Source organism: Brachycentrus maculatus, unplaced genomic scaffold (assembly GCF_059751285.1).
Source record: "Brachycentrus maculatus isolate JH-2025_06_01 unplaced genomic scaffold, ASM5975128v1 h1tg000345l, whole genome shotgun sequence".
Classification (NCBI taxonomy): domain Eukaryota; kingdom Metazoa; phylum Arthropoda; class Insecta; order Trichoptera; family Brachycentridae; genus Brachycentrus; species Brachycentrus maculatus.
In genome coordinates this window covers 865,930-1,010,108 of record NW_028281094.1, presented here as the reverse complement: position 1 = coordinate 1,010,108, position 144,179 = coordinate 865,930, and the positions used below count along the sequence as shown (strand labels likewise).

The 144,179-nt window shown below is 30.1% G+C and overlaps 2 protein-coding genes across 4 annotated transcripts; one reads left to right on the top strand and one right to left on the bottom strand.

The window, feature by feature from the left end:
* Positions 1-32,101: 32,101 nt before the first annotated feature.
* On the bottom strand, positions 32,102-97,284 carry LOC148303824 (alkylglycerol monooxygenase-like). Of its 3 annotated transcripts, none has more exons than XM_088269333.1 (10): positions 97,103-97,284; positions 83,705-84,041; positions 72,225-72,352; positions 66,989-67,140; positions 57,046-57,149; positions 56,138-56,300; positions 52,683-52,834; positions 48,564-48,698; positions 43,224-43,337; positions 32,102-34,367 (listed from the first exon to the last, which is right to left on the bottom strand). In XM_088269333.1, exons 2-10 carry the CDS (start codon positions 83,915-83,917, stop codon positions 34,089-34,091), a joined length of 1,440 nt encoding a protein of 479 aa, XP_088125459.1. In that variant the 5' UTR covers positions 83,918-84,041; positions 97,103-97,284; the 3' UTR covers positions 32,102-34,088. The 3 variants fall into 3 exon arrangements, with proteins under 3 accessions (XP_088125459.1, XP_088125458.1, XP_088125460.1); XM_088269332.1 differs by lacking the exon at positions 97,103-97,284 and adding an exon at positions 85,426-85,667; XM_088269334.1 differs by lacking the exons at positions 83,705-84,041; positions 97,103-97,284 and adding an exon at positions 75,993-76,091.
* Positions 97,285-118,015: 20,731 nt separating this feature from the next.
* LOC148303823 (tubulin-specific chaperone D-like) lies at positions 118,016-135,575 on the top strand. The gene is made up of 17 exons (XM_088269331.1): positions 118,016-118,508; positions 119,711-119,870; positions 120,526-120,649; positions 120,781-121,031; positions 121,667-121,848; positions 123,835-124,042; positions 124,659-124,888; positions 125,903-126,172; positions 127,141-127,462; positions 127,851-128,129; positions 129,467-129,760; positions 130,424-130,583; positions 131,811-132,075; positions 133,208-133,376; positions 133,468-133,607; positions 134,210-134,365; positions 135,105-135,575. The coding sequence occupies exons 1-17, from the start codon at positions 118,032-118,034 to the stop codon at positions 135,240-135,242; spliced, it is 3,825 nt and encodes a 1,274-aa protein (XP_088125457.1). The 5' UTR covers positions 118,016-118,031; the 3' UTR covers positions 135,243-135,575.
* Positions 135,576-144,179: the final 8,604 nt, after the last annotated feature.

Here is a 144,179-nt window from a genome sequence, read left to right as displayed (position 1 = left end):
TATATTGATCAAACTCGTAACACAGTATGAGCGAGTTCACAATAGCCATCCATGGTGGGATGAGAAAAGCTTATATAAAGCTGAGATTTCTTCCATTTGTATGTGAGGTCCGAATTCTAGCTAATACTCACAACTTGAGAAACGCTTGAAAACATAATTTTCAATTTTATTTAGATTTATAATTTGACCAGTTAATTTATTTACAACATTTTGAGTGTCCAAATACACTTGTTCACAAATCTGGATTATCTCCAATTATGGTTTATTTTTTACATTAATTTTTTAACATCACAACATAGATGAAGAAGAATATGAAAATCTGGGCATTTACAGAGCTTACGACAGTCGTAGGGACTCTAAGAAACTGTCTAGCTGACCATCTAACCATGGATAGAATAGGTATTATACATCGTCCAGAATTCGAAGCCATAGAGAAGTGCAGGTCTTACAATTGTTTGGTAGACTTTTCCCTTTAGTTTGGTAGCATTTTTGGGCCACAAAAACTTTAAATATTCTTATACATCGACCATTTTTACGGGCATAGCCAGGTAAAATCTTTTAGAAATATAAAACGCCATGTTAAATACAAAGTATCTCGTTAAATCTACAGTTCTCCTCGGGTTTTAGCTTGCCGCACTTTTCGTCAGGAGTTTAAAGAGAAGCAATAATACGTATTTTACATTCTTGGTTTTCTCCGCGATACAACGACAGAGCTTGCTTTTCCATAAGTAGATATATAAATTATTCACATTCTACTCGACGACTGAAACTGGTGAATACGATATACCGTCTTTTGTTTGAAACAGAATATTTACCGTAAAATGTGTTAAACCTTGAACTCGATATTTTTAAGAAAACTCATACAAGGAAGATACTTTATCCCAAGATTTTTTATTGATATCTAAATGAAGATGGAATAGAATATATAAGTTCAGGAATTTACAGAACTTACTGCCTGTCAGTCGATAGCGAGATCTCGGGCTTCGATTTCAGGCAGCAAATTATCTTTAAAACGGTGTTTGAAAATGATGCTGATGCATCAAAATGAGTGTCACAATAGATTTTAAGCATAAGTGGTATATATACCATGTAAAACTTATTTTTTGACATGTTAACATAGATGAAGAAGAATATATAAGTCTGGGCATTTACGGGGCTTTCGACCGTCATAGGCCGATTTAAATAAGTGATCACTTTACACACGTGTAACATTCACCAATTCTACCCATGATTGACAATCACACTATTCAAATTCTTGGAATTTCTAATTTTATGGTTCCATTTTCACACAAAGTGCCTGAATCACTAGAGTTTCACTAGAGACATCTATTGGTGATATGAAAGAACAAGTATTTGGACACACTCAAAATATTATAAGAAAAACTTAAATTAAAAAAGCAAATAGTCTTTTATCAGGACGCAACAGCAGGAACCATTCACAGTAACGTTATTGTCAGCATCGTTTTTGAAGAAAATGAACCGGTGTTTCTACAGGCCCATAAACCACACCAAACCGTTGTTTAATGTAAATGAAATTGATGTTCAGTCGCTTTGGGTTGCTTAACATCTTAAATGCGGCAATTTCGCTTATTGACGACCCGTATAATATAGTATATACTAACTTGTTATTATTAACATACCTGTACCACTGACAGTGATAGGAACTTTAAAAGCATTGGTAATTTTTTTTTATCTTTGAGCCAGAAATGGGCCTCATCACTAGAGAAAACTTTAGTCAAAAACAGCAGATCTAGAAATTTTACAATTTGTAAACGTTGATGCTATATTATTCGTCCCATGATGAAATGTCAATCTATACTGAACAAAATAACGATGACAGTTCAAAAAGATCACGCTTGAAAAAGATTGAATAAAATGACAAAATTATCCACTCTGTTAATATATACATTGTCGTAATGGTGTTATGATTTATATTAAAAAAGCTTAATTAATTCTGTGATATGGTAATATAACACTGCTTATCATTCATCGTTCACTTTGAGTAATACAACAACAAGAGTATTTGAATGGTATTATATATGGAGATGAATGATAAGGAGAGTGTTGTAATGTTATTATTTTGTTGAAAATACCATTTGAAAGCTTAAAAGTTCATGTTAAATTTTTCACATGATGCAGACAATATTTTTTTATCTTAATGCGTTATGTGCCGACTGTTTGTGACATTGTGACAATTTATATTCCACAGAGACGCGATATTAGGGTGAAGAGGAAATTTAAAAACGTAACATGGACCGCGGCGCAAAGAATAACAATTCTTCTTTCCTCAAACCAGGAACAAATATTATGTATATTGTATAATAACCTAGTAATTAAAAGGTTATAAGTAAATTGGACACACTTTTACTGTTAGAAAAATACTCTAGCAACATTTATGCATTACATATGCAATAAACATATCGCTCACTCCTTTCAAGAACGTCATAAATCAAAAAACTTGATTTTTCAGGAGAAGGTTTTTAAAGTTTAAAAGTATAATACAATGTATTATAAGGTTTTTTCTCCGTTTGAAAAATATTTAGTAAATTTAAAAAAATAATAATACAATACCATTTCTTCAAAATGCTAAAATAACGCTTTCTGCCCTGTAGCGGGTAAATATTAAGTTAAAAATATGCCTCTTTTGCTGGGACATAGTACATTTTGTGGGCATTCTGAAAACATGCACAACTGAAAATTGACAATTTTTGATTTATGACGTTCTTGAAAGGAGTGAGCGATATGATTTTAATATTTTCTTTTTATTACGTATATTCTTCTTCTTCTTCTTCTTCTTACCCTTATCCACACCCAATGGCGCAAAAGGGACTGCATCGTATTAAAACAGCTCTGATCGTTACTTACATGTAGGCAAGGTCACTCCTGCGCTTCAGGGACCAGTCCAGGGTAATATTAAACAAATATAATAAATTTTTACATAATGTTTTACTTTGTAAATACTACTATTTCTTAAAATCTACTGATACGTGTTTCGATGCATTCCACATCATTTTCAAACAATGCATCGAAACACGTGTAACAGTAGATTTTAAGAAATTGTGGTATTTACAATGTAAAACATTAATAAAAAATGGATAGATTTTTACCACAAAGTGACTGCTGAATCAATTAATCAAATATTAGAGTGTGAATCGCTAATATTTATTCCCCCCCCCCCTTGGAATCGAACCTTGAACCTCCAGCACGGTAACTAAACACGCTAATCATAACACCACACAACACGCAAATACGACATTGGCAAATGAAGCGATCTATTTCACATTAACCACCTCCATTATACATTTATGAATACCTCTTTTATATTCACGTATTAATTTTTAAATCATACACAGATTTTTTGAGTCTACTAAGTTGTATTTTACTAACAAAAACACATATAAAATTAATATTGTGACAATTGTTTCGCCTAGTTATGGCATTTTCAAACGAATGTGAAGATCAAATGGACTGATGGTCCTTATGTAGCCATACAACTCTAAGCTCTTTTAAACGTAGTTTTTTTTAATAACTTTATAGACAATATGAAGAGCAAGTCTTATTTTTAAAAATCTCTAAGAGCAATATTTTTATATAATTTATATTTGAAGCACTAACTTTGTGATTTTCCATTTTATAATTAAAATGTTACTTTGTTTTAAAATCACTAAAAATCACTAAAAATGTATTTTAGCTTAATTATAATGTCTACCGGTTTCGAAGCTAACCGCTTCTTTTTCAAGATTAATCAGTCTTGATAAATAAGTGGTTAGCTTCGAAACCGGTAGACATTATAATTTAATTACAATAAAATATTTAAAGTGATTTTAAAACAAAATTACATTTTAAATATAGCAATATTTTTGTTATTTAGGTTATGAATTATCGGAAAACAATTCAGATGGAATTCTATGGAATCAAAATGATACAATTTGATAAATATCGAAAGCCACGGCTTCCGCAAAACCTTTATAATTATATTTCCTTGTAGTCTGAAATCTAATTCCAATAAAACCTTCATTATGGACGATTGAATTTCATACTTTAGACGAAGACCTAACAATTGCTTTTTCGGTTCAAGGGACATGATTAAATAAGGCAATTCGATACCCCAACAATAAGAAATGACTTGGCTTGTAAATCGATGACTTTTAATGAAAGTGGGCTGGGTTCAGTAGGAAGTATAAACGGACTGATCAGACAATCTTCATTAATTTTCTTCAACTCTTCTTTGTCTTCTCATTTAAAAGGACCACGTTTATTGTCCTGCAAATTTTCAAAGGATTCAAAACCCTGCCGTTAAGATATTGCATTTTTATTTTATCTGAAAAGAACATTTACTTACAAATCATATTAAACCATATTTGTGAAGACACTCAATATGTTGAGCGATATATGTGGAGATCCTCACCAAAACGTTACATTTCCGTTATAAATGATTTTAAGTAATCAGGAATTCCAGCTTGTAAAATTGTTATGTTTTGGTGCGTTGAATGAATCCAGATAAAAATTTATATTTGAAGCACTAACTTTGTGATTTCCCATTTTAAAATTAAAATGTAACTTTGTTTTAAAATCATAACAAATTTATAGTGATTTTAAAACAAATTTACATTTTGATTTCATATTAGTTTAACACAAGATTAGTCACGTTTTGTCGCAACTTTACTGAAGATTTCGATAGAATGCAGTAAAAACAGATTTGCATTAAAGGATTTTTTGTGCAATATTGAAACGTAAATTTTTGTAGTGGACCTCCACATATATTGTTTATTAATGTGATTGAATAAAAATTTAAAAAAATTGAACGAGTAAACGAATGGTAGATTTTTTTAAATGGTAAAAAGTATGTAGGTACTCGCAATAATAACAAATTATGCTTATCACATTAATCTGAAATCGTGTTTGATATCAAATAAATTCATCATAGTTGAGATGAAATAATCTCTGGGAATAAGCATCTGTAATGCCAAAATTGTTTTCTTTGTCTTGCTTCCATGTTGATAACGTTTTGCGAAATATTTACTTTGTGGTTTTACGGATTAATGCTAAATTTTGCTGAACAAGAATGAATATTTAATATGCTGTAATAATTATTCATCTTTCTTCCAAACCTTGAAGTTAAGGGAGCAAGCCTCAGAAGTTCATATGGTAATATTAAATGAACCTTTGTACATATTTTGCAGATTAAGAAACTTATTAAAAGGGTAAGTTAGAAGTAAAATTATATCACATACAAAACTATACCGGATAAATTACAAGTTTAAAAAAAATTAAATAGTCCTTTCATTATCTGTGGTTTAAGTTTGATCAATATATCTAGAAATTTTAAAAATTTGAGTAATGTGGTGTTAACCATAGGAAGAATGGTGAATGTTACATGTATTTAAAACGATCACATATACTAGTCTAAAGCAAGGCGTGATTCTTATAAATACTAAGTCTTCCATTTTCTTCTTCATTTATGTGGAGATGTCAATATCAATAACTCCTTTGTGGACAATCCCATATTTGAGAACAAAGATTTGGGCACACTTAAAATATTGTGATCGAAATAACTGGTCAAATTGTAAAACTCAAAATATTATCAAAACAAGATTTTTCAGGTTCAAATTTCAAGATATCAGTTCTTCTTTGAAGGCTGATAAATGTAAATCTTTGAATCTAAAGTGGGTAACAATGTTGATATCTAAATTATCGGTTATATTAGTGAAATCATTTTATATTTTTTCGAGAAATAAAAATACTTTGTGTTCTGATCCACTCACATTTTTATTAACCAACTAGTTTCGGCAACAACCTGTTGCCCTCTTCAGGGTTACATTTATTACTAAATGTAACCCTGAAGAGGGCAACAGGTTGTTGCCGAAACTAGTTGGTTAATAAAAATGTGAGTGGATCAGAACACAAAGTATTTTTATTTCTCGAAATAATATATCAATATGATCCACAAAGTTAATGCTTTCAATATTCAAAACACAAATTATTTTACTCGTTCTGACCTAAGAGTTGCTTACCCAATTCCAACATTTCAGCGTGGATATCTACATTTCATCCTAGCCTGTAAAATATGCATCAGAACTCTAAGTTCCTTTGTTTGTAAATGTCAGCGCTCGGATATCATCTAATATCTCACTTTCTCGGGTGTGAATATTTTATACGAAATCGACAGCTTGAAAATCATGAGAGTGCGGGGAAACTCGAAATCGTTTATAAAGATATCTTTTTAGCCGTGAATATAAAATAATTAAGTTAAGGAAGCAATGACATTTAATATTTATACCGTTTCAATAAAAAATGACGTATCTACTATCAGATAAATTAATATGCAGTCAACCTTGTATCAGGTCTATTTTTTAAATATTGGAGGTCCTGGGTAGAGCAATGCATTGGAACTATAAATATGAATTCATTATATGGAATGAGAAAATGATAATCTACCCGTAAAATAAAATAATAATGATTGGCTAACAATAAATTTGTTAAGCGTACATTTCAACAATATTTGTTGAAAAGTCGTTCTATCGTGAAAAAAAGACTCTTCTACTTTCTGATAAATTTACATGCAGTCATTTTTGTATCAGGTCTATTTTAAAATATTGGTGGCCATCAGCAAAACAATACATTGAAACTCTCTGCATGAATGTGAAATGAGAATTAACAGTCTTTTTGAAAAAGCTGGTCCAGTTGAGTAGTCTAGGTAGGCGCTCTCATTTTTCACTCATGTTTTACTTAGTATATACCACTATTTCTTAAAATCCACTGTGACACGTGTTTCGATGCATTCCGCATTGTTTTCAAACACATAATGATGCGGAATGCATCGAAACACGTGTCACAGTAGATTTTGAGAAATATTGCTATTTACTAAGTAAAACTCAAATTTAAAATAATTTACATTCATTGTATTGTATTCATTGCATTTTATATTTCAGCTGTGCCGTAACATGTTTTAAAAAATTTAAATTTATAATCTTTGTTTAAGTAACTTAAACCTTTTATGTTCTAATTAGGGTCCAATTACTTTAAAATGCTTTAAAAAAAATTAAATTCAAAGTGTTTAAGAAGAAAACTTTTGAGACACCTTTCAGACATAAATTCATGAGATTAAGTGAAATAAAGAATATTATGAAAGAAAAAGTGAAATAAATAAAGAAGAAGGAAGAGAATAAGTTTTTTTTGTACTTGTAAATTATTTTTTCTTCTTAAATTTGAATAAATCCAACTCTATTTTTGCTTCTGACACAACCATTCAAACTATTATACATAAACTGACTATTTATTTTTGTCCTCAAAACGCGACATCTACCAATTTTTGCGTAATAGCATGTATATTCAAGATAACACGTATTTTTATAGTTTTTATGTATTAATAAAAAGAAAAAGAATGTTGATAAAGAAAATAAGAGGAATAAATAGTATAAAAAAGAAAAAAATATGTTGTTTTACAACGGGTCAGGCTATCTAAAAACGGGACGGTACCGTTCAAAACGCGATGTATCACTTTAATTTTACAGCATCCCTGTCTGAGTTTTGAATGTTAGAGTGACCGCTTTCATGAAATCATCCATACTTAAGTGGTCTTATCGCGATAAAATATTTGCGACGGGGGAAGAGCTTGAACCCTGTGCATAAATTTTGGCTTTTGTTTTCATAACATCCAATTTAACGAATTAGGTGACTATAAAACTGCATGTACTTGAATGATTTTTATTTAAATAAATATTTCAAAATGTATTCTATGTTTTTAATTTCTTACACAACTATTATGATATAATGAATAAAATACCATTAAATTATTTTTAGTAAACTTTAAATTTTACCCTAATGGAAAAAATTAAGTACAGATATAGTTTTTTTTATCTTTTACTGATTAAATGTTCCCATTAGGGTTGACGAAAAAGAATTTTAGGTAATTTAATGAAGATCGAAAATTGTTTTGAATATTTTTGTTTTTATGAATAAGTAATAAAATAAAGCTTTTCATTATAATTCTTAATTTCTCCTCTAGCGGAATAAAACGGAAAAATTTAAAAGATTTCTCATGTTCAGTAAGGAAAAATCCTTCTTTGTTTATTATATTTAAGACTAAGTAAATTTGAAGAAAAATTTATTACGATAAAAAGCTTTTTAATGAAAATCATTTATGTGCATATAATATTATGAAATGCAATATTTAATTAAATTTGATTTTATGTTTTACCCCATTTTTTAGTACCCAAGTAAAGGGTAGTTTTTACCCAGGTAAAAAATGTATTTTAATATATATTTGAATTTTTAGGTCCTTCATAGCCATTCATATAATTGCTTTTGTTATGAGAGTGGGCCTTGGAATAACATGAAATTTATTCACAACTACACAAAATCCTCTAAGTAAATAAATCCCAAAGGAAGTAAAGTGAAGAAGCTAGCAGAAGAGAACATTTACAGAAAAAAATCAAATCTACCAGTTTTGTCAAAAAATATTTTCAATTATGCTTTCTGCAAAGTACGAAACACTTAAATACAAAAACCTCATCATTCATACCGATAAACAAAACTTTAAATTTTTAATCTTATCTTATTAAAATCACCATGAAATGTATTCCAAATTAATTCTCATTTATTTTCAGCCATATATTCTAATCTGCAGACAGACTTTAAAACTTGTAATGTACAATTGACTTAAGTGTCTAGTCAGATTAAATTTTAAAGAAAGTTTTCTTTTGTCATTCAAATGTTGAAAGGTATTTGAGTAATTTATAAAATCTGTACATTTCATATTATACGATTTCATCAGTATTTTTTATATTGAAAAAAAATATGTCAAGAGGATTCAAATATTATATAACAATAAAATACTTGTATAAGACCACTTCTTGTGCTTATTAATGTAAATATGACTAGTTTCAAATATTTTCATCAACGGGTGAAAATACAAACTTTCAACCTTATTTGTTGATGAAACATCTGTAATTCTCGAATCTAGTCATGTTAACATTTATAAAAAAAATTGTTAAAAACTTTTAAAATACTGTAAAACTCTTATTTAAATATATAAAATTTAGTTCTACCAAAAATGTCAATCTTCTCCTTCTAACCCTTATCTCCATGCAATGGTGCATAGGACACTGCATCGTATTTAAGAATTGTCATCTTGATTGTTACTTACATCAAGGCAAGGTGATCACTTCTGCGCTTCAGGGTAATATTAAATAAATACTAGAGTGTAAAATCACAAATATTTATTTTAACTGCGCACCTGGGAATCAAACCCTGGACCTCCAGCAAGTTAATTAAACACGCTAACCATTACACCACGGAGACGGATATAGCGAAAATGTCAATACAAAACTAAAATCTTGTAATTAGTATTTGCATGGAGTTGAATATAATAAACTGCATTTAAAAACCGTTTCCATCGCGATGAACGTAGCTATTTACTGAACGTAGCAGCAACACACACAGTACTAAACATTGCTCATGATTGACAACATGCTTCTTGACAGCTGTCATCACTAAAATTTTTCGATATATTCAATTGCATTGATGTACAATATCATTGATTTTTAAATATATTTTGATTGCTTCACTAGCATTGTAAAATTACACATATTACTTATGTAATGTGTGCTTTCTTTTCTCTTTGACTGAAACCTAACGACGCGTGGTTGGATACAGCTATTATAGTTCATTATAAAATCATTGAAGATATTTAAGAACATATTTAAAAGACGATAATCCTACTAATACTCCTCGTGAAACTACGAATAACCGCATTGTAAACAATTATTCATATAGCCTAAAACCAACTAGAGCTTTATGAAGCTCAAGTAACGTGATAATGAATTCAGCTGGTATAATTAAGGTATTTCACTAAGATTTGGCATTTGCATAGAGTAACTGAATATCTCTTTGGATCTTTAATACACCTCAAATATTAGAGTATGCTCTTTCGATTACACAGAAGCCTTAATTTATTTTCATTCTACGCTTCAAATAAAACATTTAAAGTGCTTAGAAAATAACCATCGCAAGGATAAAGTAAATCACAGTGTAAATAAATACATATAATGAAATAATATAATACCCTTATCCGCACCTCAATGGTGCATAGGGTACTGCTTTATATAAACGCAGTGTTATCTTGATCGTTTACACATGAAGGAAAGGTGATCAGCCCTCCGCTTCAGGTACCAGTCCAGGGTAATATTGAATAAATATTACAGTGAAAAATCACTAATATTTATTTGACCCCCATGGGAATCGAACCCGGGACCTCCAGAACGGTGGCCGAGCTTGCTGACCATTACACTACGTAGGCGGACAGTGTAAATATAATAAACTTATATTACTTTTTGACATCTTATCAAAGATGAAGAAGAATATGGAAGTCTGGACGGGGCTGACAACCGTCATAGGCTGGTTCAAGTGATTACTTTACACACGTGTAACATTCACCAATTCTACCCATTATTGACAACCACACTACTCAAATTCTTGGAAGTTCTATATATATATATATATATATATATATATATATATATATATATATATATATATATACATATATATATATATATTTATATATATTTATATATATATATATATATATATATATATATATATATATATATATATATATATATATATATATATATATATATATATATATATATATATATATATATATATATATATATATATATATATGTATATATATATAAATATATATATATATATATATATATATATATATATATATATATATATATATATATATATATATATATTTATATATATATATATATATATATATATATATATATATATATATATATATATATATATATATACTTATATATATATATATATATATATATATATATATATTTATATATATATATATATATATATATAGATATAAACCAATTTACAAACCTTGGTCTTGATTCACTATAACTTCACTAAAGACATCTATTGGTGAGATGTTAAGAAGCTTTTTATAAAGCAGAAACTCTTATATTATATATATGAGGTCCAAATCCTGGATTATAATCCCATACATGAGAAACGCCAGAAAATATCATTTTCATTTTTATTATTTTTGTTTATAATTTGACCAGTTAATTTATATAAAACATTTATTATATGTCCTACTGGATTTATTTTTTATATTATTTTAAATGAAAAATAACTCCTATTACTGTATATAATCCAGATTTGTGAACAAGTATTTGGACACACTCAAAATGTTGTTAATAAACTAATGTTTTATTTTAAAATGTAAATGCCAAGAATTTAAATCTTTCACTAGCGGTTTTAACCGGTCATTGACATTTTTCCAATGATATATATAATCCGGTATATGTGAGAATTTCGATGTATAAACGAATGTAGTTCGATATATGAATGGGTGTTGCGTTTTTTTCTCGTAGTTACTATCACAGACTCAGAGTCAAAGTTGCTGGGTTCGATTCCACAATTTTAGACGAATTTTTTATGAGTCGCTTAGACTCACAAATAAGTTATATACTGAAATATTATGTGTATACGAGTATAATAAAAAAAAATCTTTATAAAAAAATATATTGAATATAAATTATAGTATAAATTAGTAAAATCATACTCTAAATGTATTTTTGAATATTTTCTCCTTTATTATAAAGTGATTACTTGAATCATACTATGTTAAGATTTAAATCAAGTGTTAAAGTGTCGGGTTGTGGTTCCGAGGTTAGTGTCGCGGACTTTTAAGTCAGAGTTTCTCGGTTCAAATCCACTCTACCACAATTTGATACCTATTTCTAATAATGAGCCGCTTAGGCTCAAAGAAATAGTATGAAATTGAAATATTTGTGTAAATAATAAAAACACAAATATTTATCTTTATTTAAAAAACAATTAAAATAAAATATAAATAGCGCTTAAGTGGATAAACCCAAATTTGTGAACAAAGATTTGGACACACAAGATTTTATGAATTAGTCAAAATTATTTTCTTAAAAATATTATGCAAAAGGTAGATTTAACTCAAATTTATGTTAAGGTTCTACAAAATCAACATAAATTTTACCAATATTTTGTAATATTTTTCCAATGTAACTTGGGTGTAACAGTCTCATTATTTATAAGGGATAAGAATGCTTGGCAAGGTAAGGGGTTAAAACCCTCGCAGTGTACCCTTTTCTCCTAGAAAAAGGTACGTTATATCTATAAATAATACGTCCGATCAATTCTCCCTCCGTGACAGAAAGTTCTTGTGAAATCTAAGCTCTGAACTGGTCGGAATGTGACACCATCAATCTTGAATGAAAATATAGAGATTTTATTCACATACCCACGAATACTTATATTTAAGAATGCAATCTAAGTGTATATTGAAAATCTTTTATTAGGTAAACGGGTGTTATAATTTTACCTTTTTTTATTATTTGTTTGTTTTTATGTTTGTCAATAATTTAATTTTTTTTTTTCATATTATGTAGAAATCTTCTTCTGGATTTACACTAAGTAAAGTTTTCTGAATTTATACAACAAAATGTAATAGTTTTTTTACCTTATTTTATTTATTGTTTCGGCATTGACTTTGTGGTAAGACATGTTACAATAATTAAAGAAAACACTTGTTTTTTACCACTTGAGTTTTATTATAGACTACATGTTTCAGAAGTTAAACTTCCATCACTCAGGTCTGTATAGTAACTAAAATATAAAATATAAAATTGTTCTATAAATAAGGAGAGGGGAAAGTTAGAGGAAAGGGGTTAGTCAAGGGGCGGAGTTTGAAAACAAAGGAAAAATGGAAAGCAAAGGTGAAGAATTTTGAAACAATATATTATTTAATAAATTATTATTAGAATTTAGGTTTTTTTGGATTTCTAAATTTTCAAGATAATTCATAATTTGGCCAATATAAAAATATAATAAAATAATAATAAAACCAATATAATAAAACTCAAGTGGTAAAAAACAAGTGTTTTCTTTAATCACTGTTTTTTTACCTATTTTTTAATACATTGTAATTTTCATATTTTAAATAAAACAACATTTTACGTTACGGTTATCCTTTTGCTAGTTCATTTTCTTTTAAAAAGGAGGAAATAATATTTTTCACAAGATTTTGAGAATCTCTAAATCATTGTTCATAATTTCATGGTTGTATCCACTTAGAAGTTATTTACTTGTATATTAAGATTTATATCCATATGTTATCAAAGATGAAAGAAGAATATGGAAGTCTGGAAATTTACAGGGTATACGTCCTGCCATAGGCTTAAGGGATCACTTAATACACGTGTAACATTCACCATTCCACACATGAATGACAACCACGCTAGTCCAATTTCGGAATGATTGAACTGGACCTTCTTTTATATGCTAATTCATCAACATCGTCTGTGGTTGGACTTAAGCATAAGTAAGCTTTTTATAAGCATTTTTTTTTAAATAGCTTGAGAACATAATCTTGTATTGTGACCAGTTATTAGTTCTTAATATTTTGAGAGTATCCAAATTATTGTTTTTTCTGACTTAATATTTCATTAATTTAATTTCAATTTTAATTTTTCCTTTGTTTTCAAACTCCGTCCCTTGACAAACCCCTTCCCCTTACTTTACCCTCTTCTCATTTATAGAGCAATTTTATGTTTTATATTTTAGTTACTATACAGACCTGAATGATGGAAGTTTAACTTCTGAAACATGTAGTCTATAATAAAACTCAAGTGGTAAAAAAACAAGTGTTTTTTTCAATCATCGTAATATGTCTTACCACAAAGTTAATGCCAAAACAATAAATAAAATATTTCATTGTTATTTATAAAATAAACATAAATAAAATAAAATATATATGTATAATTACTAAAAATATATTGTCAATAATGATCGAAGTTATTATCTGAATCTCTGGAATATAAACATCGATATAATCGTAAATAATTATTTATCCAAATTTAATTAATTCGTCAGTCACTATGTTGTAAAATATATGCATTTCGAATTTAAGTTTTACTTATTAAATACCAATATTTGCTAAGTGAAACTTGTATTTACTTATTAAAACTTAAATTAAAATTATAAAAAGTACTATCGTGGTATTTACTGAGTAAAAGTTAATTTAGAAATATATAAAGTTTACTCAAATACTCATGGATATAACAATAATATATTTTTCCATTCCTCAGATTTTTTTCCACAACTAGATTTCTTTCAAATTTACCTTGCCTTCCAATGCCAATATCCGAGAACAAATAAGAACTTGGAAAATGTACTCCTTGTTTGTAGTAAGTCTTCTTAATTTAACGAGTTTACGAACACGTTGTGGAAGAAGCTTCCAACCACAAAGCACGATTTTCCTTAAGGCATTTCAGGAATCTGTAAGTTCTGAAGCATTTCATCGATAGCAAAACGTGTTTCTAAATATAGGAAAAAATGGGAACATATGAGGATGATTATTTTTTTATTTTTTATTTTATTTTATTTATTAATGGCCGTAGCCAATATTTACAAAATATTCAAACATATAGTTTTACATATAAAATTAGGATATGTTAAGTTATTTATATGATGAAACGTAGTTAGGGTAATAAAAATAAACACAGTAAATAAACGGAATATAAAGTTAAACAGTGAATCACTACAAAAGTAGAAGAAATATTAAATTTATAGGTTTTACAAACATATATATATTTTAGTTTTTTACTGACATTTCTCAGTAGAACTGCAATTTTAAAATAAATCAACCATGTATTTTTTTAATATGAATTTTATTTGACCATCAACCAGGTTTCATCGTAGCCGATATCATAAAACCAGTCTGATGATCTCGGTTACGACGAAACCTGGTTGCTGGTTAAATAAAATTAATGTAAAAAAACTATGCCATATAGTTGTTATTTTATTCTATAAACATATTATAGTACGGTGTATTCTTTTTTATTGAAGATATTATCTCTTTAATAATAATAAATTTGGTTAAATTACATCGCGCCATTTTCGTAAAATACTACCTCAAGGGCGCTTGTGAATATTCATTAATTAAAAATTACATTTTTTTTTATTGATTTTCATTTTAACATGGAAGATATTAATCATATTTCTACAAAGTATTGTAAAATAAATTTATGTAAGTTACTAAAACTCTCCCCTTGTGAAAAGAAACGTTGTTTGAACAGCGTCATACTATCATAATACACATTCTAGTTTATTATGTATTTTATGATTGCCTCATAATCCGGAAAAGTTCTACAAAAGTTTATCGTAAGCATTCTTTATCTTTACTCAACTCCCCGGAACTTAATAAAGTGCTGACGCTTTTGTACAGCAGACATTAAAAAATAACGTCAGCATGTGATGAATACTTGAAGTTTATCCTTTCTCATCACATTATTTATTTTAGTGAAAACATACGTATACACGTACAAACATTAATTTAACCACGTACGAGTATTTAATTTATCAAAGCGGTATACCTTAAGTAAGTGCTGGCAAGCAGGGCTTTTTTTAAAACAAAAAAGTCGAGGAACTCACATCATGTCAAGCTTTTTACAACAGCAAAAAATTTATCAAAATATCATTTAGTTTTTCATTACAATACCGTATTTAATTGTATCATTTTGACGAATTATATAAATAAGGATTGTAATTTCGTAAGTACAAGCATTGTTCGTCTTATTGATTTTGTAAATTTAAAAAAACATATGTATATATATATAAACATATATATATATCTATATTTATATATATATATATATATATATATATATATATATATATATATATATATATATATATATATATATATATATATATATATATATATACATATATATATTTATATATATAAATATATATATATATATATATATATATATATATATATATATATATATATATATATATATATATATATATATATATATATATATATATATATATATATATATATATATATATATATATATATATATATATATATATATATATATATATATATATATATATATATATATATATATGTATATATATAATATATATATATATATATATATATATATATATATATATATATATATATATATATATATATATATATATATATTCGCACTTTTTACAGTCCTACCTGGAAAGTCAAGGGTCTTGTCATTTGTTGTGTTGTCCGGCTTTGGTGCGAGATGCGTTCCCATGGCTATAAATCGGTACAACATTTTAGGATCCTTTACCTCAAGCAAAAGGTTTTTAAAAAGCCTAATTTCGTATTTCATGAGAGTCGGGTGTAACATAACTTAACCGAGCTATTTGGAAACACATGAGTATTGACTGCCGTATTGTTTGTTTTTAAATAATAATAATAATAATAATAATAATAAACTTACCGCACCCCAATGGTACATAGGGCACTATTTCATATAAACGCAGTGTTATCTCGATCGTTTACACATGAAGGAAAGGTGATCAGCCCTCCACTTCAGGTACCAGTCCAGTGTAATATTGAATAAATATTAGAGTGAAAAAATCACTTATATTTATTGAACCCCCCTGGGAATCGAACCCGGGACCTCCAGAACGGTAGCCGAGCATGCTGACCATTTCACTACGGAGGCGGACAAAATAAACATTTGTATAAATAGTCGATACCGTGTTCTTAATTAATACTCGCTTCAGTGCAACCTGCCTCCCGACAAAAGGGGACTTAGGTGTTCTTGTTAATTTGGGCGTCAAACAAGTGCACGCGTACGCTAATCACAAAGTCTCTTCGCGCACGTATTACAATATACGTGATAAAAGGTGCTGGTACAATGTTCGACCACTTGACATGGAAAAAAGCCCTGCTTAGTAAGTACAATGTGTATTATTTACACTACATAATATTTTAATCTCATTATTTGTTCATTATTTTTTCATAAAATGAGAAATATTATTTCATTGACTTTTCAAATACTAAAATATAAATTAAACATAGACAGAAGTATGAAATAAAATTTTATAATTTCTTCCAGAACAAATTAAAATTTTATATTTGGATTGGGTGTATGTGTACTACTTACACTACATAATATATAAATCTAATTTTTGTACTGTTACAGTCTTTTAAATTTTTGAAATACAAATTAAACCCAGACGGGATTTAAAATTTTTATTTTATAATTTCTTCCAGAACAAATTATAATTTTGCAAAAATGTAATAATGTGAATTTCGTGAAATCTGCGAGGACAACTTTTCTTACATGAAAGTTACTACGCTCACTAAAGCACTCTGTAATGAACCTTTTAACCTTAAGGCGTCCTTCGGACATCTGAAAGCTTTCATAAAAAATATACAGAAAGTTTAACACAAAATTTTCGAAGGCAATTTCGAAATTTTGTAAAACGTTTCGAAAAAAATTATACTTCGAAACATTTACCAGTAACATCATGTTAATTTCTTAGTCGAAAAAACAACTTTTGTATTTTAATGTCTACCTCCATCGTGTCGTGGTCAGTGCTTTTATCTACTGCGAGGTCTCGGGTTCAAATACAAGGGGGGTTGAAATAAATGCAAGTGATTTTTCAGTCATATATTTATTTTAATATTACTTCGCTAGTACCTAAAGTAATCGGGCTGATTACTATTTCTTCAAATTATAAATAAAACACGTATTTTTTACCAATCGAGTATTATAAATTGTTACTAGTTTTGGAAGCTACAAATGCTTCCATATACTGGTTTAAATACAATATACACCGTTGATGAAACCATATGTAGCTAATCAAAAATTAATCGTTAGAATTTAATACTCAAATGTAAAAAAACAAGTGTTTTATTTATAATTTAATCACATGTTAACACAAAGTAATTGCTGAAACAATAAATAAAATACCATTCCTTCGTAATTTTAAATATACATTTAAAGTCATTACATAAGCCAGTTTAATGCCAGATCGTAAGCACTGAGATACTCGGACTACCATCTTCATTATTATAAATAAAACCTATCATAAATATTATTTGATTGTTTTAACTAATAAAACAGCAGCTCTCTACAAGATTCTACCAGTCGTGAGTATTTTATTTTTATTTTCTCTCATCATTTTTTCCACTAAACTTTTAGTTTTAGTTTCCTTTTAGGATTTTTTTTTTGCTGATGCTCATTTAGAAAACCAGTGAACTCAGATCCTTCGATCTAGAACCCTAAAAAAACTTTATATTAAATAAATCCTTTAGTTTCTGACTTAATTTCGCAAGGTTTTGTTCCTTTTTTATTTGTTCAACCCTTCTGCCGTAGGCAGATAGTGCTTCCTATACTTTTTCAGTTCTTATTCATTTAAGATCTATGAGGAATAGAAGTTTAGCATCTTAATTAATAAAACAGGCCTATTAATATAATTGGATGCACAACCAATCATGGTAAACTTATACTCATTCAAATAACAATTTAACTTGGAAAACTACTTGCTGAATGATTACTTTTTCAATCAGATACTAGATTATTCACCCTACGGATGATATATCATTAAAATTATATGTGTCTCATATTGAGACGAAGCATGTATTGTTTTTTTTATACGAAAGAAGATGAAACTCGATGCATCACGACTTTCACCGCCTGGCATTTGTCTGGCTCGAGCAATGATTTGGATCGCGTGTATTGCTATTACTTCCAACAGATGGCACGGCCATTTTGTTAAAAAAAAACATGTTTTTACTTGTCACAGGTGTACAAAAACCCGTGCAAATTTAAATGTAAATTTTTGTAAAAAAATCATAACAATTACTAAATAACTATAAAATATATAAAATTTTGAATAAAATAACGCTCACATATTTATATATTATTTTAAATATCAATTAAAGAAAAATAAATATCCCAGTCCTTTGTTTAAAACAAACAATAATACAAAGGGGTAAAATATACAGGGCTTTAAATATTTGTTTTTCATATTATTTTATATTACAAACGTAAATCTTATTTTACCTTCTTTAGAATTTTCGAACATTCCTAACTTACTTCTCAAACATTTTACCAACCCTTTACGACTATTTCTGACTTTTCTTGAGCCCCTACAAATCTGCCTATAAATCGACAACAAACACGTTTCTCAGAATCGTTTTTCCAGGACTCGTTCTGACTATACAAATAGCTCTCAAGGACAAAAAACTTTTTAAAACTACGAAAGGGTCAAAGACTACTCTATTTCATAAACTTTTTGCCTTGTCCTTTAATAAATGGATATTTCAAACTATGTGTTTAACTGACAGTAAATACATTCGTTTATTTTAAAAGAAAAACAGAAACATTCAACATTTCACAATTCACAATTCAATGAAACTCTAACTGAAAATTTATGTACATAGATTACAAAGTTTTTTTTTGAAAATTATTAAGGAGGGTGATTATTTTTAAAGAATACTTAAGATCACATTAACGACTTTTAGGTTTTGTGTATTCTGGATTGGCTAATTTAATAAGGGTAGATTTAAAGATTTAATTCAATGTATATAGTGTTTTTCCAATATTTTTTTAATGTCGTTGATCAAAGACAATATTAATTTAAACCTTTAATTTTAATACTAAAGATATCATTCTATGCATAATTGTAAAAGTAAAAATAATTGGAAAAGATCCTAAAGACTTTTTTTTTAAGAAATATTTGTGTTTTTATTATTCACACTAATATTTGAATTTCATACTGTTTCTGTGAGCCTAAGTGGCTCATTATTAGAAATAGGTATCAAATTGTGGTAGAGTGAGTTCGAACCGAGAAACTCTACTCAAGAGTCCGCGACACTAACCACGGGACCACAACCCGACTTCTTTGACGTGCTGCCACCCTTATTCGCACCTCAATGGTGCATAGGGCACTGCATCATATACATGCAGTGTTATCTTGATCATTCACACATGAAGGAAAGGTGATCAGCCGCTTCAGGTATCAGTACAGGGTAATATTGAAAAAAACCGCCTTGCCGACTTGCTGCCGCCTACTATTTTAAACCAAATAAAAAAAAATGAATATACTCATATTTATTTTACATCTTACGGACCAGGGATCTGCTTGATACTTTGATTAGTTTCACTTCAAAAGCTTTAAAAAACACAAGACGCAATCCTATACCTATATATGGTTAAATTGAATACCGATTTGCTCCAATCGTATAAATCAGATACATCATATTTTGACGAAATACATACATAAATATAATAAATATGTAAGCACAATTTGTTCAACAATCTGTTTCGCGGTCTTTTTCCGATCATCACTCGAGACCTACCCTCGATAGGAGACACCCTTAGGCGTTTTTTGTTACCTTTTTCACCGCGTGTGCCTACGAACTCGATGACTCCCTACGGAATAAGATAATGGTATCCTTACTCAAAGGATAGCAGGAAAAGAATCTGTCGGGGACAAACATTCCGAGATACGTATCGGAGCTTTGGAAAACGGAAGGGGATAATACAAAACCATTTTACTTGTATCGTGTTGTGACTCTACCAATGAGATCAGTCAAGTAAAACGTTTGACAAATTTACAATAATGTTTTCTTTACTCCGAAATACTTTTTTAAGAGAAATGATCCTTGTGAGAGTAGACTTTATTTTTGGTATTCTCGATCTGATGGTGTACACCAGAGCTCGTCAACCTTTTTATGCCTACCGTCCACTCATTGCTTATTTTGTAAGTAAGCAAGCGTAATAAAATTATTAACTACAATTTTAACTTTATTGTAAAAAGATGAGAAAATATTCTTTTCTAAGGTGGAGATATCAATTTACATTAAAATTTGTGAAATTCAAAGATAAAATATATAAATTAGTGAAATACAAAATAATGCTCGAATAGTTCACAATCAAATAATTTATTGAAAGTTAGTTTCCAATGTTATAAAAAACACGTTTAATGAAAACTAGACTAAATTATCTTCGCTGGAAAATATTGAAAATCTAAGAAAGCCAAGTAAATAAAGTTTTGTTATGGCGATATTGGAAATGGACCTTTTCAGAATATATTATTTTGGCGAGCCGTGAATTTCAGCCGATATGGAACATTTCAGGCACTCAAATAGATGCTTGAAGTAGTTTCACAGAAAGAGCCTAAGTAGTTCCACTAAAAGGAAAAGGCCCAAAATTACACAGTTCAGAATTCAATCAAGTGTATGGAAATAATTCAAAGGGTAATAAGTAAAATAAGTCAAGCAAAAATATAAATCTGGCATACCTATATTCCTCAACGCTTGAGGCACCGATATTGTGACTTCCATTTAAAAATACTTTTACCACTCAAATTTACTGATAATAGTTCTAAAATAAGAAATATAAAAACCGTTACTGAATATATGCCTACATATGTATTTCTGTTTTAACCTTTTTAAGGTCATCAGAAAACAATGAATGATTTTAAATAAAGAAAATTGATATAAGAAAGAAAAATAAATTGTCAATATAGTAAATATGTTATTGTTTCAAAGAATTCAGATAAAAAAAAATATTCAAGTTTTATACATTTCTTCGTGGAACTGCATTTCATATTGTAAAACAATATAATTTTTTTTAATACTTTTGGAAAAAACAGTTTCTGTAATATTTTTTCTTTTCCACCGATTATTATTTTGCATTTTATTTTACTCATAATATTTTCAGTAGACTCGAATAAAATAAAAAGATAAATAAATCAATGAAACACATGTTTTGAAACCAAAGTGTAAAAGATTTCTTTTGATAGTTTTTTAATGACTTTAAAAAAACTTAAGTTAAAAAATGTTACTCAAAGCAAAAATGTTTATTTTTTTCCTCCACTATCATAATGTTATTGAAGATTAAGTATAATATTCTGTAAATGCAGTTTGTCATTTATGCATTTTTTGTACATGAAGTTTAAACAAATAAATAATATTTGTATGTTTTTACTATAACTTTTTACTTGTATAGAAACTTTATACAATTAACAATTTATACAATTAATAATTGGTATGTGTACATATATTTACAACTTTATTCCTTGTATACCATAAAAATTATAATTCTCGGTTTCTGACGCAAATGTACCAAATTTGTGGTTTTATCGACCTGTTTTGTCTTCCAGTATAATCCTTTTAAAATAAACTCTCTAAGGCGGGGATTGTTTAATTACTTTTTCAATCATGTTTACCAGCTAATTTAGACAGATCCAGCCGATACCTCTTTACAAGAATAAGCACTTTGTATTGAATTTCCTGGCTATTTGTTATTTCTGGATTTTGGTACTAGATCACTCTTAATTCCGGGATTTCAGGGGTTTTGTTCCGATTGAAATTTCAGTATCAAATGGCAGTTATTCGTAATTCTTACATGGACATTTATTTATATGAATTAAAGTTTGAAATATAAAAGTCTGGGTATTTACAGGGCTTATAACCTGGCATAGGCTAGATGAGTGATCACTTTATTCACGTGTAACAGCCTATTACAAGTCTTAAATTAAACCCTATTAATTCCCCATCTTCTATATTCTTCTTCATCTATGTTAAGATGTCAAAAAGTAAATATATTAATTAAATTTTAAAATATAAAAGTCTGGGTATTTACAGGGCTTATAACCTGGCATAGGCTAGATGAGTGATCACTTTATTCACGTGTAACAGCCTATTACAAGTCTTAAACCCTATTAATTCCCCATCTTCTATATTCTTCTTCATCTATGTTAAGATGTCAAAAAGTAAATATATTAATTAAATTTTAAAATATAAAAGTCTGGGTATTTACAGGGCTTATAACTTGGCATAGGCTGGATGAGTGATCACTTTATTCACGTGTAACAGCCTATTACAAGTCTTAAATTAAACCCTATTAATTCCCCATCTTCTATATTCTTCTTCATCTATGTTTAGATGTCAAAAAGTAAATACATTAATTAAATTTTAAAATATAAAAGTCTGGGTATTTACAGAGCTTATAACCTGGCATAGGCTAGATGAGTGATCACTTTATTCACGTGTAACAGCCTATTACAAGTCTTAAACCCTATTAATTCTCCATCTTCTATATTTTTCTTCATCTATGTTAAGATGTCAAAAAGTAAATATAACTCCTAAGTGGAGAACCCAGATTTGTGAACAAGGATTTGAACACACTGAAAATTTTGTAATTCTATATTATTTGGAGTTTTTTTAATGAGCTAATTTTCAATTTTTGAAACAATGTATCATGCATACTTCAATTATTTTTAAACAACAAAAAATCAAATATAATATAATATGAAAGTCTTCTAAAGTATTTTTATGCTACCCATTTACTCACAGTTAGTAATAATTTTATTTGAGAAGGTGCATGAATATGCAAAAGGCAAATATTATTTGCTATGACAAATTGGTGTGGCGTTTTTTTCTTTCTACTTACCCCTACAGGAGGCGGCGCGATAGTAAGTTGGTTAGTTATTAATTTTAAAGTGCACTACCGCGGCCGAGCGTGGCGTCACACGTCACCGCGGACGAACGTGACGTCACCACGGGTGGAATTGGACGAACCATTAAATAGACAGACAGCCAGGAACTCGGCCTCTCCCGTCATCCAGCCACTACCGGGACCGGGTCTACCTCCAGTTACCATTAAAATCAAATATTTAAAATCAAAAGTGTAACGTAATTAGTGATCATTCATTTGTACATATTAATGTAATGTAGCAATAAGTATTTCCTATTACATATTATTTTTTGACATCTCATCAAAGATGACGAAGAATATGGAAGTCTGGGCATTTACAAGGCTGACGACCGTCATAGGCTGGTTTAAGTGATCACTTTACACACGTGTAACATGCGATTTTTGGTCGACCCGAAGGCCAACATGCACTAATCATGTGTTAAACATTTTGTGTAGTTTTAAGTGTGTAAATAATGCTATGGTGGTGAAGGGTGGTATTGTGGTGGCTGTGGTAGTGATTGTCCTGACTAAGAGACGGGTACGTCTCGAAACCGGTAGACATAAAAATCTCGGTGAGTGGTTATTTACTTATATTATTAACATTTTAGAAAAAAAAATGTAAAAATGACTTACCACAAAGTAAATGTTTAAAATATTAATAACATTGAGAATATAACAATATTCTCCGCCTCCGTAGTGTAATGGTCAGCACGCTCGGCTACCGTTCTGGAGGTCCCGGGTTCGATTCCCAAGGGGGGGTAAAATAGATATAAGTGATTTTTTCACTGTAATATTTATTTAATATTACCCTGGACTGGTACCTGAAGCGGAGAGCTGATCACCTTTCCTTCATGTGTAAACGATCAAGATAACACTGCGTTTATATGACGCAGTGCCCTATGCACCATTGGGGTGCGGATAAGGGTTTTACTATATAAAACAATATTTATGCTCTTTTTACCCGTAAAAATGTTGTACAAAATCTTTCAATAGGGATATTTCCATTACATATGTATATATTTATTTAATTGAATTGATCAAACTCCTTAAAGCGCGCAATGGTAGAAAGGGTATTACTTTGTACCGAAGAAGTTTTAACTTTATCACTAATATCATTAAAGCGATGTGATAAGTCCTTTGTTCCACATTCTTAGTAATAAAAGTGCAGTACATTTGATGGGAAAAAGGTGACGCAAGTAATGAAGCTCACAGTGAAGAACATTACTGCTTTATATCAAAGAAAATAAAGGGAGAATTCAATGCTGGGTCACTCGGAGTAGCATACCCACACTCGTACTTGATTGTTAACCTTGGACATTACTTATTTACGCGAATCCTTTTTGGAGAATTATACACATAATTTACCTAGTCGTAAATGAAGCTGTAGAAAGAAGGATGAAAGAAGACTGAATGCAGTTGAAATGCGATCTCTCAGACAAATGTGCGGCAAAATGATGTATGATAGATGCTCGAATTATGATATAAGAAGAAAAATGATAGGCTGAGATAAACATTATCAATAAAATTAAGAAATATGTTTTAAGGTAGTTTGGGCATGTGAATCGAATGAGTGATGAAATAACAGTAAAACAAATGCATGAGGCAAACGTAGACGAAATACCAATGAAAACATGTCAAGATCGAGTATTTCAAACATTTGAAAGTGGTCAAATCAGCAGTCGGAATAATTGGCAGGTTTGTATGAGAAGGTGCATGAATGCGGAAGAGGCTTATAAAATGTTTACCAGACAGATTGGTGTGGCGTTCTGTTATCTCTGCCTACGACTGCATGGAAGCAGCGTGATGCTCTTTTTTTTTTCTTTGGGTCCTGCTTAATTATTTTAATTTATTCTAATTTGAAACCGTTTTAAACAGCATATACTCACTATCTGTCAAAAGTTATACACTCATATACTTACTATGCGTATTATGCTTGTGAATACGTTAAAAAAATTATTTATATTTTATTTACAACATTTTGAGTGTGTCCAAAATACTTATTTTTTGACATATCATCAAAGATGAAGAAGAATATGGAAGTCTGAGCATTTACGGGGCTGATGACCGTCATAGGCTGGTTTAAGTGATCACTTTACACACGTATAACATTTACTAATTCTACCCATTATTGACAACCACACTACTCAAATTCTTGGAAGTTCTATATATATGAACCAATTTAGAAACCTTGTTCTTGAATCACTAGAACTTCACTAGAGACATCTATTGGTGAGATGTAAAGAAGCTTTTTACTAAGCAGAAACTCTTATATTAGTATGTGAGGTCCGAATCACTTGTTCCAAAATCTGGATTATCTTCAATTATAGGAGTTATTTTTCATTTTATTTATTGACATCTCATTAAATATGAAGATAATAATGGGAAGAATTGGTGAATGTTACAAGTGTGTAAAGTGTTAATTTAAACCAGCCTATGACAGTCGTCAGTCCCGTAAATGCCCAGACTTCCATATATTTTATTTATTTATTTTATTTTATTTATATCAATAACTAGTGGTATATACGAATAACTAATTAATGCTGGACATTCAATCTAAAAAGATCTCAACGAAAGTTTTGTGACCGTCAGACCTTTGATATTTATTGAAAATATTCCCTTAAGGTTCTACTGGTACGTGACACCCTTGGAAACAAAGGGTTTATATTTCACGCGCGTATTTGCTAACTCTTACAATACAGTAACCGATGCTAAGGGTAGAAAAACATTAACACCGTATATTTTCAACATCCGCTAACGTCATTTGAAATCAATTTCTTTCAGTTATTTAAAATGAAGTTAAATATATTTTGTTTATTCTCTTTTGCATCCAATGCTGCATAGGGTACTTCATCAAATTATTATCGTTTTTTTAGATTGTTTAAGATCCAAAGACAAAATTATTAGTCTAATACTTAAGGTTCTATTACATACTATTTTATAACCCTTATCCGCACCTAATGGTGCATAGGGCACTGCATTAAATTGACGCAGTGTTATCTTGATCATTACTTACATGAAAGCAAGGTGATCACTCTTGCGATTCAGCAACCAGTCCAGGGTTATATTAAATAAATATTACAGTGTTAAATCACTAATATTTATTTTTTCCTCCCCCTCTGAGAATCGAACCCGGGACCTCCAGCACGGTAGCTAAACACGCTGACCATTACACCACGGAGGCGGACAAGATTACATAATATCTAAAGTAATATTAAATAAATACTATTAAGGTATATAAAATAATTAATTATTAAATGCAAATATGTACATTTATAGATTTTGCAAAATGGATTCCAAAGTATCCGATTTTATCCATATCATGCGTATTTTTATCTATCCATATCCATATCCATAACTTTTAAGTAATTTTACTAAAGCAAAACACTCTTCGCCTAGTAACTTAACTAACTAAAGGCTTTTTTTAAAGGAATTGTTTCCATATGTATGTATAGCTACTAATGTTTCAACCTACATTATTGTCTTTAGTTGAACAGATTGTCTATCGTTTCTTATTTGGATATGCAAATATTATATTAATGGTAAAACTGAGGGTTAATAAAAAAAAGCAAAATAATATACGGAATAATCAAATAACAAAACATATACAAAACTTGTTGTTAATAACAAAATGCTTTAAAAATGCCTACAAAAATGGACATCGTGCCTTCAAATTCAATGGAGGAGGAAGAACTATGAGGAAAAAGTGTGGATAGTCTCAAAACATGTGATTTATTTAATAATAATAATAAAACCCTTATCCGCACAGTAATGGTGCATAGGGCACTGCGTCATATAAACGCAGTATCATCTTGATCGTTTACACATGAAGGAAAGGTGATCAGCCCTCCGCTTCAAGTACCAGTCCAGGGTAATATTGAATAAATATTACAGTAAAAAAATCACTCATATTTATTCTTACCCCTCCTGGAAATCGAGCCCGGGTCGTCCAGAACGGAAGCCGAGCGTGCTGACCATTACACCACGGAGGCGGACAAAAATGTTATTTAAAAAATTCTTTGGAGAAAACGTTTGTCATTGCTTAATTATCTTTTTTTTTAATTAAATATTTAAAAAAAAATTATTGCAGGTGGAATTGGCGTATTTTTAAAAACCACTTAATCTCTTAAGTGGTTCCATGATTTTGTAGCTTTTATAACAATATAAAACTGGTTCTATCGTTAAACTAATGTTTATTACCGTCAGAGCTCTTAAAAAGGACGTAAATTTTATTGAAGCCCAACTTTAAGGACTTCTCCAGAGGTATGTTTTAAATGTCAAATTTAATAACTTTAATTTTGTCTGAAAGAGTTAAATTTATCGCTATTTTAACGTTAATATATATTTCACATGTAGAAAAGATTTTGTTGATTTTCAAACAAAATAATCCCGAAAAAGATTTTAAGTACAAATCATGAATATCTCTTTAAATGTATTAATTTCCAGCAAAGGCAATCAAAACGTTACTCGAAAAATTAATATTATTAAAAAAAAATCAATAGAATGTGGAATTCTGTACAGTGTATTAAGTGACCACTTCAATGAACAAAATTTTAGGCTGAAGGCCTTTACTTACATCTTCTTCATTTAATTTGAGATATCACTAAAAAAATAAGGTTTATTTAGTTTTATAAGATGCTTGAAATAATGGGATAAAAAATATTTCAGGCCACATGTGATTAAAATGAACGTCTTAATAAAAAAGCATCACAATTTAGCACCCCAATAAAAGTAACTACGTGTAAATTTAAGGATAACGATATTTCAGAGAGTGTCAGTGTGTTCGTGAAAGCTTTATAAATCTTTGAAGAAGGTTTACACGGTAATTAATCTTACAAGTGCCTTCACAAATAAAATCCGGATATAGTGTACATCATCTAAATATGAAAGTTACTTGATTTAAATATTTCTGTAGAATAACTTCATGAAAATATACGAGTAAAAATATAAAAGTGAGTATTTTTGAGAAGTAATTTGTAAGTTTCATATTGTGTATCTTTTTAAGTCTTAAAAGTTAGACTCAAAGCTAACGAGGGTGCATGTGATTTATAATAGTGCTTACAAATATTGGCACACCGAATGAAAATATATAAAAGTCATAAAAACGTAGATGCTTTGACAATCAGAAAATAATAGTTGTTGACTGGTGACGTAGACAAATCCTGAAATTAAGAAACTTGGATCGTTCAGGATTTTTACGATATATGTATTTTTCAATTTCGTGAAAATCGTTATTTTGAACTGAAGTTGTTGAATGGTGAATTCATCGATAAAAAATGCTATAAATAAAGTGTAGTGGTTCACCTCCATAGGGTAGTGGTAAGTGCGCTAGGCTACCATGCTGGAGGTCCCGGGTTCGATTCTCAAGAGGGTCAAAATAAATATTAGTGATTTCTCAGTCTAATATTTATTTAATATGACCCTGAACTTGTACCTGAAACGGAAGGCTGATCACCTTTCCTTCGTGTATTTAATGATCCAGATAACACTGCTTCTATACCATGCAATGCCCTATGCACCATTGGGTGCGGATAAGGTTAGAAAGGATAAATAAAGTGAATTTAATGAAACGCAGCCTCGAAACTAAGTACTTATGTATCATTCAAACATGAAAAAAGGGTTATTGAAAAAAAATCATAAATTGGAAGCTATATGTAGAAAAGGGGTATTAACTTGTATTGTTGAAATTTATTATTATTAAACCATATCCGCTCCCTAGGCGGAGCATATGGAGTCCACAAACTGTCTCCAAGCTTTTTGTCGGCTGCCAGCTCCCTTGCATCCTCCCAAGTCAGATCCGTGTCTCGAAGTTCTGACGAGAACTGCCGACGAATTGTCAGCAGTGGTCGTCCTGGGCGGCGCGAACCTGATACCTTTTAAACGCCTATACAATGCCTGCATTGCTCCTGCTCTCTTATACGGCTGTGAAACATGACACCTTACAAGGGCCCAGAACAGCCGTGTACTAAGCTTTGAGAATAGGTGTCTGCGGAGAATTTTAGGCGTGCGGTGGTTTGACTTTGTGAGGAATGAAGAGATAAGGCGTAGGACGCAGCGAATCTTGGTCAAAACTGTCGTCAAGAAAAGGTGATTCAGTTGGCTTGGCCATGTACTCCGCATGCCTCCTAAGAGCCTTAATCAAGCTTGCCTCTTTTTGTTGAAATTTAATGATATATATAGTACCCGTGATTTAAAGTACAAAACCTGCATAATTAATACAAAGAAATTAAAATTATTACCTTTCTGGGTTATTCGAATCCCTTAAGATCAATTCCCATGGGTATCAAAATTAATGTTAGTGATTTTCCATTCCTGAAATATGTCCATTTAATGTCACCTTAGACTGGTACTTTATGAGTAAGACTGATCACCTTGCCTTCATATCATTAACGAACAGAATAACAATGCGTTGCTATGATTTTGGGCCTTATTCATCAAACGTTACAAGAATTATGAAGTGTTACAGAGCTAATACTGACCTAATCAGTCGAAAAAGATGTATTTTATTTATTAATTGTACTGTCAACATAAGTCACGAGCACGTGTTAACTGGTTATACTTAAAGTAAGGTGGTTAATTGCGTAACGTGATATATAATGTGTTTATATATATAGACATACAAATATTATTAATTCATTGAAATTTGATATTAGCTTACCCTCTCTTCGCTTCTCAATTAATTTGAAACAATGAACATATGAAGTGTTTAACTCATCAACTATTTCATTTAATGATAATTATAACAATAATAATAATAATAATAACTCTTTATTCCTGCTTGACTAAGTGGTGGGTGCAATACTTAGTCAGCCATATATCGCTCACTCCTTTCAAGAACGTCATAAATAAAAAAAACTTGATTTTTCAGGAGAACATTTTTACAGTTTAAAAATATAATACAATGTATTAAAAGTAAATATCAAGCCATGTATTGAACATTTTACTGTGCAACAGATCTTTTAAGGTAAAACCTGAAGGTTTTTTCTCTATTTGAAAAATTTTTAGTACATTTAAGAAATTAATTAAACAATACCTTTTCATCAAAATGCAAAAACAACACTTTCTGCCCTGTAGCGGGTAAATATTAAGTTAAAAATATGCCTCTTTTGCTGGGATAAAGTACATCTTCTGGGCATTCCGAAAACATGCACAACTGAAAATTGCCGATTTTTGATTTTTGACGTTCTTGAAAGGAGTGATCGATATGGTTTACAACATTTTGTTTTACAATGAAATTAAAAATAATAAACAAATAAAAATAAAAATAATGAATAGAAACGGTGAAAGAAAATAAAAAGAAAATATGGAGAGATGTAGATGAACATTAGCTCGCTGGCAAACGCAGCACTGTATTCCAGTGTCGCCACATGTCCAGCCCCCATCTGTGCTCCACAAGCCGCTTTATGATGATTAATATGATTTAATAATCACACAATAAATTGTTTTTCAAATGCTGAAATTATCAATCGTCTTGAGCATTTTTTCTTAGCGGAGGCAGTACACCTCCCCCTAGTAGGCCTTTTAGGGTCTTCTTGGGAATACTTTAAGTCCTCGACAGAAAGGAGTTCTGGGATGAAGAAAATATTTTTGCCTCCCCTCTTTCTATAAATGGACATTCTAGCAATTTATTTTCCTCTGTCAGTGAGAAATTTTATCAAAAGGCTTTTTAGACTAAAAAAGTTTGAGAACTTGTGGTCTGCAGATCCAAAACATGAAATTTCTCTGACAACCTTATAACATTCTTCACAAACCTAATGTACCAAAACATCCTAGGAAGAATTTTATGTACTTTTCTGACCACGGTCAATCGTTCGCTATTCCTGAGAAAAAAATCTTCTCTTCTGATAAAGAACACTTCACATTCCTAGCCATATGAGAGCATATTCAATATTTTTATGTCGCCAAAATCCTAGACTTTGGAATGAATATCCTTTACCAGTGAAAACTACACCTTGCCAATATTTTTTAATAAACCTCTGAAACATTTTTCCTTTTTTCAGAATCTTAAATGTTCATCATATTCTTCTTTTGACTCTCCCCCTCTACCCCTTACCTCGTTACCTGACCACACCACTGTATTGTTTCCTTTTACGAGGCCACCAATTTGTAATTTCTATAGAGTTTTTAAATAACAATAAACATTTTTTTTCAAATTGATATAATAAAAAAATTTTAACTAGAAATCAACTAATGCTGAAATAAGTTTTCATAAATCATTATCCTTTTATTTGAAAATTTCGTGTTATATAAAGAATCATGTAAAATTGTCACCTTTTCAGCAAACACTGAAAAGGTGACGATTTTAAATTATTGAAAGAAAGACACTGGGGGTGAGGTAATCTTAAGGTAATTTTACAAAAAAGGGACCAATATACTATCCAAAATTATAACTAATATCAATCATATTTTTAGGTATGAATTTTTCATTGAAAGACCAATTATTTAATATGAATTCAGAATATCCCCTATTGTAAGTAACAAAGGAGTTTGTTACAAAATATTTTATTTTTAAAACAGTTAAACTTTTTTTTGGATGAGTAATAATTTTATTGCTTGAATAAATGAATCACTAAAAAATACTTAATATACACCAACCATATGCTGAGCCAAGGTACAAATATTTACTATTTGAATTTTCGACATTACTAATAATCAAATATATAAGGTTACTTATATCTGAAAGAATCCGGAATAAAACATTTATTTTATTCAATCCTAAGTAAGGTATCATAGAAATAAAATTGCTTACATATTTGTTTATTCTTTATTTATTATAAATAAGAAAACACTTAAAATCAAAACATTAACATATATAATCCTATTGACTATTATCAAAGTAATTTACCCTGCTTTGTACGTAAGTAATGTATAAAAATTTCAGTCGAGTACACAACTATTACTATGCATACGGGATATAAACAAGAATACTTAAAAATAAAATAATATTATGATTATAATACTTTTGATTTTATTGTTAACACAAAATAACGTTGGCAATAATTAAAGACATTTTCTTAACCTCATTTGCACTAAATAATGCATAGGGTACTACATGTTTCGACATTGTTTTATCATAATCGTTAATTGCATAAGGGCAAGGTGATCAGATTTGCCCTAATTGCACCGGTCCAGAGTGATATTAAATAAATATAAGAGGTGATTTTTAATAAATATAAAAGGTAAAAATAAATAAATATTAATATATTATTTAAAGTCTGCAGAGCAATTTCGACTTGACAAATGATCAACACTTCGATATAAAAATTAAATACTTCATTCCCATATATTTTATACACAGATTATTTGATATATTTTTTTTTTATTTAAATACGCAAACATTAAATAAATTTAAATTTATTCAAATTGAATAATATCCAATTTAAATGTATCGAAATGATAAAAGAAAAACTTTTACAATAAATTGTTATGCTCGATTTTTTTCGAAATAAATGTCGCACTCCATGAAATTATCCAATATAATCCGACTTTTCGGGTCGTTTGTTTTCAAACATAAATTGGAATTACAAACGAGTGAACCGAAAGCTTGATTATAAATAAATTATTCACGAGGTTCGGGAACATGTAATGCAAAATATTTTGGAAAGATAAACCTGTGCGATTAAGTTAATAAGGATAAATATTTACCATAGAATTAACCATCAAAACGAGGATGTGCAAATTTTAAAAACAATATTGAAAAAGTCTAAATTGAACATTACTCAGAATGCATACATATATATTTTATTAATATTTTCTGGATTGATTAAAAACTGACTGAAAAACTTTAATATTAAAATAAAAACGTTTATTTTAACTCATGATGTATTATTTTCCTTAAAAAATATAGTTCACAGATTTATTTGTTAAAATAAGTGAAATTAATATTTTTTTCTGCTTTTTTCGTTTTTTTTTTAACTATTTTATATATGATAATTATGTATATATCATTAAAAAACTTTGACAACCAGTTTTAATGTTATTTATGTTTATTGTTTATAAATCTACCGATTTTTAGTTATTACTTTTAGGAATAATAGTACTATAATTTTAAATAAATAATATAAATTTATGAATTGCCTCTATAAACATTTTATACAGATATAAGTACAACAAGGAAGAAATGTTTAATGTACATTGAGATTTCCATAATTCTAAAAATCCTTAAAACACATCGTATTAAAAACAATTAAATATAATTCAGTCTTTAACTTCAACTTCAACAATTAACAAACTTACGGGTTTCACCAAATCCCTTTTCAGAAATCCGTTTTTTTTTAAAGTCCTTAAGTTAAGTTAAGGAAAGTGAAGAAGGATTTAGTCTCACTTAAAATGTTGTGAATAAAATAACTGGTAAAATCATAAGCTTCATAATAAATTAAAAATCATGTTTTCTGGTGTCTCCCATTATGTGAAATAATTCAAGAATAATTTTTCATAAATTCAGATAAGATTTACACATTACTTTTCATCTCTTTGTTGAGTTATCAAAATGATGGACGATTAGATTTGCAAAAAAATAATTTGAACAAATAATTACTCAAACAAGATGATTGCAAAAAACCGTTATAGTAACCTTTGTAAGGATTCTTAATAAATTTGTAATATCATTTGAACAAAATTTTCGATTGATTTTTATTTTTGATTCAGTTGTATTTAATTTGATAGAATTTCACAATCATTTAAACCGTTGAGAAAACAATCTTCAATTAATATTTTTTTGCAATAGCTGTCCTTCAATTATTTTGATTCGTCTTTTGTTTTCTTCTTTATTTCCATAATTTTAAACCCGTAAAGACACCACCAAATGCAAGAAATGATGTAGAAAATCTGTAGTGGAACTAGGATATTCTTATTCCAACCCATGGCGATGTATCTCTGAGTGACAAAGGCAAAGACGAGGCAGCGAATGAGTTCCAGAAAAACAGCTCTCGGTCTGCGGTCAAACATCATCCCTATTGTTGTAAGGGAAGCTAAAATGTAGGTTACGTAAATAAATACCGACAGCGGAGTCATCCCCTGTAACAAGAAAGAAAAAAGACATTTATATTTCAAAGGAAAATAGTGATGTTTTGAAAATAAAGAAAATCCATGGAATCTTTCTTTGCTTTTGCAGAAAAGTCTGCTTGTACATTAAGTTTATTGCTTACATATTTGTAATTTGATTAAATTTAATACATTTGCTGCATTTTGATTATATCTTAGTACTTGTTCACAAACCTGGTATGCAAAAATGTCAGCATACAAATACAATTATATGGACATACTCAACCAGTTGTGAATATAAATGTCTGGTCAACCATAAGCTGCATAAAAAAACTAAGCATCATGTTTGCAAGCGTTTCCCAGTATGTAAAAATAATCCGTGGTTCGAATCTTGCAAACATCACACTAAAAGGGTCTCTGCTAAATACAATCATTCCGAATTCAATATGGATGGCTGTTATGAACTCATATATATTGCTTCTTGAATGTTTTTAGCAGATACTTTGTGGCACATTTTATAAACTTTATAAAACAAACCACTTTGTTTTAACCACTTTTTTATTATAAGTACACTTTAACTAACCAGTTTCGACGAAAGTAAAAGTACCTTGTCATCATCAGGGGTTATTAGATTCCAAAACATTAAAATACTCATGGTTAATTACATTCCCTTACCAAGTGTGTGGAAGTTTTTGGTAAGGGAATGTAATTAACTATGAGTATTTTAATGTTTTAGAATTTAATAAACCCTGACAATGACAAGGTTCTTGTCGAAACTGATATGTTAAAGTGTCTTATAATAAAAAAGTGGTTAAAACAAAGGTATTTAATTTTATAAAGTTCATATATACTGTGTCACGAGATTATTAGTATATATAAAATTTAAAAAATTTAAATAGTGTGGTTGACGATCATGGGTAGAATGATATATGTTGCACGTGTGTAAAGTATTCACTTAACCACTCTATGACAGATAAAAAAATCTATAAATATGAAAACTTCCATATTTTTCTTGGTTTATATTGAGATCTCAATTTTTATGTAGCTACAAAAATGGGGGTTGTTTTTTTTCTTAAGTAAAGTGATCAGTTTTTGAGTGGAAATCACTTAAATTTATCTTGATCCTCCTCAAAACCCGGGTTCTTCAGCATGGTAGCCAAACGTGCTTACCTTTACACTATGCAACCAAAAATATGGATTTTTTTTCTCTCAAAATACAGTTCATTACTAAGTAAAAAATCAATTTAAATTGAAAGATTTTACCACAAAGTGATTGCCGAATTAATTAATGGAATAATAATTTATTATAAAAAATAAATTAAACCTCTTTTTACTATAGCTAAACATTACTAGAATTCTTTATGAGTTTATTTTTTGAATGTCAGATTTGGCAAGACTTGGGTGATAAAATTGTGAGGAATAAAAAAATATTAAATCAGACAAAATCTTGGCACGAAGCAGAATTGGAAAACTAACATGTGCCAAAAGTAAATGAAGTGGTGCTTATTTGGGTGAAAATGAAAAAGAAAAACTTATTTACAATTTTAAATTACTTGTCATAAACATCACCTTATCCAGATAAATGCACTAGTTTTTCATTAATTTACTACGAAGGTTTGCATGCGCGTGACACTTTTCATTAATGAAACTAGCTTATGTTTTCTTAGATACAGGAAAGTGTTAATAATAATAATACTTTTACGTTTTAATTTAAGTCTCATTATTTGATATTGATATACATATTATGTGTAAAATAAAAAAAAATCTTAGAGGGTACAAGAAAGCAGGCTTTTACGTTGTGGGGATGGAATCCCAAAGTACTCAAGCCTTTACCGTTACTCTCCTTTACATCTTCCTAATCGAAAGTTTCTACAAATCCTCTATTTCCTTTCCCATTTCATAAAACCACTCTGAGCTCCTTCAACATACGTTATATGTATCCTTTCAAATAAATTTCACTCACAAATCCAAAAATCTAAAACGCAAGACAGATAATTACTATGTCATATATTAAACGAGCAAGTTAACATTATGCCTATGTGATAAAATATATTAGTAGAGTATTTTTAGGGGCAAAAGCACTTATTATTCAAGGATTTTTTTCAACGTAACACATTTCTATTAAAAGTATCATGTTTTTTAAAAGCATTTAGGCTTACACCCTAGCATTTGGCTAGTCTAGTGATCACTTTATAAATTTGTTTATATATATATATATCTATATATATATATATATATATCTATATATATGTATATATATATATATATATATATATATATATATATATATATATATATATATATATATATATATATATATATATATATATATATATATATATATAATCATTCAAAGAATAAGAATAAAAATAATTGAACAAATTTTGTTGGCGGATAAAATTTTTTTCAAATAGCATTCTTAAATGTATTTTTATAAAACATGTGAAATTTTCCAGGCGTATATTTTAACTATCCTCATATATTAGTATTGATATTACGAGAACGTTATCAGAACTCGCGTGGGTTTCAATGCTAGTATCATCCCTTTATTTCGAATAAAAAGAAATAAAATGACGCTGTATTTTTTGTATGGAAAACCAAACAAAACTCCCTGCCGTGGAACGAACAGAATCTTCCAAAAGATTCGTTTCGCTTTGAAGATACGCATAATGTAACACCCCTAGTACCATAATTTAGGGGTTTTCCAAGATTCAAAAGGTTCTATGAAAACCCATTTGGATACCACAATACGCTATGAGAAACCATTGTATCAAATATCTGCTAGAGGTACTTTACGTGTGTACAGAAACGTTTGAGAATATTTCAATAATGCTTTAAAGGGATAAGCCGAGATGAATCAAGATTTATCCGTCTTTGTTTCTTATTCAGGTTTAGCAACAGGATTTCCGAGGAATTATTCATGTTGTTATTTACATCCAGGTATACCGAAGACATCATAATAATTTGACGAGGAATACAGCCTAAACGTGACAGGAGATTTGATCGTTGGACAATTAGCAGACAGACATTCAGCCGAACGAACATTTACATACTTACATAAGTCTTAAACGAAAACTGTCAAAAGTTAACCTCAAACTTTATATGCCTACTAGTTATTAAAATATATTGGAAAAGTTTATTAAATATAAGTAAAATGAGAAGAAAACCAAACTGTGTGCTTATTTAAGCATTTCAAAAAAAAAATGAAAAATTACAAATTACATTCAGTCAAATATCAGCACAGTCAAATAACAATTTGGCTAAATATCTGTCGGTCAGATGTCAGTCAACAAAAGAGTTTGCTGGCAAAAATAATCCGCACTACGAATATCACGTACTTAATTAAATTGAATGAAAACAGAGAATGATTACTGTACTACCTTAGAATGTTTCTGAAAAATGAATAGCAAAAAAATCCTTGATAAATCCTGGTTATATGAACAAATAGTTTGATTTGAAATTAACAAGTGTAATATTATGTACATATACATCACAGAGAAATTCCGAGAATTTATAAAGATACTCCACATGGTTAATAAAGGAAAATTCGTAATATTTTTTTTAATGTAATTATATCTCTTATAATCAAAATTTTATGAGTGTGTAGAAATCGTTTAACCAAAAATAATACGTTCCATTATTATTAATTTCATGTCAAATAAACGTGCGAATCTCCAAGCTAATATATATTTCATTGTGTCAACATTCGAAGGTTAGCTTATATTTACATGAATTAAATAAAATAAAAATTATATACGTTATATATGTACCCCTCAAACGCGATGTATTTCATTGTTTTTAAAGTATATTTCATCGTTTTATGCAACGTCGCGTCGTCTCTCATGCAAATTTTCATCTCAAAAGCGCTGATTTTTATTTCTTTTATCTATTGTATAAGACAAAAACTTGATCCCATTATCTATCGTTTTTACATTATATAACCGGATTTTACTTTTACGTTTTGTGATTTTACATACATCAGGGGTGGCCAAACTTTTGATTACTTCGGTTTTTAAGGGCCGGTCCACCATGTTGTACGAAGTTATTATAGAACATTTGTTATATGAAGCCAAATATAAGTTATAATTTTAATTAAATATAGATAATATAATATGAATTCAATATCTGATTTATTCTCAAAAACTTAACAAAATAGTTTGTAATTAAACAATATGCCCAACCATTATCTTATTAATGCGAATTATGCTACTTTCAATACAAATTACCTTTTATTTTTTATTTCGTATCAGAGAAAGTACTAGAAAAAATGACGAACAAACTTCGGTAAGCTTTTCATATTGTAAAAGTCACACAGGCGGGCGAGTTGAAAAAGTTACACAGTCAAAGCTTTAATTTTATTATATTTTTACTAACAAAAGTATTACAGACATATTTTACATAAAATATAAAACAACTTCATTTCCGGTATAACGTTGAACTCTAGGACCAAAAATGCCATTACAATGAATTTTATTCTAAAGCTCTCGATTTTGCCAGACAATACATATGTTATATGCCACTCACAGTAGAATAATACCCAGTATAGGATGCGGAAGCATTAAAGCTGTAAAGGGTCGGGTGTGTCAAAGTGCAAGACACATTTCTGCAAACTTCGTAAAATTTCAGACACGAATTGCGATTTGGTTCCACGCCAAATTTTCGCCAGGGAAACTCCAATCCTCTCTTTATGATCGGTGGCCATTGTGCTGAAATTGTACTACCTCTCACAAACGCCTACTTTATACTCTTTATTGTGATTTGAACTAGAGCAGGTCATTTTGATTACCAGTAGACTTAAGTGTATTCTCGATAAATTAGTTTTGTATATGAACATTTCAATAGGGTTAAATTTAACTGTAATAAAAATATTATTGAAATCGACGATGTAAAACTCCTTTCGGGAAAAAATCGTCAATTTTCAGTTGTGCATGTTTACGGAATGCTCAGAAAAAGTATTATATCCCAGAAAAGGAGGCATATTTTTAACTTGATATTTACCCGCTACAGGGCAGAAAGTGTTGTTTTTGCATTTTGAAGAAAATGTATTTAGTTTTTTTAATTTTATTTTGGTATTGTTTAATAACTTTTTAAATATACTAAATATTTTTCAAATGGAGAATAAACATTCAGGTTTTACCTAAAAAGATCTGTTGCATAGAAAAAAGTTCAATAAGTGGCTTGATATTTATTTTTAATACATTGTTTTATATTTTTAAACATTAAAATCGTTCTCCTGAAAAATCAAGTTTTTTTTTATTTATGACGTTTTTGAAAGCAGTGACCGATATGGATAAACATTTTTTTATGAACGATTTTTTGCTCATTTTAAATATACAAGTACCTTTCTGTATTTTTCAACTGAGCAAGTTTTCTGTTTGTCAAATTTATCAGAGTAAAGGATAATTTTTCATTAATTGAATGTTTGCTTTTATGTACCTTTAGTTCAGTTAAACTTCGATATTACGGCCCTTGATCTAACGAACTTTGGATATAATGCACAAAAATCCGTTCAAAAGTAAAAAAAAAACCTCCTGATAAAACATGCTTAAATTCGAGTGTCACCGCATGTAAACAATTTTTTGGTCCCATGATAAACACAAAACTTAAAAAATTGCAAACAAAACATGATTCTATAATTTATATTTGAGGCACTAGCTTTGTGATTCTCCATTTTATAATTAAAATATTACTTTGTTTTAAAATTACAAATAAAGTGATTTTAAAACAAAGTAACATTTTAATTATCAAACATGTTTCCTTTTTCAGCAGGATAACCGAAAGCAAGAGTGTCGATATCAAACAGCAACGTCCTTTGACGAATGTCCGAAGACAATAAAAAGAATTTTGTTTGTGTTTTGTATTGTTTGTTTATATCATAATAAATTGTTAATATTTTTAACAAAAAGTTTTTGATTTATTCTAAACCTATTTGTATATAATCTACATCCCCTTCTCCAATTAGTCCGTTATATCGAAGTTTTACTGTACAATAAACTTTGTAGTGAAATGTGATCAGCAAATTAATATTCAGCGAAGCCTTACATTTGATACTGGTCCAAAAAATCTTCGGGTTTCAATAATTCAATACATTTTCATTTGATACGCTTCCAAATCCATTATCAAATGTTAATATAATAACATTCGGTTGGGCGTATAAAATATTGACAGTAAGACCGCAAAAATCACACGCAAGTACCAGGATGTGGAGAAAATTGAATTTTTAATTTATGGAGGTAATATCATTTTAGTTTTTATTAGATTAAAACCAATATTTTTAGCTTTTCCACTTTTTTATTTGACCAGCGACCGGGTTTCGTCGTTACCGACATCATCAGACTGGATGTCTGATGATGTCGGTAACGATGTCGGTAACGGACCAGTCTGATGATGTCGGTAACGACGAAACCCGGTCGCTGGTCAAATAAAAAAGTGGAAAAGCTAAAAATATTGGTTTTAATCTAATCATAAATTAAAAATGCAATTCCATCACGAAGTGTCAGTGGATAATATAAATCTATCATTTTAGTCGTTATTAAAATTGGTTTTCGAAATGGCTATAAAGGTAGCTTGGATATTTCCGTATTAATTTAATGCTCATGGCCATTAGCGAGATTTCAGTTCAGCAGTAAAAATATGCATAATATTTCAAAACACATTTCATCGAGCACGAAACACTGTATTTCCATTAGAGTGAATTCAAAACCTATCTGTTATCATATATGATATACTCCAACCACAGAATTTCGTAACGTATGATCACATGCATATTTATGATAACACAACCATTATGAAATTTCTCGTTTTGAAATGGAAAAATGAATAATTTATTTAGACGACTTCTCGAATATGAAGAGTAAATACCATTTTAACCCTCTCCTTTGTACAGCTCTCAAATAAAGTCTCAAAAAAAGATTACTTAAAACTGCCACTTAATTATTTTTTAAAAAAATGTACTTTTCTTACAAATTTGTTAACAGTTAAACATACTTGATTATTCAAAACAGTTCTTCAAAAAACAGTCCTCTAGGAAGAAAACTTGTTACGTTTGCAAACGATGGATGTAACGAAGAACCATTGTGCAAGTATTTTGGAGATCGCCATTCAAGCATATTTTTTTCAATAATCATCATTTGCTCGGTAAGTGTAACATTATTCACATTCATTGCACTGTTTTGTCATATTGTAAAAACAATTATATGTTATTTTACCTTAACATGTAACTTATCATTTAATGATATTTTTATGGATATGTAACGATGCTAAATTATGCTCCCACAAACAAAAATAAATTCCTTAAAAAATATATTTTCCTTCTATGATTTATCAAGTTTTTATACTTATTTTTTTTTAATGTACAAGAGGGTTAAATAACTAAGTAACCAAAACGTCGAGAATTTTATATAAACCTGGTGAATTCATTACCCTATTAAAATAACAAACCCTGAATACGGGACATTCTTCTTGATATAGCCCAGGAATAAAGAATATTAATTTGTTACATTTTTTGTACATCAAATTTATATCGTAAAAATATTTTTTAAATGAATTCAAATCATGAATTATTCATTATGCAACCAAGTTTAAAGTACAATGAAAATAAAGATTGTTTTTGGATAGTAGAATTTTAATTAAAAATTAATAAATATTACCACAAAGTGACTACCGAATCAATTAATAAAATTATTTTTATGTTATAAAAATAATTTTTGCCCCATGATAAAAATAGGGGTTGTAAATATAAAACACCAATATGAATATCGAGCCACCCTTGTTTTATTAGAAATAAGGGTGTGTTAGCAGCTACTAGGGTGGAACGTCACCTTTTGCAGATAGCAATCGCATGGAACGGATAACTGCACTAATACACGAAGGTAAACCGTGTGCAGTGACCGTTATCCACTGTTACTGCACCCAGATTGCACTATTTTCTATGTGTTCCATAAACTTTTAAGGCTTTGTGATTCAAAGTAATTATCTAATTGGAATACAGAAAACTAGTTATAAATCACTTCTTGAATGTTTTTCGCAGATACTTTGTGGCACATTTTATAAACTTTATAAAATAAAACAACTTTGTTTTAACCACTTTTTTTATTAAAAGTACACTTTAACCAACCGGTTTCGACAAGAACCTTGTCATCATCAGGGTTCATTAAATTCTAAAACATTAAAATACTTGATACATTCCCTTGCCAAAAATTTCCACACACTCCGTTTATTAAATTCTAAAACATTAGCGTTAATAATGTTAATTAATGTCATTAATGTTTTAGAATTTAATTAAGGGAGTGTGTGAAAGTTTTTGATAGGGGAATATCATTAAAATGAGGATTTTAATGTTTTACAATTTAATAAACCCTGATGATGACACGATTCTTGTCGAAACCGGTTGGTCAAAGTATACTAGTAATAAAAAAGTGGTTAAAAAAAGTTGTTTAATTTAATTTAGTTATGAATCAATTATATCGCCACTTTATTGATAAAATAGTCTACAATATTATTTAATAGTATATATTTTACTATCGTTGTAAAATAATCTTCTCAACTATTCGGTTCTAATTATTATTTCAAGTACAAAATATCCAAATCTTCGTTCACCAATATGGATTCACTTTAAGGAGTTATTTTAATTCGATATCTTAATAAAGATGAGGAAGAATAAAGTAATCTATTTACAGGGCTTATAACCTGCCATAGGCTGGTTTAAGTGAACATTTTTACACTTTGTTACATTTATATTCTCTATCCTTTATGACCAAACTTATAATGCCAATAGAATGGTATGATAGTAATCTATAATATGATGAAAAGAAATTTTAACGAAAAAAATACAAATAAACGGTAAATCATGAATAAATAAGGTATGTGTGTGTGTAAAAAGGAACTCACCATATGCCTCACTGCCAATTCCTGGAAGCCATAAACCACAACACAGAAGTGAATCAGTAGATACAGGTTACACCATAGAGGAAGAGTGACGTCATATTTCTCCCTAAAACGGATCTGGAATAAAATACGAGTATCATAATTAGTATTGATAAACAAATAATTACGCTTAAATCGTACACAAATACCGGATAAAGTCCCATAAGGTATTGTATAATAGATGTACATTGATATTCTTATGAATTTGGACTAAATATAACAATTAAAATTAAAATAATAAAATAAAAAAAATAATAAAAAAAATAAAAAAATATATATATATATATATTTATATATATATATATATATATATATATATATATATATATATATATATATATATATATATATATATATATATATATATATATATATATATATATATATATATATATATATATATATATATATATATATATATATATATATATATATATATATATATATATATATATATATAAATATATAGATTCGATAGGTGCGATACTAAGTCAGCTACATTTTGTAATGAAGTCTGTCAAACACTGTGTTTCGATTTAGATCAATATATCTAGAAGTTTCAACAATTTGACCGGTGTGGTTGTCAATCATGGGTAGCATTGGTGAATGTTACACGTGTGTAAAGTGAGCACTTAAACCAGCCTACGACGGTCGTCAGCCCCGTAAATGCCCAGACTTCCATATTCTCCTTTATCTATATTGAGATGTCGAAAAATAATACCAGACATTGATATTATTCAATATATAATACAAATATGTCCCATTTATCTTTCAGCCAACAGAATATTATCGATGCCTTTGGAATAGCGTTAAATCATAAAGCGTAAATCCTGCAAACAATAGGGACAAACGATAGTCGTTATCATGGATGTGTTTCTGCTATGTAAGCTCCACTAGTTTCGCGCAAGTCCTGGAATTATTTTCACGTAGTTTCCAGGTCAGCGGAAGCGAGAATCCGCTAACCGATTGGAAAGAAGGAAATTCCGATCATTATTTTAACACATTTTATTTTATTTGTAAGGCTATCGTTTAACTTACAGAAACTAAGCATGGAAAAGGCAAAGGGAGGATAAAAGTAGACTGAATGCAGTCGAAATGCGATTTCTTGATTTTTTTTAGATGAATGTATGGTAAAACGATGTATGCAGATGTTCTTATGACGATATAATGATATCAAGGATCAAATGCAAGGCATTATCGATACAATTCAAAGCGTGGATAATTTCTAAATATGGTATATCAACAAGCATTGTGAAATCAAATTCTGCTTTCCTTTTTAGAAAGAGTTTATGATTGATGTTTAAATGGTGAATTATGGAAAGAAAGCAAAGCTGAGATACACATTATCAGTCAAATTAAGAAAGGTGTGGTTTGGATATGTGGAACAAATGAGTGAGGAAAGAACGGTAATACAAACTTTTGCGGCAAATAAAGTTGGAAAAAGGGTCAGAAGAAGAGCGAGAAAAACTGTGTCAAATATTTGAAATCGATCGGGTCAGGAGTCGAAACAATCGGCGGGTATATATGAGAAGACGTATGAACGTGCAAGAGGCGAAAAATGTTTGCAAAGAAAGAGTGGTGTTGCGTTCTATTATCGCTGCCTGCCTCTGCGGGGAAGTGGCGTAATAGCTAGTTAATGGTCAGTTTTTTTCTCTTTTTTTCTTTTCTATTCCAGACTGAGCCACAGCAACACATGTGGCTGACTACTTTTTTTCTTTTAACCCTTGTCCGCATACAATGTTACATAAAACACTGCATCGAATTGACGACTTATCTTGGTCGTACTTACATAAAGACAAGGTGATCATTCCTGCCCTTTAGGGACCAGTTCAGGTTAATATGAAATAAATATTAGAATTGTGAAATCACTAATATTTATTTAAACCCCCCTGAGAATCGGACCCGAGACCTCCAGTACGGTATCTAAACGCGCTAACCATTACACCACAGAGGCGGACTACAGCTAGTTATAAATTGAAAACAAAAGTATCTTAACGGGCGTAGTCACAGATACATAAATCTGAATTTCAAATTTTCTTTGAATATGATACGACAATCACGATAAAATATTAAGAAATATATTTTACAAACATTTCTCTACGCGAATGATCTTAAAGATATCTCGCTGTATACGTGACGTATGTAATATATGTTATTGAAGATACGTTTTTTTTATATTCATGTCAAAGAAAAGGCGTCTAACGACTTTAGTCTCCGCAATCGCGGGATGATATAAAACGTATATTTTTTCCATTAACTTACACAAAATCGGGGAGATTTTCTTGACGATTCGATTTTGTGGTATTTTATTCTTCGCATTCCCAAATCTATACGCTATCGCGAGCTTCTGGTAATAATTTGAGATCGTAATCGCGTTTCCTTGCCCGAGGATTTTTGAACTTGATCCAATATTTCGTACGCATTCCACAGAATGGTTGCTCGGGTTTGAAATTGAGGGTTGATGGACTGAAAAAGTGATTTTACTTAAGCGCTCTAAGATGAAAATATTTTGTGTAAATCAATTTATTTTTGCTTAAAACATTTCGTTTTTGGAAAAAGTTATCAGCGTAAAAAAATATATTTTTATTTACCAATAAGGAATTACTTTAAACGTAAAGATTGTTAGGTTCAGTGTGAAAATTCAAATATTTTTATTACGTAAGTGTAGTCGAGGTGAGAATATGAAAGTCTGGACATTTAGAGGGCTCACGATTAATTGACTGGTTTATGTGAACTTCACGATTTTACCCATGATTGACAATCAGATCTCTTCTATTTCAGAAAGATGTATTAATTTTAATTTTGATGGATATGGAATTTCAAGCAAACGATAAGTAAGTATATAGTTTTCTCCAAAATATTAAAAGCCCTGGAATAAAAAGAATTTTAGCTAAAAAATTATAGATACTCTATCTCAAATGAGATACCTGATATATTTATCATTAGCAAACCAGTTTTTAATAAAATAAATAATAAAACATGTAGGTATTACAGAGATACTGATTATTAAATATTTTCATTTATTAATATCAAAGGATTTTTAATCACAAAAGGCTACTCGTTTTAAAAAAATATGGACAAAAAAGCCTTTTTTTAAAACATTATATAGTACGAAATATTTTTCTGATACTAAAATTAGGATAAAAATTACAATGAAATCATCAATCTTGCCTTTTTTCAGAAACTAATTAATTTTAAGGTTTCATTACAAGTTTTGCAATTTTAAATTCAAAAGAGTTTTGTAACAACGCAAATAATGATTATCCAAAAACTTTCCAATGGGAACAAATAATGACTTTCCGCCTCTGAAGATAATTTCTTTGATGTTTCTTTTGTATGATTTAAGGAATGACTGAGTACAGAGGATAAGCAATTTGTGAATCTGAAGACATAATTAGTTACAGAAATTTATATCAACAAAAAGTTTACCCTGTCATAATTATTATTGACATGTTTTATTGACTTATGAAGCCTCGCAAAGGCCGTAAGTAATTAATTTTCAACATAAATTGTTCAACTGAATTAAAACTTATATATTTAAATATGTATAAAATGAATTTAATTCAAATATCCTTTGCAACATTAAAGGTAAAAGGCAGACGCTGTGGCGTAGTTGGGAAGACGCTCGACTGCGAAACTGGCGTCGCGGGTTCGATTCCCGCCCATTGCAAAATGAATCCAAGAAATGTTTATTTTCAATTGGTCTGGGTGATTGTGATGTATTTTTCATATTTACTTTCCCTATCCTTACTATCCTACCTGCATACATATATATCTAAAATAGACGCTTTACGGGTAATTGCTTTAAAAAAAAAAGGTAAGAAAAATATTTTATATTCTCAAAAGACATTAAAAATTAATGTAGAAAATACATGTGTGAAGGTGAGTACACTGCAAGTGGGAGATTTAAAAAAGCAATATAAGGGTATTAAAGTACAAAATTTCGTAAGTTTGTTTACATGTGGAACTAGAACTTTTACATTTCCAACAAGAATTTTAGTATTGAACTTACGCGAGTCGCTCGGAGCACTTTTTTTCCGGAATTGCAGTTTCCGGGACGTGCTTTTATTGCATAACAGCTTTGCTGGATAGACGAACACTTAAAATGGTCGCATTTTTTCGTAACTGGTTGCCTAGTTCTGGAGAAGTTTTATATTTTGAACGTTAGAATACAACAAAGAACTTTTGAATTATACACACAAGTGTGCACTTCATTTATGTACATTTAACAATTCTCCTACGTTCTTCAGTCGTACTTTTTGAGATGAAATAAGAACCTTTTTATTTTGTGACTCTTACAAAAATATTTTAATCATATAAATTCACTGTAAAAAAATGTAGTATTTGATGCATTTGCATACTATATTGAGGCACCGGGTTAGATTCTCAAAGAGATAGAATAAATGTGCGAGTAACTGACTTTTAAAATACAACCCAGAAATGATACATGAAGCGCAGACCTGATCACCTTGCTTTCGCGTTATTATAACTATTAAAATAACACTTTTAGAAGAAATATATATAAATATATATATATATATATATATATATATATATATATATATATATATATATATATATATATATATATATATATATATATATATATATATATATATATATATATATATATATATATATATATATATATATATATATATATATATATATATATATATATATATATATATATATATATATATATATATATATATATATATATATATATATATATATATATATATATATATATATATATATATATATATATATATATATATATATATATATATATATATATATATATATATATATATATATATTTGTAAACATATAAACATTCATATTTCAATACTCCTTTCTCCGTACGTATCTTCACTGAATGGTGCATAGGGCACCACACTGGATCAACGCAGTGTCAACTTGATTTTCAATTCAATTTTATGAATTGTGGTGAGAAGCATTATGTTTTAGATTTTCAATCAAAGAGATTTGATCTGAAGCTCTAAAAATTTTTAAGAACATAACATTAATATGGGGAAAAAAATGGTTGAAATCGAGTTATCATCATTTGGAATTACATATTTGTACATGTATAACCTAATTTTAGGGTGTGAGAGTACTTTAAAGAAAAACATCCAACTTAAAATACTTACATCAATTTGACAACCCAATCGAAAGTCCTCGTATTACGGTGGATCTTCAATAAGAAGTTTATGTACCCTGATTTTGACAACGCAGTCGTACAGAGGTAGGTACACATATTTTGGATATATTTGAAAATAAAATCTGTATTGCACTTACATCAATTTTATCCTTTTCGTTTCCAAGTCTAGGAGTGCCAGGTGTCCAGCTGGGGCCAGCTAATGCTGCAGCCATCTTGTATCCCATGGTCTTATACGATGATATACTCCCAGCCAAGTGAATGGTATAAAACGTCTGAAAAAAACGTAACCGTTGAATCTATCTGCAATGATTATTATCTTCAACACTTTGAGTGTCTCCAAATACTTTTAATTTGAGTTTACGGGAACCATCTATTGTATGTTTGAGAAAGCTTTTATTTAGTTGAGATACCTTTATTTAAATATATGTAAGATCCTCATCAAAATTATACATACAAAAGACTTTATTAAAGACATTTACAACATTTTGAGTGTGTCCAAATACTTGTTCACAAATCTAGATTATTACCAATTATAGGAGTTATTTTTCATATAATTTTTTGACATCTCATCAAACATGAAAAAAATATGGAAGTCTGGGCTTTTACAGGGCTGACGACCATTATAGGGTAGTTTAAGTGATTTATTTACACACGTGTAACATTTACCAATTCTACCCATTATTGACAGCCACACTACTCAAATTCTTGGAAATTCTGAATTTATGAACCAGTTTAGAAACCTTGTTCATGAATCACTAGAACTTCACTAGAGACATCTATTGATGAGACGAAAAGAAGCTATTTATTGAGCAGCAACACTTATATTAGTATATGAGGTCCGAATCCTGGATTACAATCACATACATCACTTACAGTCTAAGTCAGAATAAAGTCATGTCAATTACAACTATGAAATGTTTTTTTCTGAAATCAGTGATAAATTCGTTGTCAAGGATGGCAATATATCTGTATTCCTTTCTATGCTGAAGATGATGTTCTTCTTGCTGATATATTATATAGCATAGAAAGAAAACCTATAGGTGCTGTTTTGAAAAGTGTAATGTGTGCAAGGAACGTGATTTGTATGTGAATGTTGTCAAATTGAAAGTATGGTTTTTGAAAAAGATCAATGAAAATCTGGATAAATACAACATATGTTTTTTTTATCTTCTGCGAATGCCTTGGTACTATTTCGTGTCTGTCTGCTGTGCTGGTTAGGGTTGTAGAGGCGTTTGTGTACCGACTAACGTCGGGTTGGAATTGGATCTAGCTAATTAACTAAATTAACTAACTACTAATCCCTTTAACTGCCTACATTGAGCACTTCTGGAAACTTGGTTGTGGTTTTACAAACTTAAATGTATTTATGTTGACAATAACAGGTATATTGAAAGCTATGAAATGTAAATTCACAGTAAAATTGTGATAAAATAATAACGTTTTCTTAAAAAAATTGTAATATAGTTCTTACAATAAAATTGATTCACAAGAGGAGTCTGTCAGGATGTCTAGATGCTTTTGTATCAGATCCAGAAATACGGTTGGTAGAGCTTTCAATTTACATGAGCATTATTTGAATAAATCAACTGCATTTTTTGAGTGAAACTTCAGCTATAACATCTATGATTAAAAAAATTATTAAGTATTTTACTAGAGAAATCCTTCATAAAATATGTAATATATAAACATCATATGATTATGCATCATCAAACTAAGTAGACCAAATACAGCATAAGTAAACAAAAATGTAAACACATTTAAAATATTGTGAGCGAAAAAATTCTAAAAATATTGTATATTATGTTGAGCTTACTTTTTTAGGCAGTGAGTAACTAGTATGGCTATTAAGGAAATTAACCTAAGTCTTTAAAACCGGTTTTTACCATTTCTGGAGGTTTTTTAGACATAGAACCCTATTAAGTTAGAACAGGGGACCAATTATATTTTTACGTTCCTTCTGTGGAAACACATCCCTCTTGGAGTGGAAACCAACCCTTGTTAATTTTGCTTCCCTCATAAACCCGCTATTTTATGTGTCTACCCTATTCGCTACCAAATTAATGGAAGCATAAAAAACAAACCACCAGCGACACGGCCTTCAACGTAAATTGTAAGGGTTTGATATCATCACTCTTTAAGGTTGAAGATATCGGACATTTAATACAATTGTTAAATCATCACACTCAACTAACAGTTCAATGACGATTGTAATGCAGTTGAAATGGCGATGAAAAATCGACCGTATTTTTCAGGATGACGTTTCATCTGATAATATATGTCTTTTACTCGTATTTCAAATAAAAAAAAACTAAATAAATATAAGCACGTAGCTCATAAAGCTCATAAAACCTTCACTTTACTCTCGTACTATGTAATATAATTTTTCAAGCTTACTTAAGTCTAAGTTATGAAAGTTTAGTGTCAACTGGATATAATTTCACGGAGTGAACAAACAAGCCTTGACTTGAGTCTAGAAATTAGATTATAAAGCTCCTGTTAACTTAAATAAAAATTCAAAATTTTTTCGATTCTATATAAAAGATTTTCTTAGTTGTCTTATTTTAGTTTTTATTTTACTTGGTGAATACTACTTTTTTCTTAAAATCTATCGCAACACGCTTTTCATAACGGTGTTTGAAAATGATGCGGAATGCATCGAAACATGTGTCATAATAGTTTTGAGGAATAGTGGTATTTACCACAAAAAATTCAATCAAAATGGAAAGATGTTTCCACAAGACTCCTGCCGTATCAATTAATGAAAATGATTTATTTTATTCAAAACATTTTTGTGTCTGTCCTAATCCTTGTTCACAAATCTGGGTTTCTCGACTTGACATCTCAACAAAGATGAAGAAGAATATGGAAGTATGGGTATTTACAGGGTTTATAAAATAAACCTTGTGGATCACAAGCCCTATAAATACCCAGACTTTCATATTCTCCTTCATCAATTGACTCGTCAAAGTCAAACAAAAATTCGTTTTGAAATTAACACTGAAATTGGGTCTGTTTCAGACATGTCGCTCACTTCTTTCAAGAACGTCATAAATCAAAAATCGTCAATTTTCAGTTGTGAATGTTTTTGGAATGCCCAGAAAATTTACTAAATCCCAGCAAAAGAGGCATTTTTTAAACTTATTCTTTACCCGCTACAGAGCGGAAAGTGTTGTTTTTGCATTTTGAAGAAAAGGGATTGTTTAATTATTTTTTTAAATATACCAGATATTTTTCAAATGGAGAAAAAACCTTCAGCTTTTACCTCATAAGATGTGTTGCACAGTTGAAAGTTCAATTAGTGGCTTTTACATTTATTTTTAATACACTGTATTATATCTTTAAACATTTAAAACGATCTCCTGAAAAATCAAGTTTTTTGATTTATGACGTTCTAGAAAGGAGTGAGCGATGTGTCGATATTCAAAAAAAATATATAATTAAAGTGTCAACGTTAGCTGGAGTATGTCAATGTCAGTCTGGTTGATTATAAGATAAACCGATGCATCCATCATGTCATAACTGATAGGTGCATTAGTCTGAGCTTTTGTGTTACTTGCAGTTAGAAATTATTTGATATGTCTAGTCAGTCTGGGTGATAGATTAAAATTTATTGCACAAAGGAGAACAAGACAGTTTATATGGAGAAATATTAGACTGTCAAGTGCTTTTTCAATGCATGTTATAAAACCGAATAGGGTATCAAAATGTTTACCTACAGTTATTTTAAAATAGCTTTTTAATAAAAATTATAAACTCCGCATCTTTATACATATAAATAAATATATATATATATATATATATATATATATATATATATATATATATATATATATATATATATATATATATATATATATATGTGTATACGTATATAGTTACCGTTGAATTACCATGCTGAATGTAACGAGTTCAAATCTTAGAGGGTATCGAAAATAAATATGAGTTTCATTTACTTTTTTACTCAATTAATATTTGTTAAATATAAGACCCTCGAACGGAACCTGAAACGCAGGAATGATTACCTTGCCTTCATACAATTAACGATCAACCGAACATTGCATCAATTTGATGTCATGCCACATGCACTATTAAGTGGGGATAAGGATAAAAATGTTTTTTTTTCTTTCTATATGTATATAAATAAATAAAAAATACTAAATGAATAATGTATGAAAATGTGGTCCGTTGTAATAGCCTCCCCCCCATTCTATGGTAATTTGCCGTAATATTATGCAGTATGCTCTTTAAGTGTTTACCTGTAGTTGTATTGGGTTGAAACATGGTTTATTGAATACGAGTCCATAAACAATTTCTTCTTTCTCTCTTTCTTCAGCAAATGTTCCGAAAATTCTGTCCCAGATTATAAGAACTCCACCGTAGTTTTTGTCCAAGCAATATTTGTTGCAACCTGAAATAAAAATATTAATCAATTCGAGTGAAAATACGATTTATATACAGATAAGTACGTCTTGTATAAAGATTATACAGACACAGATATAAGTACAATATCTTTTTTTTATAAAAAACGATATATGTATAAATAAATAAGTCTTATACACAGATTATGTGATTTATGTACAACATAAGATAAATTTATTTATAAATGTACATGTAAGTATATATCTGTATAAATCGAACTCTAAGCACATAACATTGAAACATATCAAATATTGTACAATTATAAACGGATAAGTAAGTCTTATATACAGATACATGTAAAATTTACAGGTTTATACAGATAAGTATATATCTTTATTTATTGTTTCGGCATTAACTTTGTGGTAGGACATGTTACAATGATTAAAGAAAACAATTGTTTTTTACCACTTGAGTTTTATTATAGACTACATGTTTCAAAAGTTAAACATCCATTATTCAGGTGTGTATAATAACTGAAATATATTTTTTTTTATTTTTTTTATTTATTTTATTTTATTTTATTTATTATCATAATACATAGATACATTCAATATACAAATTCATTTCATATACACATTTATTATACGTATTACGGCTCTTTAGGCATGGCCTGTGTTGAGCCGAAAATTGTTCTATAAATAAGGAGAGGGGAAAGTAAGGGGAAGGGTTTAGTCATGGGACGGAGTTTGAAAACAAAAGAAAAATGGAAAGCAAAGGTGAAGAATTTTGAAACAAAATATTATTTAATAAATTATTATTAGAATTTAGGTTTTTTTGGATTTCTAAATTTTCAAGATAATTCATAATTTGGCCTTTATATGGAACAAGGTGTAATAATTTTAATTTATGAGAGTGAAACGAGTGATTAGTATCTATTATGTGATTTGCAAATTCCGAAAAATAATTACTAACAAGACCGCTATGATGTTCTTCAATTCTAATCTTTAAATTTCTCGCAGTTTAACCAATATATTTTTTATCACAATCTCCACACGAAATTTCATAAACACCACTTTTTTGTAATAAATAAATTTTAGATTTTGAGTTATCGAGGATTTTATGTAAATTATTATTTGTATAATATGCAGGTTGGATATGGGAGATATTTTTAGTTATTGAACCCGTATATAAAATTTTTCAAATCACATAATAGATACTAATCACTCATTTCACTCTTATAAATTAAAATTATTACACCTTGTTCTATATAAAAGTCAAATTATGAATTATCTTGAAAATTTAGAAATCCAAAAAAACCTAAATTCTAATAATAATTTATTAAACAATATATTGTTTCAAAATTCTTCACCTTTGCTTTCCATTTTTCCTTTGTTTTCAAACTCCGTCCCTTGACTTACCCCTTCCCCTTACTTTCCCCTCTCCTTATTTATAGAACAATTTTATATTTTATATTTTAGTTATTATACAGACCTGAATGATGGAAGTTTAACTTCTGAAACATGTAGTCTATAATAAAACTCAAGTGGTAAAAAACAAGTGTTTTCTTTAATCATTGTAAGTAAATATCTGTATAAATATCGTAAAATAAGTCCATTATCATATTTATATTAGAAATGATAGTATACAGATAACTTCATATAATGTTCAAGTGTTGTGATTAGCGAGTTTGACTGCAGAGCTGGAGGTCTTAGGTTCGATATTCAGGGGGTTGCAATACATTTATGTGAATTTTTTACTCAAGTTTTCCTTAAAAACAACCCTTTTCAAATGATTATCTTTTAAAATAACACTACTTCGATACGATGTACTACAATTGGGTGCCAGTGAGGTGAAGAAAAAAATATTTATTCAATAAATATAAATAATTCAATTGAATAACGTTTTAAAGTGTGGAAATTTAAATTGTAATTTCAATTACTTTTTGTTTTTCGTTTAAATTACCACCGGCGTTGAATTCTTTCCGAGAAAAGCCTCAAAGGAAGGAATTGGATAACAAAGCCACCGAAGAGAATCGAAGCTTTTGTCACATTAGAGACGTTAGTACCTGCAAGATTACTCCAGCTTTCTTTTCTTCTATCGTTATCATTAAGGTTCTTATTGGCAATTAGAGCACCCAATGGAGGAGGTTTAATAGAAACACAAGTTCTTGCAAAGATCAAATGAAAAGACAAAACGAATATTTGTGTTTAATCAGCTTTTCAGGGAACTTTCATTTCTTTAGAGCTATCCCTGTTTTTCCGCAGTGCTGTGCTTTTTCTGAATACTACCATAGAACAATGATTATGCTTCTTTAAAATTGCTTAAATACTTATTTTTTGTAATACTTTGCTTCTGTAAACGAAATATGGCAAACAACTCTTAGTTAAGCTGGCATATACAATTATTATTACTCATCATATACTTGGGCGTCCATAAAACGAACTTCAATTATAACTTACGACGAAATTCTCACAATTGTAAAAATTCTCCGTATTTTGTGTCTTATATGTTACCCTAGTTACCTTATGTGACCCTAGTTTTAAGTAAGTTTTAAGTTTAGTTGACATTTCTTGTTGAAACTGCATTTTATATAATACAAGAAACAACTGTGAAGTTTTTTTTCCTTTTTTTCTAATGACTAGTGACCGGGTTTCATCAGACTAGTCTGATTATGTCGGTAACGACAAAACATGATCACGGATCATATGAAATTAATTTTATTTGTTAAAATAAAATTTAAAAAAATATTTGTCCGGTGATCGGGCTTCATCGAACCAGTCTGATAATGTGGGTAATGTCAAAACCTGGTCACTGGTCACATAAAATAAAAGTGGAAAAAAACTATATAGATGTTTTTTTTATAATTAAAGTGTAACTTTGTTTTAAAATCACCATATTTTTTTTTATAACTTAATTATAATGCCCACCGGTTTCAAAGCTAACCGCTTCATTATCAAGACTGATTAATACTAAAACACTATCTACTAAACTAAATTTAAAATATTTTGACGGTTATGCAAAGGAGCTTGGGTAGATCTTAAGTGGCTTTATTTTTTTGTGGATTGGCAGTCTCGGTCAAAAGGGATCAGGGATGACTAATAAATACACAAGTAAATGATTTTTATAAAAGTCCGTTATCAAATATGTTTCCAATCACTCATCATCCCTACAGAAATACTTTTTTTTAAAAGTATTTTTAATTAAAAGTCATTATAAATTTATTTTTTACAGTTTTAAGAAATTGATGCTATCGTGTATCAAACATATATAAGTTATTTATATTTTAATAATGTTAATGCAATTTCAACTGTCAGAGCGGATTGTTAATGAATAAAGTAACTAAATATCATACCATGATGTACCCTATGATGCTTTGGGGTGTTGAAAATGAGCTCCAGAGGTCCAAGAGTAGTAACAGTCTTCGTATGCACCCAGAACTGGAACAGCAGGGAGAATTGCTGGTGCGTAAGGAAGTGCGCTGGGGGGATGATTATAGCCAAGGGTAGGTAGAAAATCTAGAAAAAAATATTAAAAAATAAATAAACAGTCATCATTTAACATAAAAGACCCAGCAACAAAATTGATCCGACTCAGATTCTCTAATTTTAAACATAAAAATAACTATTAAAGTAGATAAATTAATTCTTACGAAGCCTTACTTTTTATGTATTTCAAAAGCATTATTAACTTTGTGGTATGGTAATATAAATATTTTCCGCCTTCGTGGTGTAATGGTTAGCATGTTAAGCTTTCGTGCTGGAAGTCCCAGGTTCAATTTCCAAGGTGGGTGAAAATGAATATTAGTGATTTTACACTCTAAGGGCGCTTGTCCACTACCCGGAATTGTACCGTCCGGCAGTCCGGTTTTGAAAAATGAAAGCGACTACGACAGTTTAGCGTGATCGAATTTACGCGCAACTTGTTCACGCACCGATCAAGAGCTCCGATCCGAAGAAAGATGGACAAAAGCACAAGCCAATCCAAGCCAATCATCGTTTTAAAACGCTAACTGACGTGTAGAGACGTGACGTGGCTGATGTAGAGTAGAACTTGTGTATTTTATCCTATTATTGACACGATATATCATATGCAAGTACTCAATTTGATTGAATTGATTTATTTGATTGAATGCGATCACTTAAACTAGCCAATAATAGGTCGTAAGCCTTGTAAATGCCCAGACTTCAATATTTATGTTCATCTTTGTTGAGACATCAATATAAAAATCATTGTACATATATTCATTGGTAGTGTACTCACAAATCCACACCATCCGTGAAGAATGGATTGACGGAGTCCAACGGAAAGATTGAATTCCTCTGAACTATGATGTACCTGATGCTGAGCCCAAAGCAAATGTATTTCTAGAATAAAACGAAAAAAAAATTTAAACAATGAACACATTTTGACAACAAATGAAGATGAAAAATAATATAAAACATTTTGAAACATCCAAAAATACAGCATCCTTTATTATGAGCACCATTTTTTTTAATATGAGGCGCCAAAAATTCTAATGATTAACAAGTAATATTAACGTGCCCTACGTAAAGTGCTCTAACTTCATTTTTATCAATTTTGAGATATTTGGTGGATATTATCAACTGACCGTTATCTACAAATATAAACAAACAAAAAAATAAAAAATAAATTACGCCTAGTTTTCAGGCGTATAAGACGTTTTCGAAATGAACTGAACTCCTAAAACGCTAACTACTTAATTTTGACAAAGCATAAAGTTTTAAAACGATTTATTACATTATTTAATCATGTTTTTGAATGAATAATTCTAGTTTAGAATTTCAGATAAAACCGTTAATTAATAAAAAAGGATACTTTGAAAAAATCTTTTAAGCTCTCTCCTGTAAAGTAACAGATTTGCAGATAGAGTACTTTACGTATCACGGTCATCTGAGGGTTGATTGACATATTGAAAGAAAAATAGAACACTAAAGCTGTAATCAATTTTATCAGTTTAGAAATGGCTGCCCTACTTCAAGTATTATAAAAAAATATAAATATTTTCAAGACGGTGTCATCTTAAAGTATTGATTCTTATCTGATCTTTATACGTATCCAACGGTACATAAGGCACTGCATCACTTTGATGCAATGTTGATCTCATCATTTATTATATGAAAGCAAGGTGATCAGTCAATGTATCGATTGGTATTTATATATTAGCGTACCGACTTAAATTGTTCCATAAAGGCTTTGACTTCACAGACAATTAAACCTATATGTGATTATCTTATAGGTAGATTCGTTACTGGTATGATCTCCTCATATTAAATACATGGGTAGACAGTTACGAGCAGGCGCTATGGCAGTTCATCTAGAAAGAGCTATTATTATGAATGGTATCTACGTTTATGAAGCATCCAATTTCGTTCATCCTCATCAGACATTCACCGCCTACAATATCATACGCAAGTAACGCACGTGCAAGGCATATTTTAAAATGTTCTCTTAGATTTTCAAATAAAAGATAGATGACATTTTTTTCATGAACGCCTCCATAGCGTAATGATCATCATGCTTATCTACCGTACCGGAGGTACCGGGTTCGATATTATAGGATTGTTCACAAAGCGTCGATACGTTATTAATACAGATTACAATCTTCACAGTATTTACGAATACATACCCCGTTGGCAGTGATAGGGACTTTAAAAGTATAAGTATAATATTTTTTCTCATCTTTGACCGCGAATATCTTTGCGTGATTGATTTAGTACAGATATATGATTCGAAAAAAGAAAAGATTTTTTTAAATAAAAAGGTTCAAATGAAAACCGAGAGTTTCTATACCGTGCCTGAGAATGGCGGAAGTTTTCATCGATAAGTTGTAGTATTCTATGCACCATTGGGTAAAGATAAGAATGAGTAGATGTTTAATTGGTTATGATCAGTCTTCTTTTTTGACAGGTGCAAGGTTTAAGCATTGATTTGACTGTATATTAAACTATTATTGAAGCATACGACTGTGATTTTTTCAGTGATATCAATTATCTCATCACTTCAAAAAAAATATGACTAAGAGATACGAGAAGTGATTGTTCTCTTACACAGCTTTTACATATGAAAAATTGACGCAAATGACATGGAAAGCTTAAACACCCTCTGAAACCCTGACAATAGCCTTGTGCTTTTCATCTCATTTAAGCCTCTCGCGCTCGCTCAGAGAAGTGTTTTGAGGTCAACAAATTCAACGTCTAGGGGCGGTGGACGGCTTCATGCGCAATTAGCTTTTGATACGACCTCCTTGCTTTTACGACGACGCGTAAAACTCTGCGTAAAGCACATTTCTAAAGCAGGAGATTATAAAAAAAATGTACTTGCATCATTTTTAAAGCAAATCAAAAATTTATTTTAAATGAAGTCTCTTTTATATTCGGCTTTACTTAGTACAGAAGTCGGCAAAGTGTGGCTCCGGAGCCGGATGCGGGTCTTTGATCTTTTAAGTGCGGCTCTGGCAGAAATGTCTACAGGAAGTAAACTATAATTTTTTGAAGCATGAATTTTATTGAAAATTATCTTAGAAATCGTCTTATTGACGAGATCTTGGAAACGTGTCAAAAATGACGACATACGAGTACTGTAAATCTGACTTGTTAATACTTTCAAAAGAGATGTAAGGATACCTTAGTTTCAAAAGATTTTTTTATCAATGAATTAATGTTTTACTAAGTAAATATCACTATTTCTTAAAATCTACTGTGACACGTGTTTTGAGGCATTCCGCATCATTTTCAAACACCGTATGAAAATGATACGGAATGCATCGAAACAAATGTCACAGTAGATTTTAAGAAATAGTCGGATTTACTAAGTAATACATTAATTAAAAATGGATAGATTTTACCACAAAGTGACTGCCGAATCAATTAATGAAAAAATTAATTTGTACTTTATGTGAAATCAAGTTTTATTAAATGCACCAGTAATTTAATAAAGGTCTTAAATTATAATTAAGGTGTACTAGAACGTAAAACAGATTTAGCACTAAAGAAATAAATATTGTTGTAATTTGCATCTTAAGCTTTTTGGCTAAAAAGATTGGCTACCACTGACCTAGTTCAACTTTCAAAAATATCAGTATAACTTTTTTGACATCTCAACACAGATCTCATAAGGAATAAAGATGTCTGAGTACTTACAGAGCTTACGACCAGTCATACGCTGATTAAATGATCAATTTACACATGTAACATTCACCATTCCCCCTATAATTGACAACCACACTACTCAAACTTTTGGAACGACATTTATCATAAATCCCATGACATAGTACACGACAGTTAACTGGAGCCATCTATGGATGGATAGTAAAAGTTTTTATTAAGCAGAGACCCTTTTTTTAGATTTATGCAAGATCCGAAGCCGAGATTATTTTTACATACTGGTTTTTGGAAATATGATTTTCAAGATTTTTGGTAAAAGGCAACATTGATAATAATGGTGACGTATTTTGAAACAGTATATTATTAATTAACGTTTTATCTGAATTCGAATTTTTATGTATTTCTTAATTTTCAAAATTGTTCATGACTTGATTTTTATTTGTAACAGAGTGTAATAATTTAAGTGTGTGACAGTCAAATGAGTGGTTAGTTTCCATGATATGATTTGCAAAGTATAAATAAAACTCTTTAAAGTGGTATATTCAAGTGTTTAATTTAAAAAAAAATAAACAACATGTCATTCCACAAAGTTAATGCCGAATCAATAAAAAATATCTCGGTTATTATTAGAATGTCTAGAATGATGTACTAGAATATACTAGAAAGTCATTAGAATAGATAGTGTCGCACAGCGCTTTGGTTCGTAAACCTAATATAACACGTACCCGTGTTAATGTGTAGTATAGGTATACGGTAGGTTCCTTTAGTGAAGAAAACGGTCTTTGATCGGGTCGGATGGAGGTAATTCGAAGTGATTTACATCTCCTTATCTCTTCTTCTCCGCTCTGCGGTTTCTTTGATATTGGAAATCATTACTCTGAGATTTGCATCGGAAAATCCACAAACGGGAAGGTGATTCACGTAAGGGGTGATTCAAAATAAATTAAAGGTTTAGGATCGATTTTTTTTAAATAACCCGCAAAGCCTCTAAAGAGGCTTGTCTGCAAGTAGGATAGTAAGGATATGAAAGGTAAATGTGAAAAATACATCTCGAACAAACAGACCAATAGAAAATAAATCTTTCTCGAATTCATTTTGTGTCGGGTTGTGGTCCCGTGGTTAGTGTCGCGGACTCTTAAGTCAGAATTTCTCGGTTCAAACCCACTCTAGCATAAATTGATACCTATTTCTAATGATGTGCAGATTAGGCTCACAGAAATAGTATAAAATTGAAATATTTTTGTAAATAATAAAAACACAAATATTTCTCTTTTAAGAAAATAGTAAAATAATAAAATGCAATTGGCGGGATTCAAACCCGCGACGCCAGCTTCGCAGTCGAGTGACTACCTAACTACTTTTTTATTTGACGGAAATCGAGAAGATAGGTTTTTTTTTATTTTATTTTATTGATTGATTTGGCACTCACTCTTAGTGATATGTATCCATTTTCAATTGAGGTTTTACTTGATAATTGTTATTTTTTTATCTATTGTGACACTTGTTATGATGCATTCTCTATCATTTTTAAACATTAAACAAATGACGCAAAATGCATTGAAACCCGTGAACCAAAAGATTTTAAGAAATAGTGGTATATCCTACAATAACTTAATCCAATAAAATAAATATCGAAATAAATTTATCAAATCTTGCAAAGAGTACTAAATCGCATCGAAATTATAACATTATATCTTGATATTAATAAGATTCATTACTTGCTAATATTAAAATTTTCAATTATCAGAAAAATGTTCCTGATTCAATTTCTGTAAATATCGTAATAAAGTTACTAAATTCAAGAAAACCTTTGTACCGTATGTTCAGAATATTCCTATATTATTGCTTCCTTTGCTATGTCACGTCATGTTCCTCAATTATTTTACAAAGGAAGTATGTTTCAAACAGTGTTGTAAGATGACAGATTCAATTCAATTCAATCAGTCAACAAATTCAATTACCTTACTCCCAATGAATTATTAATTTAAATCTCCATATATAGTTTCTTTTTAAAAAAGTAAATATTTTTAAATAACTTGATTTTTACATTGAAGACTATATTAAGCATATCTGGCAAGAGTTTACGAGACAGAATAAGGAACAACAGGATAAGGGAAATATGCGAGATCGAAGATGTCGTTAGGTGAGGAAGGTAACGAAGGAGACAATGGTATGTGCATATGAGGAGAATGGAACCATCCAGACTACCCCACATTGCATTTTACGGCCAACCCCAAAGTAGACGACTCCAAGGCAGACCACCCAAAAGATGGATCGACAGCTGGAAATCGACATCACAAGAGGCTAATCCCTCTTAAAAACAGATCACAAGGCCTACACAAGCAGAAGAAGACGAAAAAGAACTTGATTCCTTTCATTTTTCATGTGATGCTTTTTTATCTTAATTTAAAGTTTTAAAAAAATAGTTTGTCTGGATCATTAAAAATATTTGCATGGTAAGCTCAGATATAACGGATATCACAATTTTTATTTTAGGTGAAATTTCAACGAAAGTTAACGCAAACATTTCAATCTTTCGAAGTAATTTACATACTGGGCTACGGACTTTTTTCAAATGTTGAATAAGAAAACAGTTTCTAAAATGCGTAGGTGAGTTAAAATCGTCTGAAGGACGAAATAAATTGTTTGACTGTTTGCGTAGGATTTTAAAGAACCGGAGAAGAAATTTATTTGTATGTACCGAGACTCGCTTGACTTAGTAGGCAAGAATATAAATTGTTTTGGAGAGAAAAAATGTAGAATCCTAATCCCAAGGGAGGATAAATAGTAAGGCTAGATTAATTAACTAAATGAAAAATCCTACTTGCTAGTAGTTTTTATTTAGTAGTTTTTAGTTAGTATTTTATTTCAGGACATCGTATAAGGGATTCGTCAACTGCTTTCAAATTAAATTTTATTACAACATTAATCTTATAGATAGAACTTCAACAAGTATACATATACTTCTACAAAAATATAAACACTTACAGAGATTGTACGTAATTTAATATCTTTTTCTCAACAGAGGTCAGTTAAATCATAAAATCTGAGTCACCAAATAATCCGATTAATGAACTTTTATCATGAAACCTTACTTTTTTATTTTGTTTACTAAGTATTTATGATTGACATTAGTGAGCTAGTAACCAAATCAACTAAAGATTCATTCAATGACTCGATGTATTTGAGCAAGTATCCCTGAACGACATTCACTCTTAATTAAGATCCGTTTACTAAATAAGAGCAAAATATCTAAAAGGATTATTTAAATATAGACATTAACGAACGATCCACATATAATTCAATGATTAAGACATTGTTGACAATCGTGATATTTTTTTTATTTATCTTATTGTATATTAAATATCTCTTCATGTTCAATCTTATTATTACCTTCAACAATTTTTTTTCACTGTGGAGTGAAAAAAATGGAAATGAAAGTATTATATTAATTATAAATTAATGTTTACTTATGAATAAAACTGTGTTTTTTAACGATCTCAAACGTTGCATGGTTGAGTAAATGCTGATCAAAAAATATTCTAATTTCCGAAGATCTGTTTTAAAAGACAGCGACTTCCTCCCTTACGACAGGCTTTTAATGACCTCTTGACCTAGACAGACAGGTTATATAGGCAGAAAATGGTTGTGAAATGTCAAGTGCCAAAACGTCTGCAGTTATTGGTTCTGCAGATATTATGCAATTTTATTGATGAAAATATGTATGCAAAATATTTTGCTGCATTTATATTATCTGTGATTGTGTTTTTTTGACATCGTAACAGAAATTAAGAATAATGTGGGAGTGTGGGCATTTACAGGGCTTACGACCTATCAAAGGCTGGTTTAGTTATCTTTGTATCACACGTGTATCATTCACCAATCACCCATGATTGAAAACCATAATATTAAAATTGTGTAAGTCAGACATATATTATATCACATTCATTTGAAAATGCCATAACTAGGCGAAACAATTGTTACAATATTATTTTTTTATGTGTTTTTGTTAATAAAATACAACTTAGTAGAGACCCAAAAAAATATGTGTTTGATTTAAAAATTAATACATAAATATATTATGCTTCTCATGACGTTCCATGATTGAGTTCCTGACAGGCATCTATGATTCCCCACCTTGGGAGTACAAAAGAGGCGTTGAAATACCCCAAAAGAGATAGTCCGACGATGAGTCGCTGTGGGGGATAGAAACTGGCTGCAAGCAGCAACCGACCGAAGGAAATGGAAAGATACGGAAGAGACCTATATCCGGCAGTGGAGGACAGACGACTCATGAGAAGAAGAAGAAGAAGATCTATGATTGGATTAGGAAAGCTTTTACAGATCATAGATCCTTTTATTTGTATACAATATCCGAACCATGATTACTTCACATACTGGGCAAAACGCCCAACGGAAATTTGTTATTTGAAAATCGTTATAAATCTATTGGTATATTGTAGGAACGAAACAAGTAACGAATGGGAAAAGTGTATTGTTTATAGAAGTAGGTTGAGTGCCCTCATGACATTATTCTCTGTAGTGCCTGCATCTCTCAGTAGAAGCCTGCATCGGCAGTATCAATAAACTGTTACTGCGAGCCTCCCATAGTAATTGGATTCTGAATTGCTTAAAAGCAATTTGCTGTTGGAAACACGAGTGTTTCAGGCCACCTAGAGTTAATTTTTAGATCACTCTTTAAAGGGGTGAATCTGTATCATTTATTTTTATTTATATTTCATTTAAAAATAAACTTTTATATGATTATCCAATTATGGTCTACAACCAATCGTATTTTCAAATGAAGTCTGCTTAATTGACGAGAATATGGTATTGAATTGATAAATCTGTATTTTAAATATTGATAAAAAAAAAAATGCGCTTATTCGCACCATAAAGCACTATATTGTATGTTAGTGCATTGTGATGCAATGTTATCTTGATCGTTACTTACGGGAAGGCAATTGGATTAATACAAATGCAGGGGGGTATTAAATTAATATTGGAGTGAAAATCATAAATATTTATTTTAATCCTCTTCTCTGGGAATCGAACCTAGGACCTCAGGCATGGTAGCTAAATGCGCTAAATATGGAAGCGAATTACGTTTCAGCTTATGTTGTAAATTTCATGTAATTTTGGATCAATATGAATTAATTCGTGTTGTAGGTCATTTACACATTATTTTAATGTTTATTTATTTTTATTATACACTTTATTAAAAATATATATTTTTTTAATAATTTCCCCCTTCACTGAGTTTGTCGATGGCGAGGACATATTTTACAATACTTATCTTCAAACTTATATGAAAAAAAAAATGTTTATAACATTCAATCAAATACGACATGGCCAAATGGTACCCACCTTCATATAAATGGCTGTATTATACTTCATGGATTTATTTAATGACTTTATGGATAATTGAAGCGAGTTATACAACTTTGTTTCACAATTATCAAAGTTCTTTTCACCAAAAGAGTTACGTGTTAGGTTTTGTTTTATTTGTAACAAAAACATGTTTTAGATATTTTTCTTCTATGTTCGTTTTCATAAAGAGTGTTGTGATTTGTATACTTAGTTGCTAGGGGGTGCTTTTTTGTATTATGTGAGAGTAATTCTGAAATGTATATGTTAAATTTCAAACTTTTTTTATAATGTATCAAATGTTAAATCACTAATTAAATCTAGGTACAAAGTTATATTTTATTGTTAAAAAACACATTTTTATTTTTTTTTAATAGAGAATGAGTATGCGATTTCTTTATTGAAAATTATAAGGATAAAATAAAGATGATATAGGTTTATGCAAAATGAAAAACCGATAAATCTTATATTTTACAATTTTGGGTGCATCTATTAAATAAAATTGGAATATTTGACATCAAAACTGTTCCGAATAACTCATCGTTAATTCTCATGGAAATGGTATATTCATTTGAATATTGTCTTGAAGAATTTCGTTCGCAATCGCGAATAATTTTCGTGACGTTGGATCGTGAAATCTAATTAAAAGGGATGACCTATTTATTTTTATGGTATTTGCCAAGTGTTGAAAGGATCGTGATATCTAAACGGAAGAATGGATAAATAAAATAAATCGAAAACAAAAAGAAAAGAATATATAACACTTTGCTACCTTTGATATTATAAATAAAATGTTAAAAGATTTTTTTAGATGGGAATTATATTTATTATTTACCTTGCTTATTATGTACAAGGTTTATAGATCATTTAGTGGATTTTTGTTTCTTGTAACTAATTAAATATGTTTTATTTGAATCTGTGATGGGAACAGGAGGGTTAATCAAGTGTATTTTAAAAGGTTATTTATTGTAGGTGGAAAGTTTTTAACTGAGTTTTTTTTAAAGTTTTACCTTTACTTTTTGTTCAAGTACTTATGAAAAACAATAAAAATATACAATTTTGTATTAAAACAAATGAATAACTTTAATGTGTGACTCAAAATATTCTGATTTAAACCATGATGAAATTGTCATTGTTATTTATGCAACAAGAAAAATATTTAAATATTTTTTAACTGATTTTCGTATTTTGGAGTTTTTTTAAATTTAAATTAAAACGTTCAATATAAGGAAAGTTAAATTGTATGGATATATAGTAAGCCTTGTGTTTTATCCGCCTCTTATAAGTAGTGGTTAGTTTATTTAACTACCAAGCGGGTTCGATACCCCGGGAGGTCAAGTTAAAATATATATTATATATATTTTATAATTTTTTTTTTAATCTGAATATTTACTCAACATTACCCTGGACCGTACCTGCGACGTACATTTACTTCATATAATAAACTATCAAATTGACTTTGTATCAATTTGATGCAGTGCCCTATGCACCATTGGGTGCGGATAAGCAGTAGAAGTAGTACTAGCTTTTAAATTGAGAAATACTTGAGATGAATATTGTTCATAGCAGTATCAAATAATAAAACTTGTGATTTACCATAAAGAGATTCGAGGTATAAAATTAATCACATTAAATAGTCAACACGTTTACCATTTTTTTTAAAGTTAACAATTTAAGTGTTAAATAATACTAAATAATCAAATGTTCATTACCATGACTTGCTCGATGCACCCAGTAATAGCAGAAGTCGACTCCTAGGGCTGCACAATACCACGTGAGGGCAGAATTCCATTGCAGATCCACAACGCGAAAATTCTCAAAAATGTAAACGTACGCCACGGATTCGCCACCCCTGAACAATAACCTGGAAAAATATTTCAATGTTATGATTTGAATTAAAATAAAAGCGAAACGACATATTCTTTCACTTTTTTCAAATTTGATTTCTTAAACGTCCTATTTGATAAGGCGACTGATTTGGTTTGTAAAACGTCCAATTAAGAATAAAAAAACTGTTTCAAACATATATACATTGTTGTTGTCCCAATTGAAATTTACCGTAGAATTTCGTAAAAGCAACAAAAACCAGGCGTTTCTATGAAACTTCCTTTAGAAAAAAATACCATTAGATTAAAAAGCGGCCGTGAGTTTCTAGGTTATATTTATAAGCCTTCTACACGTTTCCAGACATGTGGCATATTGCCGCGCAGTAGGACGATAATACATTTATTTGTCGTATACATTCATACATACGAAGGTGTTTCAAAAAGTTCATAGAAGTGACAATTAATAAGTTTTATATGGTAAATATCACTATTTCTTAAAATCTATTGTGACACGTGTTTTGATGCATTCCGCATCATTTTCAAACACCAAACTATTGCGGAATGCATCGAAACATAATTCACAATACGATTCACTTCTTTTTCTTCTTCTTCTTGTTCTAGATCCTAAGGATCTGTTTGTGCCTCCGATTGCAGCTCTTGGGATGTAGACTCCCTGCCTTTCCACCTACGATTTACGATTATAAGAAATAGTGGTATTTACCAAGTAAAAATTTAATTAAAAATGGATAGATTTTACCATAATACTGTTCAATATTTTTTTTAATGACGATTAATTAAAATTAATTAATTAAACACATAAATATACTTGTAGTCAGATTTTTAATAAGCATTCTTTGATAAGCTCTAAATTTACTTTGCCTTGAATTTGAAAGCAAACGCATTCTGATAAACTGATTTATTTCGTAATTTAATATTAAAACAATACATTTGACTTATTCAAACTAATTGAATGTAATAATAAACAACGTACAATACTTTTTTTGAATATCTATTCACTAAGTGACTTTAAATTCTAGCTACAGCTCAAGCAACACCGATTACTATACCCCTACTTAAGCTATAACTTTATTGGTTTTATAGCCAATATCTAAATGTGGATGGGTTTATTATTATTTCATGTGCAATCTTGGGTGAATAATTGCCATCTCGTTTAAGGCATGATTGTATTTTAATGTGTTGGTATATTTTTAAACTTTAGAATAAATATTATTTTTTTCTCTTTAATCTTATCTGAACCTCATGACGCATCGGACACCACATAGTGGAGAATTTCGGTTTACGATTATTTTTATTAAATTACAAATTATATTTTTGCAATTTACTAATGAAAAATGGTCACAAAAAATACATTGGCATTCCAAAAAAAACAAAAGTGTTTTTTTATTTTTCGTAATGGGAAACCTATATAAAAAATGGTATTTCTTTGAAATATTCTTTATACTTTCTTCTGAATAAAAACATATGGACGATTTCTACGAACTTATTTATTCCTCCTCGTATACACCATACACCAGAGTTCAACCCTGAGAGACTCAATTAAGGAAAAGTCACATAAGTGCTTTCTCGGATGCAATCAATTATATTTAATAACGTCAGAATTTGGTAAAAGACATTTGAACACATTGCTTCTTTCAGGGTACTCTTAGGTTCGTGACTTTAGGAAAATAAAATTACATAATTCTGGTTATTATGAGGAGAAACATACGGATTTTCGAAATAATTTCCTTTCTACAGTTAAGTGCAGGCTTCCTGTAGACAAGAAATCTAAAAAAGGAATAAGCGTTTTTGTGTAGACGATGTATACCTTTTTCTATTTTGTATTATAAATAATCCTTAATAGTCAAAGAGTGAGTTTCATCTGCATGTTAAAGCGATGTTTTGTAGGCTTAAAGACGGTATTTTTGAAAAGAATCTACATGTAAAAAAATTAAACTATTTTTTTGTTGTTTATTTAATTCAAAATCGTTTATCAACTGTTAAATAAAACGAAATATTTTTTTGTGGTCACTTGGATTGTTAAATTTGGAAAATATGATTGTTTATTTTGTTTTCTACCATTTATAGATATCAAGTAAAACCTACAACTTTTATTTTCATTTTCATTTTCAAGATAGTTTTCACTGGTGAAATATAATAATAGTTGTTGTTTTATTACATAAAATAAAGTTTCACCCAAAAATTTGCACAAAAATTAAATATTACTTTACACTTAAATATTAATATTACTTTTATTAACATTCCCTGTTTTCATTAATTTACAGTTTCATTAATGTATGTATAATGTTTTTGTTTATTCAAACTTCGTTAATTGTAATAAACGATATTTTTTTCGTTTATACGTGTTTTTACTTTTATTTGCATAAGCACTATTTATCCTCTTATTTCAAACGTCTGTATAAGGTTTAAACACTAATCGATATCACTAGACTTCTTCTGGTTGGTCGGAAGAGATCACTACTTGGCGATGAGCCCACTAATTTGCATACATTCTGTACAAGAAGTTAATGAAATTTTACCATTTAAAGTGAAATTTCAATCCATCATACTGATTTAATACCAGAGCTAAACATTTTTCCGATTTTGTTTTCAAAGGGAATTTTATCCGGGCCACGTGGTCCATTTAATCTCTTGGAACATCTAGCATAAAGAAACGACACAAAAGTAACACACAAAGTAAGAACAGTCTTACAGTTACGGATGAAGGGAACTATTTTTCAGAACCGAGAGGATTTTTATTTTCAGGAGTCCTCATTTATTATGAAACAGCTGTTCTTTTTTCTATTTTAAGAGAAGAATTTCTTTTTTATTTACGAATTTTTCTTCTCTCAAAATGACAAACTCGTATACAGGGTTCTCCATTAACTCTCATAAAATTGTAACTGGTTATTGTATTGTAATTGTAACATGTTAGTTAGTTATTTAGTTATAATAATGAGTTTCACAAGATCTTTTTGTATAACTCAACACAGAAGCGTAGACATGTTTTGAGATGGGCATATTCATGGTCATTGGAAAGACAGAGTGGTGTGGAATTCTATTCTCTGGTGGATTACGACCCTGTAATTACATATATACATATTTTACCACGTGTTATCGTTTTAGGTCAGTAAGTGACATAGTTTTTTTCCACTTATATGTCATATTTTTAAGGAACTCTCACGAGAGGTGGTATAATACATAGTAAAAATAGTGAAGGACATCGGTATGATAAACCAAGCTAGGTCACAAAATGCCGAACCCTCTTCTAGTGGAACGGAAGGCCTGTTGACCACAGTCAACAGTCCGGCTTCTCTTGAGGAGTTTTACGTGGTTTCCTATTAGCAAATGAGAAAGTGCTAAGATGTTTCTGATTAGGACTAGATTATCCCTCCGGTTCCGAACACAGTTAAACTTTTTTTAGTTATAAACCTTGTACGTAATAAGCAAGGTAATAATAAATGTAACTCCTATCTTTTTGGTGTCTTATTTGGAAAATGCGACATGACAAAAGGACAAATAAATGAGCTTTGTGACGGATTTTGATTGATGTATATAAACTCAATATGCTATTAATCCTTGTGCATAATAGGCAAGGAAAAATTTCCAAGGCAACCAACAAATATAACTATATTTATTAAAACTCCCATCTAAAAAAACTAAAAAAGTTATTCCAACCGACAGCGATCTCTCGTATACCCTCTGAAGGTAGCTAGCTACCCCCAGTTGGAGAAGCGATACTCTACATTTACAGGAAACGCCCTAGTTAGGCGGTTTCCATAATACCTTATTGTATATAGGTAAGTTATATACGTAACGGGTTTTCTGTTATTATCAAAATGCTTGCGTACGAAAATAAATATTTAATATCATAATATTTGCCTACCTTTTTGCGGATTGTAAACAAAAAACCATTCACAGCGTAATACCAACATAATAAGTTACGTACATAAAAACAAATGTAAAGAGAAATTCTCTCGTACACCCTTGGTTGGTCTGCCACTTGATCCAAAATCTATAACTGACTTTTTTTTATTTTTCTGAACCTTTCCCTGAAAAGTTTTCTTTTTATTTCCTTCAATTATTGTATGTATATATTGTTGTTTGTCTCTCCGTATTGTAGTGGTAAGCGTGTTTCGTAAGCATTCTGGTAGTTCTGGGTTCGATTTTCTAAATGAATTGTGTGTAATTTTTTGTAAAATAATGATTTCTAAATGAAATAAAAATATGATTTCTTAATGTATTTGTCCGCCTTCATAGTGTCAGCACGCTCGGCTACCGTACTGGATGTCCCGGATTCGATTCCCATGGGGGGTTCAAGTAAATATAAATGATTTTTTCACTCTAATATATATTTAATATTACCTGAAGCGGAGTACTGATCACCTTTCCTTCATGTCTCAACAATCAAGACGACACTGTATTCGTATGATGCAGTGCCCTATGCACTATGTTTAAAAAAACGTAAATGTCATTTTTTATTAATTGATTCGGCAGTAACGTTGAGATGTCCATTTTTAATTTTAGATTTACTCGCCAAATAACACTATTTCTTAAAATCTATTGTAACACGTGTTTCAATGCATTCCGCATGATGGGGAATGCATTGAAACACGTGTTACTGTAGATTTGTGTTTGTGTGTTTTCTTTTTCAATGTCATAAGAATCTTTAATGATTGGAAAACTATTTTTTTACAACGTTACATTCAAATACCTATGATATGTGCTCTACATGTTAAAGGTAATTTTTTTAACACAATGGCAGCGCCATCTGTTGAACGTAACAGAAAAACATGCAAAAATACACATTGGTCATAGCGGTAAGCGTGTTGCGTGACCAGTGTCACGAAGCATTTTCATTGATTTTTAATATTTTCATTGAGTTATAAGCATTTTGAAAAAAATACATATTACACATATTTTTGTCTTAAGTTTCTTTCTTTTCTATTTAACCAGGCTAAGCTACAGCAACGCTTCTCCGAGAACAGCTTTTTTTACTAACGTATAATATTGTAAGCATAAAGGCGAACACATTTAGTTTTGAGAGAACGCTGTATTTTTGGACCCTAAGAAGTTAAAATGAACAATTCAACACACTGGTGTACGATATGTCTTATCAAATTACCTGCCACACTCGTTGATGAGCCCATTCGACATACTGGTGAGGGTGTCATTAATCCGTATGGAGGGCCTTCCTTCCATGACTAGTAGTAGGTTCTCCAAGAATATAAAGAACAGGAAATATGGCCATGCCTAGAAAAATAAAAAAATATCTTTGATATAAAAATATATTTAAAAATTAATTTGAGCAATAACTTTGTGATTTTCAACTTTTTTTGATAAAAACATTACTTTGTTTGATTTAATTATAACTTAATTATAATGTCTACCGGTTTAGAAGTTAGCCGATTCTTTTTCAAGACTGACTAATACTAGTATTAATATTTTTACAAGTATTAATCATTATTTGTATAAATTATTTATTATAGTATTAATTATAAGAAGTATTAATCAGTCTTGAAAAGGAAGGGGTTAGCTTTGAAACCAATAGACATTTTAATTAAGTTGTAATAAAATATTCATAGTGATTTTACAACAAAGTTATATTTTAATTTTAAAATATATCTCAATAACACTTCTCTTGCGTTTTTAAAGGATGTTTAAAATATGCCTGTTTAAAAAAAACATGAAATAATTTCATTTATTAATTCGGGAGTCACTTTATGGTAAAATCTATCCATTTTTAAATAAAGTTTTACTAAGTTAATAATGTCCGCCTCCGTAGTGTAATGGTCAGCATGCTCGGCTACCGTTTTGGAGGTCCCGGGTTCGATTCCCATGGGGGTTTAATAAATATAAGTGATTTTTTCACTCTAATATTTATTCAATATTACACTGGACCTGAAGTGGAGGGCTGATCACCTTTCCTTCATGTGTAATCGATCGAGATAACACTGCGTTTATATGAAGCAGTGCCCTATGTACCATTGGGGTGCGGTAAGGGTTTTATTTATTATAGTTAAGGGTTTTATTTCTTATAGTTTATACCACTTTTTCTTAAAATCTACTGTGACACGTGTTTCATTGTTTACAATTTTCATTGGTTACGGTGTTTGAAAATGATGCGGAATGCATCGAAACACGTGTCACAGTAGATTTTAAGAAATAGTGGTAATTACTAAGTAAAACATTAATTAAAAATGGATACATTTTACCACAATGCGACTGCCGAACAATTAATTGAAATATTTATTGAGTTAAGGATATAATAGTCTTTTTTCTTTAGGTAGTTTCTTGCGTTTTTTTCTCTTCAATTTCTCATGTGTAATAACCTTTTTTATTATTTTTTATTATTTTGTATTAATAGAATACAGAATTTGTAACAAATAGAAGTTACGTTTATTTAATCGATTTCAATTACCCTCTTAATTAATTTTCATTAAGCTTAGTATTTATGGGATTATAACGTTCGGAGAAATTATTATGTAATTTAGTTGAATGTATAAAATTCGTTTACCAAAAATGATATTACTTAAAGGTATTAATTTTGTTGCTCTTAACCGCGAATGGATTTTGGTGAGAAATAATTAATATGAGTATTATTTCATATTAATACCTATTATTTTGTAGCCTGCTTAATCCTTTAAATTATAATATTTAAATATATTATATTATATTATATTATATTAAATATATTATATTATATATAAATAACTTGTTGAAATAAAAGCATTATGGCATTAAAAGAATACATTTAAAACGTTTAATCAGGTAAAAGACTATTAATTTCCTCAACAATATTTTAAAATTATTTCATAACTTGATTCGGAAGTCAGTTTGTGGTAAAATATATTTATTTATAATAAAAGTTTTACAAAGTGTATACCACTATTTTTAAATCATTATGACACGTGTTTCGATGCTTTAAAATGTTGCGGAATACATCAAAGCACGTGTAAAACGTACAACCTACGAAAGTGAAACTTAGATTAAAAACTGTAAAATTTCCCTAAAGCCTAATGATGATATCGAGGGCATACAAAAATGCATTAAGTCACACCAATGTGTTTCGAGAGAAAGAGTTCAAAAGAAATGAATGTAGATCTAGGTGTGAAATATTGTTAAATGGAGAAATTATGGAAAAAGTTGATGATTTCGTATATTTGGGAAAAAAAATCTAACGATGGAAAGATTGATAAAGTTATTAAAGAGAAAGTGACAGAGAAAGTGAAACAGAGAGAAAGGTGCACTGAAATTAGTTACAGCAAAAAAAAGCCTAACAGCAAAAAACTAAACTGCCGGTACACAATGGAGTCTTGGTACCAACCCTAACGTATGGAAATTAAGCATGCACCCCGCAAGAAGAGGATGAAAGTAAAAGCAATTGAATTGCGATCTCTCAGACGAATGTGCGGCAAAAGATGTTTGATAAATGTTCGAATGGTGAAATAAGGAAAAGCTGAGATAAGCGTTATCGATAAAATTAAAAACGGTATCAAAAAGGTTTACGAAACTGGGCTATGTTTAATTTTTTTTTCAAAATAATGATCATATACTGAAAAAAACTGACGGTAAATTACAAAATAAATGATTGTTTTAACTGGACGAGGTGTGATACAGGGATAAATACTAACCCAAACTCTTTTTTTAATATAGACTCCGCTACAAGGTCAAATCTTAACGGGATTTCAGAATACTTGCTTAGGACTGGTAATTATAACAGTGAATCAAGTACTTATACCTATCTGCTTGAATTTCTTTAATTGAATCAGGTACACAAACGTGTTCTAGATACTAGTTAAAATATACCTGTTATTGTACACACACCTTTAACATTACAAACAAGTGCGGGTCATTAGTATTTCAAGTTCAAAAATCAAACCTGCTTGTTATAATGAACTACATACTATGATTTTCAATGCCATGTTGTTTATCTATCAAGAATACTGATGAACATTCACTTACCGAAGCGGTTACTGAATAAATATTTATTGTTTTTAATACATTCGAAAAACATTGAAAAAATGCATACTAATATAAATCAGTGCATATTGCTCACTCCTTTCAAGAACGTCATAAATCAAAAAACTTGATTTTTCAGGAGAACGTTTTTAAAGTTTAATAATATAATACAACGTATTAAAAATAAATATCAAGCCACTTATAGAACTTTTTACTGTGCAACAGATCTTTTAAGGTAAAACCTGAAGGTTTTTTCTCCATTTGAAAAATATTTAGTATATTTAAAAAAATAGTTAAACAATACCTTTTCTTCAAAATGCAAAAACAACACTTTCTGCCCTGTAGCGGTTAATTATGAAGTTAAAAATATGCCGCTTTTGCTGGGATATAGTACATTTTCTGGGCATTCCGAAAACATGCATAACTGAAAATTGACTATTTTTGATTTATGACGCTCTTGAAAGGAGTGAGCGATATGTTATATACAGTATGGCGCAAATATAGGAAAATGTTAAAATTTTTACTAATGGCGTCGTAAGTCAATTATAATTAACATTTATAAACTAGATAGCTGCAGTATATAAACGAATTGAATTGAATTAAGTTAGAAGAAAAAAAATCCACTTCAAATATCTATAAACCCTGAACATAACAAGTAAAAAAGAAATGCAATTCCCTAAAAAAGATACAAATGAATGGATAAAACAGACACACATCGTTAACTCCTTTCAAGAACGTCAGAAATCAAAAAACTTGATTTTTCAGGAGAACGTTTTTAAAGTTTAAAAATATAATACAACGTTTTAAAATTAAATATCAAGCCACTTACTGAACTTTTTACTGTACAACAGATCTTTTTAGGTAAAACCTGAAGGTTTTTTCTCCATTTGAAAAATATATTTAGTAAATTAAAAAAAATATTAAACAATACCTTTTCATCAAAATGCAAAAACGAGCTTCTGTAGTGGGTAAATATTAAGTTTAAAATATGCCTCTTTTGCTGGGATTTAGTTCATTTTCGAGGCATTCCGAAAATATGCACATCTGAATATAAACAAAAAAAACATTATTATGTAAAAAAGTTATTCATTAAAAAAATGGGTGATTAATTTGGGGCATTTTTTATATACTGCAGCTGTCTTGTTTACAAATATAAAAAAAGATTGACATACAACGTCTTTTGTAATAGTTATATTGCGCCACCTGTATATGTACATACATATTTTGCATATTTTAGTGTGTCAAGATTAAGGCCGCGTTAAAATTCTTATTCAATTATTTTAACATATTCCTTGAAATAAAAAATAAAACTAATTAATCATCAGCAATTCGTCATTACCTACATATTATTCAATTATAAATATGCAAAAAATATTTTATTCTATATTGTAACTCTTTGCCATTTTGTATTTTTTCCGGTGACCTTTGAAACGATTTTACGACCTTGCTTAACATATTCTGCATTTTATTTTAATTTTTGCGAAATGATTTTGGTATTTTTTCATATTCAAAATTTACATATATGATTGTGCGATAACTCCGATCGGCTATTATTATAATCAAGTCAATCTTTTAATTTATGTTGTTAAAGATTAAATCATTTAAAGTTTAATCACTAATTTAAGTTGTATATTTTTATTAATGTACCTCGAGCAACCTAATGTTAGGTAAGGTAAGGTAAGCATAGGTAACCGTATCCTTTGCATCATAAGGTAAGGTTATATAAAAAGGACTTAAGTAAGATTCTAATTATAATCACAATAAATTCAAAGGTTTTTAGGAGACAAGATGTTTATAAGTAATCACACGAAATCAATTAATTTTTATAATGAAAAATCAATATAAAGCATAAAACAAATAGAAAATAATATATAATATGAACTAAGATATTTTTTTGGAAATAATAGATCCGCTTATAAAAAAATAGTATTTTAACAAACTTTAAATAAAAATATGGAAGTAAATTCAATATACACAACAGTTTATCTATTTATTTAAAAAATACACTACATTTTTCCTTCTACTTATATGTATGTATTTTGTATTTGGTTGAAATTGGGCGTTCAAAAAAGTTTTAACATTTAAATTTTCGGTAGTGTAAACTTAAGGGTATTGGAAAACTTGCGAAGATAAGCTTTATACTGTGAAATTTATTTCCCGTAGTAAATATCAAACACGTTTACTTTAGGGAGCTTCACAAAAATTCAATCTTTTCCCTTTTGTAGGTATATGTAAACGCTACACAAAACTAAGAAAACTTACTTTTAATGGTACTTTAAAACAAAACGGTACTTTTAAAAACAAAACAGTTAGTGAATATTAAGTACGGTTTATGTAAGTCTATTCTACAATCTATAATTATTGGATTCGGTAGTTTGCGGCATTATATTGTAGCGGCATTATATTAAAAAGTGTTAATATTGCAATAAAAATTGATACTTTTGTAACCATATTAAGTAATAATAAAAAATAAATACTTAAATTAGTTAAATAGTTCCGAGACGGACACACCTTGAGGAAATATTTTAAAAAAATTACGACTCATTGTAGTTAAACAATTATACGATTAAAAAACATAAGAATAACTCACACAAATCATATAAAGTGACTCCCTGCAAAAGAACACACTCTGTTTTTATATAATTTTTCTCACAACATTAATTTGAATTAAATGAATTTCAAGCAGTACATTTTAATAACAATTGCATGCAAGATATGGTAAAGAGTTTATGTATGATTTAATGCAATTTTATTGTAGAAATGTATTTTTTAAATTCAAAATATATGATTTAAATTTACCCATATATTTATAAGTTTACATTCAAAAATAATTTTTCATAATATAATTATACAAAATCATACTTAAAATCTTTATCATATTTCTGTCTATGTAAGTATTATTAAAACACACTGCTTCAATTCCTTCAATACTAATTAAATTTTTTAGGAAAAATTATTTCTCATAACGATTTTCAACCCCTGCCTAGGCAGGGGTTGAAAATCAGCAGCATTGAAAATCAGCAAGGGTATAAAATGGAATTTCGTCTAACCTTAGACTAGTCTAATGATATACATAAGTAACGATGAAATACGGTCACTGGTCAAATAAAATAAATGTTTAAAAAAAACTATAAAGATTTTATTTTATTATGTTTTTATAGGTTTATATTATGTTTTTGTAGGAATTCAATATTTAGAAAAACATCTTGACGATGTCTTTTTTCCTTAAATAAATTACATTCTAGATGAATTGAAAAATAAATCACATTTCAAAATAACAGTGTGATTTAAGTTAATTTTTTGTGTGTTTATTATGCCTATTCACAAGAAGTAATCGATGTATTTTTATAGGAAGTAATGCGTCAGATGTCGTTTCCTGTAGCGTCTCTAAGAAGTTGACCTTTAGTGTCTATATCATGACCGGTATAAGGTATAGATAGCGCATTAATAAAAATAATTTCATAATAATTTGGTCAAGGTCGTCTAGCAAACGGAAATTGCAAGTCTCCCTCTAATGTAGACTAATTAACATTTTAAATCGCTGAAAGGCAAATTTGATTGTTCGAGAATGTCGAATCTTCCAGAAGAATATTTTTACCATCTATTGAGGCAAGATACATGTTATCTTTTGATGCATATTCCAAAAATTAAAAATAAGAAACGTGTGTTGAGATGGTTCGGGTATGTGAGTCGAATGACCAAAGAAAGAATAAAACAATTTTTTGAGGCGAATTTGGTTAGTAATAGCAACAGAGGACGACCGAGGAAAACTTGTCATGATCAAGTAGTTTATATCACTCGTAAACATTAGTAAAAAAATAAAAAAATAAAATTATTTAAATACTTGAAAGTGGTCAAGTCAAGAGTCGGAATAATCGATGAGTATGTATGAGGAGATGGACGAATGTGGATGAAGTGAAGATTGTTTAAAAAGACAGATTGATGTGGCATTCTATTTTCTCTGCCTATCCCTAAGGAAGGCGGCGTGATAGTTAATAAGTTAGAAAGTAATTTTATCTAAAAAATACCATTGTCTAGTAATTTTTTACAAAATAAATGTCGAGTACAATGTCGAGTTTATTGGTGATAAAATGCAATACAATATATTTTCACCAACTAAAAAATACGTGACACGGGTTAAGGTTAAACTTTATAAAGTTATTTGAAAATTAGTGACAGAAACATCTTGTATGGTACATAAGTTAAATGAGGCATGATAGTTAGTTAGCTATTTAATTTAGTCAGTTTCATTTTTTTTCTTCATTTTGGTATAAAATGAAATAATATTTGTATATTAAGAAAACAATTTAGACTTTTTTTCTATACTACAAACATGAATATTTTCTTCAAAATTCGTTGTTTTTATGCTTCATTTTGTATGTATTAACATAAAAACTAAATATTACGCATCTGGAAATCGGTAAATTCTTTTTTTTTATAAATGCACGACTTAGGATACAAAATGAATGGGTAAAAATAGTTTATGACTTTTTTTTACATTGAATATATATATATTTTTTTAAAGAGAAATATTTGTTTTTATTTTTATTATTTACACAAATATTTCAATTTCATACTATTTCTGTGAGCTTAAGCGGCTCATTATTAGAAATAGGTATCAAATTGTGGTAGAGTGGGTTCGAACCGAGAAACTCTGACTTAAGAGTCCGCGACACTAACCACGGGACCACAAGCCGACACTGTTTTTGTTGCATAATGTTAGATGAAATCTCATAGCAGTAAAATGAGTAGTAAATTTCAGATAAATCGTAATTAGTAATCAAGAATAAATACACTGAAAATATTTTTAAAGTTCGAAATACGGCTAATAATTTTTGTTTTATTGGAAGAACTTCACTAAATAGAATTTTACTTTACGGAAGTTCAAGAGTAGTTAAATTTGATTATGAGTGAGTTCCGGCCCCTAACCGGAAATTCAATAAATGTCTATTCCTGGCTTCTATTAGATACGTGTATCATAGGTTAACAAGTACCTTCATAAACATTTTTGTTTACATACATATATAACACACAGTTTATGAAATACCTCGCTGATGTTTGTTTCATTTATTATACTACTCTACAATTGTGTATTACGCACGACCTTCTACGTATTGTCGGTCGATATTATAGGTGTCGTAACTTGAGATGAAACATGTATGCTTTTTTTTAATGTAAAAGATGGAATATGCAAGACATTACATATGCTTGCATATAAATAAGATCCAAATATTAATGCGATACGGATATATAATGGATAGAATACGTAGTGAACGTTAAACAAGTGTGCTAAGTGGTCATTTAAGCCAGACAAATGCCAGTTTATAAGCCTTGGGATACTCAAACTTCTATGTTTTATATATATATATATATATATATATATATATATATATATATATATATATATATATATATATATATATATATATATATATATATATATATATATATATATATATATATATATATATATATATATATATATATATATATATATATATATATATATATATATATATATATATATATATATATATATATATATCTATATTTATATAAATATATATATAAAGTTGGAAATCTGAGAATGGCTTCAAAATACCGGTTGTAACTAACACCAACAGCCCCGATTAGTAAGCTTCCTAAATTTCAAGAAATCTTCACGACCTAGTCAACATCTAGCCATTACCCAAGGAAATTTATTTCTTTAAGGATCAACGTCTTAAAAGATGCAAGAATAGTCCAAAACTATTGAAATTTCATGTAATTGTTTATTTTTGTATATATTATCTCTCGTATAGTCTTAAAACAATAATTTATTTATATGTATTACATTATTTTATAATCTGAAATATATCTAAAAAAAAGACATGGAAGAATGAAATCGAAACATTCTTACGTATTTTTACTACTGTTATTTCAACATAATACATATTGGATATTGGATTGGGTGGACAAAAAATATCGTCTTCTTACGCAAAAATAAATTATTTATTGAACGTCATTTTTTAGATAACTCTTATATACTCGTATACAGATCCTTTCGATATTTCGTCTAACAACTCAGGAGATATCTTCAAGTAGCTATGATGCTGAAATGTTTGTGCCATAGGCCCATACAAAATGGTCCCGATAATGTTGGCTAAAACATACGTGTGTCGGGTTGTGGTCCCGTGGTAAGCGTCGTGGACTTTAAAGTCAGAGTTTCTCGGTTCGAATCCACTTTACCACAATTTGATACCCATTTCTAATAATGAGACGCTTAGGCTCACTGAAGAAGTAGGAAATTTACATATTTGTGTAAATAAAAAAAACATAAATAATTCCTATTTTTTTTTTAAATAATAAATTTGTGTTCTTTGACCCAGGGTGAGCTTGAGGAGTTTAATCTAGTCTACGTATATATTTAATAAAAGTAAAAAATAACTAATTAACCACCATGCCACCTCGCCGCAGGGGTAGGCAGAGAGGATGAACGCTACACCAATCTATCTTTGTAAAAAATTCACGCCTCTTCAACATTCACACATCTCCTCGTGAAATCACAATTTATACGTGAAATAAATTTTTGTTTTTGTACGAGTATTTATTTTTGTATTTATACTTTCAATTATTGATTAATTCAAATGAAAGATCGCTAATGTAATACGTAAACAATTATTAAATGATAAGTTGAAAACAACGATTCCCATGAGAAAAAAAAATAGTTTCAGTGCGTTCAAATTTTTATTGACTAAATAATTAATAATACTTAATCTCTATTTTATTGGAATATCCATATAAAGTACATGTGTAATACTCGTAAAACAATAAATATATAGCTGGTTAAATATTTATTTTATTTGAACAGTGATTTGATGAAATCGAGTGCTTTATACACTGTCGGTGCTGGAAAGTTAGAAAAACAAGAATATTTTGCATTTTAATTTCATGTTGTTTGAAGACCAAGAGTTTTGAGCCACACTGTTCATTTTACGGGATATTCATGTACTTATATAAGTACCGTGAAATTCATGGATACATCGAACGTAAATATGGCATTGAGCGGATGATTGTAAACAAGCATTTGATGTGATGTTGTTTACAGTATTAATTTATCCGTCGTGTATCGATCTACAAGTGCTCTATTTCCTCTGTTATTCTACAACCAATTTGAAATAAACTCCAGGTTTTATAGCACAAATAAAAGCAATGTTTTTCATATAGAATACATCTAATTGGTTATTTCTCGTTAAGAATCAAAACTATTAGTTTACAAAATTTGAATACTTGGATTAATCTCAGTGTTATCAAACTTATAAGCGCCCACGAAAGAACTTTAATCTTTACGTCAAAGCCTTTAAACAGATATATAATACCTTAAAAGTATTGATTTACCTCTAATTTAAATAATATTGATCCATGGCAATGTAACTAGATTTTTAGTGATTAATAAAATGTAGAAAATATGGAACTTGAAATACAAAATATATATATATATATATATATATATATATATATATATATATATGAATGTATATATTTATATATATATATATATATAAATATATATATATATATATATATATATATATATATATATATATATATATATATATATATATATATATATATATAAATATATATATATATTTATATATATATATATTTATATATATATATAAATATATATATATATATATATATATATATATATATATATATATATATATATATATATATATATATATATATAAATATATATATATATATATATATATATATATATATATATATATATATATATATATATATATATATATATATATATATATATATATATATATATATATTTATATATATATATATATATATTTATATATATATATATATATATATATATATATATATATATATATATATATATATATATATATATATATATACATATATATACATATATATATAACTATATATATATATATATATATATATATATATATATATATATATATATATATATATATATATATATATATATATATATATATATACATCTGCTTTAAATCCGAGATAGAAATTGAATAAACTTTGAGGGACACAGATATGAGACCAATTTTTGAGTTTATTATTATAAACACGACTCGTTTCGAGAACTACAGATATTTTTTCAGTATGTATTTTTACCTGATGAGAACATCTGTAGTTTTTTAAACTTTTCGTGTTACACGAATATTCCTCAAAAAGTGGTATTATACAATTGTTGTATTTACATCATCATGTCATTCCACAAAGTTAATGCCAAATGAACAAATAATATAAAAACTAGTAACAAATAAGTTCCTTTATATTGTATATTAAAAGCATTGTTAACTTTGTGTTATGGTTATATAACATTCTCATTGTCATTCATCATTCAACTGAATCATTCATCGTGAAACAGTCTGAACAATGAATGATTAGGAGGGTTTTTTTTATAATTTATATTTGAAGCACTAACTTTGTGATTTTCATTTTATTGTATAATTAAAATGTAACTTTGTTTTAAAAGAGTGTTAATATGTTTATGGCCTAAATATTACTGTGATCAGTGAATTCAAAATAAGTATAAGCATTTGTTTTAATAATATTTAGTACCATGCTATATAAATTGATTTTACTCACTTGTCTGAAGAAATTGGGGACTTCACTCGCGTTTTCAAACGAGGTTTTCTGAGGGTCGATCAGGTAAAAGAACTGCCCAAGTCCTCTCGCAAAGCCGATGACCTGTTCTTTCTCGAAATGATAGAACCTAGTTGAGTTCTCAATGTCCTCCCTCACCACGTCGACCAGCAGAGAAGTCCAGTTCTCTTCCACGTTCATCATGTTTGAAGACATATTAGCACGTAAACTTGTCCTCGATTCAGCACTAATTTGTTATGTTTAACTAAGAACTCAGCTGCAAGGTTTGCTCGCTCTGTTGTTTTACCTTATAATTTGTATCGTTCTGCTGTGCATTCACCTAAACAAATAACAATTTCCTACTATTAGCACTTCGACTCTTAAAGACAGCGAAAACAAATTGTTTTTACATGAGAATAGATTTATATTATTGTAAAATATTCATATTTATGCGGCATTCTTTATTTTGTCAACATGTTTTCTTATGTATTTTTCATGCTAAAACGTAATATACAAGTAGATAAGATTATCTGCGTAATATATACATATGTGTTTACGTGTCTTATTACATATATTTTTTATCGAATAAAAAACCTCGGTTAATATTTTGTTTTGTAATTGATAACATTTTATCAGCTTGATTTAAAATAATATTACAACATTTTCGATTTACTGTTAAGACGAGGCACTAAAAGTATATTAATTTCTAGATTTAATTCAATATAGATGAAAAGTGTAAGACCTGTCATTTCTGGTACAAGTACTTTATAGACTGTAAAACACTCACCATTCTACCCATGATTGACAACCATATAAATATTATGATATTATTTTAATTTAATTTTTCACAATCTTTAAGAACACACTAATTCAAATAAAAGGTTATAAAATTACGTGAAATCTGGACAAATAGAATGGGAATATTCTATTAAATATTTATGGAAGAGAACAAAGCTAATCATTGAATAAATATTATGAATATTAATATAATATATAAATTATATGAAGCTGTGCAGAAAAATTTAATAATTTGTTAAATCATACATTTTATTTTTAACATTAACATTACACTTAAGTTCAAGTTTGTTTTTAACTTTAATTATGTTCATTTTTTTCTCTTTCATAGATTAAGATATTATTTGATTCATATTGTAAAAATCCGATGACAATCTACTTAAAATGCAGGTAATCGTAATCTTTTATTTTATCCCTATAATTATTATGATTTTTAAAAAAATGTAAACGATGAATAAAAAACATTGAATGATAAACAAGTTTTTTTTATCATATCTGTATCATCATATCTGAAATATTAAATAAATCAACTCCCGTTTCGATTTTTTTATTTTAAAAATAAAGCATTGATTCAAAGAAAATTATCTTAAAAAATGATATTTTTTTGGTTTCGATTTTAGTAATTTAACATTCAATTTATTAAGAAAAAAATGCATTTTCCTGAAGAATTTATAAGATTATAATGGCAAAATAAATTAAATTATAAGTTTCAAATTGTCTATTTCACTTTTAAATAAAAGTAACATTTTATTATCCATACGGTTCGTGAACGATAAGTGGTATTTTAAAAGAATATGTTAAAAAATAAGTTAAACTCATAAGCGCAGTAATTAAATTTTATTGATGTTAATTTAATTAAAATTTCAACGCTTCTCCCTGAAAAAGAAAATTAGTCGTTAAAATAAATTGTGTCATATGACACTTCATACCTAGTATTTAAAATGTATCCAGCACAATTGAAGCACTACAAATGTTCACTAAGCTCCGAATAATATATTAAAATACTGTATTACAATATATTAAAATACTATATGTTAACGTTAGCTCGTTCTTATTCAAATACTTTTTTTATAACGATTTTGTTCAACTGATAATATTGACAATCAAAATATAGATACTTGTATTTTTGTCCACCACACAAAAGTCTAAGACAATCAACGTCAGTACGCAAAGGCAGATATGTACAAACTGATTGCATTTAACGCACGTTACGTATTTATACGTAATCGTCACGCTACGTCCCGGTTCATTACCATGCCGGTTTTTATTTGTTTACATTTTAAAACTTATTATTTTCTGCCGGTTGCTCATAAAAACACATATCGTCGTCCTCTTAATTGTCAAATATGTTTTTACACAAATTTAACAGGAAACTTTCATTGTTTTAGCGGTAATTACTGTGTTTCAAATGAAATTTATTTTTTAGTGTTTATTTTGTATTAACTTTAATAAAAACACATGTATATGTATTTGTATGTATATGTTTATGTATATATATATATATATATATATATATATATATATATATATATATATATATATATATATATATATATATATATATATATATATATATATATATATATATATATATATATATATATATATATATATATATATATATATATATATATATATATATATATATATATATATATATATATATATATATATATATATATATATATATATATATATATATATATATATATATATATATATATATATATATATATATATATATATATATATATATATATATATATATATATATATATATATATATATATATATATATATATATATATATATATATATATATATATATATATATATATATATATATATATATACATATACATATACGTAAATACGTATATATGATTAATATCGCAACATAAAATAAAAATTTGGTCAATATGTAAGTCAAATAAAAAATATAAATCCCTCATACAATTCATGAAGGAAGGTGGAGAATCTTTATACAATCTTGCTAATATAATAATCGTTCAAAATTCATCAATAATGAGTAGAATGGTGCATGATACAAGTGTTTAAAATTATCACTCAGGTCATGACAGGTAAATGTCAAGAATTCCTTATTCTGAAAAATTATTTTAAAATGTATCTGTTAAGAGGTGAAAAATATGGATATGAAATTTACCTAGTATATGCATGCATAGAAAATACAAATATAGATTTTTTCAATTAAATCCACTTAAAGTAACACGTACGACTATTATGCAGAAGAGTGACAACATGTTATAGAATGTATGAGATTATTTTCTAAACTTGATTACTTGAGTTTACACAATAATTGATAAAGCTTTATCATGAGAAAAGTCTTTTTGATATTTTTTAACAACCTGAAATAAAATAATATTAACGACAACAAACGAAAATTGTAAAAACAATGGATGGTAAATTGAGTAACTAAATAATATGTAAATAAATGGTTTAACGAAGGTAAAAAAACGGATATCAATATGCAAACAATATGTAAATTTAGTGATAAATTACTTATGTTATGCTGATTTTCTTGTCAGCAGTAAAAACATTTTTAAAAATGTTTTATTTTGTTAAAATAAATGATTTTTTTCATGCAGTGATTCGTTATTTACAAAAATAATTTACCTTCATCAAAAACATTTTTTCGACAGTTTGTTTCAAATTGAAAACAATTCATGAATTCAATAATATAAAGAAATTCTCTGCATCCTGGATGTAGGTGCAATTCATTTGAAAATAAATTTAATTTCATAATTTTTATCGTATATAGATCGCTTGATTACCTTACTCTGTGGTTATCAAAATCAAAGGTGAATTCATACGACATATACTTTTATTCTCGAGTATACTTATAAATGTTATAATTGAATGTATGTTTTAAACATAATTGTTAAGATGAAATCTAGTGTTGATAGCTGTATCGTTGTTGATTTTTTTCTGGTATTATTTATGGTAAATTTATCACGTAATATTTTGGCTTACTTTTAAAGAGTCAGGTAGGCCAAACTAGATTATGTTTAAAGTAGATTCTTTAATAATTAATAGTGTTAACGGAATTTTAATCTCATCGATGTTTCTTGGAATCAAAACTTAGTACCTACGTGGCGATGCGCAGTATACCACGAAGGCGGTTAAACACACACACACGCACACACATACACATGCTCACTCCACCATCCTTTGACAGTGCTCACGACCTGTCAGAGGCTGGTTGATTGACAACCACACCAATATTTTTTTGGAACTACTACATATATATGACGCTGTATGTCTGAGTTCACTGGGGCCACCTATGGTAAGTTTAAGAATATTGTTTTTTAACAAAGAGCCTATTATTTATATTTATATATATGCAAGATGTTAAAATGTAAGAATAATTCTGACATTTTAAGACAATGACAAGTGAAGAAACCCACATTTGTGAACAAGTATTTGGACGCAAAATGTTGTTTATATGTATGCATGTATTTTTATATTTTCTTTAATTTCATTTCATTTTACTCCTGATTTACTGTTATTTGTATTAATCATTTATTTTGTTTTTTTTTATTAAACACTTGAATAATACTACTTAATGAGTTTTTTTCAATACACATGACTAGTTTCGAAAACTACAGTGTTTTTCATGGACGGGTTTTTTTTAAAACATATCGTAGTCATACAGGAGAAAGTGACCAAGTGCATTTTTTTACAAAAACGTGATTATTAACTATTTGATATTTTACTAGCTTAATATTGCCCTGAAATAATTCCAAAGCGATTTTAAACTTGGAAGTATAATATATTGACTTTTTGAAAATGACTAACTACATTGATGTTTATTTTCTTGCCAAGCAAAAGTGACTTTAATAAACGTCCTGAGCATTTTACGTATTGTTAGTTAGTTACTTTCTCCTGTACGACTACGATATTCTTTTTATTCCTTGTATTGTTGTATTTTATATAAGTGAATATACCATACAAATCTTTGAAGCTCGAACACTTTATCTCAAGGTCTAGAAAAAATATATATAAATAGATAGTAATAAAGATGTTTATTCATAAAATTTAAATTAAAAAAAACTTCGACTTTTACAGAAAACAGTTAATATGTTAATACATTTTACGCCTTACAATATAGAACGCAGACAGGATAGAATCACGATATTTAAAAAATAATTTGTTGGGTGAACAGTCTGTGAATAAACACACAGCATAAAAATTCATAGCTTCCTTGGCATTGCAGACGATCTCTATCAGGCTAGTGTATATTGCATATTTATGATAAAATATTTGAATAAAAATGCAGTCTCACAGATCTTTAATGACATTGAAAATGCCATTAGAATCTATTCAGGTATACCGCAAGTGACCATTGCTCGTAAAACTTACCATAAAAATGGGATTTTATTAAAAATAATTGACATGCCTCCAAAACATTGAAAGACTTACCAACTAAAATTTGAAAATAAATCAATGATGCATAAATAAACTTGATATAAAATGACATAAAAAAGGCGTTTTTATACATTTTCTACCATCTAAACTTTGTCGATTTACATGATAATTTGAATTTAAAAATTTAACACATAATACCACCACTGTTGAGTGTAATTATGCAAACACAACAAGTTTTGAGAACATCTTTAGTTCTCAAAACCAGTTGTATAAACGAAACATGTAAAAATAACCAATAAGTGAAGAATTCAAGATTTGTAAACGAGGATTTTGATACACCCAAAAATGTTCTGAAATCAATTATATTTATTTAAGAATCGAAGATTTTTTTTTTTTAATTTTTTTTTTTCAATATTTTACTTATTAAAAATGATATAACTTCGAAAGTCTCAAGATTTAGATAATCTCTCAGTTTTTCGTATTTTTGTACGAAAATTCGTTTAAATCTATTCATTTTACCCGAACCAAATACCAATGAAGGGTTGACTTTTTATAATTATTTTCAGCGCCCTAACGCCCTAGATGCACCCCTGTTATGAACAATGCTCTACAATCTTTGAAAAGGAACGCCAAGAACGTCAATTAGTAAATCTTATCTACTTTCGTATTCTTAGATTCTCCCATCGCTGAAAATAAACGAAAAAAATCAGTTCTATTTACTGCATAGCTGAAATAGCTTTGGCATTGTCTTATATACGCATAATCTGTTTACAAAAAATAAGGAAAAATTCTAAAGGAAAATATCCGAACAATATTTTTTTGTTTCTGTCCTCACTTGAATCCTGATAATACTCATTTTTTTGTCCCATAACTACACATAGTTAAGAAATATTTAAAAAATAAAACATGTTTATTATTTTAACATATTATCCTTATTTATCAACAATAAGGGGGCTTGTCCACTACCCGGAATTCCGTGTAATTTTACCGTTCGGCACGTCAGTTAGCTTTTTAAAACGACGATTGGCTTATGCTTTTGTCCATCTTTCTTCGGATCGGAACTCTTGATCGGTGCGTGAACACGTTGCGCGTAAATTCGATCGCGCTTAACGTCGTAGTCGTTTTCATTTTTCAAAACCGGACTGCCGGACGGTGAAATCCCGTGTAGTGGACAAGCGCCCTAATGATAAGAGGAAAGTAAGTATAGAATGCAAGGTTGAGATAAGAAAGGTGTGTTGAGATAGTTTGGACGTGTGGCACGAATGAGTAAGGAAAGAACAGTAAAATCTATTTATGAGGCGTGATCACATATTTCCAATTTTTTTAAGTCATATCAGGAATTGGAACAATCGGCGAAAATGTATACGGAAATCTACAAATGTGGAAGAGGTGAAGAATGTTTTCAAATACAGATTGGTGTGGCGTTTTATTACCTCAGCTTAAACTTGCGAGGAAACGGCGTAATAGTTAGGTAATTGTAGTAATAAGTCAATTAAAGGTTTATTCAAAATTAAAATGTAACTTTGTTTTAAAATCACTTTAAATATTTTATTATAACTTAATTATAATGTCTACCGGTTTCGAAGCTAACCGCTTCTTTATCAAGACTGATTAATAATTAAACACTATTTACTAAACAATTTTCAAAATATTTTGACGGTTAGGGAAAGAAGTTTAGGTATATCACAAGTAACTTTATTTTTTTGTGTTGATTGGCAGTCACAGTCAAAAGGGATACTGGTGTAGAAATGTTTTAAGAAAGGGAAAACCAAAGATCTACTACTACTACTACCATCACGCCGTTTCCCCGCAGGGGTAGGCAGAGAGGATGGAACGCCACACTCTTCTATCCTGACATACACTCCTCGCCTCCTTCACATCCATACATCTAGTCATACATGCCCTCCGATTACGCAGACTTTTGACACCGCCAGATTTTAGGTTCTGATTGATCTGATCGTGCCAAGTCTTTTTCGGTCGTCCACGTTCTGTTTTCCCTCTCACATTCGCCACATATATTTTCTTAGTCATTCTATCGCTATCCATTAGCTCCACATGTCCATACCACCGCAAAGAACTCTTCCTAATCTTTTCAATTATTCCTCGTTCAGCCTTACATTCCTTTCTTAACCAAAGATAATTAATTACAATGCTTGAGATATGTCATTTACTGGTAAGTGATCACTTCAAAAACTGTGTAACTTACACCAGATGATTTTTTAATCTTTTGCATATTTCATATGACGAGGGACGTGTCACATATGAGTTCGATGCTTCATCTGTTGAAATTCAAAAATAGTAATAAACCGTGTTGGAGTCCCGGGTTCGATCTCAGGGACGGTCTATTAAAAAAAAAAATAATAAAATAAGTATTTGTGAATTTCCATTCTCATATTGATTTCATATTAACCTGAACTAGTACCTTAGCAGAATTGATCATCTTGTAACGATCAAGATAACACTGAGTCAATACAATGCACTTCCCTATGCACTATGGGGTGCAGATAAGAGAAAAATAATAAAGCTGAAACCTTATATACGAGTTTGCATATATTTGTGATTATTTTTAAATTATTTCAAGTATTGATTAATTTTTTTCCTATTTTTAGTATACTATGTATATATAAGGTATTGTTAACTTTTTGGCATGGTAATATAATACTTTCCTTATCATTCATCGTTCAATTTTGTTCATTTTTAATGTAGTATTACACAAAGTGAACGATGAATGATAAGGTAAGTGATATTTAGTATGTTCAAATTTTTGTATCTTAATATTGAATTCACAAAAATTTCATTGGATTGTTATCAATATTTCTTCAGACAAAATATCACAGACATTTTACAACTAGACTAGTATTTTAGTCCATTTATTGAAATACAAAAAAAAACAACTTTGTTATTTTTATTGGTACACTTTTTCCAACTGGTTTCGACAAAACCTTGTCATCCTCAGGGTTCATATACTAATTCTTAGACATTGAAATGCTCATAGTTGGTCATAGTTAATTACCCTTACCTTACCTACGATACCAAAAACTTCCACACACTCCGTACACCATATGAAAATGTGATTTTTCAAAATGTATTTCAATGTTTTAGATAAACCAATAAAAAGTGGTTGTGAAAAAGTTGTTTTATTTTATAAAGATTATAAAATTTGCCACAAAGTTTCTGCCAAAAACCTTCAAGAAACATTTATTGAATGCCTTGCGTACTGATTAGACCCTGTAAAGATTTTTTGTACAGGCATCTACATTCGCCTTTATCTGCTTAGTGCGCTTTTGTCTAAACATTTCCTATTGTCTATTTTAGTTTATCTTTCTCTCCTGAAATATTTGAAGTTTTTTACTGACAGTTCTTGGTGGGAGTGCATTACTTTATAACAAAACAATGACAAAATTTTATTGTCCAGTCACTTTAATTATTTATTACCCCGGTCACTGGTCAAATGGTAAATACACACACACACACACACACACACACATATTCGGATATATTGTGGTAAGTTAAGTCAAATTGCCTTTTTATAATTTTTATTTAGAAAGGAAATATAGAAGTTAGTTTATTTTCAACGATTACGACCTATCTCTGCTTAATTTCAATGAATACTCTAAAAAATTCTTCATTCTACCCACGTTAATACTTAAGCAGTTAGTAAACCAATACATTCAAACATAAATACATTAAATAAAAAATAAAAACAACAGGATAACATAAATATTCTCATATTTAAAAAAATCCTAATTTTTATGTAATAATATAATGACATGTACAAATAAAAAATATGTTTATAAAAATACTCCGAAAATTACCTTTAATATGTATGTATGGTATATGTACAATATAATATAGTAAAGAAATATTTACGAAATATAATATAGTAAAGAAATATTTTAGATTCCCGAATTAGAAAAAATATAGAATACATTATTACTAAAAGCTTTTACAACAGGCTATATTTTGGATTAAATAATTAATAAAATGAATAATAAATAAATCATGAAAAATACGTATATAATAATATCAGTAAATACGTGAATTTTAACATGTATATATATTTTCGTACCTAAAGTACAATGTATGAGTTGATACTCTTCCTTATTTATTTATGGGTCTAATGAAATTTAGTCGACAAAGAAATCTAACAAAGATTTATTTTTAATTGGTTTGTGTTTTTGTTATATAGGTACCATATGTATTCCGGATACCACTGAATGTTTGTAATTGAATTTTACATAACCATATTACTTTTAATTTTTTTTACAAAAATATTAATAATAATACAACATTTTGAGTGTGTCCAAATACTTACTCACAAAATCTGGATTATCTCCAATTACAGGAGTTATTTTCATATTATTTTTAACATCTCATCAAAGATGAAGAAGAATATGGAAGTCTGGGCATTTACGGGGCTGACGACCGTCATAGGCTGGTTTAAGTGATCACTTTACACACGTGTAACATTCACCAATATTGAAAATGGAATTGAAAATATATAAAATGGTATATTCAGGCGTTTCTCATATCTCGTAAATGCCCAGACTTCCATATTCTTCTTCATCTTTGATGAGATGTTAAAAATAATATACTAATAATAGTTTATAACCACTCGCCGATGAGTGGTTATAAACTCTCATTATTAACATTTTTGTTAAAAAAATTAATAAGTAAAAATGACTAACCACAAAGTAAATGCTTTAAATATTAATAATATTGAGAATATAACCATATTATCTTTAAAAACACAAAAACTTTATTGAATGTATAAATAATAATATCGTTATCTCTTTGTTCTTTAAAAAAATTCAATAAATCATTTTTTCGGTTAAACGTATGTGATAATTTTTCTTGATGATGAAACATTAAATTATTAGAATACTGAATGACTCAATACCGCTCGAATATAACTCACTTATTTAAAAAATATTTTGCTACTGTGTCTGTGAGTAAACGATACATAAACGAAAACGAAAGTAAAAAAGGCATTTTTTGTAGACAGCTTGACTATGAATACCAATTACATACATAGTTCTAGCTAATTTATGACATATTTGACATGGAGGTAAGTAAGATTCGGTGTGTAAAATCTGAATCACTCAAGTGATCTGATCTTAAGACCGGTTCCATCAAACAATAGATCTACATATGTTAAAATGTCAAAAATGTAAAAAAAAATAACTAATGAGATAATACAGATATGTAAACAAGTATTTGAACACACTCAAAATGTTGTACAATAACTGATCAAATTATAAGCTACATTTTTTTTATCATGTTTTGAGGTGGATCTCAAGTGGATCTCATTCGTTTGATAATGCCCTAACAAGGCGAAACAATTGTCACAGTATAATTTTTTATGTGTTTTTGTTAATAAAATACAACTTAGTAGACTCAAAAAATCTGTGTTTGATTTAAAATTAATACAAAAATGGATCTCAGGTATTTGAATTTAATCCAGTACTCGGACCTTGTATACAAATATAAAGTGTCTCTGCTTAAAAAAAGCTTTTTAACATCGATGGCTGTTGTGAACTCGCATGAGAGGTTGTCAATCATGGGCAAAAGTAGTAAATGTTAAGCGTGTGTAAAGTAATCACTTAACCAAGCCTATGACGGTCGTTAGCCCTGACTTCCTTTTTCTTCTTCACCCATGTTGAGATGTGAAAATGAAGAAAAAAAATATTGTTTTTTTTTACAAAATACATATTTAAATAATACAAAAAAGTTGGTAAATATACCAACCATTTCAAATATAACGTTTCTACCTCTCTAATAAAATAGATACTTGTGTTTAGAGAGGGAGTTCGTTTTACAATAAAAAAATTTATAAACAAAGTAAATGAGAACGAAGTAAAATAAAAATAAATGTTCCTTGGTATGGAGTCTAGGTAGTGGTGAGTCTTATATGTTTTTTAATTAGTTTTAAAGGTTTGATAGTTTTTTTTTAGATTTTAAGTTTTTAAAGTTTATTAAAGTTTATTATTTTATATTTTCTATCCGTAATTTGTTTTAAATTCATACATATATGGATTGTTGATTTATTGAATCGGTTAAAGGGTCAGCTTAAGTGGACGATAGACTCAAAATTGGGATCCCATCACCAAATCAATGGAAAAAAAACAAGTCTATAAGATCCGGTCACAAACGATTCGTAAGTTAAACTAGACGTGTCTCATTTGACAATCGCAGTCTTAATGAATATGCGTATTATATTTTGTACATTGTACATAGATACATATTTATACCAGAAATTAATGAACTAGTCAATCAAGTACTCGTTTCATTTATATTATTTGTGGATCATACATGTTTGCTCTTGGAGAATGTTTGAAACAAGTATTCAGATTTGTCCGCCTCCGTAGTGGTCAGCACGCTCCGCTACCGTTCTGGAGATCCCAGGTTCGATTTCCAGGGGGGTTAATGAAAAGAAAGTTAATTTATTTAATAATTCAGAGATTTAATTATTGTTTCGTTTTGGTATACAATAAAATGTTTATCTTATTATTATTAATATATTAAAGTCATTTTGTTTATTTGATTGAGGATATTAAGAATCTATATATTTGTTACTGTACAATACTTAAATATTTTATAACGAATAATTATTTATTTAAAATGCTTTGTCAACTTTGTGGTATGGTAACACTCTCCTTATTATGCATATATCACTTAAGGTAATAAGATAACCACTTAATAAGCTAAAAAATTGTTTCCAAGTGGTACGAGTATTACACTAACTACGATGAATAATGAGCAGGGTGTAATAAAATAATCGAACCGAAATTAACCGAAAGTTAAATTTAGTTATTCGTGTTCGATTACAAGAATGAAAAAAATACATATGAAAAAATTTTCGCATTTTTTTTATATCCATCTAGAATGATACCTGAAGCTTCTAGGACTGACCACTTTACCCTCAAGATAACACTACATCGATATGATATAGCGCCTTAAGAACGCCTGGGTACTGATAAGAGTAAGAAGGAAGCTAAATATATCTACTATTAACTTATCTTCTCAGGTAATGACCCTGTAATTCCTAACTGGATATAATTATTATAGATTACTAAATAATGAAAATATAAGGCTCATTTTTATCGCTGTAAGATAGAAGTTTAATTGTTCAGTCTCTTGTTTAAAATCAATAATCACAAATACGTTTCCCTGCTATCCAGGAAACTGTAAATGTACCCGTTAGATTGCTGACAATACCTACTCCTTTGGAAATGGTGTGGATATGTATATAAAACATCGGCATCGATAAATTCAGTACTCGTACATATGTAACCCTTATATTTGATTTTAACTAAGCAATTGAATTCCAAAAATATTTACTGTCAAAGTTTGCTTCCTATTTTCTTTTCGATTTAACTAAACTGAGCCACAGCAACGCTTACCAGGGTACAGCTAGTTTATAATGAAATTGGACGGTAAAGATATCATTTCACGAATTCAATAGTAACAAAATTAAAGAAATATTATTTATGTGGATTTTTTTTCCATTACGTAGGTAGAACATGATAATATGTATTCATACGTTCATACGTAACACACGTAACATAAGTAACATTTGTTTCATTATTCTCAGGCCACGTTACTTTATTCAAATTATACGAAATAATATGCAAATTATAAAAAAATACACGAAAATTCTAAGAGCTATTGGAAAGAACATCGTAACGTAGTATTTTCATAAGGTAAATATTTATTTAACCAAAAACTCTTGAATTGTGAAAAAGAAAAAAATGCTTTTGTAATTTTATTAACTTAAATAATATTTAACATACTGCTTTATTTTTTAAATATTTTATAACATTTTATTTATTTAACTTACATAACGACCAGAAGGCTTTTACACTCATTGAACTCTAAGCAAAGTAAAAAACATTAGAAAATAACATAAAATGCATTAGAAACACATAAAAAATATATGCCCTACAATAATACTTAAATGTGTGTATTATTAATCTCGTGACATAGTACATACAGGATGTATGAATTCACAACAGCCATTTTGTAATGCGGAAAGCCTTTTATTGATTTGCTTTTTACTGACTTTATTGTAAAATAGATAGATATATGTATAAAAATATTACATCGCGACTTGCTCTTAATGTTAACATTACAAATAATTTACAACAAATTTGGTTAAAAAATTAAATACGAATCGTTTAACCCATTATAATAGTATTATTAAAAAAATAAAAACAGTACCACGTTATCAAAAATGCTACAAGTTTCTCTTAACACGCCGACACAGTTTATCCTTTATAAGGAAATTTGTAAATTACTTTTTCTCACAAAGGACTAATTTTAATGTTATCCTTAATATCGCTCACCAGAGGACCCACTTGTTATGTTTTACAAAGCATGTTAGTTCACAAATTTTACCCACACGCGTCGGTTAGCTACTGAAACCAAAATAATTTTCGCCTTTGAATAAGTTCCACAAAATGACAGTCAGCACGACATTCCCACATAAATTCAGTGTAGCTCATAAAAAGGCAAAACACAAAAAAGCAAAATGCAAAAATATCGATAAAACAATATTACAAATTTAATATAGTAATTTTTTTTATATTCGATATATTTTGTAGTTATTTTTTTTTAAAAAAGAAGATAAATACTTATTTGTGTCAATACAATATTACAATACAATATTATGTACAAAAATATTTCAATTTCACACTATTTCTGTGAGCCTATGCGGATCATTATTAGAAATAGGTATCAAATTGCGGTAGAGTGGGTTCGAACCGAGAAACTCTGACTTAAGAGTCCGCGACACTAACCACGGGACCACAACCCGACACAGTTATGGTTGACCTGATGAGAGATTGATTTGATGTAGTGGTTAAGTACAGTTTTTAAGTGGTAGTATTACATAAAGTGTACGATGAAAATAATAAAGAGAGTATTATATTATCTACCATACCAAAAATATAATTTTACTTTTAAAATTTAGTTTAGTTAGTAAGTTTTTTAGTTTCCACTATTTTTTTATTTATCTGATGAGACGATGATAAAGTGATTTGATGTAGTCCCAAAAAGAGTTTTAAGCGGTATTACATAAAGTGAACGATGAATGATAAGGAGTGAGATATATTTTCATACCACAAAGTTAATAATGCTTTTCAAAAATTAAATATATCTTATTTTGTTACTGTTTTGCCGATAAATGCAGTAAACCTCCCTTTAACGGTAGGTAGGTACCTCATTATCGCAGGAAACATTACAAGGGGTTAATGGTTTAAATTGTGTTTTTACATTTTAATCAGCAGAAATAACTGAAATGATTAATTTAAAATTAATATATATATATATATATATATGTATATATATATATATATATATATATATATATATATATATATATATATATATATATATATATATATATATATATATATATATATATATATATATATATATATATATATATATATATATATATATATATATATATATATATATATATATATACATATATAAATATTAAACCCTATAATATTCCCTCCGATAATGGAGTACCTATCTCGTCTTTATAGGAGGGCTTACATATGGTTTAAGATTACCGTTTATATCACAAGTATCCTTTTCAGGGAGTATTTTGCGATTCACATAAATTTTATTCTAAGAGTCAAAAAAAAGGTTTTGTTTTATTTTGTATATAAATTTCCCTTGGTAAAACCATTATTACTAAGAATCTTTTGTGAAACGCGTTTTGAAGTTTTCTGATTTTTATTTGTCGGAGAATTTTTAAATGTGAAGAATTGTTATTCACTGTTGTGTGCATAATTCGAAAATTCTTTGTTGTGTTCTTACGTATAAAATATTATACTTTTCTAGAACTATGCAACCAGTTACGAAAAAATGCGATCATTCTTGTTCTTCTATCCAGCAAAGCTGTTGTGTAATAAAAGCACGTCCCGGAAACTGCAATTTAGGAAAAAAGCGCTCCGAGCAACTCGCCTAAGTTCAATACTAAAATCCTTGGTGGAAATGTAAAAGTTCTCGTTCCACATGTAAACAAACTAATGAAAATTTCCCCTTTAATTCGATCACATTTTATTTTTAAATGTGGTACTTGCAGTATTATTACCTATACACACAGATATTTATTTTATGATGACGTAAAATAATTGGTCCCTAAATGTTACAATGCAAGTTAAATCTACATTTTTATGACCTCAGGTTATGAGAAAAAAATGGTTTCTATTGAACGACAATTAAGATAGTATTATCCCTATAAATAAATAAGTAAATAAACTTTTGTTCAAAATCTTAAATCTCCTGAAGAAATCCACCGAATACATTAAAAATTTGACACGACGTTGCATTCTAATACGTGTTTTTTAATGTACCTACAATTTTAATTAAACTTTTTTTATCCCACAATGGCAGCGCCATCTGTTGAAAGTAATGGCACCACACGACTAAATACTTTTCATAGCGGACTGCATGATTGTAACATTGCTTTCACTCAGCATTTTATGGTTTGATTGCATTGTTGTTTCATAGATTTTAATATTTTTTATTAATTTACAAGCATTTTGGAATAAAACATATAAAAAAAGTGTAGTGTCTAATTTCAATCTTTTCCATTTAACCAGACTAATCCACAGAAACCCGTGGCCAGCTATAACTAACTTTTAATCAATATAATTCAATTTACAGTCAAAAACCACAATGAATTTTGCTAAAATAATGTGGACCTACGTATATAATTTTTGTCGGAATCGGATTGACAATGTTCCATTACATTAAAATCATTCCAAGATGGTTTCCAAATTACATTTCGTGAGATGAGGAAGTACCACCCATCTTACATTCAAAAGCCATCGAAGATAAAATGCAAAACTTAATAAATTGAATTACAAACAAACAAATAAAAAATCGGACCAATCAAATGTACTTATTTATTTGGTACTTTTTTAACAAAAATGTTCATAATATTAGTAAATAACTACTCACAGAGATTTTTATGTCTACCGGTTTCGAGACGTACCCGTCTCTTCATCAGGACAATCACTACCACAGCATGCAGATAATACCACCCTTCACCACCATAGCACCATTTTCACACTTAAAACTACAGAAAATGTTTAACACATGCGATTTTTGGTCGACCCGAAGACCAACGTGCACTAAAGGTTTCAGCACAAACATGCGTTACGAGCCGAAATTAAAAATTCACTACAAAGAAAATGTTTTAAATATTAATAATATTGAGAATAGTATAAATATTGGTAGTCTTACTGATTAGTCGTTCTTTCTAATAAATATAATATTTCATGCAGAAAAGATTATGTGAATTAAATAATCCAATTTTTCCCTTTCAGCAAAGTGTCATTTCAGTGGTAGACGCAAACATGAGTACAGAAATAAACGGACTTGCTGATTGGTCAAGTAAAAATAACCCTTAGCCTCATTGTTTTGTAGACATATACGTATAATATAATTGATTTGAACACATGCAATGCGCTCCAACCGCAGTCATCTAACTCTAGAAGGTAGGCACTAGATAGGCATCAACTATGACGATCCATGTTGCATAAATGAAATCAGAAAAAAATGTAATCGTTTATTTGTAAATTTTGGTTGAGATAATTATATTATTTTTTGACATCTCATCAAAGATGAAGAAGAATATGGAAGTCTGGGCATTTACGGGGCTGACGACCGTCATAGGCTGGTTTAAGTGATCACTTTACACACGTGTAACATTCACCAATTCTACCCATTATTGACAACCACACTACTCAAATTCTTGGAAGTTCTATATATATGAACCAATTTAGAAACCTTGTTCTTGAAACACTAGAACTTCACTAGAGACATCTATTGGTGAGATGTAAAAAAGCTTTTTACTAAGCAGAAACTCTTATATTAGTATGTGAGGTCCGAATCTTGGATTGTAATCACACACATGAGAAACGCCAGAAAATACCATTTTCATTTTTATTATTTAAGCTTATAATTTGACCAGATAATTTATTTACAACATTTTGAGTGTGTAAAAAAACTTGTTCACAAAATCTGGATTATCTCCAATTACAGGAGTTATTTTCATATTATTTATGAAAATAACTAATATGAAATATTAATAATTACTACTATTATAATATGAAAATAACTCCTGTAATTGGAGATAATCCAGATTTTGTGAACAAGTATTTGGACACACTCAAAATGTTGGAGATAATTATAAATTATAGTACCAATTTGGTTTAAATCATAAAGCTTTGTAAAATATAACACATAAAAAATAAAACAAAGAAAAAAACTACTGTATCATTCATAAGTATAAAATATAAACAGTGAGTGGTAGACTCTCTCCAAGCACAAGAGATAAGTCTCTTTTTTGGAGAGGAACAGCGTAACAAGTATTACGATACCTGCGTTAGAAGTAGAATTATCTTACCAATGAATCAAATTGTAATATTCTTTGATACTTTATTAAATTAACTTAATTTTATAAAACTCAGATTTTGTTTTAACCACTATTTTTTTCAGTATTTTTTTCAACCGGTTTTGACAAGCACCTTGTCATCTTTAGGGATAGATACGTACTAAACTTTAAACATAAATATTAATAGGTAAGTAGAATAAAGCAGTGGGTAATTTAGTAAGGTGAGAGAAATTGGAGATGTATACTTTTTATTATTATTAATTCTAGGAAAAGGGAATTCTTCTTCTTTTTTCCGCCTCCGTAGTGAAATAGTCAGCACGCTCGGCTACCGTTCTGGAGGTCCTGGGTTCGATTCCCAGGGGAGGTCAAATAAATAAAAGTGATTTTTTCTCTCTTATATTTATTCAATATTACCCAGGACCGGTACGTGAAGCGGAAGGCTGATGACCTTTCCTTCGTGCGTTAACGATCAAGATAACACTGTGTTAGTATAATGCAGTGCCCTATGCACCATTGGGGTGCGGATAAGGGTTTGAATGAAAGGAAAAGGGAAAATAATTAAAATAGTGCTATTACTTAAATTTACGTAGGTATCAATAATGTTTAAATTTTATTTGAATACTTTTCAAAATTATCAATATCCCTTAATAATGCAATGAGCTTCCTTTTTTATTTGAGAGGAAAAAATTATACCGTTTTCAAAATTAAAGGAATAATTAGTACATAAAACATAGCCGAAAAAAAGGAAAAAATATAATAAGTATCCCTGAAGATGAAGAAATGCACTTCGAAACTGGTTGAAAAAGCGTACCAAAATAAAAGTGGTTAAAAACAAAGTTTGATTTGTATTTTGTAAAGTTTATAAAATATGTTACAAAGTATCAGCAAAAAAATCCAAAATACTATTTTAATTTGTGTTATAGGTATGTTAAAAATCTTAAGGAACAGTAAAAAAAACTTACTGCGATCTTCCCCATCTGTAAATACAGGTAGTGTGTTTATACCTTTTGAAAGTAATGTATATCGGGTGATGTAATATTCTGTATGCAAAATATTTATGGTTTTTGAAACCATATAATTTCATATCCAGTTGCACTAGAAACTCAATACAAATTTATCGGTTTGCATATTACGCATGCAATAGCGTTATCGTGGGAGTTCATACAATATGAACAAAACCACAAAATAAATAGGAAAATGAAATATTATGTTACATTCCAACTCAGTAGTTCGAATGTATTAAAATATTTCATTTTCGTATTTATTTTCTGTTTTAGAAATATGTTTGTTAATTGGTTCGGCAGTCACTTTGTGGTAATATGTATCCATTTTAAATTGAATTTTTAATTACTAAATACAACCATTTCTTAAAATGTATTGTGACACGTGTTTCGATGCATTCCGCATCATTTTCAAAGACCGATGTTTAAAAATTATGCTAAATGCACCGAAATACGCGTCACAATAGATTTTAAGCAAAAGTGATATTTACCAAGTAAAACTTCAATTACAAATGGTTTGAAATATTTGTTTTTTTGAATAATCGGCGGGTACGTATTTTCATATGCATGAAGAGATATGTGAATGTGGAAGGGGCGAAGTTGTTTGCAGATTGGTGTAGCGTTCTACTTTCTTTGCCTACCCCTGCGGCGTGTTTTTTCAGCGGCACATTATTGCATTTTTTTCAATTTTTAGTAACGATATTTTATTTGTTTTTTTCTGAATACTAACAATGGTACCTTTTGCCATTTATCGATTCAATTATTTGTAAATTTATTTGGAAATAACTCGATGCTACATTTTTATTTCTCTCATAAAACGAAACCCAATGAAATATTTGAAACTGCCATGCCTGCATTTAGCGATTCAGATATGGCACTGGAAAAAATATTGAGTAAATTGGCCCGGCGCACGAAAACGTAATTGGATTAATTTCAACCGTTGAAAATAAAAAGAATTACGTTCGGTAAAATTTAAAAGCTACAACTTCTGTGTTTGTCTGCTCGTTCTGCTTCTGCCATATTCATTTGAATAATTACTCAATAAATATCTACCCCAGCCTCATAATTACTCCACAAAGGGGGATGTGTGTTTTAATTACGATCGTTTCGATTTCGATGAACCATAAATTGAGGCTGGCATGATCATTTGTAATTATTTAATCGCCAAAGTCATCACCGTCTAGTAATATCATTTAAACTGTATACGTTTATACGTATGAATGTAGTAAACCGAATTCAGATTCAAAATAAAGAGGCAAATTAGCTACCAACTTTAAATGATCTTTTGTGGTAAACGATAGTATATATAAATATACTACTACTACTACTACCATCACGCCGTTTCCCCGCAGGGGTAGGCAGGGAGGATGGAATGCCACACTCTTCTGTCCTGACATACACTCCTCGCCTCCTTCACATCCATACATCTAGTCATACATGCCCTCCGATTACGCAGACTTTTGACACCGCCAGATTTTAGGTTCTGATTGATCTGATCGTGCCAAGTCTTTTTCGGTCGTCCACGTTCTATTTTCCCTCTCACATTTGCCACATATATTTTCTTAGTCATTCTCTCGCTATCCATTCGCTCCACATGTCTATACCACCGCAAAGAGCTCTTCCTAATCTTTTCAATTATTCCTAGTTCAGTTATTATATATATATATATATATATATATATATATATATATATATATATATATATATATATATATATATATATATATATATATATATATATATATATATATATATATATATATATATATATATATATATATATATATATAAATATGTATATAAATATATATATATATATATATATATATATATATATATATATATATATATATATATATATATATATATATATATAATATATATATACATATTACATATGAGTGTGTGTTTGTATATTGCTGAAGTATTTAACGGATGACGCTGCCATTGCTGTAAAAAATATGTTTAAAAAAAATATTTTTTTTCATCACAGGCAAAAACACACGCGTATTTGAATGTCGCGTTATTTTAAAATTTCGGTAATTGGCGAATAACTTTTAGATTTTGTACAAACGAATAATTACAAACAACCCAGGCAAATTGCAAATTAATATTCGTAGATTTATTATACAAATTTTTATTGAAAATGTTGAAAGGAGAAAACAGCCAGTAATTATTGTTAATTATTCAAACAAAAAATAAATCATACCTTACATCTGAATCTAATTAATAAATATATAAATAAAAATATGATTTTAACAACAACAAAAAACTGTCATAATACCAATACTGTTTTTAGTATATTTGTGGCTAAAGCATGTGAAGCAGTTGTCATGAAGTAGCCATGTTGATTTCGATGTTATATTTTTTAGTGATGCTATCCACACTCATATTTTAATGAGAATTGAGGACTTTGAGGACAGCTCCCAGATTTTTTTGTTTGAATTCCGTGGTCTTATGACGATAAAGTATATTTTAATATTCTTTCATTTCGTTTTAATTTTCAGAGAAGTAATATAATAGTCCCAGTTATGATGATCAAAAGCCAAACTTTGTTTCATTATAAACCCTTCTCCACACACTTTATATTGCTCGTTTGACTTTGAGTAAGTTATAAAGCTAAAAAGTTTTCAATTAAACAACTTCAATGGGTTCTTGAAATTTTATCTAAATCTAAACTTTATTCGGTTTATTCATAATTCGTCTCTTAAAAATTTATAACTCTGGGTAATAAAATTATGTTGACAAAATTTGTTTGTATTTCATTAAATTACTCTTTTATTCCATTTTTTTCGTCGAGTTATGTCTACTAGACACGGATCTAAGTTTTAGAACGCCTGAAGCTGCGTAGTTTCCCGAAGGGCCATTTTCACACATTTTCTAGGAACAGGAATCAATAACATCATATTAAATGAACTTACTTTAGAATAAAATAACAACTATGTTGTTTTTTCCCACATGAATTTTATTTGACCAGCAACCGGGTTTCATCATCAGACTAGGCCCAGTCTGATCTCGAAACTATTCATGTTTACATTAGTAAACTCAAAAGTGGTATTATACACATTTTTTTATGATAAAATGTTTTTTTTACGCAACTGCTAAATTTTACCTCACAGAGGAGGTGTTACTAAGATTAAATAGATATTTGAATTATTGGACAATTTTTACAGCGCCATATCCGTAATAAATCACAAGAAAGTAATTTTAATATTTAAAACGACAGGACTTATATTTATACAAATCAATTCCATTAATATGAAGTTTATTTACGTCCATGGAGGAGAACCTCATGAGCGAATTCGGCATGAAAATAAATAAGGAAAAAACTAAAGTAATGGTCTCGTAGGCCGGGTCGTACAGCGATAGAGAGTGTCCATGTTTAGAGTACTCCTAAAAATGTGAAAGATTTTGTTAACCTCGGAAGCAGGATCTCTTGAGATTGCTAGTCACATACACCAGGCAAGACTTGCGTTTAACAGTAAATCAGTGATCTTCCAGTCAAATAACATAGATCTGAAACTACGCAAACTTCTTGTCAAAACGTATGTATGGAGTGTGCTACTACATGGCTGCGAGACATGGTGCCTATCTGAAAGAGATAAAAATAGGCTTAATGCGTTCGAGATATGGACCCATAGAATAATGGTTGGGATATCCTGGAGAGACCACATCTCGAACGTTGAGGTACTACGATTAATCAAAGAAAGAAAGCACCTATTCGTAACTATCTACAAGAGACGCGCCGAATGGATCGGTCACGTGTTGAGACAAGAGGGTTTCCTGCACATAATAATAGAGAGGACGATCGAGGGAATATACGCCAGAGGACCCCCACGCCGCGAATACCTAAGCGACTTATACGAGCACATGGGCTGCTCGACGTATGAGGAGCTGAAGAGGGTTTCGGAAAATTTACTAGAATGGCGAAGGAGATGTCATCTGTTGCTGTAGAATAATCCGCAGGATTGAGACCAGAGAGAGATATAAACGTTATAACATAGTATTATCTGCCATATGTTGGTTAAGTGATCTTTTTACACACATGTGTAAAGTAATCGCTTAACGAGATTATAAAATATATGTATTTATGAATATATATTTTTAATATTATTACGACACCTTTGACTGAAAATTTTAAATAATATTTCATTCCTTGTGTTTCCAATATTACGCTACGTAGGTGTATTGCTAGAATACGTCCGTATCGTTTTACTCCTGATGTAATTATCCTAGGGTTTCACTTGCCTAAACCAGTGCTCCTTAAATATTTCATTATTTTATTTTTAATATTATGTCAGCCCGAAAATTCTCGATTCGTTTTCTTTTTTTCCTTTTTTTTATTTATTAGGAATATTAACAGTTACAAATACAAAACAATTAACACAAAGCCAATTACAGGTCCTTACAAATAGATACACGATATATAAATACCTTAATTTGCAAACAAACACACTCACACACACATACGCTTATATGGACACACTACACACACACACACACACACACACACGCACACGCACACGCACACGCACACGCACACGCACACGCACACGCACACGCACACGCACACGCACACGCACACACACATATTATGCACAATTAACTATTATTCGGAGAGCAAGCGCCGTACACTACTGAGGTTAATCTCTAACAAGTCTACGTTACTTAATTGCCCTCTTTATGTTGTTTTCTTAAATGACCTCTTCATCTTCCTGACTTCATCCCAACTTATCGTCTTTGTAGACTGTTGGGATCAGCTCTCCTAGTTCCCAGGTTGTAGGTCCTTCTATCATTTACAACGTCACCTAGGTCATGTTATCTTTCTGTAGCATCACAACATGATCATACAATCGCCATACTTATACAATCTACCTTATAAAGTTTAAGTTTATCAAATTATGTATTTTAGTCAAATTACGACATTTTGAGCATCCCTGGTAGAAGCTTTAGTACCGTGGGCTTTAATTTGAGGCTAAAAGAACCCCTATAATTATGTCCCGAAAGGAAATAGTTTTCCTGAAATATTAAACCGGAAGTATTGCTCAGCAGTCCATAAGACTGACCATTTTGAAAGAAAACGCTCTTGTTTAATTTCACGTTATTTGATATTTGTACCTGTTTGTCTTTAAATACCAGAATATTTTTATTGGACCTTTTTAAAAGGAATTTTGAATATATCATCGTGTCTTATATTGGATGGTATCTGAGCATCCCAGGGCTTACGACCTGCCATTTGGCTGGCATAAGTGATCATTTTATATACTTATGTAACAATCACCATTTTATCCATGATTGAATATGCATATTACATTACTTTTTGAAAGATCTAGGTGTATATATGCACTGCTCCTTTCGTATGTTAGTTATAATTAAAGACGTAGAATTTTATTGCTGTTTTTTTATTTATTTAAATAGTAGCCATTTTCAAAAAAAAATGGCTGATAAGATTAACTATCTATCAAATCTAAGGTGTTATTATTTATTTGAATTTGTAAATCGGTATGTAGTATTAAATAACCAAGGAAGTTGTCGTGTATATTAAAAATCATTATAATCATTATGATCTCACAAAGTATATTAAGAAAATCATATGAAAAAACCTTTTGTAAATTCTATTTCATTTATTTATTCTGTAAATCAAATTGAATTATTGATACTCATGTACTTTTAAACGTAAAAGGCTTAATAATAATAAAAAAACCCTTATCCACACCCCAATGGTGCATAGGGCACTGCCTCATATAAACGCAGTGTTATCTTGATCGTTTACACATGAAGGAAAGGTGATCAGCCCTCCGCTTCAGGTACCAGTCCAGGGTAATATTGAATAAATATGACAGTGAAAAAATCACTTATATTTATTTTACCCCCCTTGGGAATCGAACCCGGGACCTCCAGAACGGTAGCCGAGCGTGCTGACCATTACACTACGGAGGCGGACAAAAAGGCTTAGTAAGATATTATGTTTTGATCAAGTGAAATAGTAAAACTAAAAAGCAAGGATAAAAATGAAGTGGAAAATAAATGTATAAGGTCTGTGCAAATTACAAAAAGAGTACTCTTCATTTTATCAGACAATTTATTATAATATTATATCTATTAATACTGTATGTATTACCCGTATTTCAATATTGGAAATATGACGTTGAATGAAGAAAAACCAGAAAACGACTAGAGGTATATAATAAAGGTGAGAAAAGATATTCTATAATTCTTGCAATGAAATCATTTTTTCTCACATCGAATAGGAAACTCCAATACTTCCTTATTTACTTTTCTCTTTGAAAATTCAGATCCGGTGTTGGAAATTTACGATATATTGACTTGAATATAATTTAAAGGGTAAATTTTATATTAAATTATATGAAAGGCATATAAGATTTTTATGTTATGACCAAGGAAACTGGGTTAAAAAATAAATTTGTTCACCTTTACTTTACAGAGTTTCGGAATATAACGCGAAGGCAAGGTAGAATAAATTGAGCCCATTTTTAAGTAAAATTATTTTCTTCGCTTACAAAAATATGTAGATAAAGAAGGATATATTTATTTTAACATACATTAGAAAAGGTCGTTTTATCGTGATATTGCTGAAAGTTTTATTCATGGGTTTCTTTCTAAATTACTCTCACATAACACAAGAAAGCACCCCCTAGCAAAGCACATAAATTAAAATTAACACACTTTATGGTAACGTAAATAGAACTTCTTCTTTCTTCTTCTAACCCTTATTCGCACCCAATGGTGCATAGGGCACTGCATCGTATAAACGCAGTGTTTACTTGACCGTTACTTGCATGACGGCAAGGTGATCACTCCTGCGCTGCAGGGACCAATCCAGAGAAATATTAAATACAATTACAGTGTAAAAATCACTAATATTTATTTTTACCCCCTCTCCCAGGGAATTGAACCCGAAACTTCCAGCATGGTAGCTAAACATGCTAACCATTACACCACGGATGCGGACAGGAAATACAAGATCCAAAACACAGAAACACTACAAACAATATCTACCTTTTTTGTTCAAAAAGAACTTTGATTATGATGCAATAAAGTTATACAACCTGCTTCCACCATCCATAAAGTCATTAAAAATAGAAACTTAATATAAACAAGGTATTCATAAATGGATAATGGAAGTGTATCACATTTGATTGCATAAACAATGTATGTACTTCCACGCATTAGGAATGGTACCAGGAATCTATTGAGCACTAGTTAAACTTTAGGTGTTAGCCTTTTGCATGACTAAAAACACAAGTATTTGATTTCTTATATTCAAAATCGTTTTGTCTTATTATATTCAGTTTCCAATACGTAGAAATCTAAATGAAATGTAGAATTAATGAATAATTTTATTAAATGGATGTTATGACGATTGAAGCTACGGAAAGAGTGATGCAATTTCCCATAGATATTTATTGTTGTCCTTAGGTATAAATAGGGTGGCGCAAAATAATCACCCTATTGGAAGATTTTATAATTTTTGCAAATGGCGTCGTACGTTAATCATATTTGTGGAGGTTCTCACTGAAAGGTACATTTCCAATATTACACATATATTTTTTTATTTCTTTAAATGCAAATCGGTTCTGTTTACTGTATTCTATCGAAATCTTAAATACAGTTGAGACAAAACGTGACCGATCCTGTGTTAAACCAATATGAAATCATTAAATCGCATCAAAACGTAACAATTTTACAAGCTAGAATTCCTGATTACTTAAAATCATTTATAATGGAAATGTAACGTTTTGGTAAGGACTTCCACACTTGATATTTGTAAATTAGACAGCTGCATTATACAAACAAATTTAGAGTAGTGCAAAATGAATCATTCAATTTTAATTTTGAATAACTTTTTACTGAATTTAAAAAAAAATGATTTTGAGTGATGGTAAACTTTTTTTGGACCTTTACATTTTTTTTCTATTAAGAGTAAAATATTATATCTCTCAAGTGGCTGCCGCCAGTGTTGATACTTATTTGTGTCTGTATATCAATATTTTTGTAAACTGCAGCTGTCTAAATTACAAATGGCCAATATGATTGATTTAAGATGCTATTTGCAAAAATTATAACATCTTCCGATGGAGTGATTACTTTTGCGCCACCCTGTACAATACAATGTAATTACATATTCCATAATCGATACATCGAATATAACGCTAATGATTTTATTATTCGAAAATGATTAATGAAAAACAGCTGATGCAACGTAAAACCTTTATTGCTACACGTTAAATTCTTATCTTCTTGAATGATTCGTTTATTTTCCATAGTGTATCATTCAATTTAGGTACATTTATCAATCAAGCATTCATTACAATTCATTATGTAAATCATTATCGTGTCGTTTATTGACTACAAACTCTGAAATAGTAATAAAAATACTGTAAGAGGTCACAGATAAAGGGGTTCGGTTATTTTATCATTATTTTATTATTTATAGCCCAATATACGATAATTCGCAGCTTAATTTTCTCTACACCTAGGTAACATTTGACGTAATTGATTTTTTTGTTAAAAAAAACATTTTTCTTTTGAAAAAAAAAATCTTTGAAATAAATATATCGTAGTCATACAGGAGAAAGTGACCGAGTGCATTTTTTACAAAAAATTCATCATTGACTATTTTATATTTTACTAGCTTAATATTGCCCTGAAAAAAATCCCAATGGATTTTAAACTTAGAAGTATAATGTATTATATTGACATGTTAAAAATGACTAACTAAATTGGTGTTTATTTTCTTGCCAAGCAAAAGTGACATAAATGGCTCTCCTGAACATTTTACATTTTGGTAGTTGGTCACTTTCTCCTGTAATGTCACGACTACCATATATGGTTTTGAAAAGAAAAGAGTTATTGATAAACAAGGAGTTACAAGAACTTTAACTATTTTTTTAATATTTATTCTAATAAACTGAAAATCCAACATGTACCTACTCTTACCCGTTTTTTTAACCTAATTTTTTTATTGTAAAAAATCTTATATACGATGTTAATAATAATCGGAGGGCATGTTTGACTAGATGTATGGACGTGAACGAAAGCTAGGAGTGTTTGTCAGGACAGATTAATGTGTCGTTCCATCCTCGCTGCCTACCCCTGCAGAGAAACAGCATGATGGTAGTAGTAATAGTAGAATTTCTTAACATCGCCATCATAGTTTATAACATAGATTATAGGTACATGTTTAAGTACATTTTCGGTTCAAACTTAAGTCAATTTCTGACCCTAGCCAAGTGGGAATTTCGCATTTCCTTGAGACATCAACCGAACGCCGTATATTACAAAAGGGTTTAATCCCAGACAGGAAATGAACATCCACTTACCCACAGAGATCTTGCTAATTAAAATGAATAGTCGGAATCTTGCCAGACCCGGATTTACCCGGGAAAAGGCCCTAGAATTGTTCACCGTAAAAATCTATATTCTTCTCACCCTTATCCGCATAGGTGCATACGGCAATGCATCATATAAACGTAGTGTTATCTTGATCGCTAACCCGTGAAGGAAAGATGAGCAGCCCAGCGCTTCAGATACCAATCCAGGGTAATATTTAATAAACATTAGAGTGAAAAAAAAAAACACTTTTTTATTTAACCCCTTAGGAATCGAACCTGGGACTTCCAGTACGGTAACCGAGCGTGCTGACCATTACACTACGGAGACACATTATTCACATAATGTTTGAGTACCTACCATATGTCCAAATCCTTGAGTATGTTCAATGTTTTGGACGGCATTGTGGTTTCATCCATTTTTTTTAATTTTTCATTATTTCACTACCATTGTGAAATTCAACATATTAGACAGACGCCGTGGCGTAGTTGGGTAGACGCTCGACTACGAAATTGGCGTCGCGGGTTCGATTTCCGCCAATTGCAAAGTAAAATCAAGAAAGATTTATTTCAAATTGGTCTGGGTATTTGTGATCTATTTTTCACATTTACCTTCCCTATCCTTACTATCCTGCCTGCAGACAAGGCTCTAAAAGTAGAGTCTTGCGAGTTATTCCTTTTATAAAATGTAAGCATTTGTGTTCCTTTTTTTTCTTCATTTAACTAAACTGAGCTACAGCAACGTAGGGGAGAGTGCCCATGAGTGGGACAGAGGATGAATGGGACAATCGTCCTCCAGCCCAAACTATTGTAACAAAAAAATATAAAAAAATACCCAACATTAACGTTACAATATTAGACAGATTAATCTTCAAACCACAGTTCTCGACTGACAATGAAGCGAGTAAAACGTGTAACAATTTTTTTGCGTCAAAAAGTAAATTATATACTGTAATTTGATTATGTTTGCACATATAAGTTATGATAAGTGCTCCAATTGATATATACAATTATTTAAGTCGGTTCTCTCCGTATATTATAAAGTAAGTTTCATCAAATTTACTTTAGTATAAATGTATCTATTTTTCTAAAAATCACGCATTTCCTTGAATGGGACGCGTCCAGTGATCATGAATGGGACGGTCCCACTCAAAAGGAAACTTGTCCCATTCGTGACGAATACATTTTATTTACATTAAAAATCGTTTGTACTCGTTTGTATTACACGTATTGTAAACATTATATTGTTTTTAGGTTATAATGCCAAGAACACGCATAACCAACGTTCAAATTGAAGCTGCTGTAGAAGAGGTTTTAAATAAAAAGTAAAATATTAGGTCGGTTGCAAAGATATATGCAATAGGAAAATCTTCTCTTTATAGACATGTTAAACAAGTAAAGGCTGATATTTCCAGGGGTTAGATATTTTTATATACACCTAGCATAGGAATAACAGAGCCTATCAGCGGAAGCTAAACTGGCAGGGCACAACGGAGTCCTGGTTCTAACTCTAATGTATGGAAGTGAAACATGGAGTTGGCAAAGGAAGGATAAAAGTAGACTGAATGCAGTCAAAATGCGATCTCTCAGAAGAATGTGCGACAAAACGATCTATGATAGATGTTCGAATAGTGAAATAAGGAAGGAATGCAAAGCTGAGACAAGCATTATCGATGAAATTAAGAAAGGTGTGCTGAGATGGTTTAGACATGTAGAACGAATGAGTGAAGAAAGGACGGTAAAATAAATTTATGAGGCGAATGAAAAACATGGCACCATCAGGAATGCCAAATACTTAAAAGTAGTCAGGTTAGGAGTCGTAATAATCAGCGGGTATGTATGAGGAGATGCATGAACGTGGAAGGGGCGAAGAATGTTTGCAAAGACAGAGTGGTGTGGCGTTCTATTCTTTCTGCTTACCACTGCAGAGAAGCGGCGTGATGGTTCGTTAGTTTTTTTAGTTAGTTTACTCTGAAGCAAGAAGAAATGCTTTCCACGTATTTAAATTCAGCTGGAAGAATATGTTATACAGTACAGAAAAAAATTAGAAAAGGGAAATCAAGTATAATCTCTGACACTCCAGAAAAGGACAAGTTTTTGAAAATACAATTATTGAAGAATGGAAAAGGAAAACCTATAGATAGTCCAAAAAATAAGCCCAACGCTAAAAGAGTTTAAAAAAACTCATAGAAGAGATTTCAATGAGTGATAACAGAGATATCAGTTCAGATAAATCAGTTGAAATAGAAGGTGTATCACTGACAAAAACAAAATGAAAGGAGGATAATAAGTGTCACATATGTGAAGGAGAAGTGTTATGCAATGGCTCAAACGTAAATTATGTGGCCCATGAAAATTGTGGAATATTAAGATATCTGAACTTTTTTTTGCCAAAAATGTTGAATAAAATTTCTTTTGCATGCGTCGACGTATTACACGAAAGTGCCTACCAATTATTTTTGTTTTAAAATATAATTTTTCCATCGATCTTGCATTTTTATTGATGTCCCATTCATGGTATACTGGTGTCCCACTCATGGGAGGGTGTTTATGAATGGGACATTTTAGGACATTATTTGAAATCGATTTTTCAGTCAGTTAAGTTAATTTTTTTAGAAAACAAAGTATGGCATATTTGTAGCTAAAAGATTGAATAAAGAGAAACCACGTTTACTTTTTATGATTTATTTTACGGAGAAAAACTAGAGAGGCAAAATCAAAAACGTCCCATCCATGGGCACTCTCCCCTACTCGTATGACCAAGTACAGTTAGTTTATTATACGGATATTTGTGCAGAAAATTTAGTTCATATTCGTTTTCCCGGTATCATTTGGGTAAGTGCAATTTTTATCAGTTGGTAGTCGTGAATTTAAATTTTACATCCCATTTAGTTCCAAGACAGATCCGACCCTGATTTATAATAATACGTACCTACTCACAGAGTGTTCTAATATGTGAACGTTTTCCAATATCAGGTTGATCACCTATACACATTATACATCCACGTGTTATGAAGAAACGGATACATTCATATTTCAAATAAGTACCCACCCATATACATTATACATATTATATTGTAAATAGGTGCATACACACATTGAAAATAATATTCTCTGCGGTTCTGAGTAGGTACCTGATGACATGCATATTAATTTTACATTAACTCGTAAATACATTAATCAAACTGCAAGTTATGCAGACACACATGCAGACCAATTAACATGTTAATATGTGAATTGATACTGACGCCACTTCTAGACATATTAGCTCAAGTACGTACACAAAAATTTTAAAATTATTATAATTTTTCCATCAAATTATACAAAAATAACAATAATTTTCGTTAATTTATAAAGCCCCATTTTCGTAAAATACTATCTCAAGGGCGCTTCACTGTGATCAATTTTTGGAAAATGAATTTGTGGAAATGATTTGGCGAACATGTTTGTTTTCAGTTTTTTTTTCTAAATATTCTAACTGCTGACGGAAGAGCATTCTATGCCATCGGTTCCGCAACAGCAAGGGCACACTCGATAAATTTAGTGTTTTTTTACGAGCTGGTAAGATTAATTTACTCATGGCATTGTAGTAGCCGATCGAAGCGTGAGACATCTATCAACCAATTCGTCTGAAATGCATAACTCTTTTAGATATCTGGAGCCGTATTATGTATTGAATTTTGTATATTAAACGCATTGTTCACTTTGTGCTATGGTAATATAATATCTTCTTTATCATTCCTCGTTCACTTGAACGATGAATGATAAGGAGAGTGTTATATTATGTATTAATTTATCGTAGCCAGAGTTTATACTCTACTCTTTTGGGAAAGTGTAACCAGAGCAGTTAGTGTAGTAGTGGAGTGATATGACTGAATTTCAAAATTCCAGAAATCAGTCTCGCTGCAGCGTTTAACTCCGATTACACAGTCGAGCGATTTTATTGTTCGGTAAATCCATAATATACCTTTAAAATAATCGATTCACTGTAAATGCTTTATCAATTCATGGATGACATAAACTGCGAAATTCTTGCGAATGCTCTTCAATTTATAATTTAATTTCAATTTTATTCAACAAATATATATATATATATATATATATATATATATATATATATATATATATATATATATATATATATATATATATATATATATATATATATATATATATATATATATATATATATATATATATATATATATATATATATATATATATTTATATTTATATGTACATAACAAACAATATTCAAGACAAATATATTAAAAGTAAACAAGAAGACTTAAAGGTGTAGAAGAATCCCGCTTCTGAAAACTCCTTCGGATACATGGAACACATTAATATCCAATGTAATAATGTTCAACATAGCGGTAGCTCTTCCTACAGGCATAACCATTGGCAGGTTTACTCTTGATTCGTCTTAGTTAATAAAAACGTTTTAAATGTTTGTTTCAATACTTCTGTTATTTTTATATGTGCATTTGCAAATAACCCAATGCCGATGGTTGAAACGTTAAACATTTCAAGTACAATATATATTTTTTTAAATTGGAAATAATTACAAAAAAATTAAATACAATAATGACATCTTAGAAAAAGTAACAGGCTATTCCGGAACTCAAATTCAGTATGCGTCGCCTTCGGATGTCGCGTCCGCTGCTATGCCTATTGAGCTACGCAGTATGTTGACCGCTGAAGAATACTCAGAAATGAAAAAAAATGTACAATATATTTTCATAATTATTTACATTCATTTCTATAATATATTTAATACAAAGGTGTAAAAAACGATAAGAGAATAATTAGATTAAACTTCATCGGAGAATACGAATTTTGCTTTTAACATCGTCATAATCGTATGCAGATAAACTGTCAATCATGGGTAGAATTGGTGAATGTTACACGTGTGTAAAGTCATCACTGAAACCTGCCTATGGCGATTGTAAGCCCTGTGAATGCCCAGACTTCCATATTATTTTTAATCTATATTGAGATGTCAAAAATAATTGTCAAAAAGAGCTCCTAATTGGAGATAATCCAGATTTGTGGACAAGTATTTAGACACACTTAAAATGTTGTTAAAAGTATAATTTCAATAAAAAAATTAATTAGTATCCTATTTACATGTATAAATGACGTTATTTCCATATGATTTCATCAATTTTAGATAGTGGATGACATTTTTAACTTAGCAAGAGAAAAACATTATTTAAACATTTTTTTAAATTTAATTTTTTGGATAATCGAGTTGTAAATGATAATAATTACCTTCTTTTTCATCTCCAATAAACAGATAGGTGAGTACCTACCTAAAAAAAAGTGGGTACCTACCCTAAATTGAGTACATTCTGCCTAGTGAGGTACCTAGTGAGTCTATTCGAAAAAGAGTAAAACTTAAGGCTGAACCAAATTAATATATCATTTTATTATTGCGTTTAATATTTTCAAAAACCCCTTGAGTGTACTTGACTATTTTATTTTATATTTTTTTTGTTATTGTTGATTTGTTGATAAAATAATTTTTTACTCTTATATTGCAATACCTTGACGCATTGCGTCAGAGCTAGTATGTCAATATATTCGGATTACTTCGATAGATTTAGGTCTACTACTTAGGCAGTGCTATTTTTAGGCCATAAATTATTATGACAGCAGGCCCTATTATTCAAATAGGTATCTAGTATCTATTTGCATTTACTTGTACGTAAAATATTTATTTTAATAGTTTTTTAGGCACATTTGAAATCTGACGCAAAACGTTGTTTTTATTACAAACAGTTAATTTTATGAAGGAACGTATTTTTACTTTTTTGGGTGACTTGCATGATTTTATTATGCAAATTAATGTTAATTTAAACTAATTCATTTTGTATCACTCGCGGAACGATAAGCACTTATTCGACATACATATATCATATATTTATTGATCGTTTTAAATACTGAAGTAACATTACTTTTTATAAAGCAGATATTATAATCAAGGTGGCGAAACTAATGGACTTTGTCTCATCAAAATTATCGATTTTAATAAAATAAAAAATAAAACTCATTTTTTCAAAAAAAAAAATGCAAAATATGTATATGCGCATTATTAAATAAATATACGTTTTACTTCTATACCTCTATCTCACATTCTTATTTTATTTTCTTTTATTAGTTTGTATTATTTGAACCTAAAGATATGAAGAAAAAAAAACACACTTCAAATCACATTCAAATTCAAAATTCCCGCACATTTTTTTAACATTTAACAGGTACCTACCCTGTCTTATGATGTGCCTTCTATATAATGACAGATTGAACTTTTCTATTTTAGTGTCGACTACGGTCTTGTGGAATCATATTAATTTTAATATGTTGGTTAACCTGAAATGCATTATTCATGGATAACTTACGACCAACTTCATTTTATTCCCGTCAAAACAAAAGTCAAGAAAATCGCTACCAGTTTAAAATTTGTACAAAACATAAACGTCATGGTTGCTACAGAAATGGATTTTACGCCGCGAGATGATGAATTCGGTGAAAATATCGGATTGGGATGTGCCCTAGAGATGTTTGCCGAGGTTGACGAAGTAATATCTATCATAGATAACCTGAAAAACATTCACAACAGCACCGGGTTCGAGTTGGAAGGGCAATACGAAAAATTGTACACAATCCTCAAACAATATTATGAACAGCCACACCTTCTTGATCCTCATTTAGAAAAGATCCTAAACAAATTTATCACCATACTTCGCGACGATAACAGCCCTGCTAACCTTAAACATGCTACGTTTAATTATATGTACCAAATTATACGAGTGAGGGGCTACAAAGTTGTCATAAGACATCTGCCACATGAGGTAATGATTCCTTATTTTTTTTCTTAATAAAACATTTAAGTTAGCTTTCGACTATGTCGTAAAGCAAGAAAATACAATAACTAATAAATATAATGAATCAAACGTACATGTTTCTCACTATTTTTCCATGATTTTTGTCAAAAATTTATTAATGAAAGTCAATGTACACACTATAACTCAGTGATCAATAAGTCAGATACAAGAAAACATATATAATATATTTTCTGTATTATGAAAAAATTATAACACATTAACATTTTTTCCCCTTTATTAACGGCCATAGCCAATTTGTACATTATATATTACATGTTGTATACTTTATGATTAAATAATATGTTTTCTCTTTTTAAGTATATTATTGGTTCGAAAACTACTTATCTAAATAAGGATGAACATATAAAACAAGGAATTATGCATCAGCCTAAAATATTGTAATTATCATCGCTTTATAGTTAGGAAGTGACATATTACAGATATCGATATGGTCTGCGAAATCATTGCCGAGGTTTTGCATTCAGTGTATAGGAGTATTGAATAACACTGTCCGGCTGTTATTACAATAAATTTGAGGGTTTATCGTATTCTGGTTGGGGCATAAATATTTATCATTTGCAATAATAAGGGACAGTCTAAAATATTATTTAAAATTTTGTATAAATTAATCAAATCAAATAGTTTTCTCCTATCACTCTGCTTAAAACATTTATTAGATGAATATAACATTATAGGTGTCTCAACTTGATGAAACACCTTTCGTTCTTTTTTATATGAAAGAGGATGGAAGTCTGAGCATCCCAGGGCTTACGACCTGGCATTTGGCTAGCTTAACCAATCACTTTTATACTTGTGCAAATTCACCATTAAAAAAAAACGATAGATGTTTTATATCAAGTTGAGACAACTGTAAAGGTGGAGACTGACCGGAGCATTTTGTCGTAACATAACGTTTTAACATCGCTCGCGGCAAACATCACCGAGCATCCGAAACTATGGATGGAACACTTGGCTTGGTGTACTGACTGCTGATGAAATGCTCCGGTCAGTCTCCACCTTAATATTGACTATCATACATCATTTTGCCGCACATTTGGCTGAGATATCGCATTTCGACTTCATTCAGTCTATTTTCATTCTTCTTTGCCAACATCATTGTTAACTTCCTCATTATTCAGTCAATTATTGAACCATATTTTCTCTTGTAGATTTCAGATCTTCAGCCAGTGTTGATGTTTCTGGAAGCTCAAAATCCTGAAGATACTGAAACATGGAGAAGCAGATTTGTTCTTCTTCTATGGCTCTCTATTATTGTTATGATGCCATTTCACATGTCCCGACTTGATGGTTTTGCCGTAGGAGAAAAAGGTTTGAATTTTTTCGATTTACTTCCACATAATATAAAAAATGAGTATAAATAAATCTCTGTATGTAGGTTAACACAGAAGTAAATATTTCATTTTTTGAGGTATTTATTTTTTTAGAAATTTCCCAGCCCCACAATGATTATTTGTTTTGAGGGAGCATATTATGGGATTTTTTAATTTTTATGATAACGTTAATAAATGACAATAAATTACATGTATTTCTTGATTCCAATATAACAAAACAGTGTAATAATCTTATGATTTACTGAACAAATGATAATAATATTAGAAATAAACAGATTTTACATTCATGAATGAAAATCTTCTAAATACTTTGGGCACAATGGTTCTTCGTTACATCGTTTTCAAACGTAATAAGTTTTCCGTTTTCCTACTATTTTTTTTTGTAGAACTATTTTTAATTAAATCAAGCAAAATAAAAAAATTGTAAGATAAGTTTGTTTTATCAACAATTTGAATTTAATTTTGCTATTTTTAAGACCTTGTATGAGGGCTGAATGAGGGAAAGGGATAAACTAAATAATTCTGATTTAATTGATGAACCCTTTCCTTAGCCTTGTCCCAAAAATATATTTTATAATATCAAGGATTGTTATACAATCTATTTTATCTAATAAGACATTTATTTGTTCTAGATTCTTCTGGAGAAACCCGTAAAACTACAATGGATAGAATATTTCAAATCTGTAAAACTTATTCATTAGTGACTGATTCATGCTCCGAGGCTGGAGCGTTTTTGGCATCAAAATTTTTAACTCGGTTTGTTATATAAATATTATTATCTTTATTTTCGTTTCTGCAGTATAGTAGTTATCACGCATGATGATCTTCATATTTTATACGTATTATAACTCTTCATATTCTTAGATTTTTTATATGCGTTACAACAGGTCTGATGTTAAGGAGCTTTATCTGAAAAATTTCTTTGAGTGGTCTTGCCAGCAAAATAGCAATCTGCAGGAGGAAGATAATATAAAATACGGAGTACTAGCCGCTGTTGCCGCCATCCTTAAGCACGGGAAACGCGAAGACCTCCTGCCATTTGCTGATACCCTGCTCCAGTGGGTCACCAAACAGAACTACAGGCAGAACAAAGCAATACTGACTAGAAAGTACGCCATCAAGATAATACAACGGATAGGTATTTATTCCATACAGATTTGTGACTATTTGAGATGGTTGTGTGATTTGAACCTAAAAATGAATAAAAACGTAATCTGACATGTATTAATATTTTTTACATATGTTTTTTTTTCCGAATAATGGTGTTTCAAAAAAGTTTTAAAATATTTTGTGTACAGCTAGTCTAGTACCCTCTCCCTAACAAAATTTCTCAGGAAAATATATAAATATTTTCTCCACTTCTCACTCCTCTCTTCTGTCTCCTAGGGCCTCTAGTATTCTCATTAATTGATTCTAGTATTCTAGGACTCAAGGATTCCCTAGAAGACCACTTTAGCGCACACTTGACACAGTTTCGTCCCTGTTAAGAACCTATAATCTACAATTTTTAAATATTACATATTCAATGGGGTGATAAAATCTCTGTATCTTTTTTATTTAACAATTACAAAATAGCGACTTGGTAATGCTGCATTTTATACACAAATATATCCATAAATCTAGCTTGAATAAACAATTAAAGAAATGTAATATTTAATTGTAAAATATGTAAAATTCCATATAAACTTTTTCAGTTTTACTACAAAATTGAAAGATAGCTTTTTTCTCCCTATCTATCTATTTTAACAATAATTCATTTTGTATAATTTTTAGGTTTAACTTATCTAAGGAGTCGTGTAGCTACCTGGCGATACACACGAGGATCTAGGACACTTACGACCAATCTCAAGGCCGCTGGTGACACGGATAATGCCAGCAATGTAGTCATCGAAGCGAATGATGATGCCAATAAGGAAACCAGTGATGATGAAGATGACCAAGATATCCCAGAACAGGTATCATTATTATACATATTATGCATTTCACATATTGCTCACTCCTTTCCAGAACGTCATAAATCAAAAATTGTTGGGTAATATATCCAAAATAAAACACTGAGTGTTTGATAATGTCATAAGAAGACAAAACGTGTCACATATTAAAATATCCATAAATAAATGAAGAATTCAATCCAAAAAAAAACGTGTTTTATTTTGGATATATTACCCAACAATTCAAAATGGAATTCTACCAACTGTCTGCAGTTACAATAAATAAATAAAAAAAAAAAGATTTTTCAGGAGATCGTTTTTAAAGTTTTAAAATATAGTAAAACGTATTAAAAATAAATATCAAGCCACTTTTTGAACTATGCAACAGATCTTTTTAGGTAAAACCTGAATGTTTTTCTCCATTTTGAAAATATTTACTATATTTAAAAAAATAATTAAACAAAACCTTTTCTTCAAAATGCAAAAACAACACTTTCTGCCCTGTAGCGGGTAAATATAAAGTTAAAAATATACCGCTTTTGCTGGGATATAGTACATTTTCTGGGCATTCCTAAAACATGCACAACTGAAAATTGACGATTTTTAATTTATGACGTTATTGAAAGGAGTGAGCGATATATGAAATAGGTACATATGCATGTACGTAACTAACTAACAATCACGCCGCTTCCCCATAAGAGTAAGCAGAAAGAATGATGAGATAATTTTCTGGATTGTTTCACATACTTGGAAATGTCTGAAAATATTATTTTCAATTTATAATAGTTATAGTAAACTCTAGTCAGGAGCATACTGCTGTATGGAAGAGAAACATAGACTATTGGGCAGGCAGAATGGGTGCAATTGGAGGGGTTTGAGATGTGGTGCTTATAGGTTGGGGAATCATTGGTTGGAACATGTAGGGAACAATGATATATTAAGCAGAGTTGGGGAGTCTAGACGCTTACTAAATAAAGTAACACAATAGCTAGTCAAATGTATAGACCATAATACATATAAGACACTCAGGCCTGCTTCTTACGATTGCGGAAGCCATGTGCAAAGGCACAAACTACAGAGGAGGGCCCCGCTTAAACTATATGGACCAAATTATCTCAGACATGCGTTGTAGCAGGTACGCCGAGATGAAGAGACGGGTGGAGACTGACCATGAAAGAAGCGAATTTACTTTTTCATCTTTTTTATGTTTAATTTTTTTTTTTTTAATTTTTTCTGAGAGTCAAGTATTTTTTGTATTTTATATTAAGTTTTTGTATTTTGTATTAACTAGTTCTACTTAGAAACCTATACCCTTATACCCTTTACTATGACTAATTTATTTTGTATACCCACACACAGGCCATGCCTTTGTGGGATCTTTTTTGTATTCTTTTTTATATTTTATTAATATTTTTTGTATTTGAATTTATGCTATGTAATGCAAAAGAATTTAAAATAAAGAAAAAAAAGAACCCACAAAGAAGAAATCCTGAGTGGGGTAAAATCTACTATTTCTGAACAAAAATTTGGGCGCTTCAAATATTAATAATCGTGTGAATATCATTTTACAACATTTTGAGTGTGTCCAAATACTTGTTCACAAAATCTGGATTATCTCCAATTACAGGAGTTATTTTCAAATTATTTTTTTACATCTCATCGAAGATGAAGAAGAATATGGAAGTCTGGGCATTTACGGGGTTTGACGACCGTCATAGGCTGGTTTCTAGTGATTCAAGAACAAGGTTTATAAATTGGTTCATATATATAGAACTTCCAAGAATTTGAGTAGTGTGGTTGTCAATAATGGGTAGAATTGGTGAGTGTTACACGTGTGTAAAGTGATTACTTAAACCAGCCTATGACGGTCGTCAGTCCCGTAAATGCCCAGACTTCCATATTCTTCTTCATCTTTGATGAGTTGTCAAAAAATAATATAATATTATTTTAGTTTGTTAGTTGGGCGCTTCAAATCAATTTTTATTATATTATCTTTTACATTCTTTGCAGCTAGAAGAGGTGATTGAACAGCTGCTGCTGGGCCTACGAGATTCTGACAACATTGCTCGTTGGTCCGCTGCTAAAGGCTTGGGCCGGGTGTCCGGTCGATTGGGCCGTTCTTCTGCCGGGGATGTTGCCGCCGGACTCATGGAACTGTTCAACCCTCGAGAGGGAGACGGGGCGTGGCACGGGGGGTGCCTCGCCCTCGCGGAGTTAGGTAATGGCTTATTACAAATAATTACTATAAAATATCATTGTTTTGGCTGGATCCAAGACGCAAGAAAAATATGCGAGATCCAATATGATATTGTTAGGTGAGGAACACAATTAAAAAGTCAATGGTATGTACATGTGAGGAGAATGGAACCATCCAGACTCCCCCACATCGCTCTGCAAGGCTAACCCCAAGGTAGACGGCTCCCGGACACCAAAGAGATGGATTGAAAGCTGGGAATCAACATCGCAGGAAGCTAATCCTTCTTAAAAATGGGCCAAAAGGCCTACACCAAGAAGAAGTTTTGGTGGGATTTACTTGTCATTAAGTTATTACACAAATCGTAATGGAATTACTCAGTACACTATCATCACTATTCAAGCCAGTCTTGGTCTGCACAGGTTGTTGGCCTTCCTCTGTTTTCTGCACCCCTGATAGACTGTTACTGTAATTTACAGCGGTGATTAGAAATTTGCGGTAATTTAAAAAATATTGAAAAATTCTGGTCCCCCTCAGTGACATTTTCATACAAAGCTCAGTAATTTTAATAAAGCTTTCTAGATAAAGCTTTTGTGTGTAATGTCAAATTGCTCAGTGTAGTTACATATTTGAATTTCAGGCAGGAGAGGCTTGCTCCTACCCAGCCAACTTCCCGCCGCCGTGGAAGTGGTGCTCAAAGCTCTGCAGTATGAAGAAGTCCGCGGGCATTCTGCAACAGGCCAGCACGTTCGTGACGCGGCCTGCTACGTGTGTTGGGCGTTTGCACGCGCCTACGATGCCAGTGTCCTGGCACCATTCGTAAATAGAATGGCAGCCGGACTTATCATCACTGCTGTTTTTGATAGAGAAGTATGTTTACGTTATTTTTCAAAATATCTACCTTTCTCACAAGTGTGATCAGTCAAGTGGCTGACAGATACATTGATTTGGATGGTGTGATAATCACAGCCAAAATATTAACACATTGTTGTCAGGAAGTTTTTTCATCAACCTTGACCCTAATAATAATCAGACTGTCTGCCGCCCGACCTCAGTACACATACTAATTACAAGTAACCCGATTTTGATATGTACAATGTTATTTATTGTCTCTCGCGCTCTATTAAAAAGCAAACAAATAGATTACAAACAGATTCCCGAAATTTATATGTATATATGATAATAATAATAAATAATAACGCTTATAAGCGTCTCCCACTCTCTACCAATAGTATGTAAAAGACGCTTTTAAGCGTTTCCTGCAAACAATGTGTTACATGCGGGCACTCGAAGCAGTCGAGCCAACTGAAAGTGCTTAGCACGTACTTGACGATATCCTCTCCCTATGTGGAGCATATGAAATTCATAAACCGCCTCCAAGCTTTTTTGTCGGCTGCCAGCTCTCTTCCATCCTCCCAAGTCAGGTCCGTATCCTAAGTTCAGACAAGAACTGCCGACGGATTGTCAACAATGGACGTCCTGTGCGGCGGGAACCTGATGCCTTGTGAAAGACGCAAACTTGATTGTGGCTCTCGGGAGGCATGTGATGTACATAGCCTAGCCTACTGAATCGCCTTTTTTTGGAGACAGTTATGACCATGGGTTGCTGCGTCCTACGCTATATTTTCTCATTCCTCACGAATCCGAACCACTGCATACCTAAAAAAAATTGTGGGCAACTATTCTCAAAGCTGAGTTGATTGATACAGCTTCTCTAGGCCTTTGTAAGGTGCCATATCTCACAGCCGTACAAGAGAATAGGAGCAATACAGACATTATACAGGTGGCATTTGGTCTTCACCGAGTAAAATCAAAAATGAAATTGAATATCCACTGTACAATATTTTCGTACTGCATTATAATGTAAATAAATTTATTGTTTAGATACACTGTCGTCGGGCCGCTTCTGCAGCGTTCCAAGAAAATGTCGGCCGCCAGGGTTCCTTCCCGAACGGTATAGACATCCTCACGGCCGCCGACTTCTTCTCTGTCGGCATCCGGAATAACGCCTTCCTGAACGTGGCGCCCTGGGTGGCCAGCTACTCCGACTACACCAAGCCTCTCATCGACCACCTCATAGAGAGAAAGGTGGACCATTGGGATATCGTGATACGGGAACTGACGGCCAAGGCACTGCATAAGCTCACCGAAAAGGTAAAAAAATAACTGGATTTTGTTCTTGTTTCACCAGTTTATTTATGTGAAATGAAAATTGTTAGCAAGTTATAGGAAAAATGTCAAAACATGTCTCTAATCAGTTTGTTTTGATTGAGTTTACCAATACTTATATTTCAATTTCATACTATTTTTGTAGGTATTAGCGGCCCATTATTAAAAATACTTATCAAGTCATAATAGAATGAACTCAAACCAAGAAACTGACTCTTTTTTCAGTTGATTTAGTTGCCGATTTTATTCACTCCTTTTCTTATTTTGTTAACAAAAAATACGATGTATGTATTTTAGAAGCAAAAAAAGTTGTTTCATTTGTCCTTTCAAAATTTTAAATATTTTTCATTATTTGATGCCTTTAATCTCAAATTATCAAGCTATTGGTATAGTTAGTGTTTTTACTTTAAAAAATTACAGTTATTTTTTATTTTTAACAAATCATTCTAGCTAGTGTAATCTGTTTAATTTTAAGAAATAGTGGTTTAAATTTAAGAAATTGTGGTATTTACCAAGTAAAACTTGAATGAAAAATGGATAGATATTACTACGATGTGACTGTTAAATCAATTAATAAAATTACTGTGATCTGCTTTATAACAACAATATTTTTAACCTGTTAACCGGGCGGTCCGCTGTCCAATTACGCAACTTGTAACGGGCACGAATACTGATTCACTCCGTGTCCTAAATTCATGTGGAGACATGTATGGATGACTAATACCTTTGTTGTTGGAAAAATATACGTCCCGCCCGTTCCAGGGCGCAACATATATTTCAAGGACGTATTCATATCTCCTACCTGTACCCGATATTGTTTACGTTTGACGTATTTATGCGTCCCGCCCGGTTAACAGGTTAAGGATTGCTTTCTTTTATTATAATATTTATTATATACTTTTAGTTATAAATATAAGATTTAATAGTGTATTCATTGTAATTATTGTTTTCAGTCACCTCATTACATGGCGGAATCCATTCTCCCAAAGCTGATTGAGAAAACCACTTCCATCGACTTGAACGCGCGTCACGGGGCGATACTCGCAATCGGGGAAATAATCCACGCCTTGCATTTGATCAAACTAGACGACGGTTCTTCGCCGGACAGGTTCGTGTCCGCAAATGTGTGGGACTCTGTGAAGAGCATAGTTCCCCTTTTGTACAGCAAATACCAGTTCCGCGGGCTGGGCGGGGAGCTGATGAGACAGGCGTGCTGTAATTGTATCGAGAAATTGTCACTTGCCGAAGTTAATTTCCACGGCGATGCTGTTATTGGTGAGAATTTGTTTTTTGTTTATTTTTTAATAGTTTTTACTGTTGTTTCAGAAATAGAAAAACGCGTATCAAAACAAATATTTTCTAGTGAATACATACTATGAATTTCTCAAAATAAAACAACTTCACAATTCCGATTCTGGTGATACAAAAAACATAGTTTCATTTTTTAATTGTAAAAATTGCTTGTAGTTCTTACTTTTCCGATTTTTACACCAATCTGTCTTTGCATACAATCTTCGTCTCTTCCTAGTTGATACATCTTCTCATACATACATTTTTCCAATTCCTGACCAGACCTTAAGTATTTAAAATACTTATTCATTCCAAATTTTCCTCGGTCTTCCTCTATCATTTTACTATTTTTTTTTAAATATTTTATTTACAGATGATTGGCTTTCCCTTATCGAGGAGTGTCTCGCTCATGAAGTCATTATCATAAGGGAGAAGGCCATCTCGGCACTGCCGGCAGTATTCAATGAGTTCCTTCGAGACTCTGATGTCGAAATGAAAAATGGTGACTCTAAACTTGCGGATGCTGACATGGAAGAGGTAACCAAGAGTCTCGCCGAGAAGAGAACCGCACTGTTGGCCAAGTATTGCAAGAATCTTGAGAATATGGGCCCCAGTGGACTGCAAATGAGGATGGGGAACGCACTGGCAATAGGTATTTTATTTATTTATTTGCAGCTGGGCCAATTTTTAAAATAGGCTTGGTAGCCAATTTTGAATGTAACGAAATTCTTTCAGACGCATTTATGACATGTCATTTTATGGTCAGCTGACACCAGCTGTTAATGCCAGCTGATTTGATTCTTGTTCTCTTAGAATCCATGTTTCTGTCCCGTACATTTATGTAGATCGGGAACACCAATGCTTTCATCAGGCGCACCTTTGTCGCATTAGCAATAGTTCTGTTTCCCCACATTTTCTCTAACCTAGTCATTTATTTATTTATTGAACGGCTAAAGCATTTATTATAATACATATATACTATCTATTTTTATATCTAATAAAAAATACACTAATGAATACACTAATAGAGAAACAAAAAGTCTTAAACATAAAATAATAATAAAATAACAAACAGTAAGCACTGCTAAATACACGTCTCCTTCACACACTATCAGCGAGCAGCGAAAGAGAGTGAAACACAACGTTTAAATTTATCCATTATAACATGGAGAAGAAATGCTGAGAAAGTACAGACTTCAATGTGGATAACAATATATTAAATAAATCTATACTATGAAAAGCATTGGCTGAATTTGCCATCCCGACTCGACATCTAATCTCCGCTTCGCACCCACCCTGCTCAGTAATGCACGATCCAAGATAAATGAAGTCATATATACCCTTCAAGTCCATGATTTGGGCTGTTTAGTGGCAACTTTGCGCCCCCATCTACTATCATGATTTTTTATTTGTATCATGCTAATAATAATCAATACACCAGTTGACAGCCACCTCTTTAAACACTGCCTTCAAAATGGCTTAAGATTGGGAAGAATGAACGTAAATTGTGGACCCTGACAATTTGCTTACTCCTTTCAAGAACATCATAAATAAAAAAACGTAAATATTCAGTTGTGCATGTTTTCGGAATGCTCAGAAAATGTACTATATCCCAGCAAAAGAGGCATATTTTTAACTTAATATTTATTTCTCGAAATAATATAATATTTACCCGCTACAGGGCAGAAAGTGTTGTTTTTGCATTTTGAAGAAAAGGTATATTTGAATTATTTTTTCAAATATTTTAAATATTTTTCAAATAGAGAAAAAACATTCAGGTTTTACCTTAAAAGATCTGTTTCACAGTAAAAAGTTCAATAAGTAGCTTGATATTTATTTTTTAATACATCTCCTGAAAAATCAAGTTTTTTGATTTATGACGTTCTGAAAGGAGTGAGCGAATTGTGTTCAAGCAAGACAAGGGAGAAGAAGACTTGATATTGAAACAAAACAGTTCCATGGTAACCTTATCACTAATTTCTTTCTTAGGGGCCTTACCGTGTTTCGCCATAGAAGAATCTCTAATCCTTGTCATCAATGCCCTCAAGAAGTGCTCCAAAATAACGGAACCGTCATTCAAATGGGCCGAGTCTCGCCGTGACGCCGTGAAGGGACTCACCAACGTCTGCCAGACGGTCGGCATCAAGAAGATCTCCGCGGCGCTGGCGAGGGAAGGAGGCGGAGTCCAGGGCATCTTCCTCTGCCTCATAGAGTGCCTGGACGAGTACACGGTGGATATGAGAGGCGATGTCGGGGCCTGGGTGAGAGAAGCCAGCATGTCAGGTGGGTCTTACAAATTTTTAAAAAATAGGAACTTGCTTCTACATTACTTGCAAACTTAAATATGCGTGGTAACTCATTTGAGCTTGCATGGAGGTATAGAAGATAGTTTGGCAATAGTTCTCGCAGGGGAACCTTTTTACAAAAAATAACAGATATTTTATCTGAATCACTAATACTTTTTTTTTTTTTTTTTACAAAAATGTTACATAATAATGTCAGCATATAAGCACTCACCGAGATTTTTTGTCTACCGATTTGAGACGTGCCCGTCTCTTCGTCAGGACAATCGCTACAACAGCATGCAAACAATCCTACACGTCACTACCATAGCACACTTATAACTACATAAAAAATTACTAAACTCAAAGTAAATGCTTCAAATATTAAGAATATTCTGAATAACAAATATTGGTAATTTTAATTATGCGAGGACAAATAGTGCATTGCAAATATCCACATACTGAAAAACCACATGTGATAATAACCAATAAAACCAAATAAGTAATGTCTTTTACACAAACACCGTAATACCATTTAAAATATTAGATCACATGCAAAATGTACTGTTTATATTATAGTAACATTCAACAATGCACAAAACATCACTAGTTAGTTTTTGGCAATTTAAGTTCATTTCACTGATATACATACATGCCTTTTCAGGTTTGCTTTCGCTTTGCAAACAGTGTGTTAAGGAAGATCCGTCTATTCTAACTCCCGATTTGGTGAGGAGGGTGATGGTTGGAGTAGCGCAACAGTCTGTGGAGAAGATTGACAGGACCAGGGCTTACGGGGGGAAGGTCTTCACTGGATTTTTACATTCGTGAGTATATGTGGTAATATATACATACTACAAATAATAATAAATACTAGATCCTTATGCTCTTATGCTGGACAACTCTTATTGTCGCTTTTTTGTTGATATATTGCTCATTTCATTTAAGAATCTTGGACACATATCGCTCACTCCTTTCAACAACGTCATGTATCAAAAATCGTCAATTTTCAGTTGTGCGTGTTTTCGGAATGCCCAGGAAAATGGCCTATATTCCACCAAAAGCGGTATATTTTTAACTTAATATTTACTAGCTACAGGGCAGAAAGTTTTGTTTTTGCATTTTGAAGAAAAGGTATTGTGATATATTTTTTATTTAAATATATTAAATATTTTTCAAATGGAGAAAAAACCTTCAGGTTTTACCTAAAAAGATCTACCTAAAAAGTATAACAAGTGGCTTAATATTTATTTTTAATACATTTTATTATATTTTTAAACTTTAAAAACGATCTGAAAAATCAAGTTTTTTTATAAATGACATTGTTGAAAGGAGTGAACGATATGTTTATCACTTTTTTTAACACATTGTTGACGGGCAGTTTTTTCATCATCTCCAACCCTAATTAGTATACTTATTAGGGTCGTATACAAATTACAAGTAACCTCATCACACTTAACCACAAACCCAACTCTGATCTGTACAGGTTTTTTTTTCTCGCGCTGTACCAAAAGTAAGCCAATAGAAAGCATCTCCCGCTCTCTACCAACTACATATTTGTTAAATACGCTTTTAAGCGTTTCCCGCAAACAATGTATTAATAGTTCATTTTCCATAACTATACACTCCAGCAAACTATCTGCAGAATACCACTTGGTACAAAAATTATTTCAACCATTCAAAAATTTACAAAACTGTGATGGTATTATTTTAAAAAGAAAATCATTCTACAAACAAATTCATAGAATTTACAGGAATATTTTTCAAATAGGGACACAACATCTTTGCCTAATATACATATATTTGCTGAGTACTGTATCTGTATTTTCTGTACAGTATTATTTGACTGAAGGCTATACATACATGTATGTCATTTCTTAATTAAGGGACTTCACTGCAGCTGTCAAAACCATGGACATATAAATCATTATAACCATGTCTCTCAGGAATATTTTTTGCAAAATGAATATTAAATTTTTCAACCATTAATAATAACAATTAAAATCAAATTTTGTAAAAAAAACATATATCATATAATAAATTTCTCTTCTTAGGAAGCCCACAATTCCACATATCCCTCACCACTCGGAGTTGCTGGCCATCTTCCCCGATGCTCCTGATGAAGGCGCCGGTGCTGCAGCAGTTCAGGATTCCACTTCCATAGCTTCGGAGTCCAGCTGCGGAATAACCTCAACCGTCCTGTGGCTGTTTGCTGAACACACGATGCCGCGCTTTGTCAAGCTACTTGATTGGGAGACCTACCGATACAATATCATTCTGGGCCTCACTGTCAGCGCCGGAGATATGACTGAAAACTTGGTAATGCTCTTCAAAATATCATATGTTTTATTATTCTCTGACCCAAAAATGGTATTCTGTATATTTTGAGACTCTCGACTCGAAAAAATGTGAATGCCTTTATGTACGGGCTTTGTGGTTTCAAACATATGAGATACGCAACCATTGTATATCATGTTTACGAAGTTTAGCGTTCCCTAACTCTTATTAACCACTTAATGCTGGGGTTTTTCACAAAAAATAGAACTTAAAATATCCAGCTATTTTATTTTTTATATAGAGTTTACATATCTGTAGTTAAAAATTGTCCAGATCAACAACAACAAAAAAACTTAACGGAAGCAATAAAAAATGTAAAAAAACTTAACCTAGTATAAAAATATAACACAAGTTTTACTATAGTAATAAAAAAAAACAGTAAAAAAATAATAAAAATCAAATGATGAAATTTAGTTGTACAATTATCGAAGAATTTCCAATAAATTATAATATAAAGCCTAATGTAATTTTAATTGCAAATAAAACATTGACATTTCAAGAATATAGAAGTCTGGGTATTTACAGGGCCTATGACCTGTCATTAGCTTGTTAACATATCGCTCACTCCTTTCAAGAACGTCATAAATCAAAAATCGTAATTTTTCAGTTGTGCATGTTTTCGGAATGCCCAGAAAATGTACTATATCCCAGCAAAAAAGGCATATTTTAAACTTAATATTTACCTGCTACAGGGCAGAAAGTGTTGTTTTTGTATTTTTAAGAAATGGTATTGTTTGATTAATTTTTAAAAATATACTTAATATTTTTCAAATGGAGAAATAACCTTTAAGTTTTACCTAAAAAGATCTGTTGCACAGTAAAAAGTTCCACAAGTGGCTTGATATTTATTTTTAATACATTGCATTATATTTTTAAACTTTAAAAACGATCTCCTGAAAAATCAAGTTTTTTGATTTATGACGTTCTTGAAAGGAGTGAGCGATATGTGTAACATTCATCATTCTACCTATGATTGATGGTCACTAAATACCTTGACTTTCATATTCTTCTCCAACTACATTGAGATGTCAAAATGCAAAAATAAGTAGAGACAACCCAGATGTGTAAACAAGGATTTGGACACACCTAAAATGTTACAAAATTTTAATTTCAGGTAAAACATACAACAAGTGCACTATTTTCCTACTTGACATCCCTTCATGACGATGTGCCCAAGCTCTCCGCCATTTGTGACACGATAATCAAAGTGTTCTCCGATCACCACGGAAATAATAGAATCATTATCCCGATGCTTAACTTTTTAGACCGCTTGCTTAGTTCCGGTAAGTGAAAATCTTAAAAGGAATATATTTATAATGATATAATGACTGGGGAGTTGGAGCATTATTTTACTGTGATTATTTTTGCTTATAGGCAGTATTGGCCCAATATTAGAAGACATCTCAAATGGTTTTGCAAATGATATATTAAAGCATGTGAAAGTTGAAATGAAGGGTTCAACCAATGTTTATAAACACCTGGATTCTATAAGTCTCTTATGCCAGCTGATACAGGTAAATATTTATTTATTTATTGAACTTGTAGAGAATAAATGTAAAATACATTGACAAGCTTATTGTTTATTGCTGGCCCTTTTTCTTCATAAACAGTCACAATTTAATAATTTATATTTATTTGTTAAATTAACCAATAACCCATTGCAACACAAAGCCGGCAAATCGCCGGCCAAGTTCAATTTGTCACTGACTCACAATGCCGGCAATTCGCCGGTTTGTCTTTAAAGTGTTTTTTTTTTTTACATTAAAACTGAATGAAAATAACTTTCACAACTCTGAACTAAACACACTCTTCCAAAACTACCTGGAGATGAGCCATAATGATCTAACTTACAAACTACAACAAAAAATTATTCTTTTTATGTTTTACCATTTTTATTTTGTGTGATTGAGTCTTAATGTTATTGTAATAAAAAAATGTCAAAATTAAATAGTGTGTTGTATGAATAAATTATGTCATCTTTAATAGTGGTGTAGTAGGTTAACACAAGTACAGAATAAATGTATAATACATTGACAAGTAGTTAAAATCTGAAAATAATTGTATATATTCAATTCATTTTTGTCAATATGTTTTTCTTCTTCATGTTATTCTTTAGGTTGGCGGTAGCGTGTGTCAAGCCGCCCTGTCTAAGCTCGTCATCTGTATTTGCAATGGACAGAAGTACATAAGAAAGTCTACCGCAACACGATTGTACGACGCTCTGCTGATTTATGGAGACATGACAGGCATACCTGAAGATAAATTAGATCAAGTAATCCATTTTTGAACTTCCATATCATTTTGTAATTTTATTGCATATGAAATTGAAAAATATAAAAAGAAATAGCTTCATCTCATCAGCAAAAGATACTATTACTATCGAAATATTGTCATGCACTGCGTATATGAGAAAACATTTTTTTGGATTTTTTTCTTCAATTTCAAATTAACGTAATTTTACTAAAAAAATATTTGTTTTTATCAACTAAAGCTTGTCTTTCATTCATTATTTTCCATTTTAAAAATCATTAATTAAATATTCGTAATATACTCTTTGACTGATGAGTTTTCATGAAAATTTTATGTGGAAATGGGGCAGGTTTTTTTTCATTTCTGATAAAAAAATTGAAAAATAAATATTTGTGTTTTTATTATTTACAAAAATACTTCAATTTCATGCTATTTCTGTGAGCCTAAGTGACTCATTAAAAAAAGGTATCAAATAGTGCTAAAGTAGGTTTGAACCCAGAAACCCTGACTTAAGAGTCTGCGACCACAACCTGACACCCATTGAAATAATCCATTATTGCAAGGCATTAAATAAGAATATTTTTCAGTTTTTGTGTTTTTATTGAGTGTTTTAAGAGAATTTGTAACTACTTTTTCACTGAGGTGCCTGTATTAGGTACAGGAAAATCCCTAAGGGCCTATTTTTTTGCCCGCATGTGGTACGAGCAAATCCAGTAAAGGGTTAAAAAAACATTGCTCTTATTATTGTTTTTTTTTTGCAGGCTATGCAGATTTTGGCGGACACCAATTGGGAATTGGAAGTACCAACTCTGAGACCGATCAGGAATTCCATATGTGATTTGATGGGGATTGTCCACCCAGTTTCAATCAACAAAGGAAATACTAGCACTACTAATTAATAATCACATACACATCACAAATAATATTTATTTTTTTTATATTATAGCTCGCTTTAACAATATATTTAGTAATGCTTGGCATTAATTTTGGACTGATAATATATCGTGCGTTGAATGAGGGTAAAAAGGGTGCTGTCGTGTGAATGAAAATGGAACTGTTTGATTTTATTATCTGTATGTCTGACCCTAAAAATTATAGTTGCATGTCAGATTTACCTGATTTTGTATCAGTGTTATTATGTTTAATGTTCAAAAATTCTCTATGCCATATGCATTTTTTGAAAAATCTCATCTCAGCAAACATAGTCCCAGAACAATATACAGCTGTTTTTTCTTTTGTGTTTTTTTTTCATTTTCTTTTCATTTTTCTTTTGCGAAAAATGGTGTAATTATTAAGAAAAAGTGAAAAATTATGGAAATAAAAAAATGTAATCGTCCCATTTTGCAATATGGTATAATTTAACAATGATTCAACACCACTGAATTTAATATTTTCTTTGAGTTTTTTTTATTACATTATCGTATACAAAAATAAAAAAAATTTAGCCACATAAAACCCAGACACAATGTGATTTTTTTTAAATTCATTTTAAAAAAATGTCACCTTATTGAGAAACTACTTTTCCTAATCAACCTTCAATAAAATAATTTTTTGCTCAATTTATCCATGTTTACATGTTGTTTATCTGCAAAAATGCTTGAAAAGTTTTCCAAATCATAATTTTTCCTGCATTCCATTACTTTTGACGGTCACACTATTTACATTTCCCGTTCGCTAGTACATAATAAAATTACGATTTATGTCAATAATTTTTTAACACATATTCCATCCGCAATTTTAATTCAATTATGTCAGTTGGCACTCGCCCAAGAAATGAGCAACATTAACATGGGAGGGATATGCGCGCATAGGCAAAAATGCATTATGGCAGTTATATTCAAATAATTTATGAAGATTTAATGCAAAATAGCCCCTCACAAAATGAAATGGTGAAAATCGCATGTGAATCGTGAAGGTCGACACGACCAGGTGTATTTGCAATATAATTTTTTTAGTTTTAACACATTGTTGTCGGGCGGTTTTTCATCAACCCTGACCCTTATTATACTCAGTCTGCCGTCCGACCCTCAGTATACTAATCACAATTAACTGCAAACCCAATTCCGATGTGTACAATGTTTTTTGGCAACTCTCGCCCTCTACCAAAAGTAAGCAAATTGAACCCTTATAAGCGTCTCCCACTCCCTTCCAATAGCATGTAAAAGACATTTAAGCATTTCCTGCAAACAATGTGTTAAATAAAATAAAAATTGTTGGCATTATCAAATGAAATTGGTTTAAAAAATAAAAATATGTCTATTAAAAACATCAAAATGAGATTGAAACAATTGATAAAAATTGTATTTTAAAAATGCATTCCATTTATTGAAAAGAAAAACAATTTTGAATTACAATAACTATTGGTCCTGTTCAATAGAATATTTATCTATTTTATTTTATAAGTTATTGACATTTCCAGTATTTATAATAAGTACTATAACGCACATATTCAATACTACTTATAAAATGTATTTCCTAACATTTGATGATAACCGTACTGACATTACTTTAAGTTTACACCACATTATGTAACTTAATGCACTGAATATTAATAATTATGCTTTTCATGGTTTATGTTATGACAATATTAATAAAAATATATTATTAATCATGAAAATTTCGTTTTATTTCCTTATATTGTTTATTGCTCCATCTCTCGATTTTTCTCGTTTTTATCAAAAGATTCATTTGTTTTTCTATTTTTTATTTAGCTACATATAACAACAACTTGTTTTATTCCACTTAAGTTTACCTGAGGGTATTTTGTTTCTAGTTAAGTTTTAGATACCCTACTTTTACCCTGCTTTACCCTACTACTACCAACTTTTTCTCTTTCTCTACCAACCATTTCCTTTTTCATAAAGTAGTAATGTCCTCCTTGTCACAGGATTCTACAAATACATTCCACTCGTCTCCCCAATTTGGAGTGCAAGGCTGATCGCTTTGATCAACATTCAAGCTCGGGACTGATCACCTTTTGTTTATATGTGTAACAATCAATGGTTCTGTACGATACAGTCCTCTTTGCACTATTGGTTGTGGATAAGGGTTTTAAAAAAAGATCTGATATTGTGCCTAATGCACCATTTAGGTATGAATAAAAATAATTACCTATCACTTGTAAATTCCAATTTAATTTCACCCACTAACATACATTAAAAAAACTTTTGAAACCAACAAAATTGCATACATTGGTCTGTCATATTATTTCACCAAACATTTTTTCTAAGCTTATCCACACCCAATGGTCCATAGGTCCATAGTAGCTATGTTATCTTGATCGTTAAATGCATGACAGTATGAACAGCCCTGCGCTTCAGTTACCAGTCCGGGGTAGTATTTGATAAATATTTTAGTAAGGATAATATTATATTAAGATTGACCCCTAAAATTTTAAGATGGGACCTTGGGAGAATAAAAGAGGCGTCAGAAGACCTCAAAAAATATGGTCCGACGACATAGCTGCTGTGGGGGATACAAATTGTCTGCTACTAACTGAAAGAAATGGAAAAGACCCATATCCAGCGTTGGAGGACAGAAGGCTGAAGAAGAAAAAGATTTTAGAGAAAAATTACTTTCATTTATTTTGACCCCCTGGGAATCGAACCAGTGACCGTCGGCGCGGTAGCCAAATATGCTGACCACGACACACTAGAAGCGGACACACTGGGAGAGAGAAATTACTCCCGTACCACAAATAACATTAATTTATGGTATGTGTTCGGCATACAAATAAGAATAGAGGAGAATTTATATTCTTCTTCTCTCCTTCTAACCCTTATCCGAACCCAATGGTGCATAGAGCACTGTATCATATTGACGCAGTGTTAACTTGATCGTAACTTACATGAAGACAATGTGATCACTCCTGCGCTTCAGGGACCAGTCCAGGGTAATATTAAATAAATATTAGAGTGTAAAATCACTAATATTTTTTTATAAGTAAATTTACATACCACCATTTAATGGAATGTATTATGGCACGTGTTATGTTTGTAAAACAATAAATTTTGAGAAATAATGGTATTTGCCAAGTGAAATTTAAATTGAAAATGGAAAGATAAATTTAATTAATAATTCACAGTTGTGAAATGCACACCAAAAATACTCATTTTAAAAATGACTATCAAAAAATAAATATGTTCACATTATTTTTGAAAACTCAACAAAGATGAAGAAGAATATGGAAGTCTGGGCATTTGCGGGGCTTACGACCGTCATAGGCTGGTTTAAGTGATCATTTTACACATGTGTAACATTCACTTATTCCACCCATGATTGACAACCACACTACTCAAATTCTTGAAACTTCTGGATATATTGATGAAACTCGAAACTCAGTATGCGAGAGTTCACAAGGGACATCTATGTTGGGACGAGGAAAGCTTTTATGTAGCAGAGACTCTTTCTATTTGTATGTGTGTTTCGAATCCTGCATTATATATAAACGTACATAATTATTTTAAATTTTTATTAAAGCTTAGGTATCATTTGACCAGTTAATTTATTTACGACATTTTGAGTGTGTCCAAATACTTGTTCACAAATCTGGATTATCTCTAATCAAGAGTTACTCCTAATTGGAGATAATCCAGATTTGTAAACGAGTATTTTAACACAATTAAAATGTTGTGAAAAACATTGTCGGTTTAGCGCATATTTTTCATAATGCTCTAAAGTGGAGTAGTGTGAAACATTTTATTTTGAAGAAATCGTGGGTGTACCTGCAAAAAACGTTAACTCGAAAATATGCAATTTTGACTTAATGATGGATATTATAAAGTTTTCGACATTCTATAAACTGGAAACACACACTAAGTAGTTTGAAATTTCATGTATATATCGCTCACTCCTTTCAACGTCATATATCAAAAACTAAATTTTTCAGGAGATCGTTTTTAAAGTTTATGAATATAATAAAATTTATTAAAAATAAATATCAAGCCACTTATTAAACTTTTTACTGTGCAACAGATTTTTTTGGGTAAAACCTGGAGGTTTTTTCTCCATTTGAAAAATATGTGGTATATTTAAAAATAATCACACAATACCTTTTCTTCAAAATGCAAAAACAACACTTTCTGCGTTGTAGCGGGTAAATATTAAGTTAAAAATATGGCGCTTTTGCTGGGACATCTTCTGGGCATTCCGAAAATATGCACAACTGAAAATTGGCGATTTTTAATATATGACGTTGTTGAAAGGAGTGAGCGATATGTGGTTTTACAATTCAAATTTAAGTTTAATAGTGGGTATTTTATTCAGGCTAAAAGCTTTAAATAGCAAGGACTTTAATGTTAACGTTTTTTGACAGTATGGTATACCCACGAAATTATGTGATATTTAAAAATAAATCATACTGTTTTCGTCAATTTATACCGCAATGGTACCCATTGCTATATTTAGCCTTGGATATTTGCATAATATTTCGGCGGTGGAAGAGGTAAGTGTTCCCAACATCGGCCCGCTCTGCCTTCAGAGAAAGTGCCCAATATTGCCCTCCAGGCTGCACTAAACAAAGCAGGGATTTGTAATGACAGTATCATGCGGCTTACTGCGCAACTCGCTGAGATACTTATCCGTACATTCGGCTTAATAAATTTTACCTCGACATTGGACAGGCAAAATAATGGACGCAACATTCGTTTTTAAAATTGATCTACTTGTACATATATTAACGTATTGCATTTTATACACCTTTACAAAGGGCAAAGAAAATATTTTCGTAGATTTATTTATTTATTTATGGTTCACAAACAATGAAAAACACATAGCATGATACAGTGCAATACAAATCGTTCAAATATTTTTTTATCAATTAGATTGGAATACAACAAACTGAATGAAATAAGTAAAAGCACATGTTAAATACATAAAGAAAGAATAGAACATTTGGTCGTAAAAAATAGTAGTAACAATAAAAAGTAATGAAATAAAATTTAAATATTCTTTATGGTAAAGAAAGAGAAGGAGGAGACTATTCCTACTAAGGTGCCATTGATGAGGAAATGGCCCTTGTAAAATTACTAGTCGCAGAGAAAAGAAAATGTGGTTTGTGACCATATTAACCGATACCGCGACCAGTATGTTACATGCGAGAGAATTGTGTTAATTGGACATACATTATAGCATAGGCTTTTTAAGATAATTAAAGGCATTAGCCAAATGGCATTTAGTTCACATATGTAACCTGCAGTACTTATTACTGCAATACGATTAGTAAGTACTTAGAACTTACTTACCTAATTTAAAGTACCAAAAAGACTTTCTCTGGGCGTATAAAATTCCACAGAACACTTAGACACTTTAAACTTCAAACAAAACATTATACGACTTACATGTTACGTGTAATATCATCGCTCTCTAACAAGGTTTCCACACATTTTACATGAGAGCATTTTTGTTGTTGATGTAAGGATGGAGACATTTGTACGATATGCTATCCAGGCAATCCACCATATTTTCAACGCATCATATTTCCGTCAATCAACGTTTCGGATCCATTCAAAATATTGTTAAAAATCGAACACTCAATGATTTGGCATTTAGCATTTCTTATTACATTTTTTTTTCAATATCTGTTGATATTGAAGGACCCCTTTCTGTCACTTTTTTTTTTTAAAGGAATAACCACCAAAGCCTCTATTAGAGTCTTGTCTGCTGGTAGGATAGTAAGGTAAATGTGAAAAATACGTCACAAACACCCAGACCAATTAAAAATATTTTTATTTAATTTATTTTGCACTTGGCGAGAATCGAACACGCGACGCCAGTTTTGCAGCCGAGCGTCTACCCAATCCACGGCGCCTATATAATGGGCCCAAGTCGACAAAATTCCCTTTTGTGTACAAATTCTTGGAATTATAAACTCCATAAAACTTCCGTCTTCTGTCCAATAAAAAAGGATAGATTTTTTGTCCGTTTAAACACCTATGATATATGTACATCCATAAAAAAGGATTTTATGAATTTTTATCTCAGGGAAAAAAAATTGTACCTAATTGCAATTAAAATGTGCTTTGCCACGTTATATTAAAATTTATATTTTTTTAAATTCTAACAAGCAAATTTATAAAAAAGAAATGTATCAATAAATGAATATCGATCAACCTCAAACTATTCGCCTGTTATGTAAATAATTTCACTCAGAGATAGGCACACAATTAATGCAAAAAATATTACTTTCACTCACGCAACATTATTTATACACTCGAATCATGATTGGTTTTATGCCGAGTTTATGGTTTGTAAACATTAAGATTTTTATTAGTATTTTACAACTGTGTACATTCATTATTTATTTTTATTCCGAAACTCTAAGGTGCATATTGTTTATATGTACATCATATATTATAATATAAAATAAAAACAATAACATAATGAAATATTTTATAAAAGTATAAAAAAAGGTATTTTCATATTTAATTATGTGTAATTAATATCTGTTTGTGAACTTCAAATTAGGTTTACGTGTAAACAAGAAATATATTGATAAATAACAAGTGTTTTTAATACATAAATACATTTTAAAGAAAATATGTGGATATTTATATATATATATGTATATATATATATATATATATATATATATATATATATATATATATATATATATATATATATATATATATTTATTTATATATATATATATAAATATATATATATATATATATAAATATATATATATATATATATATATATATATATATATATATATATATATATATATATATATATATATATATATATATATATATATATATATATATATATATATATATATATATATATATATACAAACAATGACGAATGTGTGGAAAATCATTGTATGACAGAATTAAAAACGATGATATAAGAAAGGAATGTAAGGCTGAACGAGGAATAATTGAAAAGATTAGAAAGAGCTCTTTGCGGTGGTATGGACATGTGGAGCGAATGGATAGCGAGAGAATGACTAAGAAAATATATGTGGCGAATGTGAGAGGGAAAACAGAACGTGGACGACCGAAAAAGACTTGGCACGATCAGATCAATCAGAACCTAAAATCTGGCGGTGTCAAAAGTCTGCGTAATCGGAGGGCATGTATGACTAGATGTATGGATGTGAAGGAGGCTAGGAGTGTATGTCAGGACAGAAGAGTGTGGCGTTCCATCCTCTCTGCCTACCCCTGCGGGGAAACGGCGTGATGGTAGTAGTAGTAGTAGTAGTATATATATATATATATATATATATATATATATATATATATATATATATATATATATATATATATATATATATATATATATATATATATATATATATATATATATATATATATATATATATATATATATATATATATATATATATATATATAGCGCTGTATATTTTCTAATGTAGCATGTTAAGTTTTCTTAAGTATAGTTTTATTCAAATTTATTTCCATTTGTGCAAAATATCACATGCAATCTGTATTACAATGTGAATTGGATAATACCTACCAAGCAGTTGATTGACTTCTCACATGTTTATACGAGCATATGTAAATATTAATGTATGGATTTATTTCATGTAAGCAACCAAATATGGAGTAAGAATTAACAAGTTTATTTTTGAGTAAAAGAACTACTTTGTATGCGCAAAACACGTTTAAATTGTTATTGTTTTTTTAGAAATTTTAATTGGTTTTTAGAAATGGCAAAATGCCAAACATAGTGTGAACTAGATTTCTCTAAAAAACACAGTATTTTTTAAAAAGCGAATTATGAAAGTAAGACAAAGACAAATACGATGCAAAAGTTACTGAATATAGTTTTTGAATATTCGGAACACCTAAATGATGCATGGGGAATATCATCAGGCTACGTCAGTGTTTCCCAACCTTATTTGTACCATGCCCCGCTTCAACGATTCAAAAATCTCCACGTCCCCCACCCCCTATATTTTTTTAACAACCGAAAAAAAATAATTGCCCCAAACAAAAAATGCACGTTTACAATATATACTATTATTATTATTATTTTATTTTCAAAAAATAATTTTTACATATATTAATAATAATAATAATAAATTTGGATAACTTATATAGCGCCATTTTCGTAAAATAATACCTCAAGGGCGTAAAATCTTCGTAAAATAATACCTCATATATTATATTACATTGCTACTGGAAAGGAAAAAAATTGTGATCTTTGGGTTTGATGTGAGCTGTAAAGAGTTTTATGTGGGGTACTTATTTAGAAAATGCGTTTTTCGATAACAATGCAACAAATATTTATGATTTGAGCATTGCCCCCCGGTGGGGCGCAACCACACATTGGGAAACACTGGGCTAGATGTATGTAAACTCATACCTTGAATATGTTTTTTTCTAGATTTTTTAACTCAATATCGAGTGATTCTCATTTGCTAATTATTTGCACATGGCATTTTTTTATACACAGTTTTTTTTGTTGATAATTTTTATTTTATGTTTAATTTTTATTTTCATTGTATGCTATGTAACGTACGTATATGCCATATGATGCATAGAGACTTGCACAATTCATCTTAAGGTTTGTTATAAAAATAAATAAATAAAACTCTATATAGAAGGGTTTAAAGGTAAACCACTCTCTAATCTATTGATTATTATAGAATGATAATAATAATAAGAATAATAAATATAGCCAATTTGTAAAGCACCCTTTTCGTGAGAAATCACCTCAAGGGCGCTTTACAATTTACAGCCATTGTGAAGTTTTATAGTTTTCTATTCTCACAATTTGATATTTACATATATCTTTATGCAGTGGCGTGTACAGAGAATTACTTACGGTAGGCAGAAGAGATAGGTAGTAAGGTGAGCTAGGTA

Bases quoted from the DNA above. Each gene is read 5' to 3' on its own strand.
- LOC148303823 (XM_088269331.1), top strand. From the start codon at position 118,032: ATGCATTATTCATGGATAACTTACGACCAACTTCATTTTATTCCCGTC. The intron at 132,076-133,207 runs GTAATGCTCTTC...TTTTAATTTCAG, and splicing joins GAGATATGACTGAAAACTTG to GTAAAACATACAACAAGTGC. The intron at 134,366-135,104 runs GTAATCCATTTT...TTTTTTTTGCAG, and splicing joins CTGAAGATAAATTAGATCAA to GCTATGCAGATTTTGGCGGA.
- LOC148303824 (XM_088269333.1), bottom strand. From the start codon at position 83,917: ATGTCTTCAAACATGATGAACGTGGAAGAGAACTGGACTTCTCTGCTG. The intron at 67,141-72,224 runs GTAATTTGATAA...ATATTTTTCCAG, and splicing joins CTCATCAACGAGTGTGGCAG to GTTATTGTTCAGGGGTGGCG. The intron at 34,368-43,223 runs GTGAGTTCCTTT...TTCTTGTTACAG, and splicing joins AATTGGCAGTGAGGCATATG to GGGATGACTCCGCTGTCGGT.